This window comes from Artemia franciscana, chromosome 11 (genome assembly GCF_032884065.1).
Source record: "Artemia franciscana chromosome 11, ASM3288406v1, whole genome shotgun sequence".
NCBI lineage: Eukaryota > Metazoa > Arthropoda > Branchiopoda > Anostraca > Artemiidae > Artemia > Artemia franciscana.
The window spans coordinates 39920403-40063490 of NC_088873.1; the positions used below are offsets into that span (position 1 = coordinate 39920403).

The window sequence follows — 143088 nt, forward strand, 5'->3', positions numbered from 1 at the left end:
AAGGATTGAGCATTATACCGTCATGAAGTTGTTTGTCGACTCACGTCATGTTTGTCGACTGACGAAATTACAGACCGGGACATAAATGACGACCGGGACAGGGAATATAAATGACGACCGGGACACTCAAAGAGAAATTACAGACTGGGACACCGGGACACCGGGACATTTCTTAAAAGTATTATTGGTACGCCTATTTTTAGTTGTAGCACGTGTGGTGGAAACCCTGAAGGATCTATGGAATTTAAAAATTCAGATGGATAATTAACCGCTTCATTTGGTTCCAAAATACAAATTAACTGCGTAAAACTTGCGAATATACAACATTCTTCGCTGTCCAATTGTCGCTGCATATAAATAGATTGTCAGGTTTACCGACCCTCGAACATGCAACGTACAATTGTCCATGGGAAAAACAATCAGTATTAAGATCTATACCACATTTTTCTAATGATTGACCTTGAGCTTTGTTAATGGTGATTGCAAATGCTAATCGAATTGGGAATTGCAATCTTTTTAAATTGAAAAGGCAGATCCGTTGAATCATGGGAATGCGAGGAATAAGAACAGCCTCACCCTCAAAAGGCCCTGTCAAGATTGTGGCCTCTATTAGGTTTTCCATTGTTTTTTTTACGGCAAGTCGCGTGGCATTGCAAAGCTTTGGTGGGTTGATGTTTCTTAAAAGTATTATTGGTACGCCTATTTTTAGTTGTAGCACGTGTGGTGGAAACCCTGAAAGATCTATGGAATTTAAAAATTCAGATGGATAATTAACCGCTTCATTTGGTTCAAAACTGTGTCGACTGACTTGTAAAGGACTGCCTGGTCTCGAATCTTGGTCAAAACAATATTGTTGATTTCGTGGACGTCTATATTTTTGGGTGCGAGAATCGCTCTTTCACTTAGCCATTTATTATTTTTATAATTTTTTTAGAATATTCGGAAATACTTTTTCAATCAATTCATTTTTGGACGTCACTAAATTACAGAAATCAGCAGGTAGTTGTATACGTCCTGAAATTGAGTCTACTGGGAGCTTTCCGTTTCCAATTGCCAGCAATTGATCTGAAAATGTTTGACCAGAGTCATCGTTTTGCAATCGGACACGCATATTTGTAGTTAATTTTATATTTTTACGTGTGCCCATAAATTAGAATTTTTCAGGCAAGCATTCATTTCGTCTGCAGGAGTTGATCTAGGTATTATAGGTAATGTTTGCCTGAAATCTCCCGCAAGCAATATGAATGTGCTGCCAAAGGGTTTCGAATTCCCTCTTAAATCTTTCAAGCATTGATCCAGAGCCTCGAGCGATTTTTTGTGTGCCATTGTGCACTCATCCCAAATAATAAGTTTGCATTGCTGCAATACTTTACCCATCCCAGATGATTTGGAAATATTGCACGTGGGAGTTTCTGTAGAATGCAAATTCAGAGGCAATTTCAAAGCGGAATGAGCAGTTCTTCCACCAGGCAGCAATGTTGCGGCTATTCCGGACGACGCAATTGCCAACGCTATATCATTTTTTGATCGAATTGATGCCAGAATCAGTTTTATCACAAACGTTTTACCAGTACCTCCTGGCGCATCCAAAAGAAAATTTCTCCAACGTTGTTATCGACACAATGCATTATCGTATCATAAATGTCTTTTTGTTCCGACGTTAACTTGGAAATGTTATTTTGTACATACGACAATAGATCACTCTTACTGTAACTTTGTTCACGATCCAATTCTACACATGTCGAAACAGCAGCGATACGGTTAGGTGAAGGCATTCCCAAATCCTGAAGAGGTTTGTTTGCCATACGTACGCACAAATCTTCTATAATAACTAAAGTGTAGGTATAAATTTCTGATGTAAAATCAAAACTCATATCTGACGTCTCTAACTGTTTTCGATGGAGTATATCTTCGGACATTTTGACTTATATTTTTCCCATAACTCTGTAGGAGCTGATGGAGAGCAAGTTGTTAAAATGATGCCAACAATGCACGAATTTGACTTGGGGTTGACGTTTCGCACGCGTCATTGATGCAGTTATCCCAGTGTTGGTCATTCTCCAATAAATTCAGAGCTTGGCATGCACTACGGTAAGTGTCATGTATAGTACCGTTTACAGTTCTCAAATACTCAAAGGATGTCGGACCGGGTACATTCACCAAAAGCAGGCGTAGAAAGAAGCATTCATGTTGATTGGGGTGAACGGTGTAGAGTCTTCCTATCGTGGTATCTTTGAAGATGGTAGGTTGGCCGTCGACTGACTTACCCTGTTTTCGACGTTCAAATACTTTATTTTTAGTATTCCACGTGTAATACGAAGGCACTTCAGTATACAGCAGTTTTTTTGCAAAAGAATCATTTTTGCAAAGCGAAAAAAAGCTGTTAATGTTGTATCCGGTGGATTCAGGGCTCTTTGTTGCACGTTGGTTTCCGTGAAATAAACACGTTGACCATTCTGTAAATGTACCGCTAAGTGAACAACAGCTGGACTACGTTCATGTATCGGAAATGAAAGAATTCGCCTAACAGCTTCATTACTGCTTATGTATCTTCCAGCCTGATATTGTACGATTTCGTTGAAATCTTTGATTTCGGGCTGCAAGCCAAAAACTGCCATGTCACTGCCTTTGTTGACGTATTTACATATGTATTTGATTGCCTTTACGGAGTTACAGTATTCAACGTTTATGTGTGCATTAAATGTTTATAATGGGGAATATGGAACAACCCACTGGTTATCTACTTCGATGGTGGTACCGTTACGCTTCTTTATTATTGCTGTTTTACCGCCATCTTCAGTAGATCTTCTTCTATATTGTGGGTAACCATCATTGCCAGTAATTGTGTTTGATACTAAAAGTCGAGGATATTGCTTTGTGCACCTTCCTTTGGCCATGCATGGTGAATTTTCGTTCAGTGCACCGCAAGGTCCATGTATCATAATTTTTACAATAATATCATGTAACCCCTTATCGACATTTTATCAGGTATTTCAGCGGAAATCACATCATCAATTTCGTTCGAAGTAATTTTTTTATGTAGCCAGATTAGTATATGTGCGTGTGGCAAACCTCGTTTTTGCCATTCCACTGAGTACATCCAGCATCGCACTGACCCAAACACTTCAAGTTTTACTATATAGTTTATCAGTGATTTCAACTTTTGCCGGAAGACACGGGCCGTAATGTCATGCCTATGAACCGCCGCTTGTCCTTGAAGTAAAAGCTGCAGTATCTCGTCCCAAGATTGATTACATGTAAATGTAATAAATAAATCTGGACGACCATAGAGACGAACATACGCAATAGCATCTTGAGCATATTCATGCATATGACGGGGACTGCCATCATATGACGAAGGTGAAATTGTTAATCTTCCAACGTTGTGGTATTACCGTCATTTATAACTGCATCTCGCAAATGAATGTATTGTTCAGAGCGGAGCTTGGTCTGATTCAGGCGGATATATAGCAAACGTTCTGATTCAATTTTAGCATACATATCAACGACAAATTGGTGAAACAATTCACGGCATTTTAAAATATAATTTTCTTCATCCTGCCGAATCATTAGTCTATAGGAATAATAATGCATTGCACTGCATTTCTTATTCATTTCTTTGTTAGTGGCTGGATTCATCAATTTAATATTCAAGTGATAGCCGTCGGCTCCATCCCAAAAAATGATAGGATATTGTAGGGCATCGTAGCATCGATGAGTTTCAGCAATTCTTAACAACTGAGCGTTTCGCTTATGAAGAATAATATCTCGAGGTAAAAACTGATCACCGACCATAACGATTGCCACTTCGTCGATAGTTGGAGCATTGTATCTACGCACATGTTGGCCAGGAGGCGTTTTGTCAGCGGAAATAACAATTCTATGCGTATCAGTAGGCATCAAATCGATGGCTGTTTTGAACAGACGCACTAAATTATTATTTTCGTGGAAAAGATGTTGCGATTAGGAAACGATTGTCCTTTCAACGTTGGAGAAATTTCGCAACGTGCATTCAATTCAGAATTTATATCACTGATGAATTACAATTGTAAAAATTTATAATTCTCGCCTGAGAATGGTAGAAGAGACCCTGCTCTATGACAAATTTGCCCTTTTACTTTGAAAGTAGACATAAATTGATCTGGATTTTCGATTTGGGCTCCAAACGACGTCATTTGGAAACATGAGTTGTATTTTCTGATTTGTGACAAAAAACGCTTAGATTCTGACGTAGTTCCAGTAAGGAAAGTCTTCAATGGCTCTGGTGTGCAGCCAATAGAGGAAGTTTAACTTTTCCTGAGGCGCAACACATTCCCATTGTTTCACCATTGAATTCAAGGCCTTGCAATAGGGACAAATTTTAGACATTGTCCCGATTTGAACACATCTACTCAAGCTATAATCATCGACTGGGCTTGTACCTGAATGCCAGGCGATAACTTTCAGGTTGCTCTGATTCCCCGGCACGCTTCTTTTCTTACTTTCTCTATCAGCAGCAAGCCTGATTTCTTGCTGTTCTTGTGATTCCTCGGCACGCTTTCTTTTCTTACTTTCTCTATCAGCAGCAAGCCTGATTTCTTGCTGTTCTTGTGATTCCTCGGCACGCCTTCTTTTTCACTTTCTCTTTTAGCAGCAAGTCTGCTTTCGCGTTGCTCTGGTAGTTCCTCGGCACGCTTTCTGTTCTTTCTTTCTCTATCAGCCTCAAGCCTGTTTCCTTGCTGTTCTTTTGATTCCTCGGCACGCTTTCTGTTCTTTCTTTCTCTATCAGCCTCAAGCCTGTTTACTTGCTGTTCTTTTGATTCCTCGGCTACGCTTTCTTTTCTGACTTTCTCTATCAGCAGCAAGTTTTTTGGCATAGACTCTTGAGCATCTTCATCGACTTTTGCCATTGTAAGTTCATCAGTTTTTTTAAAGCTAAACATTAATAGATTTCTACGTGAACATATATGTCTTAAATATCTTTAATGACGTCACCGTCATAGCAAAAATGACGACAACTAACTTCATGACGTCAGTCGACACAGAAACATGACGTCACCTGACAGACAGACGTCCCCTGGTCTCGAATCTTGGTCAAAACAATATTGTTGATTTCGTGGACGTCTATATTTTTGGGTGCGAGAATCGCTCTTTCACTTAGCCATTTATTATTTTTATAATTTTTTAGAATATTCGGAAATACTTTTTCAATCAATTCATTTTTGGACGTCACTAAATTACAGAAATCAGCAGGTAGTTGTATACGTCCTGAAATTGAGTCTACTGGGAGCTTTCCGTTTCCAATTGCCAGCAACTGATCTGAAAATGTTTGACCAGAGTCATCGTTTTGCAATCACGAATATTTGTAGTTAATTTTAATATTTTTACGTGTGCACATAAATTAGAATTTTTCAGGCAAGCATTCATTTCGTCTGCAGGAGTTGATCTAGGTATTATAGGTAATGTTTGCCTGAAATCTCCCGCAAGCAATATTAATGCGCTGCCAAAGGGTTTCGAATTCCCTCTTAAATCTTTCAAGCATTGATCCAGAGCCTCGAGCGATTTTTTGTGTGCCATTGTGCACTCATCTCAAATAATAAGTTTGCATTGCTGCAATACTTTACCCATCCCAGATGATTTGGAAATATTGCACGTGGGAGTTTCTGTAGAATGCAAATTCAGAGGCAATTTCAAAGCGGGAATGAGCAGTTCTTCCACCAGGCAGCAATGTTGCGGCTATTCAGACGACGCAATTGCCAACGCTATATCATTTTTTTGATCGAATTGATGCAGAATCAGTTTTATCACAAACGTTTTACCAGTACCTCCTGGCGCATCCAAAAAGAAAATTTCTCCAACGTTGTTATCGACACAATGCATTATCGTATCATAAATGTCTTTTTGTTCCGACGTTAACTTGGAAATGTTATTTTGTACATACGACAATAGATCACTCGTACTGTAACTTTGTTCACGATCCAATTCTACACATGTCGAAACAGCAGCGATACGGTTAGGTGAAGGCATTCCCAAATCCTGAAGAGGTTTGTTTGCCATACGTACGCACAAATCTTCTATAATAACTAAAGTGTAGGTATAAATTTCTGATGGTAAAATCGAAACTCATATCTGACGTCTCTAAACTGTTTTCGATGGAGTATATCTTCGGACATTTTTGACTTATATTTTTCCCATAACTCTGTAGGAGCTGATGGAGAGCAAGTTGTTAAAATGATGCCAAACAATGCACGAATTTGACTTGGGGTTGACGTTTCGCACGCGTCATTGATGCAGTTATCTCAGTGTTGGTCATTCTCCAATAAATTCAGAGCTTGGCATGCACTACGGTAAGTGTCATGTATAGTACCGTTTACAGTTCTCAAATACTCAAAGGATGTCGGACCGGGTAAATCACCAAAAGCAGGCGTAGAAAGAAGCATTCATGTTGATTGGGTGGAACGGTGTAGAGTCTTCCTATCGTGGTATCTTTGAAGATGGTAGGTTGGCCGTCGACTGACTTACCCTGTTATCGACGTTCAAATACTTTATTTTTAGTATTCCACGTGCAATACGAAGGCACTTCAGTATACAGCAGTTTTTTTTTTAAAAAGAGTCATTTTTGCAAAGCGAAAAAAAGCTGTTAATGTTGTATCCGGTGGATTCAGGGCTCTTTGTTGCACGTTGCAACAATTCTTGCTGAGCCTGATTTCTTGCTGTTCTTGTGATTCCTCGGCACGCCTTCTTTTTTCACTTTCTCTTTTAGCAGCAAGTCTGCTTTCGCGTTGCTCTGGTAGTTCCTCGGCACGCTTTCTGTTCTTTCTTTCTCTATCAGCCTCAAGCCTGTTTCCTTGCTGTTCTTTTGATTCCTCGGCACGCTTTCTGTTCTTTCTTTCTCTATCAGCCTCAAGCCTGTTTACTTGCTGTTCTTTTGATTCCTCGGCACGCTTTCTTTTCTGACTTTCTCTATCAGCAGCAAGTTTTTTGGCATAGACTCTTTGAGCACCTTCATCGGGTTTTGCCGTTGTAAGTTCATCAGTCTTTTTAAAGCTAAACATTAATAGATTTCTACGTGAACATATATGTCTTAAATATCTTTAATGACGTCACCGTCATAGCAAAAATGACGACAACTAACTTCATGACGTCAGTCGACACAGAAACATGACGTCACCTGAAAGACAGACGCACAGACAGACAACTTATTTTTATATATAAACTAGCTGTTGGGGTGGCGCTTCGCGCCACCCCAACACCTAGTTGGTGGGGCGCTTAGCGCCCCCCCAAGCCCCCCCCGCGCGCGTAAGTCGTTACGCGCCATATTAGTTACGCGCCATTGTAGTTGTGTCCCTGTGTCCCATCTGTGAATAGAGATAGATATAATATATGTTTTTAACTACGTAAAACATGCGAATATACAACATTCTTTGCTGTCCCATTGTCTGTGCATATAAATAGATTGTCAGGTTTACTGAGTCTTGAACATGCAACATATAATTGTCCATGGGAAAAACAATCCGTATTCAGATCTATACCTCATTATTCTAATGATGTGTCCCTGTGTCCTGGTCGTCATTTATATTCCCTGTGTCCCGGTCGTCATTTGTGTCCCGGTGTCCCAGTTTGTAATTTCTCTTTGAGTGTCCCGGTCGTCATTTATATTCCCTGTGTCCCGGTGTCCCGGTCGTCATTTGTGTCCCGGTGTCCCAGTCTGTAATTTCTATTCGAACAATCCCTGTGTCCCGGTCGTCATTTATATATCCTGCCTGTGCCCCCGGCGTCCCCGTTGTAGTTGTGTCCCTGTGTCCCGGTCGTCATTTATATTCCCTGTGTCCCGGTCGTGATTTGTGTCTGGGTGTCCCAGTGTGTAATTTCTCTTTGAGGTTCCCGGTCATCACTTATATTCCCTCTGTCTCGGTCGTCATTTGTGTCTCGGTCTGTAATTTCTCTTTGAGTGTTTTTTCTTTTTAGTTTTTTTTTAGTTTTTTACCTTTTTTCTTTTTTCAGTTTTCTTTTTCTTCTTTATTTTTCAGCGTCACTGTGAAGTACATATCGACGAACCTTTGTTTTTTTAACTTAAATCTGGTAGGCATTGATAACCTTATCCAAGTCAAAATCCCAAACCCAATCATCATCGCTATCATTTTCAGTTTTGATAAGTTTTGACTCTCGCTGTCCAGGTGGATTTTCATCTAACTGCGCGGTTTTGCGTTCTTTAGCCGCAAGCCTGTTTTCTTGCTGTTCTTGTGATTCCTCGGAACGCTTTCTTTTCTTACTTTCTCTATCAGCAGCAAGTTTTTTGGCATAAACTCTTTGAGCAGCTTCCTCGGCTGTTGCCATTGTAGGTTCTTCAGTCATTTTACAATTAAACATTTTTCCGTGAACAAATGTCTTAAATACCGTTAATGACGTCACCGTCATAGCAAAAATGACGACAACTAACTTCATGACGTCAGTCGACACAGAAACATATATATATATATATATATATATATATATATATATATATATATATATATATATATATATATATATATATATATATATATATATATATATATATATATATATATAGAAACACCTAGTTGGTGGGAGCGCTTCGCGCCCCTCCCCCTCCAAAGCCCCCCCCCCGCGTGCGTAAGTCATTACGCGCCATATTAGTTACGCGTCATTGTAGTTGTGTTCCTTTGTACCACCTGTGAATATAGATAGATATATATATGTTTTAATTACGTAAAACTTGCGAATATACAACATTCTTCGCTGTCCCATTGCCTGTGCTTATAAATAGATTGTCAGGTTTACCGACTCTTGAACATGCAACATATGATTGTCCATGGGAAAAACAACCCGTATTCAGATCTATACCTCATTATTCTAATGATTGCCCTTGAGCTTTGTTGATAATGATTGTTAATCAAACATTCCCTGTGTCCCCGTCGTCATTTATATATCCCCCCTGTGCCCCCCGGCGTCCCCGTTGTAGTTGTGTTTCTGTGTCCTGGTCGTCATTTATATTTCCTGTGTCCCGGTCGTAATTCGTGTCCCGGTGTCCCAGTTTGTAATTTCTCTTTGATTGTCCCGGTCGTCATTTATATTCCCTGTGTCCCGGTCGTCATTTGTGTCCGGGTGTCCCGGTTTGTAATTTCATCAGTCGACAAACATGACGTCAGTCGACACACAAACATGACGTCAGTCGACAGACAGACAAACAACTTATTTTTATATATATAGATAAGTTGTCTGTGTATGTGTGTTTGTGTGTGTGTGTCGAGTGACGTCATGTTTCTGTGTCGACTGACGTCATGTTTGTCAACTGACGAAATTACAGACCGGGACATCGGGACACAAATGACGACCGGAACACCGGGACATCTTCTATCTATCTATCTATCTATATAAAAATAAGTTGTCTGTGTGTGTGTGTGTGTCGAGTGACGTGATGTTTGTGTGTCGACTGACATCATGTTTGTAAACTGACGAATTACAGACCGGGACATCGGGACACAAATGAGGACCGGGACACCGGGACATAGGGAATATAAATGACGACCGGGACACTCAAAGAGAAAGTGACCGGGACACAAGGAATGTTCGATTAGCAATCACCATCAACAAAGCACCGGGACACAAATGAAGACCGGGACACAGGGAATATAAATGACGACCAGGACAAACAAAGAGAAATTACAGACCGAGACATCGGGAAACAAATGAGGACCAGGACAAAAATGATGACCACCGGGACACAGGGAATATAAATGACGACTGCGACACTCAAAGAGAAATTACAGACTAGGACACCGGGACACAAATGACGACCGGGACACAGGAAAATAACTACAACGGGGACGCCGGGGAGCACAGGGGGATATATAAATGACGACGGGGACACAGGGAATGTTCGATTAGCAATCACCATCAACAAAGCTCAAGGGCAATCATCAGAATAATGAGGTATAGATCTGAATACAGATTGTTTTTCCCATGGACAATTATATGTTGCATGTTCAAGAGTCGGTAAACATGACAATCTATTTATATATATATCTATCTATATTAACAGGTGGGACACAGGGACACAACTACAATGGCGCGTAACTAATATGGCGCGTAACGACTTACGCACGTGGGGGGCTTGGGGGGCAAAGCGCCCCCACCAACTAGGTGTTGGGCTAGTTGTATATAACAGCTAGTATATATATATATAAATAAGTTGTCTGTGTGTGTGTGTGTCGAGTGACGTCATGTTTGTGTGTTGACTGACGTCATGTTTGTCGACTGACGTCATTATAAGGATTGAGCTGTATGCGTCATGAAGTTGTTTGTCGACTGACGTCATGTTTGTCAACTAATGAAATTACATACCGGGACACAGATGACGACCGGGACATAGGGACATAACTACAACGGGAACGCCGGGGCACAGGCGGGATATATAAATGACGACCGGGACACAGGGATTGTTCGAATAGAAATTACAGACCAGGACACAAATGACGACCGGGACACCGGGACACAGGGAATATAAATGACGACCGGGAAACTCAAAGAGAAATTACAAACTGGGTTACCGGGACACAAATGACGACCGGGACACAGGGAATATAAATGACGACCGGGACACAGGGACACATCATTAGAATAATGAGGTATAGATCTGAATACGGATTGTTTTTCCCATGGACAATTATATGTTACATGTTCAAGAGTCAGTAAACCTGACAATCTATTTATATGCACAGACAAAGGGACAGCAAAGAATGTTGTATATTCGCATGTTTTACGTAGTTAAAAACATATATATATCTATCTCTATTCACAGGAGGGACACAGGGACACAACTACAATGGCGCGTAATGACTTACGCGCGCGGGGGGGCTTGGGGGGCACGAAGCGCCCCACCAACTAGGTTTTGGGGTGGCGCGAAGTGCAACCCCAAAAGCTATAGGGAATATAAATGACGACCGGGACACTCAAAGAGAAAGCGACCGGGACGTAAGGAATGTTCGATTAGCAATCACCATCAACAAAGCACCGGGACACAAATGACGACCGGGACACAGGGAATATAAATGACGACCAGGACAATAAAAGAGAAATTACAGACCGGGACACCGGAACACAAATGACGACCGGAATACCGGGACACAGGGAATATAAATGACGACCACGACACTCAAAGAGAAATTACAGACTGGGACACCGGGACACAAATGACGACTGGGACAAAGGGAAACAACAACGACGGGGAAGCCGGGGGCACAGGGGGATATATAGATGACGACGGGGACATAGGGAATATTCGATTAGCAATCACCATCAACAAAGCTCAAGGGCAATCATTACGCGCGCGGGGGGAAGGCTTGGGGGGGTGGCACAAAGCGCCCCCACCAACTAGGTGTTGGTGTGCTAGCTAGTATCTAATAATTTCTATTCGTTTTGAGTTTGGTTGTGCACACTTTTGAATAAGAATTTATGCCATAGATGTATCTCAAAAATATAGGTAATCTATAAAAATTCTTAAAGAAAATTAGTGTAAATGTAGAACAGCTTTGAATTACCTATGTCTTCAAAGTTTAATTAAGTAGAGATGACAATATTTACGATGTATATGTTTGACAAGTATTCTTTCAAAAAAAGGGCAAAGAATCTGCTTGCCCTTACAAACAAAAACAAATAACAATCGGCATGAGTAATTACACTTTATACTCACAGGCCATTAGCCCCAGAGTTCTAAAACTACCAATTAACTTGCAAAAATTAGTATTATCCCTGACCATTCATTGTTTTATTTTGGTCAATTTTGAATACCCATTATTGATCAAGCTTTGTTCTTTTTCCCTTTGCTACAAATAGTCTACTAATGGCCCTTGTCTGTTAATAGTCTGGTAAGATTAGGAAAGACGCCAGGAAATACTCTCCCATCGTATGGCTTATACCCTACACGATTCGAATGCATCTTGAAAGTTTTCAAACCTGTTAGGCTATCCTTCATGAAACGTTCCGCTATTAAAGTATTTCGCACTTATTATGCCACTGTTGTTACCTACTATTCTCACAATGCGTATTGCCTTAAAATAATTATTTACACTAAATATATTTCAGAGGCTTCCGAAATCGTTCTCCTCATCGAGCTCCATTAACACTTTTAACAAATCAGTGCACTCCGAATACTAGATCGAAAACCAATCAGAAGCCTACCCTTTCTTTTGACAAGAAAAAGAGAGATAAAACACCAACTGAGCGGAATCTGTCAATACCATCGGTTGATGACCTTCTAGGATCACCGAAACGACGCTTAGGACGTACCAAGTCCATTAAAGTAGATACACCTGAGAGGGCAAACTTTTTTAAAGAAGGAGAGCTAACTTCCGACTGTGCTTCTATACTTGGAAAAGGAAGTTTTGGAACGGTTTTTTCGGGAAAATACCATAGTAAGTTTTTCTTATTTCTATATAGGGGGAGGGGGGTATTACACGTTTTTTTAGAATTATCATGGTTTGGATTGCTCAAATAATGAATATTGCACCCAATGTTTCAAAATTTCCCAAAGTTTTCTTCCGAATCGGGGGGGGGGGGAGAAGAGACTAACGGAATATTATACACCTATAAGTGTAAATACATATGACAGAAGGAAAAAGAGTGCTATGAATGATGTATCTTAATTCAAAAATACACTTTTCACATTTCAATGTTGGACTACTGGGTTCTCTCCGACTGTGCTTCTTACTTGGAAAAGGAAGTTTTGGAACAGTTTTTGTCGGGAAAATGCCATAGTAAGTTTTTCTTATTTCTATATAGCTAAATTCGATGCAAATCGCCATCTCTCCAGCCCAGATTTCTTTAATGGATTATTATTTAAAAGTCATAATTTTGGTTAAATTCAGATTTTAATTAATAAAAACTATTCGCTAATACTATTCATCCAAATTCGACCGTCTGGGGGGGGGGTGGGGGACGGTTAATTTGAAAAAAAACTAAAAAAAAATTAGGTATTTTTAACTTACGAACGGGTGTTCAGATCTTAATAAAATTTAATATTTAGAAGGACCTTGTACTTTAGAGCTCGTATTTTAAGTCTCGACAAGATCCGGTGACATTGGGGGGAGTTGGAGGGGGAAACCAGAAATCTTGGAAAACGTGAAAATTGGGGCACCTTTATCTTACGAATGGGTGATCGGATCTTAATGAAACTTGATATATAGCAAGATATTATGTCTCAGATGCTCAGTTTTCAATTTGAATCAGATCCGGGGACATAGGGAGTTGGAGGGGGAAACAGAATTCTTGGAAACTGGAAATCTTGAAAAATGCTTTCAGTTGAGAGATCGCAATGAAACTTGATGGGAAGAATAAGCACAAGTTATAGATACTTGATTGACATACTTGGAACGGATCCATTCTCTTTGGGGGAGTCGGGAGGTATTAATTTGGATAAATTAGAAAACTTGAGGTATTTTTAACTTAAGAACGGGTGATCGGATCTTAATGAAATTTGATTGGCCGTGCTAGGACGATGAAAATTGGTAGGTGTGTCAGGGAGCTGCACAAATTGACTTGATAAAGTCGTTTTCCCCGATTCAACCATCTGGGAGGGGGGCTGAAGGGGGAGGAAACATTAAAAAATGAGGTATTTTTAACTTACGATTGGGTGATCGGATCTTAATGAATTTTGATATTTAGAAGGACCTCGTGACTCAGAGCTCTTATTCTAAATCCCGACCAGCATTAAGGCTCTGATTTTCCTTTTAAATCTATCTATTGATTCTTAGAATTTTGCAAAGCTTATACCATATGAGCTCTTGGCTCTTCCGACCTCGTCACAAGTGCTATATGAGCTCTTGTTTTTGTTCATTTTTTGTTGTTAAATTGTTTACTCCTCTGGCCAAGGAGGTCAGAGGAGAAAAATCCTCTTTTCTTGCCATTGAGTGAGACTATGCTTAAGTTGTTTTGTTGTAAATTTATCGTTGAATCTTAAGTATTTTTGAACCACACCTTTCCATGACAATAAATATCAGTTCAAATAGGGATAAATCCTTTTATTAGAGAGTGAAAAAACAATAAAAAACACTGGATATTTCGATCGCATATACAGTGACCGTCATCAGAAGAATACTCATCAGCATATTGTATGTATATATGACGGTATGACGGTTATATATGACGCAGTATACATGATGGTCATAATTGTTGTTGGATTGTTTGCTGATGAGGGTCACTGTATGTTTGAACTATAATTTGTTATATGGAATATTGTTGGCAATTGTGGGAATTTTTCTCAAGGAGGTTTGTACTACCTCAGAAACTTTTAGCAGCACCGAGCTCCCCAGTTGAGGCTGACACACCAGCTGCCTCCAATCCTACTAATAAAAGTTTTACTCTTTAACGCCTCTCGTAAAGTTTGGTTTATTCCTTTCGTAATAATTTTTTCACCTTATTTGGGGGATGACCTGCTTTTTGCTTGATCCCAGATGGATTCATGTCAGATGAGACTCATGTCTCAGAGTTCTTATTTCAAATCCCGACCAGATCTGTTGACATTGGGGGAGTTGGAGGAGGAAACCGGAAATCTTGGAAAATGCTTAGAGAGGAGAGATCGGGATGAAACTTGGTGAGTCGAATAAGCGAATGTTGTAGATACGTGATTGACGTAACCGGACTGGATCCGCTCCCTTTGGGGGAGTTAGGGGGTGGGGTTCAGTGCTTAGGAGAGTTGGGTGCTTTTGGACGTGCTAGGACGATGAAAATTGGTAGGCGGGTCAGGGAGCTGCACAAATTGACTTGATAAAGTCTTTTCCCCGATTCGACCATCGGGGGGGGCTGAAGGGAGAGGGAAAATTAGAAAAATTGAGGTTTTTAACTTACGAGTGGGTGATCGGATCTTAATGAATTTTGGTATTTGGAAGGACCTCATGACTCAGAGCTCTTATTTTAAATCCCGACCGGCATTAAGTTTCTAATTTTCCTTTTAAAGCAATCTATTGATTCTTAGAATTTTGCCAGAGCTCATACCATATGCCCTCTTGGCTCTTGTTCATTATTAAATAAAAAAACTAGTTTTTATTTAACTGAAAGTAAGGAGCGACATTCTCTCTTTGACTCTTTCTCTCAATTCTACTTTATTAAACAGTAAAAAACATTAGCGTAAAGAGCGGGGTGTTGAGAAGGAAACAGTCCCTTTCATACACGGACTAATTTCTGTTCGTTTTCAGTTTTAATGTCGCTCCTTACTTTCATTTAAAAAAACTGGTTTTTTATTTAATTTCTGAAGGTTTTAGAATTAATGCATGTTTGATTTTGGCTCATCGCACATGAATTATTAAAATGAAATTTGCATATTAATCCATTTTTTGGCTAAAGGGCTTTCTCTTAGTTTTGATCAGACGATTTTGAGAAATAAGGGCTGGGGAAGGAGGCCTAGTTGCCCTCCAATTTTTCAGTTGCTTAAAAAGGCAACTAGAACTTTTAATTTTTAATGAACGTTTTTATTAGTAAAAAATATATGTAACTTAAGAATTAACTTACGTAACACACTTCTATATTCTTATATTTTTATTATGTATATGAGGGGGTTTGTCCCCTTGTTAATACCTAGCTCGTTACACTAAAGCTTAAGTTTCGTGCCAATTCTTTAAGAATGACCTCCGAATCAGAAAGGCCGTAGAATAAACAGTTGAAATTACTAAAAACACTTTAGAATAAAGAGCGAGGAATTTGAGAGGAGAAGAGCCTCTCGTATGCGTAATAATCTCTGTTTGTTTTGAGATTTAATGCTACTCCTTACTTTCAATTGAAAAAAAACTGTTTCATGTTTATTTTTTCATTTCTTTTCATAGTAATGCTAGAAAATCCTGCGCCCTTTTCATTGAATTTCTCTTCCCCCATGATAAATTCCTCCAAGGAAAGATCCTCCCATATAGCCCCCTCCCCTCAACCCCCCAAAAAAAATCCCCCTGAAAACTTCTGTACACTTCCCAATAACCATTACTCTATATAAACACAGGTCAAAGTTTGTAACTTGCAGCCCCTCCCCTGGGGACTGTGGGGGAGTAAGTCATCCTCAAAGACATAGTTATTATTGTTTTTGGCTATGCTGATCAAAATGGCTATATCAAAATTTTTATCCGTTGATTTTGGGAAACAAGTGAGCGTGGGAGGGGGCCTAGGTGACCTCCAGTTTTTTGGTCACCTAAAAAGGGCACTAGAACTTTTCATTTCCGTTAGAATGAGCCCTTTTGCGACATTCTAGGACCACCTGGTCGATACGATGACCCCTGGGAAAAAAAGAAAAAAAAACAAATAAACACGCACCCATGATATGTCTTCTGGCAAAAAAATACGAAATTCCACATTTTCGTAGATAGGAGCTTGAAATTTTTGCAATAGGGTTCTCCATAAGCTAGACGAAAATAGCGACGAAGACCACACTGCCTTTCCATAACAAACAAATACAACGTAGAGACAATAGGGAAAATTTTTTCAAGACAATGGAAATTATTTATGTAGATATTTCGGCCCTATGTCCAAGGGCCGTCTTAGTATAAAGAATTAATGAGTATTCCCCCAAGTCCCTGTTCAAAGAAATATTTTTATTTATTTTGAGATTAATTTCAATTGATTCTCGAACCACCTGTTTTATTCCCAAATCATTACTAATGAGTGAAGAGTTTTCAAAAAGTATCATGTGGGACGGATTATTAAATATATGCCAACCTAGAGCAGAATCAAAGGAGTTGTTGGAATTATTTGAAATTAAGGCCTTGTCTATGTCTTTTTTATGCTGTTGTAACCTTTTGTCTAGATTCTGATGGGTCCTGCCGACATAGTATTTTCCGCAATCACAGGGTATTTGATAGACCCCTCTTTGGCGAGTAACTGGGGTCTTATCTTTACCCGAATTTAAGAAATTGATGATTTTAAAATTATTAGTAAAAACTACGTACAGATTATTTTTTGTGCAAATATTTTTTAATTTTGTTGTAATCTTTGGGATATACGGAAGATAGACAATATTTGAGGGCTTATCAGTAGCCTCACATTGTGAAGTATCTTCTTCGATTTTACAAGAATGTCTTTTTATTCTACGGCTAATTATTTTATTTACAAAAGGAATGGGGTATCCATTACCAAAAAGAATATCTCTGATAAAATTTATTTCTGCATTTATATATGAATGGGAGCAAATAGTTAGGGCACGATCAATGAGGGAAGTTACAACTGCTCTTTTAACTTGTGGGGGGTGATTTGAATTAAAGTGAAGATATCTATTGTTTTGTGTTGGCTTTCGATATATAGTAAAATCCAGTTCATCAGCATTACGAATAATTAATACATCTAAAAACGGTAGTTTATTTTCAATTTCAACTTCAAGGGTGAACTGCAAATTTCGGTCATAAGTGTTAAGATGATCTAAGAAGCCCCGAAGTTCAGCTTCCCCATAATTCCAAAGTGAAATTACGTCATCCATATAACGACCCCAATAGACATGTTTTAGAAAATAAGAATTCAATGCCCAATTCTCAAGATTCTCGACGTAAATATTTGCTAGTAGCCCGGATAAAGGTGCCCCCATGGGTAACCCATTTTTTTGCTGATAAAAAGAATCGCGAAATTGAAAATACATAGAAAACTTATTACAAATTTTAACAAGAGTCATTAAAACTTCACAATCAATTCCTGTCGCTGAAGTCTCGATCAAGTGGTAATTTTCTTCTATTTTGTTTTTTAATAATTCCTCTGAAATAGTTACATCTATATTTGTATACATGGAAACAATGTCGAAACTACTAACTATTGTGTTTTCTGAAATACCTGTGTTGCTAAGTTTTTTAACCAAATCTGCCGAGTTATGAATATAGGAATTTTGAGAATACAATAAAGGTTTGAAAGCTGCACAAAGCCATTTTCCAATATTGGCAGCGGGAGCTTTAGTACAAGCTACAATAGGTCTTAAGGGAATACCCTGTTTATGTACTTTTGGTAAACCGTAGAGTTTAGGACAGAAACTACCAAAGAAACTACGTATAGTTGTGGGTGATTTTACCATTTTGTTTTAGCTGCTTTAATTCATTTATAATATTATTAGTGAACTGATCAGTAGGATCATGAGTTATTGTTTGATATGTAATTGTGTCATTTAAGGTGGATCTCCGAGGATTGAAGCCAATGCTATTTTCCTATAGCAGTGAAATGCGTATTAACAACAGACACGAGCAGATTCTTTGATGAAAAAATTACTGTGGCTTTATTGAAAGCTTTGACATGAATAGGCCGAATAAATTTGCATTTTTTTTCTTTAGAGCTTCATAAAAAATTAATTAGTGGGGACACCTCTAATTTTTAAAAGTAGCAATAAAATTACTTTTAGAAGACGTAGAGAACTGTAAAGTAGCCTCTCCATTTGCCACAAGATTTAAAAAATTTTGGCCGTGATTTTTTTTTTTTTATTATCATCAGTTTCCTTTAAAATTTGTCATTTAAGATATTCTTCCTTTACTGTTTAAAAGGGTTGTACTAATCATATAGCCTTGATTTTTGTGTCGTTTTGTAGATCTTATACCGACAAATAATCCCAAAGATTGTTAAGTTTGTAGTTATAACAGATGATTTTTAGCAATAATTCTTAGTATTCAACATTTCCTCCTTTCTCATTGGCTTAAGCACTCCTTGAGGGGTTTGCCAGAATATCATTAAGAATGTTGACATCTCCTTAGCATTAAGACCAGATTTAAAAGGAAGTTGAAAACATGTATAATTGGCAACAACACCTTGAGGCAATATCATTTTAACACCATACGAATTGGAATTTGTTAGGTTACAAAGCAGATAACAGTTTGGCTTTACAAGTAAAGAAACACCGATTGTAGGCCTATAAAATGTATGAACATTATTTTTAAAAAGAATATTATTCTTAAAAACACATCATTTTAAACATTATTGGCCTTTAAAAGTAAAGAAACACCGATTGTAGACCTATAAAATGCATGAACATTATTTTTAAAAAAGAACATTATTCTTAAAAACACATTATTTTAAACATTATTGACCTTTAAAAGTAAAGAAACACTGATTGTAGGCCTATAAAATGTATGAACATTATTTTTAAAAAGAACATTATTCTTAAAAACACATTATTTTAAACATTATTGGCCTTTAAAAGTAAAGAAACATCGATTGTAGGCCTATAAAATGTATGAATATTATTTTTAAAAAGAACGTTATTCTTTAAAACACATTATTTTAGACATTATTGGCTCTTAAAAGTAAAGAAACGCCGATTGTAGGGCTATAAAATATACGAACATTATTTTTTTAAATCTAAAGTTGTATTCGTCGGATATTCGTCCATTTTAGTTCCACGGGATCTCATTTTATTCCTAATAGTGCCGTATCTTAGAATATTTTGGTTTTTCCCCGTCATCTCATATAGTTGATGATTTATAAGCTCGTTCATAAATGACTGATTACCCCGGTTCGGAACCGGGGTAATCATATACTTTGCTTTACGGAGTAATGCATATACTTATTAAATTAATGTCATTTAAAGTGATATGTTCCTGAAGGTACATAATAAACATTAGGCACCCTTGCCCTGTGGTCATAAATACAGGTAAGGGAGGAAGGAAACCCCTTAGGGGTATTTAATAAATTTTTGAAACTACTTATGTTTATATACTATTCATCAAAAACAAGAGCTAAGAGCTCATATGGCACTTGTGACAAGGTCAAGAAGAGCCAAGAGCTGATATGATAGGAGCTCTAGCAAAATTCTAAGAATCAATAGATTACTTTAAAAGGAAAATCAGAGGCTTAATGCTGGTCGGGATTTAAAATAAGAGCTTTGAGATACAAGGTACTTCTAAATATCAGAATTCATTAAGATCCGATCATCCACTCGTAAGTTAAAAATACCTCAATTTTTCAAATTTTTCCTCTCCCTTCAGCCCTCCAGATGGTCGAATCGGGGAAAACAACTGTAACAAGTCAATTAGTGCAGCTCCCTGACATGCCTACCAATTTTTATCGTCCTAGCACGTCCAGTAGCACTAAACTCACCAAAGCACTGAACCACACCACCTAACTCCCCCAAAGAAAACGGATCCAGTCCAGTTACGGCAATTACGTATCTACGCCGTTTATAAGCGTTTTCCAAGATTTCCAGTTTCCCCCTCCAATTCCCCCCCAATGTCAAAAGATCTGTTCGGGATTTGAAAGAAGAGCTCTGAAACCTGATTTTCTTCTAATTATAAAATTTTATTAAGGTCTGGTCACCCATTCTTAAGTAAAAACACCTCAATTTTTCTAATTTTTCCAAAATAACAACTTCTAGCTCCCTCAACGAGAACGGATCCGTACCAGTAATGCCGCCCCCCCCCCTAATGACACTGAATCTGGTAGGGATTTAAAATGAGAGATCTGAGTTTCGAGGTCCTTCTAAATATGAAATTTCATAAGTTAAAATACCTAATTTTTTCTATTTTTTAGAATTAACCCTCCCTCCCCCAACTCCCCCAAAGAGAACAGATCTGTTCCAGTTATGTCAATCCCGTTTCTAAGACTTGTACTTAGTTTCACCACCAAGTTTCATCCCAACCCCTGTACTCTAAGCATTTTCCAAGATTTTAGGTCCCCCCCCAACTTCCTCTTCACCGGATCCGGTCAGGATTTAAAATAAGAGCTCTGAGACGTGATATCCTTCCAAATATCAAATTTCTATAAGATCCAATCTCTCCTTCGTCACTCGAAAATACCTTATTTTTTTTTATTTTTCAGAATTAACAATCCTCCTCCCAACTCCCCCGAAGACAGCAGATCCGTTCCAGTTATGTCAATCTCATACCTAGGACTTACGATTATTTTTACCACCAGGTTTCATCCCGATCCCTCCACTCTAAGCGTTTTCCATGATTTTAGGCTCCCCCTCCCATCTCTCCCCCAATGTCACCGGATCCGGTCGGAATTTAAAATAAGAGCTATGAGACACGATATCTTTCCAAACATCAAATTTCACTGGGGTCTGATGACTCTTTCCTAAGTTAAAAATACCTCATTTTTTCTATTTTCTCAGAATTAACCCCCCCCCCCCAACTCCCCCAAAGAGAGCGGATCCGTTCTAGTTAGGTCAATCGTGTATCTAGGACTTGTGCTTACTTTTCCCATCAGGTTTCATCCTGATCCCTCGACTCTAAGCGTTTTCCAAGATTTTAGGTTCCCCCCTCAATTCCCCCAATTTCACCGGATCCAGTTGGGATTTGAAATAAGAGCTCTGAGACGCAACATTTTTCCAAACATCAAATTTCGTTAAGATCCCGTCACCCGTTCGTAAGTTAATAACCGGCCGAATTAACCGGCCCCCACCCCCTCCAGATGGTCAGATCGGGAAAATGACTATTTCCAATTTAATCTGGTCCGCTCCCTGATACGCCTGCCAAATTTAGCTGTCCTAGCTTACCTGGAAGTGCCTAAAGTAGCAACTAAATCTCAACGTAATTAGAGTTTATTTATCAACATGGTTTGGACTTCGACAGAATGCTGAAATTTCTCAAATAGAATTTACTTACTAATATTTATATGCTATTCACCAACACTAATAGTTAACCTATAATAGTCTACTATTCAAACAACCCTAATAGGTTAAGGTTAATAATACTGCTACTAATACATTATGACCCCTAAACAATCTCTATACTATTCGCATGTCAATGCTCTTCACATGTCAATGAAAAATCCACTTTCAATATTCACTTTCAGTGTCGGACCAAGTAATTTTCTCACATCCACTGTCTTCTGGCTCCAAAGTCCGTTTCATTCCGCGATTTGCTGCAGCCCGGACTAAGGCAGGCTCTCTAAGTGGCATGTTCCTAATCAATCGCGAGTCTAATATCTCCGTAAGTGTAAACAATCGCTCCAAAACTCCTGAAGCTTTGGTAATATAAACAAAAAATACTCTTTTGATCTCGGAATAGTTAAAATTTCCACATCATGCTCATGGTGATATACCACCAAGTGACATTCTTCTTGATTGGTGATTTCTAGCTAACCTTGAATTTGAGCATAGTATTTGTGATTTTTCTTTAACTCCAATTTTGAATTGTGTGACCATAGGAAAAAGTTCTTTACCAATCCTTTTTGGGATGCCACTTCCCTTATGGTCATTCCTCTGGGAATATTATGGACAGTCTTCACTTCAACTGGTGTGCCGTTTTCTAAGCGACCATCAAGAGAAGCTCCAAGAAACTGGATATTTGGATGAATGAGTAGTCCCATTTGATCTCCTTTTATTAATGATACTCCCTATCTCTGCTCGTACGCCGTCAGTGCAATAGCCTCCAGTAGAATTCCCCTAAGCATTGGAATAGATTTGAAATTAGAATTAATTCGGATATTCTTGACTATGGGTGCGGTTGGAGTATTTTTTTTTTCGAGAAGCTATTCTATGAAAATAAGTGGCAGTAATCCTTTTGCTCCTCTCAAATATCTAGTTATCATTTTGCCCCTTTGTGTTTACGTAGATCTCCTGCAGTTTGGCTCCATCCAGATTCATATTTTTTGCAACATAATCAGCCTTTGCGATTTCAAATTCCTCTGGATTCATATCAGGCTTGTTGCAATTTGGTCCGTAATTTTGATCACCTTTAGGCAAACTCTGATTCTCTTTCTTTTTGGCCAGAAATCTCCCACCCATGGTTGCGTAATATCTTTTTTTATTTGTTTTTGTCCGTTTCCGAAGATTAGAAGTTTTCACCGTGTATTCTTTTGTTATTTTGCAAGGACTGTAGCCAAATATTTTTTTCCATGTAGAAGATTGCCATTTCGGGCCCAAGGAGTAGAATAGGCTTGCTCCACTTGTCCTAGCATGGTATGACCAACATTTCGAGCGGCTTATTTGTTTTCCGCCGACGAATTTCACTGCAACAGACATATAATTCTCGGCAAGATTGGTCGTTGCATCGTTTCTTAATAAGTCCGCTTTTTTACAAATATTTTTACATCCTCCAAAATAGTTTTCGGAAGGTTATTATAGCGGTTCTCCACAGTTTCTAAGACCCCATTCTTTTTGGCACAGCCAGAATCACACTGTTTATGATTACCAAACACATGCTCTGGGCCTCTTCGTAAGAGTTGTCTTAGATTTTCGGCAGACCCACCATCAGCCGAGTTCTTTTTCATTGCACCTCGTAGATTTTTGGTTAGCTTTAGAATTATGTCATTTGAAAGAAATTTGCTGTGCATCCCTTTTTTTGTCTTCACAACATTATGGAGGTATTTTGTATAGTTCTTGGTCACGTGATTGGCACATTCTTCTTTTTTGATATATGATCCGTATGAAACACTTTGTCTTAGCTTGTAAAAAACACTAGAATCGCCGTCTCCGATGTATTGTAAATACTGAAGGCTATGCATGGCTTCAGTTTGGCGAAAACCTTCAACAAGAATGTCGGTTAAGTAATATTTTATGGTCGTTTTAAGTTTTAATGTTGATCATTACTTCCAGTTGAAAAAAAATATTTTCTCATTGTCTTTTTATAAATGATGCTAGAAAATCCTACGACCCCTTCATGGAAATTCTCTTCCCTCATGAAAAATTCCTCCATGGAAAGATCCTCCCACGTAACCTGCCCCCTCCCGACCCACCCTAACCCCAACACAAAAAAGTCCCCCTGAAGACGTCTGTACACTTCATAATTAACAACTACTATGTGTAAACAATGGTCTAAGTTTATAAGTTGCCGCCCCTCCCCCGGGAACTGAGGTGGATTTAGTCATCCCCAAAGACATATTTATTAGGTTTTTGACTGAGTTAAACAGAATGGTTATCTCAAAATTTTGATCCGGTGACCTTGGAGAAAAATGTGCGTTGGAGGGGGCCTCGGTGCCCTCCAGTTTTTCGGTCACTTAAAAAGGACACTAGAACTTTTAATTTACGTTAAAATGAACCCTCTTGCGACATTCTAGGACAACTAGGTCGATACAATCACCCCTGAGGAAAAAACAACAAAGAAAAAACAAAAAATACGCACCCGTCATCTGTCTTCTCGCAAAAATACAAAATTCCAACTTTTTTATGATAGAGGCTTGAAACTTCTACAGTAGGGTTCTCGGATACGCTGACTCTGATGGTGTGATTTTGTTAAGATTATGTGACTTTTAGAGGGTATTTCCGCCTATTTTCTAAAATAAGGCACATTTTCTCAGGCTCGTAACTTTTGACCGGTAAGACTAAACTTGATGAAACTTATATATTTAAAATCAGCATTAAAATGCTATTCTTTTGATGTAACTGTTTGTATCAAAACTTCGTTTTTTAGAGTTTTGGTTACTATTGAGCCCCTTCGCTCCTTACTACAGTTCGTTACCACGAACTGTTTGAAAATGTAACTTGTACATGAATATAAGTAATATAATCTACAATAACGTTGGAATAGAACTTACCAATGTCTCAGGTTTTCCCATCCTTTATTTGTTCTTATTTTTTTTCTGCCCATTGTGAAAATTCAAATGCTAAACTGTTATCTGACTTGTAACCAACCAAATTTCAATGGTCAGCTGTTACCAATTAGACACGTGAAAAAAAAATTTAAATTCCCTTTAAATCTGGTCGTAATATTTAACAGTATTTAAATATTCTGGTACAACCCTCAAGAGAGCAATTAAGCCAATGAGAAAGGAGAAAATCTCGTTGCGTATTCAATGCTATAGGAAATAGAATTTGCTTCAAACCTCGGAGATCCACCTTAAATGCGAAAGAATTTTGTTATCATAGTCTGTTGTATTCATGACAACAAGTGAATTGCTTTGGTCTGCTTTAGTTATTATAATAGAAGGATCTTTTCGGAGATTAGATAGTATTTTTATGTCATGCAAATTTTCCGGTGTGGAATTGGTAGGAGGCTTAAACTTTTTTTTGGCTACTATAGAGGATATTTATTAGACCAGATCTAACTTCATCCGGGCTAGAGACAGAAGGATAGTGTTTATGCAAAGCGGACTCTAGAGAGGAAACTATATCTGCCACAGGAACCTGTTTCGGTAGAAAAGAAAATTTTGGACCTTTTTCAAGTGTTTCGATTTCCTGGGGTTCCAATGTTTTAGAAGAGAGGTTAACGATAGCAGGCCCAGGAGTGAATCTTGGAGAGTAAATACGGTTTCTCATCGAAGATTCATTTCGTAAGGCTTCTAATTTTTTATAGAGGCGTTCCTTGGACAAGCGAAAATCGTGGCTAAACAAAGTCCTTTCTAATCTAACAACTTGAGCAAAATCAACGGTGGATAGGTTTTCCAGCAAAAAAGTTTCCAACGATTTTCTCTCTGAAGAAATAATGTGTCGTTTCTGTTTTTTGTCCTTAATAATATGGACTAGGGTTTTCATTAAGATTCTATGACTTTTAGGGATTGTTTCCCCCCTATTTTCCATTATATTTTATTTAGTTAGGGGGGAACCTAAAATCTTGGAAAACGATTAGAGTGGAGGGATCAGAATGAAACTTGGTGGGAAAAATAAGCAGAAGTCCTAGATACGTGATTGACATAATCGGAACGGATCCACTCTCTATCGGGGAGTTGGGGGGGGAGGGTTAATCCTGAAAAATATGAAACAATGAGATATTTTTAACTTACGAAAGTGTGATCGGATCTTAATGAAATTTTATGTTTGGAAGGATGTTGTGTCTTAGAGCTCATATTTTAAGTCCCAACAGGATCCAGTGACATTGGGGGGAGTTGGGGGGATCGGGATGAAACTTGGTGGGAAGAATAAGTCGAAGGTACGTGACTGACATAACCGAACCAGATTCACTCTCTTTGGTGGAGTTGGAGGAGGGAGTAATTAGGAAAAAAATTGAACAAATGAGGTATTTGTAACTTACGAACGGGTGATCAGATCTTAATGACATTTGATATTTAGAAGGATCTTGTGCTTTAGAGCTCTTATTTTAAATCCCGAACAGATATGGTGGCGTTGGGGGGGGGTGGAGGGGGAATCCGGAAATCTTGGAAAACGTGAAAATCGAGGTATCTTTATCTAACGAATGGATGATCGGATCTTAATGAAACTTGATATATAGAAACATCTTATGCCTCAGATGCTCCATTTTCGATTCGAATCGGATCTGTGGACATAGGGGGTCGGAGGGGAGGGGGGAACAGAAATCTTGGAAACTGAAAATCTTGGGAAACGCTCGAATCTTAATGAAATTTTATATTTAAAAGGACCTCGTAACTCAGATATCTTATTTTAAATCCCAACTGGATCCAGTTTCATTGGGAGAGGGGGAACCGGAAATCGTGGAAAACACTTAAAGTGGAGAGATCGGAGGGGGGTACGGAGATATACAGGGGTACCATATTACGAATTATTCATCAATCTTAATGAAACTTGATATATGGAAAAAAATTTGGTCGCAGATGCTTCATTTTCAGTTCGAAACGGATCCGCAGACATAGGGGGTTGGAGGGGGAAAACAGAAATCTTGGAAACCGGAAATGTTGGAGAACACTTAGAGTGGAGAGATCGGGAGACGAACTTGGTGGGAAGAATAAGCACAAGTCCTAGATACGTGATTGACATAACCGGACTGAACCCGCTCTCTTTGGAGGAGCTGGAGGTTTTTAGTTTGGAAAAATTAGAAAAATTGAGGTATTTTTAACTTAAGAACGGGTGACCAGATCTTAATGAAATTTGATATTTAGAAGGAACTTATGTCTTAGAGCTCTTATTTCAAATCCTGACCAGATTTGTTGACATTGGGGGGAGTTGGAGGGGGAAACCAGAAATCTTGGAAACCGCTTAGAGTGGAGAGATTGGGATGAAACTTGGTTGGTAGAATAAGCAAATGTCGTAGATATATGATTGACGTAACCGGACTTGATACGCTTTCTTTAGGGGAGTTAGGGGGTGGGGCTCAATGCTTTGGCAAGTTTGGTGCTCCTGGACGTGCTAGGACGATAAAAATTGGTAGGCGTGCCAGGGAGCTGCACCAATTGACTTGATAAAGTTGTTTTGCTGGATTCGACCATCTAGAGGGAGAAGAAAGAGGCTGAGGCCTCTACTTACGAGTGGGTGATCGGATCTAAATGAATTTTGATATTTAGAAGGACCTCGTGACTCAGAGCTCTTATTTTAACTCCCGACCGGCATTAAGCCTCTGATTTTCCTTTTAAATTAATCTATTGATTCTTAGAATTTTACTAGAGCTCATATGAGCTCTTGGCTCTTGCTTTTTAAGCAAGATACTTCGTGTAAAAGGAGCTGTGGCAGAAACTTCGAAAAGGACTCATTCGACTGAAAATTGAAAGTCCTAGTGCTATTTTTGAGAGTAAACAGTAATTGGAGGCTGCTAGTCGCCCCCGAACGCTCTTTATATCCCTACATACTATCAAGATTTTGAAACAACCATTTTTTCAGCATAGTTGAAAGGTCCAGTGATTATGTCTCCGAAGATTTTACCCCCCCCCCCCTGGGGGGGGGGAAGAAGTTAGGTTTGTTGCTCATAGTTAAAATTTTAGCTTTTTATGAACTAAATTGCCGTATAAACTTTGGCTGAGGCTCAATCAACTGGAGATCAAAAGTTCTAGTGCCGTTTTTAAGAGTCAACCGTAATCGGAGGGCAACTTGGTCCGCATCGTTCTATTTACCTTAAATGGATCTGGTCAAAACGTTGATATAGCCATAGCCATTTTGTTCAAAATGGTCCAAAAATCATAGAAAAAGACCTTTAGGTTTGACATAACACCCCAGAGCCATGGGCAAAAATTGGAAGCTGTGCCCAGGAGGTGTATAAGGTTTTATGGAAGGGGCTGTCATGTAAACTTTGGCGAAGGCTCACTTCATTGGAAATTGGAAGTTCTACTTCTCTTTTTAAGAGTAAAAAGTGATCCAAGGGCAACTATCTCTCCCCCCCCCATATACCCTCATTTCTCAAATGTGTTCGATCGAAATTTTGAGATAGTCATATTGCTCAAAATAGTCCAAAGATCATATAACAATGCCAACAGGATTGGATAAAACTCACAGAGTCCAGGAGCAAGGGTTGCAAGCTATACCCTGGGGGCAAATGGGGTTTCATGGAATGGGCGGTCGCACAAGCTTTTGAGAAGGTTCATTTGATAAGAACCGACATTTCTAGCGCATTTTAAAGGGTCAAAAGTGATTAGAGCTCCTTCTGGAACTCCCTCATTTCCCCAAACACATCCTATTAAAGCTCTTTAGATTTGTTTTTGGGTAACATTTATTTATTGATGGTGATTTTTGGTTTAATGGAGCTCTTTACTTTTATTTGTAAAATTTATTTTGTGGAAAAAATATTTTTAAAGTATAAAAAGCAAAGTCAACGCTTTGGTCATCTTATGTAACTTAAAAATTAAACAGTTCGTGCTTACGAACTGTAGATAAGGAGTGACTCAGCACAAGAGTAACTGAAACTGTAAAAAGTAGAATTTTTGATAACAATAGGCACATCAAAAGAATTGTCTTTTTATGCTGATTCTAAATATGTATGTATGTATGTATTTATTTATAACCCATCATACAAAATAATAAAGTGATGGAGTACATTGAAAAAAAGGAAAAAAAAAGAAGAAAGAAACAACATATCGTAATTACATTCTAAAATACAAACAAAAATAATTCCACGTCAAAAAACAACATTTTGCCATTCATGGCCGGTTTGCTTATTGCGCATGTGTACATTCAGCTCAGCTAACTTTGCACACGGGTCAGACAAGCTATATTTTTTCATCAAATAGGAGTTACGGGTCCACGGAGGAACTCGCAACAGAAACTTAGCAAATTAAACGGTACTAAATACACAATGGTAAAACGGTACTAAATACATAATATGTGGCAGGACAACACTATTGTAAATTCTCGCAAGATGGGCTCTATTCAAATGAAACTGAGAACTAACAATTGTACCATATGCACGACGGATTTTCGTTTCCATACTTTCTAGCATCAATAGCCTAGTTTTCTTCAGATTTTTTCCAATAGGAAGGCCAAGATATTTCAACTTAACACAAGGCTTTACTTCTGTACCATTCAGATCTTTTTACATATCTCCAAAAAACATTTTTCTAGCCCACTGAGAGTCCTACTAATATTGAAAACGTCGTCTGCATAACATAATATCGACAAATCAGTACCTTTATATATACAGCACGAAGAAAGTTGGCACTGAGCTGGAAGCGTTGCATTATTATAAACCGTGAGAGAAGTAACGGCACCCTGCTTAACCCCGATATGAATTTGTATATCATCAGTCAGCAAATTGCTTCCAGGTATAAGTATTTTTGCTTTCAAATGGCGGTACATGTACAAAAGAGGTCTAACTAAGTCTAGCCATACACCACGGTTCAAAAGCTCATTCATTGCTTGGGGATGCAACAACCAATCAAATGCTTCACTAACATCGTATGTTCCAAGCGCTAGAGTACCACCGGATTTATCAGCATCGATCAACAAATTGCACACACATTTTAGAGCATGGAAGCAACCAAGCTTAGGCTGGAAGCCAAACTGGTGAGGAGGCATGTAACAGATAGAACGTAGGCTATTAATTATAAGTAATTCAAACACCTTCGCAAAAACGAAGGTGTTTCCCTTTTTTTTAAATCGGTGAAATAAGACCAACGCAAAAAGAATCTGGAACTATACCACAGCAAAAATGATTTGGTACAACAAAGAAAGATGACACATAAGCTTATCAGACCCATTTTGTAAATGAAGGGTGCATATGCCATCATAGCCCATGGACTGTCTTTTGTTAAGCTTTCGTATAACATCACGTAATTCACTGCAAAGGTACCCGGTCCAGGAGTATGTAAGCGATTATTTAAATCCGTTTCAAATTTCTTGAGGATGTTAACGTCAGGTTCGGAGAACTGACTTTTGAAATATGAATGCCACTGGTACTCACTAATTGTAATTTTGCTTTCCCGAGTTTTATTATTTGCCAAACGAGTTTTCCATAACTTATTAGGGTCATTCGCGATCGATTCCGCAATTGCAACAATTTGGCCAACCTGGTGAGCTTTGAGCTCCTTCTGAAAGTGGCGCTTAGTAAGTAACCGTAAAGTATTTACAACTCCTTTTCTAGGTTTATCACAATCATTCCACAGACGTAACCAAAATTTAGAGGAGTGACAAGCGGATTTGAGGCTCTCGTTACTGGACCATCCAAATTTTTCGGTTCCAGATCTACACGCTCTCACTGGGACAGCGAATTTTTCGGTATTTTTTAGAGCGTGGGTAATCTGCGCACAATAAAAATTCAGTTCAATACGAATGTCAGACTTGTCCATATCAGGTTGCCGTTGGAAAAGTTGAAACAAAAGTTTGATTTTATCTAGCATGAAGTCACACTCTTCTTGGAAGATATCCTTATCAATCTTGTCTCAAGATTTAACACGTAAAAATTTAGATTTCCTTTTGGCAAATTCAGAAGAGGGAGTATCTCGGACGGGGATCGACAGGAACAAAGGGATATGGTCACTATATTCACCTTCCAAACCGATTTTCACAAAAAGATCTGGATTGGGAGGATAGAGAAAGACTACATGGTCAATATTAGAAGTGTTTCCAGAAGTTGAAATAAACGAATAATTTCGGTCTTTCGGTACAATCGAGTAACCGGTTGGTAGAATAGATAGAAACGTTTCAGCTCTAGCACTTGAATTCTCAAGTAGATCACAGTTAAAGTCTCCAATAAGTATACACTTTCTGTTCATCTTCTCGATCTTTTTTAAGAGTTTGGCCACCTTTCTGCAAGCAATAGCAAATTTTCTTTCAGAAGCTTCGTCCCTGTAATTGGTTGGAAGATAAAGATTGACTATTACCAGGTTATCAACCGTCACAGCAAGATAGCAATCACACATTTCAAACAATTATGATTGAAAAGTTGTCAGGACGGCTAAATCACCGCTTGGCCTTCCTTTAGCTTTAAATCTTCTTACAGGGAAGAGATGTACTGTTACATTAGAGGAAGGGCATAAAAGCTGAGAATTCAAATCTGTCAAAAAGTGTTCCTGAATACAGATGACACTAAAGGATTCGCATAACTTTTCCAGGGCTGGTAGTTTATCAAGAATGCCTCCGTTAATATTCCATGAGATAATAGAAAGAAAACCATCAATATTCATTGAAAGCTGTTAGATTTGTACCGTTCAGCAGTCAATTTCCGATTTTCGGGGCAGGACACTGAATAACATGAGTGACCCGAAGCTTTGCACACAACACATCTTTTCTTCTGCATGCATGGCTGCTCTTTGGTACTTTAATGGTCGGAGCCTGCGCACTGGGAACAGACCTCAGCATTATGACAATCGACCGCCAGATGTCCTACACGGTGGCATTTGAAACAACGGCGCGGTAATGTTTGAAAAACATCAATACGAAAGCATTCAAAACCGATCTTGAGAGGTTCCTTCATATTAGCCTCCAAGGCTTCTTTTGACGGGAAATAAAGTCTAAAAGTGCGGGACTGACCGATCTGCTCAGCTTTTTCGCAGGATGGGATCAACTTAGCCACATCTTCTGCTTTAAAATCATTTGGGACAAATCGCAGAACTCCTCTTTGATTCGACGCTTGTTTCAACTGGACTATTTCCTACCTTCATGGCATTAGCAATCTTTTCAGCGGAATCCTTTGATTTGACTATTACTTTCCACTCGTCCTTATTTTTCTTGAGCTCTACTATATCGTCACTTAGCTCTCCACATGTAGTCAGAATAACGTCCTTACGGGCGTTGGGAGATTCAAGAGACTTCGGATATAAAAAAAAAAAATTTCAGGTTCAATGCTTTCCATCAAAAGTTATGAGAATGTGCTATGTCCTATGTGCGCTATTTTTGAAAAAAGGGGGAACCCTCCCTAGGAACCGTGTTTGCTTGTTTTATTTTTTTCCTAGGGGTGGTTGTACCGAACCAACAGTCCTAGAAAATCAAAAAGGTTTTTTTTTTAAAAAATGAAATGAAAAGTTCTGATGCCCTTTTTAAGCGACCAAAAAAATCAGAGAGCAAAGCCACACTCCGACATCTCTTTTCCGCCCAAAGTCTGTCGATCAAAACTGTTGAGATACCCACTTTGTTCAGTATAGTTTAAAGGCAAAACAACCCTAAGGCCCCCGGGGAAAGGCTGCAAGTTAAAAAATTTGCCCATGGTAACATATAGTATTTATTATTGGAAGGTATACAAGACAATTCATTTTATTTTTTTTTAAATAAAATTTTATGATTTTATGTAAATTTTATGTAAAGGGAATTATCTAAGGGGGGAATTTTCTGTTGGGTGAGAAGTTTCTGAGGATGTGCTTTGAAGGAGAAAAGTTACAATTTGCCGCAATTCCTATAAGAAATTTGACAAAACACAAAATCGCAAAGAAAAGAAGAACAAGGACAATAAGCAGCCAGTGAAAAAAAAAATGAAAATTATGCAAATATTTCGGTCAAGACCTCCACTTGACCGTCCTCAGTGCAGAATAAACTGATAGAAATATAAAAAAAAAACTTAAAACAAAACACAAAACTAAAATATGATGACCCTTGCTCAGTAACGGCGAAAGGGTAATTGAATATAAAAACACAAGTCTAAATGACATTTCACAATCTCTCAATTTTACTTACAGCAATCTTAAAGGCTAATCGCTTTCCAGGTAGATTATAATCAGATATTTTATTTGACTGTGCAACAAAAATTTTTAGATGTATGTCAACGATCAGAATTAATAATTCTGTCATAAATGTCATAATTTTACCCTGATAATGGGTTTACCCATGGGTGCGAGCCTTTCACCATTTTTGGCAACTTATTATTCGTAATTTATTGAAACTTCGGCTTTTGAAAATTTTCTTCTGAAACACCGGTTCTGGGGTCGGTTTGTGGATGATGTTATTTCTGTGTGGGATCATGGAGAGGAGTCACTTAACTCCTTCTTGACTCATTGAACACTTTGAACCCTAACTTTCAGTTCACTTTAGAACTAGAAGACAACCATAAACTTCCTTTTCTAGATATATTAATTTTCAATAAGTCTCCTAGCCTCGAATTCTCCATTTATAGAAAGCCTACGCATAACGACAGGTATTCATATTTTTTCTCTAACCACTCTCACTGCATAAAAAGAGGAGTAGTTATTCTTTGGTTTACCGAGTTATTAAAATAGGCTCGGAGTCTCACATAGTCTTCGAATTGAACTACATTAAAGACATTTCATTTTGCAATGGATACCCCATAAAATTACTTGAAACGAAAAAGAAGTCATCAAATCTACAAATCCTAACAGATATTTTTCACTGTTCTACCCTACATTCCAAAACTGAGCGACAAACGAAAAGAATCCTTAAAAAACATAAACTTAATGTCACCTTTAACCATACAAATTACTTCGGATATGACAGGGGATGCTTCCTCATTAACGCCCCGCTCTTTACGCTAAAGTTTTTACTGTTTTAAAAAGTAGAGTTAAGAGAAAGAGTCAAACTTTAGTGAAAGTAAGGAGCAGTATTAAGACTTAAAACGAGCAGAAATTATTCCATAAATGAACGAAGCTGCCCCGGCTTCAATAAACGCTCTTTACGCTATAATTAGATCTTTTATACCAATTCTTAAAGAATGACTCCTGAAACACAAGGCCCGTTTAACTAGAACAAGGAACTTTTTTAAAAAATCTTTAAAGCTTATTGCGAAGAGGGGTGTATTGAGGAGGGGTGTTGAAGCAGTCCTCCTGTTATACGGAATAATTTCTGTTCGTTTTAAGTACACTCCCCGTCAGTTTCTCTCCAGACAGTTCCTTCCTCGCTGAAAATTCCCTCCCAGTAAAATTTCTTGCGGACAATAAGCCTGAAAAATTATCTTCAGAATACTTTCCTTTGAAAAAGACTTAGATCTCTAATTGGTTACTTTATCACTCCGAAAATACCCCTTTCCGTGTTTTTTCCAGAAATCAAAACACACGGAAAATTACCGCCAAATATTTCATCCACAACATCTCCACATGTAAAATTGAGTTGGCAAAGAAAATGTAAGACAATTAAAAAGGATTTTGTACAATAATTCTGTCAAATAACCCCCTCAATTTGCCTGAAAAACTCGTCCCCCCGGGGATATCCATCCCAAAGGAAGATTCACCTAAAGGAAATCCACCTCAAGCACAAAATTCTGACAGAAAAATGTCTGTATGCTTCCCAATAACAAATGCTATACGTAAACAATAGGCAAATTTCATAACTTAAAGGCCTCTCTCAACAGACTGTGGTGATTTTTTTTACCCCTAAGGACATAGTTATTTGATCTTTCAACAATAATGACCAAAATACTATCACAAAATTATGATCAGATAACTTTGGGAAATAAATGAGCGTTGGAGGGGGACCAATTGCCCTCCAAACTAAAAAAGGACACTAGAATTTCTTATTTCCGTTCAAATTCGCCCTCTCCCGATCTTCTAGGACCATTATTGGAATATAATTGCCATTGGGGAAAATAAATAGATAAATAAAAAAAAACACGCATCCTTGATCTGTTTTCTGGCAAAAACAGCAAAATGCAACTTTTTGTGTATAGGAGTTTGAAACTTCTGCAACAGAGTGTACACTTTTGTACGCTAAACCTGACACTGTGATTCTTATCAAGATTTCTTGTATTCTAGGGGGTGTCTCCCCCTTCCCTATTTCGAAAATCAGGCACATTTTTTCACGCTCGTAACTTTTGAGGGAAGTTACGATAACAATAAAACTTGAAGTATCTTATAAATTTAGAATCAGCATAATACTTTTATTCTTTTGATGAACCTATTGATATCAAAACTCTGTTACTATTGAGCCGAGTCACTCCTTACTTACAGTTTGTTACCACGGACTGTTTGATATTGCTCCTTACTTTCACTTGAAAAAGTTGCGAGGGTCATTTTACCCCTAATGACATAGTTATCTGATCTTTCAACAATACCGAACAAATTGTTACCACAAAATTTTGATCAGATAACTCTGGGAAACAAATGGGCGTCAAAGGGTACTAGTTGCCGCCCAATCTTTTTGTCACTTAAAAAGGGCACTAGAACTTGTAATTTTCGTTCAAATGCGTCCTCTCCTGTATTTTTTGCGTTATAACTCATGCACAAACCGTTGCGGTTGTGACGGCTTTTATTTGGGGATATTTTTCCGTAAGCGAGGCGTAGGTTTTTCACGGCTTGATTCACTAGGGATGAATAGGTAGTGGAAAGTGTTGGGCCGAAACACAGACCAAGCCAACTAACTAAAGAAGAACATGGTAGAACTGCAGTCCCAGCAACGAATGGAGCGACCGCATAAGGGCTATTAAAACAAATAAACTCGCATTTAGACGCATTAACTGACAGTCCAATCTTAGATAGTTCATTGGTTAATATAGTAAAATTAGAAAGCAATCCACGGCGAGTCCGGGCAACAAGAAGAACCTCATCTGCATATGCAATAGAAGACCAACCAATATTACCGTAAAAAACAGAACTTCTAAGGGGACGCAGGCACGATGCAAGCACACATTTAAATATACTAGGAGACAATACGGCACCTTGCCGAACTCCCTTATTAATTTTTACCGGGTCTGATATTTGGCCATTCCAGGTAACTTGAATTTTAGACTTTGAATACCAAGAAGACAATAACTTAAGTACGGAAGGATTAACACCTGAAGAGGCTAGGGAAAATAGAGCCTGAGAGTGCACAATATTGTCGAAAGCTCCAGAAATATCAACAGTAAGACAGTATAAAGACATTTTAGTTTTTACGGCATCTTTCATGAGTCGGCTTAAAACATGATGTGCATGGGAGCAACCGAAATTTCCGAAAACCCAATTGAAAAGGCGTAAAATCACAATTCGACTCAATTTCTGGTAGTAACAAATGTTCAAGCAACTTACTTAAAAAACACGATACTGTAATAGGACGATAATTTACACAAGACGTGGGGTCCTTGCCTGGCTTTTGAATAGACGTTACACGGCCACAATGGAAACTATCAGGAACAAGCGACTGTGCTAAGCAAGACTGGAAAAATATTTGTAGATGGTTAAGTAGAGCAGAACAATCATAAGCAAAAAATCGCTAAGAAAGGCCTTCACCATCAAGGTTATTTGAATGCTTAATTTTTCTTAAAGCCCGGCGAATTTCAGATATTGCTACAGGCTGGACGTGAGCCTGCAGGAGACGGTATGGTAAAAGCAGTTTAAGCAACTTATAATAAAAAGACTGCAGAAAACTATTAAATACACTGAAAACACGCTTATAATGATCAACAAAATTACCTAGCTGGAGACAAGATAGGGTAGATGGGGAACCTTTCTCACTATTAATAACCTTATTCCAGGAGGCCTGGCCATGCATTCAAGCGTGTTCTCTTCAAACTGGCCTTATATTCAAGTTTACTTTTGTATCACAGAGAAAAAAGCTCTGGACGATGGTCGGTCACATGATATCCACATACGTAGCCAAAATTTGGCTTTTTGCTTAGCACGTTTTACTTCAGGATCAGCGTTCCAATTAGGCTTTCTTGTACCAATCCTAACTTTATCCACAGGCACTGCAGCTTTGGAAGCTGATTTAAAGCGATGGACAATTTGATAATAAAAGCAATTTAGGTCAACTCTACTTGAAGGCAAGGAAACTGACGTTTGCAGCAGGTGATATGGCACTTTTATGGTCGACAGCAAAGCAGTTGGCGTAGCAAGGTATAGTGGGACATTAGCACGATCCCAGCTCAATTTCGTATGCCACTTCGGCTGAGCCGGAAGTGTTTTGCCGGATAGCTCACAGGACAAATTACAGCTAAGAATAAGGTGATCGTCATCAATCTTCTCTTCGTCCACCCTGACAATCGATGATATTAAGCTGGAACTGGAAGAGATCACGTAATCCAGGTTTGATTTTGAACAGCCTCTGTTATAAATATACGTGAATGGGAGGCTTTAACTGCGACATGATATATGCTAGGAAGTGATTCTAGCAAGAGGATTGACCTATCGGAGGTACCAAGAATGTCATAGTTAAGGTCACCAGCTAAAACCCAATTTAGGTCTTTCAAACGTAGACTTTCGAGTAGAGACTTTAAACTGGAGCAACATTTAGCGAAAGATGTGAACAATGCTATAGAATGTCGATCGCAAGGTAAGTAAACATTTATAAAGGCGGTACTGTCACATTGAATCGTTAAGATGTTATCATCACAATGAATCACAAAGGGCTTTGATGGGGAACGGAAGAAAATTGCTAGGCCATTTCTTGGCCTCTTGCGAAAAAAAATGGTGGACAGAAGATCGCTTCAGGCTAGAAACGTTTGATTTGGTCAAAAGATGTTCTTGTAAGAACACTATGTCATGAACTACTAATAATTCATTAATTAACAAGTCTTTGTCTTTTGTGCCGTTAATATTGAGAGAAGCGTTCAGAGCGCGTTTGATCACTGGACAATTCATACTATAGGAAACATGAGCTTCGCCGCAGTTGCCACATTTCGGAGCCTCTAAGCAAGGATTGTCTTTAGTATTGAAAATAAATAATAAAAACAAGTTTTTTTAAATAAAAGTAAGGAGCAACATTCAAACTTAAAACGAACAGAAATTACTCCGTATATGAAAGGGGCTTTTCCTCCTCAACGCCTCGCTCTTTACGGTAAAATTTGACTCTTTCTCTTAATTCTATTTTTAAAAAGGTAAGAAACTTTAGCGTAAAGAGCGGGGCGCTGAGGAGGAAAAGCCCCTTTCATATACGGAGTAATTTTTGTTCGTTGTAAGTTTTAATGTCGCTCCTTACTTTCATTTAAAAGACTTGTTTTTTTATATTTATTTTCTGGACGTTTTTGAATTAATGTATGTTTTGATCTTGGCTCTCCGCACATAAATAATTAAAACAAAATTTGCATATTAATTAATTGCAATTAATCGGAAGATTTTGAGAAAAAGGAGCGAGGGAGAAGGCCTAGTTACCCTCTAATTTTTGGATTACTTAAAAAGCAACTAAAACCTTTAATTTTTTACAAACGTTTTCATTGGTAAAAAATATAGGTAACTTACGAATTAACTTACGTAACGAACTTCTATATTCGTATGTTTTTATTGCGTTTATGAGGAGGTCCAGCCGTCGTCGATACCTCGCTCTTTACACTAAAGTTGAAATCTTGTCCCAAGTCCTTAAGAATGACCTCTGAATCACAAAGGCCGTAGAATATATAGTTGAAATTACTAAAAATACTTTAGCGTAAAGAGTGAGGTATAACGAGGAGGTAAACCTCTCATATGCGTAATATATTTTGTTCGTTTTAAGTTTTAATGCTGCTCCTTATTTTCAGTAGAAAAAACTTTTCATATTTTTTTTCCCTTGTTTTTTTCAAATAATGCTAGAAAATCCTATGTCCCCTTCATTGAAATTATCTTTCCCCGTGAGAAGTTTCTCCATGGAAATATCCTCCCACGTACCCCCCCCCCAAATCCCCCCTTTAAAAAATCCCCCTGAAAACGTCTGTACACTTCCCAGTAATCATTACTATATGTAAACACAGGTCAAAGTGTGTAACTTGCAGCCCCTCCCAAGGGGACTGCAGGAGAGTAAGTCGTCCCTAAAGACATAGTTGTCAGGTTTTTCGACTATGGTTAATAAAATGGCTATCTCAGAATTTTGATCCGGTGACTTTTAGGGAAAAAATGAGCGTGGGAGGGGGCCTAGGTGCTCTCCAATTTCTTTGGTCACTTAAAAAGGGAACCAGAACTTTTAATTTCCGTTATAATGAGCCCTTTTGCAACATTATAGGACCACTAAGTCGATACGATCACCCCTGGGAAAAAAAAAAGAAACAAAAAACAAATAAACACGCGTCCGTGATCTGTCTTCTGGCAAAAAATGCAAAATTCCATATTTTTGTAGATAGGTGCTTGAAACTTCGACAATAAGGTTCTCTGATATGCTGAATCTGATGGTGTGACTCTCGTCAAGATTGCATGACTTTTAGGGGTTTTCCCCCTATTTTCTAAAATGAGGCAAATAGACGTTGCTCGACTATTGAGGTGAGCAAGCAATTTTAGCTGATCAAGGCACTGGTTGACTTTGGCGGTAAGGATAGAATAAGCTGACACCGGAATGCTAGGGACTTCAGAGGGGGATTTGATCACGAACTCTGGAATATCAATATTTTCTGCGGAGCAGCGAGAAAGAGTACCGATAATGTCCGACAATAAACTATTCTTAGCACTGGGTCCCGAACGACGCGGTATAGGCTCATCTGGGAAGCAATTGCTATATAAAAGTTTCTTAGTGCCAAGAACATCTTCATACGGAAAAAAATATCTAGCGTATTTCACAATCGACTGATGGTCCAACCCCTCATCGAGATTGTGCTGAGCAAAATTTAAAACTGGGCAATAATAAAGCGTACTGGTATTCCAATTTTCCATGATAAGCAAATTTCACCATCAGTCCAAAAACAATTAAGAGAAAAAGGTATATACACAGAGAAGTTATCAATAAGCACAATTATGAAATGATCCACACTGGCTAAATGAATGCAATGGGAATAAATAATAACTTATCTTTGAGTGGGGCAAGTAATCCAGTGATTCGCAAGTAATCCGAATATTTCAATGCACGACTCAGATGATAATAGTGCTGAATACTAACTCACAGCCACAATCCATAAGTAATACTTAAGCCGTAATCATATACAAGTTTATAAATTTATCTAACAAGTTTCAATTACGAGTTCAAAAGTATTTCACTCGTTATTTATTCCAAGCAGGTACAGAGTTAATCCGGCTTAAATTCAATTAGTTGTTCACTGGTCAAATACCAAAAGAGAACTGCATGCGCATAGTGTGTTTTCATTTAATTAAAACTCCCTCTTAATATTCTTTCAAATTTTCACCTTCATGCGTGTATCCTTATTTCAACTAGTATAATAGTAGTAGTGGTAACAGTAGGAACAGTAGTAGCAGCAGTAATGAATGATTATTAATAATAAAAGTAGTAGCAGCTGCATCAAGAGCAGTAGTATCAGGTATATTTTATCTTTTGGTCAACTGAATATCCCACTCAGAATATTTAATAGTGGCGGTAGTAGTAGTAGCGTATAAATATTGCCTTTTTTTAAATCGATCATCTCGCTTCTCATTTCCTGAAAATTCCAACTTAATATATTTAGCCATTCGTGAGTTGCACCCTTCCGACAACCCATATGCACATGACATGTTATGATTTGGTTCAACACTCTCCTTAACTAAACAACTTTACAGCTTACAGCCCTTGTCCTGAGGCCTTGGAGGAGGGGTTGACATCCCCAACCAAATAATTAGTGAACCTTTCAACAGTACTGAAAAAGATTGATGTCTCAAAACTTTGTTTGGATGTTTGTTTTGGGATATGATGGGATGAGGGAGGGATTTGATTTTCTCTCAAATCAATTTGACTCTTAAATTGGGCACTATAGCTTTCAATTTAAAATCCAATGAAATCGATCTGAATTTTATACTACCACCCATTCCATGAAATCTTATATGCCCCCAGGATATGACTTATAATCCTATCCCCAGGGCACTGGGGCGTTGTGTCAACACAAGAGGCATTGTTATATGTTCTTGTTTTTGAGCAAAATCGCTATTTCACTTTTCTAATCAGATCTATTTTTTTAAGTGAGGTAGTCAGGGGGGCTAGCTGCCCTTTATGACTTTTGACACTTAAAAGGGAACTAGAACTTGCAATTTTGAACCAAGTATGTCTCCTCTAAATTTTATGCAACCATCCCTTCCATAGCACACTATATGGCCTTGGGGAATAACTTACAACCCTTGCTTCGAGGCTCTGTGGGTTTATTTCAACGGCAAGGCACTTGTTCCATAATATTTGGACTATTCTGAATAAAAAAGGCTAACTCAAAATTTCGATCAGATGCGTTTCTAAACAATACGACGTGTTTGTGTGTAGGGAAAGGAGGTAACTGCCACCTGAGCGCTTTGACTCTTAAAAGGAGCACTGCAGCTTCTGATCACCAATCCAAGGAGCCCCCTCCAAAGTTTATATGACAAAGCTTTCTATAAGAACGTATTTTGTCCCCAGGGCATAACTCACAATCTTTGCCCTAAGGGCAGGGGGTTTTGTCATTCTCAAAGATGTAACTTCCAGACCCTTCAACTACGTTGAAGAAAATAGCTATCTCAAAATTTTTATTAGAAGTGTTTGGGGAAATGATGGACGTGAGGGGGGATCATTGGCCCACCGATCACTTTCGACTAATTTCCAATCTTATGAGCCCTTTATGAAGCGTCTACGATAATGCTTTCTATGGAAACCATGTATGTCCCCAGGGTATAACTCACAACCCTTTCCCTGAAGGTTGTAGGGGGGGGGGCTGACCTCCTCAAATACATACTGTCCAAAGCTTTCAACAACGTTGAACAAAATGGTCATCTCAAGATTTTGATTTGAAGTGTTTGGGGGAATGATGAGCAGGGGGGCTATTTTCCCTCCGATCAATTTTGGCTAATAAAAAGGGCACTAGTTCTGGCTTTTCATGCTAAGTTCCTTAATCTTTAATGAAGCTTCTTATTAAAATTAAACGATATTTGTCTTTCAGATGATTGTTTTTCAAATAATGCTAGAAAATTCATCTCCCTTTCCATGAAAAGGGAAATTTTTCCCAGTGAACATTTTTCCAAGAATAGTTTTACCTACAACCCCCTCTTGGATAACTCTCCCCTCGCTGAAAGTTACCCCTCGGAAATTTTCATCGGAAGTGTCCTTGTTTTTATTTCAATTCCAAATCAAAATATTCCCCTCAGTGGAAAGTTTATCCTGAAAATATCCCCCTCCTCAATATACACTTTTCCCGTGGAGATCATCCCCTCACGGAACAATACCCCAGACGGTTATAACCCCACGGAAACTTTCTCCCAGACGATTTCCCTGGAACATCTGCTTAGTTAAAATTGAGTAGTAAAAAAAAAGAGACATATAAAAGAATTTCGTGTAGGAATTCTGGCAAATTCCTCCGTGCAAAGTTTCCCCTCCAGAGTTCATTTTGCGGAAACTTCCCTCCTCCAAGAAATTCTCCTCGCAGAAAATCCCCCGCCCAAAAATTGTCTGTATCCTTCCCAATAGTAAATACTATATGCAAACAATGGGAAAATAAAAAATTCAAAGAAGGGAGAAACAGACGGAGGAAAACAGATGAAAAAGTTGTGCAAATATTTCGGTTGAGACCTCCGCCCAATAGCGCTCAGCGTAGAATAATAAAATAAAATGTAGATAAAATTCCAAAGGACGATATAAAAACCAAACCTTAAAACAAACACTGAAACTAAAATTCAAATTATTAAGAACAGGCTCAAGCAAATGCCCCCCGTTAGCGTGTCGTAAATAATTTCTGAGACGACATTGGCTAATTATGACAAAACGAAAATCGCAAAGAAGAGAGAAGCAATGATAATAACATCTAGTAAAAACAGAAGAAAAAGTTATGGCAATATTTCGGTTGAGTTTTCTGCTCACCTGTCCTCTGTGCAAAATAATCATGAAAAAAGCAGATAAAAGTCCAAAGAACAATATGAAAACCAAGCCTCAAAATAAGCACTAAAACTAAAATCAAAATATTTAAGAACAGATTTGGACCCCGCAAGCTTGTCGTAAATAATTTATGAGACTACACTGGCTAATCTTGACAAAACAAAAATTGCCATGAAGAGAAAAATTAGGACAATAACAACCAGTGAAGGTTTATTTTGAGGTTCGGTTTTTACATTGTCCTTTGGACTTTTGTTTGCATTTTTTTATTATTATTCTACACTGTGAATGGTTGAATGGAGATCTCAGCCGTCAGAGACCTCCATGATTAGCCATTGTGGTCACAGAGATTATTTAGGACAAGCTTACGGGGAGCATTTGAGCAAATCCGTTCTTAATTATTTTGATTTTAATTTCAGTATTTATTTTGAGGGTTTTCATATTGTCCTTTGGACTTTTATCTGATTTTTTTTTCATTTTGCACTGAAGGCAGTTGAGCGGAAGTCTCAACCAAAATATTTGCATAACTTTTTCTTCTGTTATTCACTGGTTGTTATTGTCCTCGTTTCTCTCTTCTTTGCAATTTTTTTGTCATGATTAGCCTGTTTGGTTTCAGAAATTATTTTGTAACCAATGTACAAATTTCCATCGCCTACAGCCGCTTTCTCAGGGGCTGTGGGGAGTTATTTCATGCTTAGAGGCACGCCTATTGAAATTTATGCTGAACAATAAGGCTATCTCAAAGTTCTGATTAGATGACTTTGAGGAAAAGGAAGTTTGAAGGGGGCTAGCTGCCCTCCTATGATTTTAGTCACTTGAAAAAGGCACTAGAACTTTTATTTTTTGTTTCAACGAGCATTCTCCCAATCATTGAGGAACAGTACTTCAAGATAATCACCACTGGGTTAAAAAACAAAACAAAAAACAAAAAATAAACAAAAAAACGCGCATCCGTGATTTTTACTATTGAAAAAAAAAACTAAGTTCCACATTTTTGAAGATAGGAGCTTACAAATATAATTAGTTTTTTGATATTACCTACTTATTCAAAAGTCAGGCAAGTTTCTTCAAGTTAAAAATAATGGATGTGTAGCAGTAAAGTTCGTGAATTTTATTTATTTTTGGAATCAGCATAAAAAGCCGATTCTTTTTTATGCATCAACTGTTCGCAAAATTCTGCCTTTTAAAATTTTGGGTACTATTTAGCTGAATTGCTCCTTACTCGCAGTTTGTTACCATATTTACTTTTTAATTTGGCCTCCCATACCACCATGAAGTACATAGCTCTATGTGGGTGATTTTTTCATGAAAAATTACATTCTGATTGACGTTAACTTTCAAACATAAATATGTTTCAAGGTTTTCTTTTTACCGATTCAAACAATCATATTTAAGTTTAGTGTCGTAAGTTCTTTAAGATTTTATCAAAGAACATATCAGTAGATATTCTACCCGTATGAATGACTCTTCTTTTCAAATATTACACTTTTGCTTATGTTACAGTACTTTTTTTTTTAGATATGGATGCCGCTGTCAAATTATTGATTTGTTCCGACTATGATCCGCTTTCTCCATTGACAAGTATTGATGGTGAAATCAATGCTCAATTTTTTGATCATCCAAATGTGGTGAAAATATACGCCATTGACAAGAAAACCGAACAAGGGCTAGCACTTGTTGTTATGGAGGACGGTGGTCAGACCTTACAAAATATTATTGATGATCCACAGGAAAAACTTGACAAAAAAACATGTATTAGGTAGGTTTTTTTTTACTTAAATTGTTTGTGCCCTGTTAGACATATTATAATCATATTCAGTGATAAAAATCAAAATTACGCTCGATTACAGTGCCAACTATGTACGCCGTCCAGAACTTCTCAATTTTAACGTTGTCCAACTTAATTCTTTAGATCGACCAACCAGTGTCAAGAGTTAGCGCACAATTTCTTGACGCTAAAAAGATAAAAGCTAGAGACACTATTTTTTCTGTCTGTAACAGGAGTATGACAAAAAATAAGATGACGCTATTATAGTGAAGCGGCTAAGCATACGAATCATTCAGTTTTTCAAGAAAGCATGAAAGCTGGTGGACATATCTTTTTGGTGAACAATCCTGGAAATGGAGACAAACAATTCAATCACTAAAACGTCGTCAAAACGTAGCATAACGTCATAAATTGTCGGGAAAATTCAAATGAGGTTTTAATAACCAACCAAACCTTGAAATGGGTAAAAATAATACTGAATGAACAGCTCGTCTCGCTTTTATCTTCAGATCATAAGAGCATCGTCTAAAAATCACAAAACATCGCTTCTTTTTCAAATAGTGATTTGCTTATATATAAAAGGCAGCAAATTTAAGCAATGGATGAGGCTTCAACTATTCCAAAAATTCCTAGAAAGGGATACAATAAATGAACTAGCAAGAACGTCGTTAAAACGTTATTTTAAAAACGGGTTTAGATAGCGCACGAAAGCCTTGAATGAGTAAAGATATGCTTCTGATCGCTCCAGCGAGAAAAGGTTCTGATCGCTCTGATCATTTAGCATCATATTAGAGGCCAAAACTCAGGATTACGGACCTCATTATTCTTAAAAATTTATAACGTTTTCAGAAGGTCGCATTAGGTTCTATGACGTTCTAAGGATGTAATATCGCAAAGTACCTGTCTGTAAAATTGATATCAGTCATAGATTGAAAAAAATCCCATTTGTCACAAGACAAATCCCCTGTGACTTTTCAGAGCGTTATTTATTATTCCGTCTATTAGTCAGAGCGCCAGATTCTGTATCGTGCACCCACCCATGCCGGAAGGTACAAAAATGCTGAGGATGGATCCTAGGGTAATCGCCCATGCTGAAAACGAATATCGTAGGGCGCATGTTTGCCGTTGGGGCGTTTCTGAGATATAGGCCAAAAACGCCAAATTTAGCCTATAACTAAGTGTGACGATTCAGGATTTTTTTGCGACTTCTCAGGTTGAGGAATCTGGCGTCATGTTATATCAATCGAAAGAAGAGATCTAGATCTACAAGAATATGATTTTAAATTAAAAAAAACACTATTTTTTTCTCTATTTACTGCAGTTTCAAAATGAGTGCTATAAAATTCAATAAATATCTCAAAGAAAGGCTAAAAACTCGAAATTTCTTCAAGATAAGAATTTTTTTTATATTCGAAAAGAAAGCGTATTCAATTCCGTACAATTTGAGATAAAAACATATAAACTATTTTTATTTTTAAAAGGTCTGCGATTTTTTTTTATAGTGTCACTGAAATGATCACTAGCCGTATCGTGAAAAGAGACATATTTTTTTTTCTTCAAAGGGTAGGAATACTTCAAACTTCCTAACTGTTTAAAATGTTTAACTTGTACTTAAAAATAAAAATAGGTTTAAAAAAATGTTGACTAAAAAAAGTGTTTTTTTTTTGTTTTGATTTTTGTTTTTGTTTTTTATAGAATGGACGAATATGTTTTCTGGTGTACTAAGGCGTCTGCAATTACCTTTTTGGGACCTGATTTGCCAGTAATACGACTAAGCTATTTACTACATAAAAGAATTCTACTTCACAGATGGATTCAGTCAACGCATTGGAGTTGTCTTACTCGGCCTGCCCGTAAAATTGCGTAACAGTAACTGATTAGGGACCTGTTGTAATTAAAAGTAAAAGGTATCAAATAAAATTTTCATAAATATTCCTCATTATCTTCTTCCGAGAACTCAGATGGGGCAAGGTCAGACTCCCTTCATGCCCTCCTCGTTCCGCGGCAGGAGCATAATCTGCAGCATCCTTTCATTTTTGAGCAGCTACAGTCTTTCCTGCATCTTCTACTTTTGCATCTGCAGTAAGATTCCAGGCTTGATGCTTCTTTACAGTTTGAGACGACCGCATCTACTCCCCCTTCAGCTATCTTCCATCCAAGGAGACGTGGATCTGGAATGCTCGGCCGAGCCTGTACTGACGACAAGATTATCCATGTAGCGAATATGGCTCTTCGTATGCATAGCTCGAAGGTGTTGTCAGAAGGTGGAAGTCTTTTCACATCTTGTTTCTGGCGCCGAATGTAAGCCCTTACACTGGCCAGTGAATTGAATCCGGCCTGTTTACTGTACTGTTTACAATGACCAGAAATTCTGATAGGTCGTAAAATTCTCTAAACGCGTCGACTGAAAGCTTCCCTTCTGCATCCTTGATCTGCTCCGTCACAGACACCATTTTGAGGCAAAAGTTGGGGACACCGCGGTCTGGTAAAGTTGGACAGCAGCCACGCTTGACCAGAGACACTTTGAATCTCTCCTTGAACCCACCTGAGAAAAAAAAGTTGAGTGCGTTCAGAAGCTGATCACTCATCTGCTCCCAGGTTTCATACAAAATTTCGAGGAACCGGCTTTTAGACGCTGAGCTTGCAAGTACGGCATCCCATTCTTCAACTGTGCTAAGAGCGGAAATCTGGAGGTTTTTCGCTTTCCCTCGTTGGAGTCTGCATGCTGATTTCAAGGAGATCAATTCTCCTGTGTCCGTGAGCTTCCCAAACAGCCCGTTTTACCGATGTGCGACAATGTGGACTTCAGAAATACCCACTGGAAGATAATTCAGCAATGATAGACATTGCTGAATTATGCGACAAGCTTGCTTTGCGACTAGCTTGAAAGCTTACCGTATTTGGTATTAATAAATAAATAAATAAATAGAAGCAATCTTTCCGCGAAGGATTTGACTGTTTCAAACCTGGCAGACCGATATGACCTTATCTTGGACATTAGGTCAATGATGTGTACTGTAGCTAATGTTTTTTCTTTGGATTTCAAAGTGGCCGGCCAAGCTGAAATCCCTCCTTTTTTTCTTAGCCAGTTCAACAGCACAGCTTTGTTCCTTGCCCTCATTTCTCAGCCAGAGGATGTCTTGGCTGTTTGTTGCGGAAGATGTTCAAAAATAGATGGAGGGAAAGGAAGAATCTCTTTTGTGTGTTTGCAACGGCTTTCTCCTTTTCTTCGCCGTAGCTCAACTGAGCAGTAATGATTCTCTTCAAGGCTGTTACTTCAGAGCTCAGGAGATCGGTTTTAGGGACACCATTCACATTCTGAGTTTTTCTCTCTGAAGGGAAAGTTCGGAGTACAACCTTTTTCACATCTTCTTTCCTGTTGCACAGAAAGTCCTCAACCACCTCTTTTCCTTTTGTGGCTACGCAAGTAATATCAGAAACAATCTTCTCATCGTCCATAACTTCTGACGTCACAATATCCACTAGGTCGAAGTCCACTCTGCTGAATAGATTGCCACATGTAGTGAAAATGTCTCGAACTCTATCTCGTGAAAGTTGTAATCGCGTCGTCGTCGACTGATTGTCTTCGTGATATTTCAATGTCTCGTTGACTACTTGCAGGAAACCATTGCTGATGGCAGCGGAAATCAGTAAGGTAAGAATCCAAGCTTTAGTCTATCTCTCATCCATTTGTTCTCCTATTATTCCGGCCGTCGTCTTTGCATCCTTGTTCACTGTACATTCCAGTATCTGATCGGAACAGGTTGCCGTAAACCTGGTGTGTGTTCTCTTCACTGCGAAGTATCCTTTCATGAGCCTTCTGTGTGCATCAGGAAAGATTTGTGGTAAACTTCGCATGTCATATAGGTACTGTATGAGACCTCTTGTATACTGAGGATGGTCAGCCACCACCAAGTATGGCAACATCCGAGAAGTGGCTGTCAAATGAGACTCCCAGTGACAGTCCCAGTGACAGTTCTCTTCACGGCGAAGTATCCTTTCATGAGCCTTCTGTGTGCATCAGGAAAGGTTTGTGGTAAACTTCGCATGTCATATAGGTACTGTATGAGACCTCTTGTATACTGAGGATGGTCAGCCACCACCAAGTATGGCAAAATCCGAGAAGTGGCTGTCAAATGAGACTCCCAGTGACAGTCCCATTCAGCATGATTGAATTGCATCGCTATTTCAAGTATTTCCAAGAACTACCGCCAAAAAGCAAACGTGGGGGACGCATTTCGAAGGGTTTTGAAGGCATTCATTATGGGAGCCAAAGTGATTAAGGTATCGTTTGCCTTCTGAAGTGCAATTCGCGCGTTAGCACCGTTTGCCAATGAAGTCCTGAATAACTCAATGGCACTACCCAGCTGGTCCAGAAGGGATAAGTCTTCTTCTGCTTCGGAGTAATACTCTTCCAAGGACTCCCAGTAGAGGGCTAGCAAGACCTCGTACAGTATGCAGTAGGCATTGATATCTTGGTAGTAGCCGTTCCCTTGAAATACCTTTTCGCATGTACCAGGTAGCAGCAGCTTTGCCTGCACTATAATCTCTCTGAGTCCGGAGCTGTCCATTGTCTTACCAACTGCCTTTAGTTAGTTGAGCAGGAGATGGAAGTCACCCATCCGTAGGATTACGTTTTTGAAGTCATCAGGGTATTTACTTTTCACTCCCTGTGCTAGCTGATAAATGAAGACATCTTGCGTGACCACCGTATCGTCACATCCTACAGCTTTACTTATCGCCGTGAACGTTCGCAGAGATTTTTCGACTGTTGCATGGTTGTTTGGTGCTTCATGAAGGAAAAGCAAGATGTTAGATTAAATATTGACAAGTCAATTTCAAATCACAGATGTTCCATTAACAAGCATTTTCACTAGAACTGGAAGTTCCAATACTAAATCTGATTGATCAACGTAACATGCTTTTTTATCAGTCCTTACAAATCTAAATCAGTCAGTATCGCCTAGTTTCTTGTGATATTTAATTTTGTAAATTACTTTCATTTAGTCTCTTACTTCTGCAAAAAAAAAAAATTACACTCATTTTTCCAGCCAACTTTACAACATCAAAAGTGCTTTTAAAAACTCTATTTATTTAAGAATTGTTTTTTGATCTTCCGAGTTTGTGTCACTTTCTTCATTATCATCCATCAGCAAATCAGTATTTGCCTCAGAATCACATGTTGAATCAACCTGAAATAACTGTTTTTTTTGTTTTTTTTTATCTTGGCCTACCTGACTCACTTTTCTTTTTGATCTTCTGCTTAGCTTATCAATCAACTTCCCGCTAGGTAGCAGGCTACTAAACAAAATTCATATTATCGGGTACACTCGCTAAAAAAGTTGCAGACCCCCCAGATATAATAATTTAAACTTTTTTTCTTAGCTAAATGTGTTCGGAATTAAACCGGCTTTCTTTTTTAATATCAAAAAAATTACTTTATCTTGAAAAAATTTCGAGTTTTTAGCTTTTCTGTTAGAAATTTGTTGACAAAAATTTGACTTTTTTTAAAACTGCAGTAAAACGTGTACTATTTTTTATTTTTATTTTTCAAACAAAAATCAAATTCATGTAGCCCCAAGTTTCTTCTTTCTATTGATGTAAGAGTACGCTGGATTTGACCAATCTTATCTGTAAAAAAATAAATTAGAATCATTGAACCCCATTATAGGCCAAATTTGGTGTTTTTGGCCTATATCTCAGAAACGCCCCAACGGCGAACATGCGCCCTACGATATTTGTTTTCAGCATAATCGACTACCATGGGATCCACCCTTAACATTTTTGTACCTTCCGGCATGGGTACTAATCGAAATAAGCGAGATACAGAATATGTCGCTCTGACTATATTGCGTAGCTGAACAATTTGGGCGATAGGAAAGTCTCTGCTTGACACCAGACTCAACTGGAAACTTGGGAGCGGAATGTTTCCCAAGGCGCGGAAACTTGTTTCGATATCCATGTATCTGGTTTAAGGTATGTCAACGAGGTCATGTGTTATCCGATCTTCAATCATGCAACCATTATTCAACCATCCTTCATAAATCTGTCCTAACAAGGGCGTCAAAAATCGGCGGTGAAGTCATTAAAAGGGACGAGCAATGATAGGTGAAAGCTGTTGTACTGTTGCTGGATGAGCCGGATTGTGAGTATTTCCTCCTGAGAACACCTCTCCTGTCTGAATCCTGCCTGATCAGGACTGTTTAGCTGACACGTACGTCTTTAAATCTATTCAGGAGAATTACGCAGAAAATTTTCATTTTAATGTCAATTAAAATGTCCCTTTTTGTGGACTGGAACGAACAATGATTCTTTCCAGTCTTTTTTGAAAGCCTTCGTCGTTCAAGCATGTACAAACAAGCTGTTCATGTGGCATAATAAGGATGATGAAGCCTTGCCCTTTTCAGCAGGGATCCTATCCTCTCCTGGCACCTCATTACTCTGTATCCACTTGAGTACTTGTCTACTCTTAATACATCAGTGATACTAACTGGCTCTATATTTATATCATAAGGTTCCCTACCAGTAAACAAGAAAGGAGGCAGATTATATGAGGCTCTGATGGTGCTTAGTGGCTCAGAGAAGTGTTCTCGTCAGCGTTCCAATAATCATTTTTTGGATCAAATGATTTCCCTGCACTTTTCTTTCAGTCGTTGAAGGGACTTACCCAGTTCCTTCTTTCATGAATTTAAAGATTCTCAAAAGTAATAAAGTCAAGTCTAAGTCAGGTTGATTTTCGAGTGCATTCTGCAGTTCATTTGTGCAAAATTTGACCAGCATTGTTTTCGGTCCTGTTTAACTGTTTATCGGGCAATTTTTAAGAGTTCTTTTGCACCACCTACGAGGGGGTGCATCATTTCAACTAGTTCTATGGTGCGGCCAGGACCTAGATTGTTTTTCTTCGGTTGGTGTGGTCAAGGACTGTTTCAGCTGCATTTTGATTAACAGCTTTTATCTGTACCCATTCTTGGTCAACGTCAGACAATCGGTTCGGGACTTCAGATCGGTTGCTGAGCTTTAACTCGAACGCAGCTTTGATTTCTGGACAATTTAATTTACTAAAGTCAAAGAAGTTTCATTTTTTTGCCCCCGCTATCAGAGGGTTGTGTCAACCCTAGTAGTATTGTTATATGCTCTTTGCACTATTTGGCACACAATGTCTGTCTAAAAATTTTGATCAGATGTATTTTGGGAAATTAATTTGTGGAAAGGAGAGTGTTGGGGGAAGGTTGGTTGCCCTCTGATCACTTTGAACTCTTAAAAAGTGAATTAGAACTTTTGATTTCAAATCAGATGAGCCTCCTCCAAATTTTATGCGACAACCCCTTTCAAACAAACTTATTTGCCCCTGGGCCATAGCTTCCAACCCTTATCCCCGGGATCTGGGAAATATTTCAACCCTGGGGAAATAATTACGAGATCTTTGGACTATTTTGAACAATATGGCTCTGTTACAATTTTGATCGGACACATTTGGAGAAAATAGGGTGTGTGGGGACTAGTTGTACTCTGGTCACTTTTAACTCTTAAAAAGGAACTAGAGCTCCCAATTTCTAACCACATACGCCTCCTCCAATATCTGTTACGATCGCACCTTTCGTTAAAACCCGATTTGTCTCTGAGGCATAGATCAAAAACCTTTACCCCAAGTATTTTTGGGGTTGTGTCAACCCTGAAGGTATTGTCATGTTATCTTATAATTTGTTACGATCAAACCTTTCATTAAAACCCAATATGTCTCTGAGGCATAGCTCAAAAACCCTTGCCCCAAGTATTTTTGGGGTTGTATCAACCCTGAAGGTATTGTCATATTATCTTTGGGCTATATTGAACAAAACGACTATCTCAAAATTTAGATGGAATAGATTTGGGAAAGAGAGGGTTTTGGGGGCATGTTAATCTCCGATCACTTTTGGCTCTTAAAATGAGGAACTAAAACTTTCAATTTTCAATCAAATGAACCTCTTCCAAAGATTGTATTACTACCCCGTTCATAAAAACTTTATAAGCCTTCGGGTTATAACTTACAATCCATACTCTCAGGCTCTGCAGGGGTGGTGTCAACGCCACTAGCATTTCTAAATGATCTTTGGACAATTTTAATCAAAGCGGCTATCTCAAAATTTTGATCGGATATATTTGGGAAAAAAAGGCGTGGGGAAGGCATTTGATTACCGATTATGTTTGACTCCTAAAAAAAACTAAAACATTCAATTTCAGATCAAATAAGCCTTCTCCAAAGTTTTTACGACCATGCCCTTGGACCCTAACTTACAACCCTTGTCCCTGAGCTCTGGAAATTGTGTCAACCCCGAAGGCATTGATACATGGTCTTCGAAGTACAACTCTTGATTAAATGACTCAATTTCCATGTGAATCAGCCTCCTCCAAAACTTATACCCCCACCCATTCCGTGAAAACGTTATAAGCCCCTGCTGCATAGCTAACAACCTTGGTTCCTAGGCTCTGGGGGACTGTGTTAACCCCAGAAATTAAGAGGCTGTTACCATTCGATAAATATTTGATTCATAAAATTGGGACCTAAAACTTCCAGTTTACAACCAAATGAGCCTCTTCAAGGGTTTATTCGACCTCCTCTTCCATAAAAATCTGACCTGCCCATGGGCATAACGTAAAACCCTTGTCTCCAGGCTAGGGGAGGCTATCTCAACCTTAGAAGTATTGCTACATGATATATGAACTATTTTGAACAAAACGGCTGAGTCAAAATTTGATTAGGTGGATTTGGGGAGAAGAGGACGTGGGGATCCAGTTACTCTCCGATCACTTTTGGCTCTGAAAATGGGAACTAGAACTTTCTATTTCCGAACAAATGAGAATCCTCCAAAGTTAATACCACCCCGGAAGTATACGAAAACTTTATATGCTTCCGGGGCATAATTTACAACACCTTGTTGACCCCCAGAGTTTTGCTATCTGATCTTCAAATTATTTCAGACAAAATGGCAATTTCAAAATTTTGATCGGGTACATTTAAGTGAAAGAGGATAAGGTGGGCTAGTTGCCCACCGATCGCTTTTGACTACTCCGAAAAAGGGCACTAGAAATTCCGATCTCATATTGAATGAGTCCGCTCCAAAATTTTTGCGGCCACCCTTTCCATGTGAATTGTCTCTGGGAAAAAAAATACTAATAAATAATCAAACGTAGAAGCCTGCCTTTACTAAGGGCAACGCTACAAAGTTGCCTATGATGAAAGAATTAAAATAATCTTAAAACTAGTAAAACTTAAATTTAGTATGCAAATCAAGCTTAAAACGAAACAAAAATCAATAAGAATAAGAGTTTGGCTACTGTCCCATCCCTAACTGAAAAATTTTTAAAGCCTATTGCGTCATCAGCGCTATTATGAAAACGAATGGTCATTTGTTGTCGTAGAAACTTCGAAAAGAGCTCATTTGATTGGAAATTAAAGGGGCTAGTGCTCTTTTTAATAGTGAAAAGTGATCGGAAACTAGCAGTCGCAAGTATTTTACCCCGAGTTTAATTAATTTGCTTATAGACTATTACGGAGTTCGTTGATTTCATCCCAGAGTAGAGACATTTTGAAAACTGGTTTCGCAGGGTTTGATTCGGGTTCTTTAGTTTGTATGGCACTGCACAGTGGTGGCTGCACGAGGCCACCTTAATTTCATAGTTTAATTTTTAATCAGTTTAAATAATTAAGCTACGCTTATCTATTTTCACGATTGAAGGTTGGAACATTGATAAAATATTGCATTACACACCAAAAATTTCTTGGGTATTATACATATCAGTAACATTGATAAAATATTGCACTACAAACCAGAAATTGCAGTTTTATATAACTACCGTAAATACTTAGAAAACGTTTTCACATATTAACACAATATAAGATAGGTCTGTGAAAAAACCTTTGGTTTCCGAAAGAAACCAAAGGAAAGGTGGATCTCTGACATAACATGTAAACTGATTGACGAACGAAAGGCACTTAAGCAAGCCATGCTCATAGATACTACAAGGTGTTCAGAGCTGGCAACAAAACAATTATGCAAAGAAAAAGATAAAGAGGTAAAAAAGAGTGCAAGAAAGGACAAGAGACAGTTCCTTGAAAAGAAAGCAGCTTTAGCTGAAGAAGCTGCTAGGAAGGTTTACTCCAAGACTGTCTACCGATTGACAAATGAGATGGTAGGAAAACAAAGCAGCCCAATCACCCTTGTCAAGGACGAAAATGGATCAATTATATCTGATCCAGAAAAAATTGACGAGAGATGGGCTTCCCATTTCGAAAAACTTCTGAACAGACCGAGAACTTGCGACCAAGCTAACGTACCTGATATCCCTTTTATGTATCTAGACATCAATACAGATCCTCCGAGTGCTGAGGAGATCATGCCTGCAGCAAAGAAGTTAAAAAATGGACGAGCCCCGGGTATTGATGGCATTTCAGCAGAAATGCTGAAGTACTCAATTAGTACCTGCGTATCCATTTGGCTTTCTCTCTTCACCAAAATATGGACCTTAGTGAAGGTCCCAAGAGATTGGAGCAGAGGCATTATAGTCAAACTCTTCAAAAAGGGAGACTTGATGAACTGCCATAACTGGAGAGGCATCAATCTTCTCCCTGTATCATCCAAACTATTAGCCTCCGTCATTTTGCAGCGTCTGCGGAAAGCACTAGACGCAACTCTACGAGAAGAGCAGCATGGTCTTAGAACTGGGAGATCCTGTTCTGATCTAATATTTGTACTGAGAATGCTTTTCGAAGAATCAAAAGAATGGAACAAGAAGCTCTACCTCCTATTCATTGACTTTGAAAAGGTATTTGACTCAGTTGACAGAGATTGCTTGTGGAGAGTTTTGAAATACTACGGAATTCCCGAGAAAATAGAAGATATGATTATAGCGCTTTATGAAGAATCGGAATGTTGCGTAAAGAACGAAAACGGTACAACCAGATTTTTCAAGATCATGTCTGGTATTCGTCAAGGATGTGTACTTTCCCCCATGCTCTTTATAATTATAATGGATTATGCCCTGAGATTCGCATCAGGCTACGGGGTAAAAGTAAGCAACAAGCAACTGTTTGATCTGGACTTTGCGGACGACGTTGTCCTTCTCGAAGAGACTAAAGAACGGTTGCAGCAGCTGCTTGACACTATTACCGAGAATGCAGAGAATGTCGGGCTAAAGATAAACACTGACAAATCGAAGAGCATGGCCATCACAACCTCGCCACTTGTTCTCCATTGCAAAAACAAAGATCTAGAACAAGTCCAGGAGTTCTAGTACCTGGGTAGCTGGATTGATTGTGATGGAGAGATCTCGACCGAGATTAAACGTAAAATTGGACAAGCTACAGGTGTCTTCAATAGATTGAAGCCTATTTGGAGAAGTAATAAATATTCAATGCGACTGAAGCTTCGACTCTTCAACAGCAATGTACTCTCAATTCTCCTTTACGCAAGTGAATGTTGGAAAATAAACACCCGGCTTGAAAAAAGGATCCTTGCATTTGAAAATATGAGCCTCAGAAGAATGTTGAATACAAGCTGGCAAGAAAAAATTACAAATGCAGAAATACACAGAAAATTAGGTCAACCTCCAGTCATTGAGTTGCTGAAAAGAAGGCGTTGGACATACCTGGGACACGTTCTTCGTATGGAAGAGAGCCGCCTTCCTCGAACAACCTATGAATGGAAGCCAGACGGTAGAAGAAAGAGAGGCCGCCCCAAAAATACATTGAGACGAACACATGACCGAGATGTGAGGACGGCCGGCACCTCGCTAATACCTGAATGGGAAGACGTCATCGCTGCAGCACCAATGCGAGACGAATGGAGAGGCTTAGTCGACGCCCTATGCACCACCGATGGCTCTGGAGGAACTAAGGTCCAAGGTAAGGCCTGTGAAAAAAAGAAAAGTAATTACAAACTATTTATGCAATTAATTGCTACCCTATAATCTAATTATGAAAAATAATAATTAGTTCTAAGTTCTTTTGATCCCATTCTTATAAGGATAATTAGGCAGTTGTAAAACATAAACTGAGAAAATAAACTTACCTTCTTGTAATGCAAAAAAAAGAGATTCCGGCAAGTTGAAATTTATCTGACAAAGATTTCTTTGTGACAGCACAATGTTAAATACAATTCAAATAGCTATAGTTTAAAACGAGGTCATGGAAAGAATGTGATTTGATTTTCTCCATATAGTTACAACTCAATTTGAAATGTTCATTGAATTGGCGCTGTCTATAACTTATTCACAGGTAGTTTTTATAATTTGGGGAATTTTAGGGAAATTTCAACTTCGGCTATTTAATTTTTAGTTTTTAACACTTCTGCAGGCGAAGCAAGCCAATTTGTAAAAATACAAAAATGAGAGGGTTAACTTTTATCTTATTTTTGTTTAACGAAGTTGTCGAAAAACTCTTCAAAATGTTCGTTGAATCAATGCAAAATTATTATTCAGTTTTTTTAATTTGGTCCCTTAGGAAAAGGACAATATTAATTGCTCATTCATATGGGCCTGCGGGAGATTTCGTTCTCAAAAGAACCCCCTCCATCTCTCGCACAAACCCATCATTACCCCTACCCCGGAAAATTTAGATATGGCCGTGTTAGAAAAATACAGAAATAAATTTGTTCATTATGATTGTGAAAACTACTTTTGTTTTACTAGTTAAAAATTCACGGCTAATTTAAATATGACTGTATTAAAATTGAGCCTTATTTAAATAATGGCCGTATTAGAAAACTTCAGCAATAAGAATGTTCATTATGATCATAAAAACTGATTTTGTTTTACCAATTATTTATTCATGGCTAGTTTAAATATTAGCTCGAATTAAAGTATTTTGATTTCAATTCATTTTATGTAATGTTTGTTTTCTTATTTTATTTTGATTTTTTACAAAAATGAATGAAAATGAACAGAAATTAAATATTAAAAAAAATTGTTTTTCTTAATAACAGTAAAGAGCGAAAATGGGTCTTCAGCGGAGTAAAAAAAAAAATTGACATTATAATGAATAATCTACTAAAAGTTGAAAGAAACACTTAATAAAAGTAAAACCAATAATGACCTTAAAAGTTCAAAAAATAACACTAATTTTCAATTCAAAATCAAAGGGAATAGAAATTACTAAATAATTGAAGAGCAACAACGAAAATGAACAGAAACTAAATATCAGCTCGAATTAAAGTATTTTGATTTCAATTCATTGTATGTAATGTTTGTTTTCTTATTTTATTTTGATTTTTTACAAAAATGAATGAAAATGAACAGAAATTAAATATTAAAGAAAAATTATTTTTCTTAATAACAGTAAAGAGTGAAAATTTCTCTTCAGCGGAGTAAAAAAAAAATTGACATTATAATGAATAATCTACTAAAAGTTGAAAGAAACACTTAATAAAAGTGAAACCAATAATGACCTTAAAAGTTAAAAAAATAATAATAATATTCAATTCAAACTCAAAGAGAACAGAAATTACTAAATAATTGAAGAGGAAGCCATCTGTCTTGTACCCCCAATTATAATTTTTAACAGTTATTATAAGAGTTAAAACAGTATATGAGATAAAACAGTTAAAAAAAAACGGATACTAGACTTATTGTTGTACGCGCTTTAAGGAAAGCAATCTATATTTCAAATAATTTTTCTTTTATTATTATGTCATTGAAAAATAAGCAGAGTAGTGAAAGTTCTCGAATTTATCTTGTGATTACATTTTCTAATATCAATCTACTTCCATCAGACTGGTATGCACAAAAGTTCCATTAATATTTCTTCATTCCCAACATATTTCTTTAAAATGCATAAAAGAGCCAAATAGATTCATTATTACAAAACACCACTGCAAAGAATAAAATAGATTTCTTCCAAAAATTTAATTTTTCATTTTCTAATGGTAATTTAGGGTCCATTGCTCTATATCTGTAAAAGAAACAAAACTGAAAGAAGAATATTCACATAAAACTGTTTCTTTTAACTTGAAAATTTTCTTTGATGAAGCATTTATTGGTATTGGAATTTTAATTTTTAACTATTATACTTTTAATTAAAAAGTACATATAAAATGAGTTTAATTTTAATTTTTTATAACATTAAACACAACGCAGCAAAGAAAAATGACGTCCCAGAATGAATCAATTTTCACAAAAGATGGTGCTTTCTTTTGTCTCTCTTTCGTTTCACAAAATCTAAACTATATTCCATTGAAAACAATATGTTTTGCGAACCGTTTATTTTTATTATGGCTATATCTAGGATTATTTTTGGGGGAAAGGCTATCATTTTTGAGGGGTGTGTTAAAAAAAACCTTTAAAGAACGTATCAAAATGTATTTTATATGCATTTTTGTAGCCATTTTATTTTATGAGTAAAATTGAACCTTTGAGTGAGTGGATGGTGGGGATGGATGAAACACACCCGTCACTGCGGATGCATTTTTGGGTGTTTTTTTAGGGGAGTTGCAAAAAAAAACTTTACAAAATGCATCAATATTTGTTTATTTGCATTTTTGTAGCTTTTTACGAATAGAATTTAACCTTCGGGTGATGGGGAGGGGGGACTGAGCTGCAGCCATGACCACCTTATCTGGATAGGGCCTTGAATTTTTATTTGACAAAAAGTCTCTCTTGCTTTGGAACCTCTCTTTCTCGTTTCTCGCTTTGAAACGATTTAAAATATATATTGCTTTTTTCAGTAAAGCGCGTGTAACAATCGCGCTATGATTGGAGTGCAAGAAGAAAAATTCCCCACTTTATATATCTATTAACTTCTGTTTTTTTTTAGTTTAATTAGAACATCAATTTATTTTGGGTACATACTAAGTTCCTTATTGGTTTTATTTTTTTATTAAGTTTAATATCCGTTTCTTTTAACTGTTTTATCTCTTATGCTGTATTTACTCTTTTAGCTCTTATAATAACTGTTTCTAAGAAATTATAATTGGGGCAAAAGACAGACAACTTCCTCGTTCAATTAGGCATATTTAGTAATTTCTGTTCGTTTTGAATTTGAGAGGAATATTCGTTTTATTTTTTGTAACTTACAATTTCATCATTGGTTCAATTTTTACTAAGTTGTTTCTTTTTACTTTTGTTGATTATTCGTTATAATGTCAATTATTTTCTTTACTCTGCTAAGACATATTTTCGCTATTTACTTTTATTAAGACAACTTTTTTTTATTAATTAGTATAGTGAGCCAATTCTTTTGATATATCTATTGATATTACAATTCCCTTTTTTTACTTTTCGATTATTATTGAGCCATGTTGCTCCTTATTTACGGTTTGTTACCAAGAACGGTTTGATTAATTTCTTTATACATCAAATATTCGGTTTCATTTTATTAGTTCTTTCCAAGGACGATTCAATTCACATTCAGTTTTCAAACGGATTATATTACAATTATTTTCTTTTGTACTCATTATAATATTAAAGATAAAAATAAAAATACAATGAAATGAAATGTTGGACTGATAAGCTTTCAAGAATTAGTATCATTATATATCATATATTCAGTTTAAACTTATATGATCTTTCGAAGATTGTTGAAAACACACCTACTTTTCATTAAAGCGCAAATAACGCAGTAGGCTTTAGACTTATACAGTTAGAGAAGGGGGCAGTAGCCAAACTCATGTTTGCTGGAATTATTGCTCGTATTAACCTTGATTTGTATATTTAATTAAAGTTTTACTCGTTTCTAGATTTAATTATTCATTTATATTTGTACTGATGTAAGTTTCTTTTCTGTAATTGTCTGTTTAATTTCTGTTCGTTTAGGCTTCACTTATTCCTTAGTCGGAATTTATGATCGTAATGAGTATGAATTATTATATGAATTTATTTCTGCTGATCTTATGGTTAATGTGGCTTTTACTTTTCTATGAAAAACTTCTGTTTTGGAGAGTTTTTTTTTTAATTTCTGTTTGTTTTTGATTGTCGGATATTTAGTCAAGTATAACTTAAATTTTAGGGGGTAGAAATTTAAATCATTTATCTCATTCCCAGATAAGTGCCTCTTCTCTGAAAAACAATATAAAAAATCGGTTTTTACTTTTCTTAAAAAAATCCTCATTTTTCACCTATTTGATTTTATTTCTTTTCATTTATTATCTCCTTTCTTGTTTTCATACATGGTTTATTTAGTGATTTTTTTTTAGATGATTTAGCGATTTATGTCCTGATTTAGTGATCTTTTTGTTTAGGCAACATAAGAAATAACAAGAAATATTCGTAAAAAACTAAAAGTTCTAGTTGCCTTTTTAAGTACCCAAAAATAGGAGGGCAACTGGGCCTCCTCCCCCCTCCTTTTTCTCAAAATCATTCGATCGAAACTATGGGAAAGCCATTTAGCCAAATAAATAAATATGCAAATTCTGCTTTAATTATTCATCTGTGGAGAGGCGGAACCAATTAAATTAAAAAAAAAGTTTTTTTTAACTGAAAGTAAGGAGCGACATTAAAACTTAAAACGAGCAGAAACTACCCCGTATATGAAAAGGGCTGTTCCCTCTTCAACGCCCTGGTCGTTACGCTAAAGTTTTTACTGTTTTAAAAAGTAGAGTTGAGAGAAAGAGTCAAACTTTAGCGTAAAAAGCGGGGCGTTGAAGAGGGAACAGCCCCTTTCATATACGGGTTAATTTCTGCTCGTTATAAGTTTTAATGTCGGTCCTTATTTTCAGTTAAAAAAAATTGTTTTTTTTATTTAATTTCTGATTTTCATTAGGATCCATTGACTTTTTGGGGAGTTATCCCCTTTTTAGAAAATCAGGGAAATTTTTTCAGGCACGCAGCTTTTGATGGGTCACATTAAACTTGAGGAATTTTATACATTTTAACTAAGCATCAAAATTTGATTCGTTTCTTGTGTTCATTATTATCAAGACTCTGCTTCTTTCAGTTTAGGCTACTTATGAAGTTTTCGGCTATGTTTTATCTTATGGGGAAAAATAAAGTGTTTGGCAGCAATTTTAAAATTTTCAAAGAAAAAATCGCTCAATTCTTGTGCGAGTACGGTCCAAACAATACCTCATGGTTATTGCTAACGAAGTTTACCAAATTCGTTGCAAAAAAAAAAAATTATTTAATGAAAAATTATCAATGACTTTCCTTGTGACAGTAGGGAGCGAACCAGAGCGTTCTCAGTTGAGAGGCCCAGTCACATCCACTAGGCTGTCACAAGGTAAGTGTCTGTAGGATTTATTGATAGAGTGACGTGTGTAATAAATCATAACAGCTAATGTCAGTGGAAGTAACAATCCATTGAAAATGGCATATTTTACAATCAAGATTATAAGTTTATATTCAGGTTTTACCAAATTAAACAACGTTGAAGCATAGAATTGATTAAATTAAGGACAATTGGGAAAATCCCCATAAATCTCATAAGTTTTTATTACAATTTTAAGCCTTTATTGAATGTTCTTTGATAAAGGGTTTTCTGGGATGCGACGGTTACCTACCCACCCCATTGAAAATACCCCGTGGAAAATATCCCGTGGATAATACACCCTCACAGAAAATTCCTCCGGGTAATTTCCCCCCCATTCTCCTTGGATAGTTCCGGATGTTCATTAGAAGGGAAATTGAAAGCTTTACGAATATCTTTAAATCCTATAGATAAGAGCCAAAAGGATTCAATATCATAATTTTTGTTTGTTTATTATTTCCAAGAGGCACTTAATATGGAAGGGTTGGTCGTATAAGCTTTGGAGGGGGCTTATTCAATTGTCATTTGTAAGTTCTATGGCAGATGCTAAACGTCAAAATTAATAGGAGGGCAACAAGCCCTCCTATCAGCTTCCACGGGAGCTTGAAACTTCCACAATAGGATCCCACCACCAGATTCATCATAAGACCATTTCAGATCGCATCACATCATAAGATCTGCACAGGGATCTTAATGATGTCATTAAGACCCCTTGACTTTTAGGAAGTGTTTCCCTCTTATTTGAAAATCAGGGAAATTTTCTCAGGCGCGTAACTTTGATGGATAACATTAAGCTTAATGAATCTTATATGGTTGTAATCAGCATAATAAGTGGAATTTTTATATATCTTTTGATATCAAAATTCTGTTTTTTCGATTTTCAGTTACAATTAAGCCATTTCGCTCTTACTTACAGTTCATTACTGGGAACCTTTTGATAGCATGATTATGGTAAGATCAAGGCAAATAAAGTAGGTATTTATGTCCCGAAAGTATATCACTTGCACTGATTTCAGTTGTTTCTTCATCTGATTAGCTTTATTTCATGGGTCCCAGTCCCCCTTGACACCCCTTCCCAATCTCTCTCCCCGATAGCCACCTTACGTGATAAGTTGATAAGTTGAGACACTTAATTATATTGTCATTAAAAATTAGGCAATTATATTGCCGGGCGCTCCATATCAGTAATAACAATTGTTACTGGTCGATAAAAGAATAACTGGGCTAATCTAGAGTTAAATCTTTCTAACTCGTAAATACTTAAAAATTTTATTCAATGTTTAGAGGAAGGCACGCATAGAGGACTTTCATTCAGAGGAGGGGCAAAATCAGGAAAAATACCAAAAATGGTTATTATGCAACAAATATAGGAAAAAATAAGGAACTTGTATGCTAGTATTACAGGGGGGGGGGGTAGGTCTGAAGTCAATTTGTTTTCTTCTGATTTTGAAAAATACTAAATTATCCTAGAAAAAGGATGAATTCAGGACTTTTGGCTCGGGGGGGGGGGGGGGTTACAAGACAATTTTACAAAATGCACCAAAACTTTCCTTATATGTATTTTTTTTTTGCGGGTCAGACAAAAAAAAATAAGGGGTGGGGTATCAAACTCGGTAACCCCACCCTCCCCTGGATACGGCTTTGCCTAGGAATACTGTTGGACCATATATTAAGGGAGATCAAACGACTTCATTTGAATAATATATTGGAAAATAAAAGTTGAAACTCTCTTTTGACAGTATATTGAAAAACAATAAAGTTTGAAACTCGCAAGGAAAATTTTATCGTAAAAAATCATCGGCAATAACATTGTATTTGCAGGGCTTTAAATCTTTATTCTAGAAAGCTAAAACGACTATTCAGTAGGAAATAGTTGGCAAAAGCTCAATAAAATGGTAATGTATTCAGTTTTTGGATCACTTTTGTTAGGATGTCAAAAAAGCATTTAAAAAAATGTTTTAGATGCTTCCACCTGAGGAGAAAACTACAAGATAACGACATTAATGAAGTCACTACCACTAGAAGCATATTAATAACCAAGTATAATTTGGTTGCATCTACAGATATGATGTATATAAATAGTAACACATTGTTTATATTAAAAATTGTTAGTCTAGAAATAATCTTGAGACAAAGTTAACTTAAACTTAGTCTAGAGTTCGGGTTGAATCGACAAAAATTCAAACTCGTGGCGGCGCTTTTGGCTAGGAGGCTCATAACAAGGATTATGTGTGAACAGATTTTAGATGATCTTCAAAGGATTTACAAATGTTAACCTCTTATCATAAGTAACATGACCAATATTTACTGAAAATCATACACTCTATTCCGTCTTGCTGAATCTTCAATATCTTCGGCAATTTTATCATGATCTCCACTTCACACCTCCTTAATTTGTGTTTTAATGTATTTTGTACGTCAACACTTTCTCTACTTTATATCGCTTTAACACTTTAGCTATTACTACTTGTGGTCCCTTTCCTGTCTTTAACTGGGACAAGTCCATATTGAATGTTCCTCCTCAACTTTTCAACATGACAATACAGTATTTTAGTAATGTGCCGTCTTGCCGCATCTTCCTGATCATCGGCAATTTTACCATGATATCCAATTCACGCCTCTTTAATTTGTGTTTTAATGTATTTTGTGCTTCAATACTTTCTCTACTTTATATCGCTTTAACACTTTCGCTATTACTGCTTGTGGTCCCTTTCCTGTCTTTAACTGGGACAAGTCCATATTGAATGCTCCTCCTCAACTTTTCAACATGACAATACAGTATTTTAGTAATGTGCCGTCTTGCCGCATCTTCCTGATCATCGGCAATTTTACCATGATATCCAATTCACGCCTCTTTAATTTGTGTTTTAATGTATTTTGTGCTTCAATACTTTCTCTACTTTATATCGCTTTAACACTTTCGCTATCACTACTTGTGGTCCCTTTCCTGTCTTTATTTGGGACAAGTCCATATAGAATGCTCCTCCTCAACTTTTCGACATGACAATACAGTATTAAGTATAAGTTTACAGTATTAAGTATAAGTATAAGACAATACAGTATTAAGTATAAGTATAAGTTTTTTTTTAATAATATCTGTTCATATAGTATTAATCTAATGAAAGTTTAATAGAATGGTTAATGTAATGAATATTTCCATTTTTCGTGTCTCTAGGTGTAAGAATTAAAATATCTAATTCTAATTTAATAGTTCTAATTAGCTTCATTTGATTTATTTCAGTACCCCTTTAACATCCCCTAAAAGTTTCAAATAAACGCCATAAGCTATTCTTGAGACATTTCAGATACGCCCTTCGTACAACCCAGATGCACAGAATATCTTTTGATTGAACATTCTGATCCGTAGCCAATCCTACGACAATGCAGATATACTCTGTTAATAATATGGATACAGATGGTATTTTTATTTAGTTTAAATTTCCCTTAAGCATTCACTGAACGTTCAAGTACTGCACAAAATGCCCTGAAAATTTCAATTGAATACCCTCAACCGTTCCTGAAATATTGCTGATACGCCCTTTTGATAATCCACATACATATAATGTATTTCGATTTTGTTCAACATCCCCTAAGTCTCTCTGAATGTCGTCAAACGTAAATTATGATCAGCCGCTTTCACAGTCACAAGTTGTCAAACAGTAACGAAGTTGTCAAACGGTAACGAACTGTGCTCAATAGTAACCAAAACTCTAAACAAGAGCTAAGAGCTCATATGGCACTTGTGACGAGGCAAGAAGAGCTAAGAGCCAGGAGCTCAAATGGTATGAGCTCTAACAAAATCCTATGAATCAATAGATTGATTTAAAAGGAAAATCAGAGGCTTAATGCCGGTCAGGATTTAAAATAAGAGCTCTGAGTCACGATGTCCTTCTAAATATCAAAATTCATTAAGATCCGATCACCCACTTGTACGTTATAAATACCTAATTTTTATAATTTTTCCTCTCCCTTTAGCCCCCCATATGGTCGAATCTGGGAAAACGACTTTATCAAGTCAATTTGTGCAGCTCCCTGACACGCCTGCCAATTTCCATCGTCTTAGCACGTCCAGAAGCACCAAACTCGCCAAATCACTGAACCCCTCCCCCCAACTACCCCAAAGAGAGCGAGTCCAGTACGGTTACGTCAATCACGTATCAAGGACATTTGCTTATTCTATCCACCAAGCTTCATCCCGATTCCTCCACTCCAAGTGTTTTCCAAGATTTCCCCCTCCAACTCCCCACAATGTCAAAAGATCTGGGCGAGATTTGAAATAAGAGCTCTGAGACATGAATTCCTTCTAAATATCAGATTTCATTAAGATCCGATCACCTATTCGTAAGATAAAAATACCCCAATTTTCACATTTTCCAAGAATTCTGGTTTCACCCTCCAACTCCCCCAAATGTCACAGGATCTGGTCGTAATTTAAAATTAGAGCTTTAAAGCACAAGATCTTTCTAAATATCAAATTTCATTAAGATATATTCACCCTTTCGTAAGTTACAAATACCTCAATTTTCAAAATTACCCCCCCCCCCATTTCCACCAAAGAGAGCAGATCCGATCCGGCTATGTCAGTCACGTATCTTAGACATGTGTTTATTCTTCCCATCCAGTTTCATCCTGATCTCTCCGCTTTAAGTATTTTCTAAGATTTTCGGTCCTCCCCAACTACCCCTCCAATGACGCTGGATCCGATTGAGATTTAAAATAAGAGATCTGAGTTACGAGTTCCTTCTAAATATGAAATTTCAGGAAGATCTGATCACTCCTTCGTAAGTTAAAAATACGTCATTTTTTCCAATTTTTCAGAATTAAACCTACCCCCCCCCCCAAAAAAAAAGAGCGTAAGATTATATAAATCATGTATCTAAGACTTCTGCTTATTTTTTCCAAAAATCGCGATCATCGCGATTTTCATCGCGATCCCTCCACTCTAAGTGTTTTCCAAGATTTTAGGTTTCCCCCTCCCAACTCCCCCCCCCAATGTCACCAGATCCGGTCAGGATTTAAAATAAGAGCTCTGAGACACGATATCCTTCTAAATATCAAATTTCATTGAGATCCGATCACCCGTTCGTAAGTTAAAAGTACCTCATTTTTTCTAATTTTTCAGAATGAATCCCCCCAACTACCTCAAAGAGAATCTGTTCCGGTTATGTCAATCATGTATCCAGACTTGTGTTTATTTTTCCCACCAAGTTTCATCCCGATCCCTCCACTCTAAGTGTTTTCCAAGATTTTAGGTTTCCCCCTCCATCCCCCTCAATGTCACCAAATCCAGTCGGGATCTAAAATAAGAGCTCTGAGACACGCTATCCTTCTAAATATCAAATTTCATTGAGATCCGATCACCCGTTTGTAAGTTAAAAATACCTCATTTTTTCTAATTTTTCAGAATTAACCCACTCCCTCAACAACTACACCAAAGAGAGCGGATTCGTTCCGGTTATGTCAATCATGTATCTAGGACTTGCGCTTATTTTTACTACCGAGTTTCATCCCGATCCCTCCACTCTAAGGGTTTTCCAAGATTTTAGGTTTCCCCCTCCCAAATCCCACCCACCAGATCCGGTCGGAATTTAGAATAACAACTCTGAGACACGATATCCTTCCAAACATCAAATTTCATTAAGATCTGATCAACCGTTCGTAAGTTAAAAATACTTCAATATGTCTATTTTTTCCGAATTAACGGGCCCCCGACCCCCCCCCCAGATAGTCAAATCGGGAAAACGACTATTTCTAATTTAATCTGGTCCGGTCCCTGATACGCCTACCAAATTTCATCGTCCTAGCTTACCTGGAAGTGCCTAAAGTAGCAAAACCGGGACCGACAGACCGACAGAATTTGCGATTGCTATATGTCACTTGGTTAATACCAAGTGCCATAAAAAACGTAACAATAGTTACATCAAAAGAATCGCATTTTGATGCTGATTTTAGATATATGAGTTTCGTTAAGTTTAGGCTTACCCATCAGAAGTTACGAGCCTGAGAAAATATGTCTTATTTTAGAAAAGGGGGACGCCCTTAAAAGTCATTGCATCTTAACAAAAATCACACCATCAGATTCAGCGTATTAGAGAACCCTATAGTAGAAGTTTCAAGCATCTATTTACAAAAATGTGGAATTTTGCGTTTTTTGCCACAAGACAGATCAAGGATGCGTGTTTATTTGTTTTTGTTTTTTTTTTTTCTTTCCCCAGGGATTATCGTATCGACCCATTCGTCCTAGAATGTCGTTTGAGGGCTCATTCTAGCGGAAATGAAAAGTTCGAGTGCCCTTTTTTAAGTGACCTAAAAAATCGGAGGGCACCTAGGCCCCCTCCCACGCTCATTTTTTCCCCAAAATCACCGGATCAAAATTCCGAGATAGCCATTTTATTCAGCATAGTCGAAAAACCAAATTGCTATGCCTTTGGGGACGAGTTACTCCTCCACAGTCTCCGTGGGAGGGCCTGCATGTTACAAACTTTGGCCAGTGTTAACACAGTAATGGTTATTGGGAAGTGTACAGACGCTTTCGGGGGGTTTTTTGGTTGGGGGAGGGGTTGAGCGGAGGGGGTTACGCGGGGGGATCGTTCCATGTAGGGATTTATCATAGGGGAAGAAAATTTCCATGAAGGGGGCGCAGGATTTCTTAGCATTTTTTTGAAGAACAAAGAAAAAATAAATATGAAAAAGTTTTTCAACTGAAAGTAAGGAGCAGCATTAAAACTTAAATTAAACAGAAATTATTACGCATATGAGGGGTTCACCTCCTCCTAATAACTCACTCTTTACGCTAAAGTAACTTTATTAAATTCAACTTTTTACTCTATGGTCTTTGTGATTCAGGGGTCATTCTTTAAGCGTTAGTGTAAACAGCAAGGTATTGACGAGGTTGTGAACCCCCCTCATATACGTCATAAAAACATATGAATATAGAGGTTCGTTACGTAAGCTAATTCGTAGGTTACGTATATTTTTACTAATAAAAACGTTCGTAAAAAATTAAAAGTTCTAGTTGCTTCTTTAAATAACCAAAAATTGGAGGTTAACTATGCCTACTCCCGCGCTCTTTTTTTCTTAAAATCGTCCAATCAAAACTATGAGAAAATAATTTAGCCATAAAAATTAATTAATGTGCTAATTTCGTTTCAATTATTCATGTGCGGAGAGCCAAAATCAAAACATTCCTTAATTTAAAAACTTCCGGAAATTAAATTTAAAAAAAAAACAAGTTTTTTTAACTAAAAGTAAGGAGCGATATTAAAACTTAAAACGAATAATTACTCGGTATCTAAAAGGGGCTATTCCCTCCTCAACGCCCCGCTCTTTACGCTAAAGTTTTTTACTGTTTTAAAAAGTAGAGTTGAGAGAAAGAGTCAAACTTTAGCGTAAAGAGTGGGGCGTTGAGGAGGGAACAGCCCCTTTTATATACGGAGTAATTTCTGTTCATTTTAAGCTTTAATATCGCTCCTTACTTTCACTGAAAAAAAAAACTTGTTTCTTTTTTATTTAATCGCAGTCAGAAGTGGTCATTTTTGTAGGCGTAACTAGTCGCATTTGAGGCCATAATGATAGCAATGACTATAAAAATTCCAATTTAATACCCTTACAAGTTCCTAAGATATTAGACATATTTATTTTTGATAGCGTGGATGCAGATAATATCTTATTATTTAGCTCACTATACCCCTCAACATTCTGCGAAGGTTCACCCCAACGTACGTAGAATTTTTAGACACACCCCTGATCAAACAACTTCCCCATTCTCAATAGTAAATCCTGAATGTTAAAAATGAAAAGATTTGATAATTTACAATTCTTACCCTGGGGGCTCTGAGGGCATTGGATTTCCATTCAAATGAGCCTCCTTCAAAGTTTATGTGACCACACCTTGCATAACAGGCGTATAGCCTCGAAGCATAACTTACAACCCTTGCTCTGGGCTCTGGAGGGTCGTTTAACAATGGAGGCATTGTTATATGATATTTGGACTGTATTGAACAGAGTGGCTATATCAAAATTTTTATCAGATATATTTGAGGTGGGGGCTAGTTTCCCTCTGGTTACTTTTGACTCTTAAAAATCAAACTAGAACTTTCAATTTTCAATCATATGACCCTCCTCCAAAGTTTATGCAGCCATCCCTTCCATAAGAACCCTATTTGCCTCCGGGGCATAACTTACAACCCTTACCTTCGGGTTCTGGGGGCAATTTCAACCTTAAAGGCATTATTATACGATTTGGACATTTTGAGCAAGATGACTATCTCAAAATTTGGATCAGATTCATTTGGGGAAAACTGAGCTTGGAAGGGGGGAGGGGGTATTTGCCCTTTGGTCCTTTTTGATTGTTAAAAGGGGAATAGAATTTCAATTTCCGATCCAATGAGTCTCCTCCAAAGTTCCTCTTTGAGCATAACTTACAGCCCTGGCCGCCAGGCTCTGGGGGAATGTGTCAACCCTGGAGTCATTGTTGTATTATCTCTGGATTATTTTGGAAAAAAATGGCTATCTAAAAATTTTGATTGGATGTGTTTGGGGAAAAGAGGGTGTGGGGAGACTATCTGCCCTCTGATCAGTTTCGATTTTAAAAAGCGAACTAGGATTTTTAATTTCCAATCAAATAAGACTCCTCTAAAGTTAATATGGCCACCTCTTCCATAAGAACCTTAAATAACTCCGGGGAGTAACTTATAATACTTGCCCTCGGGCTCTGGGAAAATTGTGCTAACTCTAGAGGAAAAAAGATTTATGGACTATTTGAAAAAATAGCTATCTCAAAATTTTGATTAAATACGTTTGGGGAAAATAGGGCGTAAAGGAGGGGGCTAGTTGCCCACCCATCATTTGTGGTTCTAAAAAAGGGCACTAGAACTTCTGATTTCCAATCTAGTGAATCCTGCTCAATGCTTATACGACCATCCTTTCCATATTTTGTGCCTAGAGGGAAAAGATAAAACAGAGTAAAATATTGGAGCCTTGTGGCCTTTACTATAGGCAACGCTATAGCGTTGCCTCTGATGAAAAAATTGGTGATGATAACTTCTATAACAAATTAGCCAGACTTCACGAAATTGAAGAGGTTATGGATTTTATATAAATAGTAGCATAAGACTAAATAATAGCGAACACAGCAGCCGATATTTAAACCTGTATTGATCATTGTTCTGCACTGAAACAAATAAAGTGCATTTAAAATCTAAAAAGCACAACAGCTTCTAATATAAGACTAAAACCTTGCAAATAGAACAAGCTAAACTAAAATTAAGAAATGAATTTATATATTTTTAATTTTCTATACACCGTGGTTTTTTCTGATATTTTTTTTTTATTTGTTAAGTTGCTTCTAAATCTCTAGCAAGCTACGCTAATGCGGCATATGTTTGCTAAGCTGATATTTTTTATACAGTGAAAAAAATTAATGGCAAACTTTCAATAAACCTATAATTTACAGGTTATTTCTTAATTTCCGTATTGATAAACCATTTTTTTCAGATTTGCTGAGCAGATATCCAGTGGACTAGAATACATTCATTCAAATGGAATTTTGCACCTTGATATTAAACCAGCAAACGTATTGGTTAACAGTAAGAAAATCTGCAAAATTAGTGATTTCGGCTGTTCAGTGACTGTAAAGGCTCTTGAAACAGTTTCTCAAATCAAGGTAAGGAACAAAATTTTTCAAAATAAACTTGCTAAATATTATTGTTTTTATTATAAGGCTAATTTCATAACAGTCTTTAAGTCGGTATTTTCTAAACAAAAAAAAATCTATTCTAAATGGTTTTAAGAGCCAGGATTGCAGACTGGGGATTCTGTCTATTCCCAGATAGATAATGCTATCTCTGCTTTTAGTTGGGATCCAAAATTCCTTTCTGAGACACTTACTTATCACAAAATTTTGGTAACACCCTTCATTCTCCTTTACAGCGGTATTGACAGATATCTACTATACTTTAAAATCTACGAACGACATTTATTTCCGCTATCAAGCGGAATGGTGTGAATGCACCATTTTATCTATTTTTGCTGTTCATTCTCTTTTTCAAATAGTCAATTTTTTGTCAATAAAATAAGTTCTGTTGGGAACATCCCATTTTATCGTTAACACAGGTTTATCACGAATGTGATCTCCTATCCCCTCTGTTATTCTTTTTTTTCGTTCGGTCAATGAGAACATTCAAAGCACTAGAGATCCAGCAACTTTAGTAGCTACAGTTAACCGTTTGTACGCACTGAAATGTGACAGATAATGTTCTTTATTAAGCACAGTTTATGATGTTCTACCCCCACCCTCCCCCTCATAAACATCCTCTTTTCTCCAAACACATTCAATCGAAGTTTTAATATAATCATTTTATTGAAGTAGTCAAACAATGAATTTTCGGAGTATGTTGTCCGCTACGAGGACAACATATACCAACCCAAAGACCCGGAAAAGGGTTACAAATAATGTCCGGATGTATTTGAGGCTCTTATGGAAGAGATAGACTTCGGAGGAGATTCAAATGACTAGAAACAAAGTTTTAATTCCCTTTAGAAGTCCAAAGTAGTCTGATGACTCTATGGGCGAGTGTTCTAAATTACGCACCGGGGCCATATAAGGTTCTTATGGAAGGAATGATCTTTTAACTTTGTCGGGGCTCATTCTACTGGAAATGAAAAGTTCTGGTTCCCTTTTTAAGATTCAAAAGGGCCCGGATAGGTTCTAGCCCTCTTGCCTTATTAACCCAAATCCATCCGATCAAATTTTTGAGATAGCCATTTTGTTAAATTAAGTCATTAAATTAAATCACCTAGTCAGCTTTAGTATCCAACAGCCTTCATATGAATAATCCTGTTTTTTACTCTTTTCAAGAGTAGCCAACCATTAATCTGTTATATTCAATTCATGAATGCCGCAGAAAGAAAAAAGCTAATGAAAAATTACTTTTAGAGAAGGAAGATTTTGGATGTCTGATCCATCTTGTGTACGACAAGAGCAATCTTTTGTCATATTTCTCATTACTTTCACAAAATATGTATATTATTCATTTGAAATATACCTTCGGCAATTGATCATACTTTTCATAAGACTTAAAAACCCCAGTGCTCTAAATAATTCAGTGATACTAAGCTGTAAACTAAGCAATAAAAATGTTAAAATTATTAGTTAGAAACATTGGAAAAATGTTAAAATTTCATAAGTAATGTGGTGAATATTAGAATAGTTAAACAAACTGAACAAGATTTTTTTTATTCCTACTACCACAATAGTTTCAAAAGGTTTTATGCTTGAACTGTCCCATCACATAGGTATTATGCTTGCTCATTGATAAGTATTAAATAAAAAAAAAAAACTAGTTTTTTTTAACTGCATGTAAGGAGCGACATTAAAACTTAAAACGAACAGAAATTACTCCGTATATGAAATGGATTGTCCCCTCCGCAATCCCTCACTCTTTACGCTAAAGTTTGACTCTATGCCACAATTCTGTTTTTTAAAACAATTCAAAGCTTTAGCGTAAAGAGCGAGGGATTGCGGAGGGGACAACCCATTTCATATACGGAGTAATTTCTGATCGTTTTAAGTTTTAATGTCGCTCCTTACTTGCAGTTAAAGAAAACTAGTTTTTTATTTAATTTCTGAACGTTTTTGAATTAATGCATGTTTGATTTTGGCTCTCCGCACATAAATTATTGAAATGAAATTTGTATATTAATTTTTTTTTGGCTAAATGGCTTTCTCTTAGTTTTGATCAGACGATTTTGAGAAATAAGGGGTGGGGAAGGAGGCCTAGCTGCCCTCCAATTTTTCGGTTACTTAAAAAGGCTACTAGAACTTTTAATTTTTAACGAACGTTTTTATTAGTAAAAAATATGCGTAACTTAAGAATTAACTTACGTAACAAACTTTTATATTCTTATATTTTTATTATGTGTACGAGGGGTTTGTACCCTCGTTAATACCTCGCTCTTTACACTAAATCGTAAGTTTCGTCCCAATTCTTTAAGAATGACCCTGAATCAAAAAGGCCGTAGAATAAATAGTTGAAATTACTAAAAATACTTTAGCATAAAGAGCGAGGTATTTGTCTCCTCCTAAATACCTCGCTCTTTATGCTAAAGTATTTTTAGAACCCCTCATATGCGTAATAATCTCTGTTCGTTTTGAATTTCAATGCTATTCCTTACTTTCAAATGGAAAAACGTTTTCATGTTTATTTTTTCATTGTTTTTTTATAGTAATGCTACAAAATCCTGCACCCTTTTCATTGAATTTTTCTTCCCCCATGACATATTCCTCCAGGGAAATATCCTCCCACATAGCCCCCTCCCATAAACCCCAACCCCCAAACCAAAAAAAAATCCCTTGAAAACGTCTGTATACTTCCCAATAACCATTACTATATGTAAACACTGGTCAAAGTTTGTAACTTGCAGCCCCTTCCCCAGGGATTGTGGGGGAGTAAGTCATTCCCAAAGACATAGTTATTATGGTTTCCGACTATGCAGAACAAAATGGCTATCTCAAAATTTTAATCCGTTGACTTTTGGAAAAAAATGAGCGTGGGAGGGGGCCTAGGTGCCCTCCAATTTTTTTGATCGCTTAAAAAGGGCACTAGAACTTTTCATTTCTGTAAGAATGAGCCCTCTTGCGACACTCTAGGACCACTTGGTCGATACGATGACCCCTGGGAAAAAAACAAAAAAAAACAAATAAACACCCACCCGTGATATGTCTTCTGGCAAAAAATACGAAATTCCACGTTTTTTTAGATAGGAGCTTGAATTTTTTCTATAGGGTTCTTGGATACGCCGAATACGACGTTGTGATTTTCGTTAAGATTCTATGACTTTTAGGGGATGTTTCCCCCTATTTTCCAAAATAAGGCAAATTTTCTCAGGCTCGTAACTTTTGATGAAAAAGACTAAATTAATTGAAACTTATATATTTAGAATCAGCGTGAAAATTTGATTCTTTTGATGTATCTTTTAGCATCAAAATTTCTTTTTTTAGAGTTTCGTTTACTATTGAGCCGGGTCACTCCTTACTACAGTTTGTTACCACGAACTGTTTGATAGGTGTCAATGCAAAGGCACAAAACAGTCTAAAATCAATTTTCCCCCGCAAATAAAGTCTTATTACAAAAAAAATCATATTCTGAATATTTTACATTATTGACAGAAAAAAGTCCAGCATCAAAGTCGAATAGCTCACCTCGAGAATGGGACTGATTGTCTACGTCTGAGATGGCTGGCATAGTTATTTGCTCTTACGTCTTTGGTGTGTTAATATATACAGTAGGTGGGTTGCCAATAAGCGAGTTTTCTAAAGAGTTGCAAACTGCATAAAATGAAACCAGTTTATATTGGTTGGTTAATTTACAGAGGATTATTGTTTGGATATTTATTTCATTGCGCAACTATTGAAATTGTGTACAATGCTATATAGTGCTGTGAACAATTTGCTTTTAATAATTGGATAATCAAAATCGTGTACGCAACTATTTAAGTTGTGCAACGTGCTGTGAACAATTTGCTTTGAATAATTGGATATTTTGGATAATTAAAATTGTGTGCGCAACTTCTGAATATACATCTTGTGAGTATTCTACCTGATTTGCTATTGCTTTTACTGACATCTATTGTGGCCCCGCCCACGAATTTTGATGAAAATTGATCATTTCACCGGAGGATGCCAGGTGAAAGACTTGTCTTGAATCCCGTGTTGAATTTCATTTCACGGGCTAGAAATGCAGGTTGTTCAGCTGATAATATTGTAAAAATTGCTTGCGATTTTTTCAAAGGAGATATGTTAATTGAAGCAAAGAAGATTTTGTGGGCTGACGCCTCTATTACTAGGGTAACTGAGCGCCCCAAAGTGACTGATAATGTAAGTGATATGGTTCGAGCCTTTGATCTTTGTGATGAGAAAAAGATCAGCCTACCTCAGTATCTGATTTTCGAGCCAGATCAGGTCCCATGTGTGCCAGGGGAGACAACAGCTACGTTAACTCGAAAGGTTAATGAACTCTACATGGAGTTTAAAAGCTTCGCTGAGCACCACAAAGCAAGGTCAGTCGTGCAAACTATTCCTGATATGAAACCTCCCCCACCCGCAAAACCGTCCTATTCAGTTATTGTGAAAAATCCACCAAAAAACTTGAATAATCCTGACGCTCGAAAAGATTTCCTGGATAAAGCTTGTGGGGGTGTCAGTTCAAGCATAGTTGTTTTGAGGCCTAGGAGGGATGCATGGCAAGTAGTTCTGTCGGACAAGGGTGCCGCCAATACTTTGGCAGATGCATTAAGCAAAGCAGACCAATCCATTAATTCTAAAGTGAAGAGTCCTGCCTTTTTCGGTATAGTACATCGAGTGCCTGACGGAACATCTAAAAGTGACCTATGCGATCTCGCTAATAACTGTATAGAAGTTGTTCAGTTAGGAAGTACGAGGTCTTTTCGATTAAAGTTTGAGTCACGTGACCACATAAACTATGCCACTGAGAATCCCCTTGTTATTGGTTACGAGCGTCTACCTATAACTGAGTACAAGTTTTTGCCTACCCAGTGCTACAAATGCAAGTGCTACGGCCATACTGCAAATAACTGTAAAGCTTCCCCGAGATGCTCTAAATGCGCTGGTGACCACCAGAACTCCAAAGAAAACCCGTGTCAACTTGTCATGAAATGTGCTCTCTGTGGCTCCTCCGACCACCCCTGTTATTCATATAAATGTCCAGAAGCACAGAAACTACTGCTTAAGAAATGAACAGTCAAACAAACACAAGTACAAGTACTTTACAAGATTTTACGTTTCTTAATAATTTATCACTGTGCAATAATGTTGTTTTTAATTATTACGATGACCAAAATAATCTGTCCACCACCACCTTAGCTAGCCCCGATAGCCCTTTAAACCAAATTAACAGTAAATATCTCGACACTTTTGATTTTGTGAAAAATGTGAAACCTAAGCTAATGGAAGAGACCAAACTTAATGTAATTTGCTTTAATATCAGAAGCATACGGGATAAATGGGCTAATTTTAAAGATTTAATTTTAACAAATGGTTACTGCCCTTTCGACGTAATTGGAATAACGGAGACATGGCTTTCAGAAATTGATGATACTAATGAATTTTCCCTCACTGGCTCTCAAGCTATTCATATTGAAAGAAAATTAACCAAGTCCTCTGGTGGCATTTCTCTTTACATCCGATCAAGTCTAAAATTCACCAGACTATTAGAATGTGAATTCTTGTTCTCGCAACCTATAAATAATAGATGTATTTATTCAATAATCGTCGACATAAGTGTAGACGAGAATTCTTTTATTTTTTCGTTATTTTACAAACCACCCTCATTTCCGACACCTTTCTTTTGTAATCAGTTTGATGATTTTTCTAGTTTTATTAATTTACCACAAAAGAAGGCAATAGTTTTTGGGGACTTCAATTGTAATTTATTGAATGTTAGCAATAACAATGATAGTGATACCTTCTTTGAAACATTTACCTCAAGTGGTCTTCTTCCCACAATCCTTTTTCCTACTAGAGTTGATCCCATGAGGTCTACCGCTACTTTAATTGATAACATTTTTGTATCCACTTCCCTGGGAAACCACCTGTCCTCCAAAATAATATTTTCTGACCTGTCAAATCACTTTCCAATCTATCTTTCCTTACCCTCCCTATCAGCTACTCAACCCCGTAGAACTAATACCCCTACGTCTAATAGAATATATAATACTGTGAATATGAACCGGTTCACGGATTATTTGAAATCCTTCGACTGGTCCAAGACTTTGGATTGTCAGGATGTTAATTCAGCCACAAGTAGTTTTACACAGGGATTGAGTGATCTTATTAGTTCAACCTTTCCAGTTCGCAAATCAAACCGAAAAACTACCCATATACGCCCCTGGATGTCAAATAGCCTGATAATCTCTTCATACCGAAAAAATGACCTATATAAGTTAGCTTGCAAAACCAGTAGCGTTATTGACCTGACTAATTATAAAAAATACAAAAACGTATATACCAAACTCATCCGGGAAGCAAAGAAAAATTATTATTATTCAAAAATCTCTCACTGCAAAGGGAACTTGCAAAAAAATTGGTCTACAATAAATGAAATCCTTTCAAAAAAAAGGAATTCAAGATCTGTTCCTATTAACCTTAGGGACATCAGTGGCAGATTAATTGACCCAATTTTAGTACCGGATGCTTTTAATAATTATTTCACTAATATTCCAAATGCTAACTCCTGTTCCTTCTCACAGTCAGTACACCCTAGCAAGAATCCCAGATCCATGTTTTTCTCTCCAACTGATCGCAAAGAGGTGCTTCAAGTTATCGAATCTCTTTCTAATAGTAGTACACCTGACTTCTTTGGCATAAGTAATAAGCTTCTTAGGACCGTATCTTCCTATATTTGTGAACCCATTGTGCACATAGCAAACCTGTCTATGACCAATGGAATCTTCCCAGAAATATTTAAATCAGCAATTGTTATCCCGATTCATAAAAAAGGCGATCCGTCTGAGATAAGCAATTATCGTCCAATCTCACTTCTACCAGTTATATCTAAAGTGCTCGAGAGAATTATATTCAGACGTCTTTCTCCCTTTGTATTTGGGAATCATTCATCAGATTCGTTGATTTCTCCTCATCAATATGGCTTCCGTGCCAAATTTTCAACTGTTCATGCACTAATAGACGCCACACAGTTTATACGTTCCCAACTTGACCTTAAAAATACTGTATTGGGCTTATTTCTGGATTTTTCAAAGGCCTTTGACATGGTCGATCACAGTGTTTTATTAAGTAAACTCAATAACCTAGGGATTCGCGGAGTTCCTTTCTCATGGTTCGGTTCTTATCTCTCTAGTAGAGTACAGAGTGTGAGACTGGGCGGGGTGACTTCACATCCCCTACCTGTCCGGAGGGGCGTCCCACAGGGCTCTGTTCTTGGTCCAATACTTTTTCTCCTTTATATTAATGATTTGATTACGGACCTGGGCCCATCAGTGCACCCAGTACTTTTTGCTGACGATAGCAACTTATTCATCACCGGTCCCAATTTACCATCCGTCGTCACCTCTACTCAAACCCTTCTGAATAGAGTACAGGAGTGGTGTCTCGTTAACTGCATGACCATTAACAGCAAGAAAAGTCAGGTGGTATTGTTTCAAACCCCTTACAAAAAAAATGAAGTTCAGCCAGCACTTGGCCTAAAATGTTCTACCAATCTCCTCCCGCAGGTCGAAGTTGCCAAGTTTCTTGGTGTCCACATAGACTCCTGCCTATCATTTGCAACACATGTGTCCTATATCAGAGCCATAATTTTGCGACATGTAAGTATAATTAATCGTGTGAATTATTTTCTTCCTCCCGATATCCTTGTCACCCTTTATTATTCTTTTATTTACCCATATATCTCATACTGCGGATCTGTATGGGGCAATACTTATCCTTCAGTTACCAATAAATTAAAATCTGCTCAAAACCGTGCCGTCAAAGCAGTTTTTCGGTTGCCACGACTATATCCCACCAAGGACTTGTACTCCGATTTTGGTATTATCCCTTTTGAACAAATCATCAAAAAATTAAATCTATCCCTTGCATACTCCGCTTACCATAAAAATCTTCCTCCCCACTTATTATCTTATTTTAATAGTAATAATTCTGAAGGCCACTGTCTCCGTTCATCCAACCGTTCCTTCATTGTCCCCAGGTGTATCTCTAGTTCCGCCCAGCGATCCCCAATTTATAAATCTATAATTCAATGGAATTTAATACCCTCCAGTGTCGAGCTATCCACAAGTTTTCGGACGCTATATAACAATGTACTAAAATCTTGATATTATATTTCTCTAAATGTTTGTTCAATTTGCTTTAATTACCCTTGTTTTTTCTTTTTTTTCTCTCTCTCTTTTTCATTTACAATTTTTTGTTGTTCTGGTCCTTAACAAGTTCGCTTCTAGGATCTTTATCATTATTGTTGTTATGTGTTTTCTTTTCTTTTTGAATAAATTGAATTGAATTGAAAATGATTGAACCCAGAAATGTAGACATTTTTTCCAAAACGTATGTGCTAATAATTTTATTATTTTGAACTAATATGAAATTATGAATTTTTAGCCTCGAGGAACTGTTGCCTACTGTGCGCCTGAAATTTTTCGTGGTCTGAAGCCAACAGACCGTAGTGACGTTTATTCTTTTGGAATTTTACTTTGGCAATTAAAAGCAAGAAAGTGGCCGTATCAAGGTGTATCGAAAGAACGCATAATCTACATGGTAAGCTAAGAAATGATTTAGTATAGTTTTGTGGTAAACAGTTAATTTTTGTTCAAAATGCAACTGCAGGGTTTCCCTGGCTTCAGAGAGGTTTCTTCTTGCTACATTCTTTATAATATGTAATTTATCCTTAAATACTGCTGTTTTTTGAAATTCTAATGTTTACCTTTCTTTTTTCTGTTATTTTAGCATGTCCTGTAAACTGAATAACTTTTACGGAATTATTGTTTAGTACATAAAATGATTCGTAATTAAACAACTTAAAATATCAAAATTTCAATTAAATCCAAAAAAAGTCATCTGCGACAAATTAAAAATGCTTGATGTACTTTTTAAATGACTTAAGTTAAACTGATAGCGATATTAATAATAAATTAAATTTCTCTGATAAGTCTGAATAAGAGTGTTTTTATTTATTGTAGCTAGCTTAGTAAGAGAATCTTGTGCCAAAATTACTTTGTTGACCTGATTCAATTTACTTTGATGCCCTTGTTCTGCATACTGATTGCAATCTTTACGCAGATTTGCCATGATCTCTGGAAAGAACTCCAAATATTCAGTAGCATTTTCTACAGATGGCGCTGTTTCGCGAGCTAAATTTTAAAATTTCGCTGGAAACTTTTTTTGGGACTCATTCATATCTTACTTATTGTAAAGCTAAATTCTATTTATCTCAGTTCTGTTTATTTTTAAGTCAATGCATTCATTTCAAAAATCTTTTAGATTTTAGGCTTTTAGATATTGTAATTGTTTTAACTTTTATGAATCTTTAAGCCAAGCTCTGGTATGGTAAGCAGATGGACCTGAGAGAAATTCAATGAATTTTACTGAGTTTTTCTTTTCCACCGTGGAAAGGGTTTCCAACAATGGAAGGGTGCCCTGCAAAAAGGCTGGGTGGAATATATCTGACAATAGTAATTGATTATTGAATGCTATTGAAATTGATATGGCATACATTTTTAATTTCTTTGCTTTTAATTGTAGATAGTACACAAACATAGTTATTATCTTAGGAACTTATTAATTTAAAGTTTTATAAAAGTGCTATTGTTAAACAAAACGTTTTTGTTAAATTAAATGTTTTCTTAATTGATCCTGACTTGCCTGTCCTCGGATATTCCAGGCAACTTGTGATTTTTTCTGTTTTCCTTGATGCTGACCTACCGCATAAAGATAGATCTTACTTTCTTTATTTCACTTGAGACAAGGTACAGGCTCTTTCACCAAACTTGGAGTCCACACCTGTTAATGTTCCGGTTGCAGGGTCTTTTTTAGAGGGAGACGAAGAAAGCTAGCCACACAATCTTGGAGTAGGTCCACTGTACTATCACAAGCGTTAAGAAAAAACTTTAACTGTAAGACCCATTCCAGGACATTTTTTATGACAATAAAGGAAGCATTATTTTTTTCATTCTATTTTTTTTCAAATCTTGAGAGTGCTTTACTAATGCCATGTAACTTTGACTGCTTTATGGGAAAGAGTTTTTTATTCGAGAATTTTACATTTTTTACTATTGAAAAATTAGAGGAACTTTAATAAATAATCTGAAGCTGCCTAATTAATCTGGCTACAAAGTTACCCTAAACATTTATATTCTATTTTCACAAGCGCTCAGTTATAATCATAGCTTTAAGATATAAGACTAAAATTCTGAATCATATGAGTTAGAGTGATGGTGTTTAGGTTCATTAATTAAAAGAAATTTCCGGACAAGAAATTTTTGAAAGGAAAGTAAATTCCATATTAAATTTAAGATCAGCAGAAATAAAATCGATAATAATTCAAACTCAAATAACCAGAAATTACTACTAAGAAATAAATGAAACACAAAACGAACAGAAACTAAATAAACAATCTGAGCAAACAAACATAGAGAATACACAGTATAAACGAATAGGTATGGCTTAAAACGAGTAACACTTCAATTGAGTATCAAAATCAAGCTTGAAATGAACAAAAACCTTCTACTCTTAAAAAAAAAGGTATGTATATATGTTACAGTGAATGTTCAAAATTGGTGAATGTTGACGTTCAACAGTGAATGTCAAAAATGCCTCCTTTTTTTCTCATTGGATTTAGTCAGCTTTGCCAGTCAACTTTTTTAGTTTGATGCAAGGTTTGGTAGTGACATGTTAGGTTAGATTAGGTCAGGTTATGTTCAGTTAGGTTTTTAACCCATTTCTAAGATTTATAGCCTAATTTGATGTAACCAAACCTAGCCTAATCTAACTTTAACTTTTACCATCAAAGATTGCATAAGACTGAAAAGACTAATTCGCAAAGTTAATTAGCTTTGTGTTAATTAGTTAGCAAAGTTAATTAGCTTTGTGTTAATTAGTTAGCAAAGTTAATTAGCTTTGTTGTTATTAAATAATTTTTGCAGTTCTCTCTTTCCAGACAAAATCTTGTTAAAACCTTCATTTTTTCAGGTTGTTGCACAGAGCGAAAGGCCTCATAACTTCACCAGTTTTGAAGAAGAAGACACGTATTTTTATCTTTATAAGGAATGTATTGAAGCATCCCCACTGTCAAGGCCAACAGCATCAAAAGTGAATATTGTTTTTAAATCAATTGATTTATAGTTGTTTTATTTTTTTTGTCTTAAGGAGTAGCATGTTTTTGTATATTCACATGTTTGAGTACACACTATTATCATTTATTACATAGTCAGAAATATTTATCACAAAGCTTCAGCCTGCAAAAAGTTGTGGCTTTGAGCAGTTTCCTAGTAAAAGTAATCCCCATATATTAGGTTTACAAGGTTTAAGAATTTAAAACAGCAAGATGTTCCTGATTAATACCTTGACAAAGGTAGGCAGGGTACAAACGGCTAGAGCTGTTTTATGCTGAGATGGTTTGGGTGTTCTGCTCAATCATAGATTTGTTTCTCGTCTCCAATTTCTTCTATCCGTTTCTTCTATCTCCGACACCAAAATCCTCCTTGCATGGTCTCATGCATCATGGCAGACCTTTCAGAAGTTTTGCTATCCAAAAGTGTGACTGCTAACAGCACTGCAGGGTGATCTTGAGGAGTAAATGACATAAAATTTACACTGGATTTTGATAAATGGATAATTCTTCAGGGTTTGGTCAGTTATAATGAGCTTTTATGGGCTTATAAGTCTCTTACCAGCTAAATTATTTATATGGGATGGCTTTCTATAGTAGCATAATGTTTTGTAAGTATGAATATATTGTGAGACAGCAGAAATAGGCTTAAGATTGTCTGTGCAGGACTTTAAATCTTGTTTATAGAGAAGCATCACCAAGTGCAAAAAACCATGTTGTGACCAAAATAGGTCAGGATTTCACAAAGTCTCCATTTAACTGGATATCTCAGGCATTTCTCATTGTCCAGTTCTAAGCCAGCTTCATCATTTAATATAGACTTGAGAAGATTTGTTAGTCCCCTTCCAACACTGGCTTTGGGACTACTTCTTTTCTGGAGCCAAAATAATTTCAATGATTTAAAGAAAATGACAATTACAATTTGAAATGTTACTACATTAACAATCGTATCGTATCAACATTTTGACTTACCAATCCAGACGCTTAGAGTGGGACTTATTAGGAGTTTCAGAAATTCATTTAAGGGCTGGAAAACATGAAATTACGCTATTTAAAACTTATTGACACAGGCAGAAAGGATGGGTTGCATAGTTAGGGAGTATGCCTCATAATGACTAAAGAAGCTGCTTAGCCTTGTTTAGGCTGGGAAGGTACTAATCATTGAATATTAGTCACTCATTTTATGATCAGCAAGAGCAGGTTATCAGTCATAGTGGGGTATTTTATTACAAAATACTGCTTTGGATATAATTAGATTCTTGTTTAATCGTCATAATTATAACTCAGAATCGTCGTAGTCTATAACCATTACTATCTTCTTTTCATGCACTAATTTTATTCCGGCTACGATACCATCTATCCCTATTTTTACCAACCTGTGTATTCAAATTTTTAATAAAAATACAATATATCTATCTTGGATCCGGTGTATCTGTTCTGACCGCTGTAAGTAAAATTCATCTTAGTCACTACTACCTCTGTCCATCACTTAGACATGGGCATATACTGTTATGACTAATACGCTGAAGTTATTGTTCGTGAACAGCCAGCATTACATTACTAATACCTTCCTGACCCAAATAAGACTTTCTCATTCATCATAGGCCCTATATTCTGCCTATGCACCTAATTTTTTCTGTCTGAGTAAACAAATTCTATATTACCTAATTACAAGTTTCCCATCCATGGGATATGAGTTTCTAAAACTCTTAATATGTCCAGTCTAAAGCGTCTGAATTCTTCAATCAAAATGCCAATATGATTGATGTTTATTACCGTTGTAGCCAGGTATGCAAAAAGTTCCAAAGCTGCCAGTAGCAGAAATCCAAAAGCTGCCGACACCTTGGCAGCACAACTTGTGTTTTGACAGCTGTGCTTTAAGCAGAAATTATTTTTATGCGTAAAATTTGCAAAAAAAAAGTAATAAATATAATTTAGTATAGCTTGCTGTTTGAAATGTCAGTAGTTTTCTCAATCACAATCAATAGTGTAATCTAATTCAGTGGCAAGCCATATACTAGCCATACATATCCCACACCATAATTTTATATGTACCATTTTATCAAAAGTATGGTACCATATTTATTGTAGTGGAGAATGGTATTCAAAGTCTGAAGTTTACTGTATATAGTTCACTGCTGTTACCTTATGGATGGAGTTGGTATTACAAAAATAATGCGTATCCAAATACATACTCATTGATCACTATGCTACAATTATAAAAAGCAGCATTTGTTTTTCTAGGAGAACAATATTGATTGGCATCCTGGCAGTCGTATGCATTATCAAGCTGCGATATCAGCTTTGCCCTAATCTAATCCCAAAAACGAATAGGAAATTGCTGCTATATTGTAGTGTGGCTGTTTGAGGGTACTTCCCCGTTCTAGCTTTCCCATTATCTGCTTTAACTGTATTTACACATTATAGCTACCAGCTGTATAGCTACCTATACTATTATAGCTGTATAGCTACCAGCCTTTTAAAGATTCTTTCAACTGACGAATAAACAGTTCTGAGTTTGGCTATTTGTGCAAAATTTGGGCGAATGTTCTCTTTCATTGAAGAGAAGTGGAGTAAGTACGAATTTTTCTAAAAGGACCAAGGATAACAATGATCTAAAAGTAAATTTTCAGATAGCGACATTAAAGTCACTGAGCTTTTAGCTTAAGCAAGTGTTAAAAGGCAGCAGCGTGAGAAGAGATACATCTCTTCTTGCAGAAGAGAAGAGATACTTACACTTCTTTAGAAGAGATACTTCAGAAGAGATACATCAACTGGTAGAAAAAAAATACCAAAAACGGTTCTTTTTTGTTTTGTAGTTTTTTAGAGTTTTTTTTCTTGTCGGGTCGAGTTACTTACAGTTCATTACCACGAACTGTTTGATCAAACTTCAAACAAAGATATCATGTAGCAGAGTAACAAATAAATACTAACCGTTTGTAAAAAAAAAAAATAAGTCTGAAAATTGTATAAAAATTTATAAGAAAACACTCTGGAAATAGTAACTCAATTCTTACTTCCGGCTATGATATACAATTTCTTATAAATCATGTTTTTGGGTTGCTTCCGTTTTAATCAACTGTTCCCCGAATTTGAATATAACGATAGCTTAATTTTTTCTCATTAAGAGGGACAGAGAGGAGGGGCTGCAACTTTTACGGTAAAAAGATTATATTTAGGAAAAGTTTTTGAATGGCAAATCCAATTCTATCATAGTTTTTATTTTGATTCTACTGCCATTATTTCAAGGTTAGCCTTCATACAGGGTTAATAATTGCTCAAGTATTAAAAGTTGTGGAGGTAGGCTTAGGTATTAGAAAAAATTACAATGCCCTAATTTTAGCAGAATATCTATTCCGTATAATTTCATTCACTTAACAAGCTCCCTAGACCGTAAGAATATCCTAGACTGCAGTTGATCCACTCAATCACGCAAGAATGACCGCCCAAAATATTGCAGTAGAGAGGGCACCAGAGTAGCAATCGTAAGGGGAGGAGAAGGAAACGAATACATTTGAAGGTAAAAGCTGCATGCAAAATAAAACATCAAGGAAAAAAGAAAAACACTTAGCTTTAACATACCAAATGAAGCAAAATTCACCTTTTAATTATTTAAAGTTCTATTTAATTATTATTTTATTATTTATTATTTTATTATTATTATTATTTTATTAATATTATTTTATTATTTATCTATTTTCCTTTTAATTATTTAAAATTATTTAAAATTTTAATTATTAAAATTAGTTATTTAAAATTCACCTTGAATTCAATTTTAAATTTGGTGAAGGTTCCTGGCAAAAAGAATAATTCCTTTAATCGGTACTTATGCATTATGCAGCCAACACTCAAACAGTGAAGTTAGGTTAATCCTAAGGAAATAAAAAGAAAATGATGAAAATTTAATACTTTAGAAATATATTTGGGCTAAATATTTGTACATTAGGGGTGTGAGGGTAACCTGACCTAAACTAACGTAACCTACATCTCCCCACCCCATAATGTGCAAATATATAGCCTAAATTATATGATTCCAATTTATTCTGTCACCCACCGCTTGTTTTCCATTGAGCGTAAGATAATGGCTTCTTAATATTATTACATAAAAAAAAAACTAGTTTTTTTAACTGAAAGTAAGGAGCGACATTAAAACTTAAAACGAACAGAAATTACTCCGTATATGAAATAGATTGTTCCCTCCGCAATCCCTCGCTCTTTACGCTAAAGCTTTTAATTGTTTTAAAAAGCAGAATTGTGGCACAGAGTCGAACTTTAGCGTAAAGAGCGAGGGATTGCGGAGGGAACAATCTATTTCATATACGGAGTAATTTCTGTTCGTTTTAAGTTTTAATGTCGCTCCTTACTTTCAGTTAAAAAAACTAGTTTTTTTTTTTTATGTAATTTCTGAACGTTTTTGAATTAATGCAGGTTTGATTTTGACTCTCTACACGTAAACTATTCAAATGAAATTTGCATATTAATTCCTTTTTTGGCTAAATGGCTTTCTCTTAGTTTTGATCATACGATTTTGAGAAATATGGGATGGGGAAGGAGGCCTAGTTGCCATGCAATTTTTCGGTTACAGAAAAAGGCAACTATTAATTTTAATTTTAACGATTTTTTTTATTAGCAAAAAATATACGTAACTTTAAAATTAACTTACGTAACAAACTTTTATATTCTTTAATTATTATTATGTATATGAGGGGGTTTGTACCCTCGTTAATACCTCGTTCTTTACACTAAATCGTAAGTTTTGTCCCAATTCTTTAAGAATGACCCCTGAATCAGAAAGGCCGTAGAATAAATAGTTGAAATTACTAAAAATACTTTAGCATAAAGAGCGAGGTATTTATCTCCTCCTAAATACCTCGCTCTTTATGCTAAAGTATTTTTAGAACCCCTCATATGCGTAATAATCTCTGTTCGTTTTAAGTTTCAATGCTGCTTCTTCCTTTCATTTGAAAAAACGTTTTCATGTTTATTTTTCATTGTTTTCTTATAGTAATGCTAGAGAATCCTGCGCCCTTTTCATTGAATTTCTGTTCCCCCATGACAGATTCCCCCAAGGAAAGATCCTCCAACATAGCCCCCTCTCCTCAGCCCCACCCCCAAACAAAATAAAATCCCCCTGAAAACGTCTGTACACTTTCCAATAACCATTACTATATGTAAACACTGGTCAAAGTTTGTAACTTGCAGCCCCTCCCCCAGGGATTGTGGGGGAGTAAGTCATCCCCAAAGACATAGTTATTATGATTTTCGACTATGCTGAACAAAATGGCTATCTCAAAATTTTGATCCGTTGACTTTGGAAAAAAATGAGCGTGGGAGGGGGCCTAGATGCCCTCCAAATTTTTGGGTCACTTAAAAAGGGCACTAGAACTTTTCATTTCCGTTAGAATGAGCCCTCTTGCGACATTCTAGGACCACTTGGTCGATACGATGACCCCTGGGGAAAAGAAAAAAAAAAAAAAACAAAAACAAACAAATAAACACGCACCCGTGATTTGTCTTCTGGCAAAAAATACAAAATTCCACATTTTTGTAGATAGGAGCTTGAAACTTCTACAGTAGGGTTCTCTGATACGCTGAATCTTATGGTGTCATTTTCGCTAAGATCCTACGACTTTTAGGGGGTGTTTCCCCCTATTTTCCTAAATAGGGCAAATTTTCTCAGGCTCGTAACAAGACTAAACTTGATGAAACTTATATATTTAAAATCAGCATTAAAATGCGATTCTTTTGATGTAGCTATTGATATCAAAATTCAATTTTTTAGAGTTTTGGTTACTATTGAGCCGGGTCGCTCCTTACTACAGTTCGTTACCACGAACTGTTTGAAATATAAAAAAAAAACAAGTTTTTTTAACTGAAAGTAAGGAGCGACATTAAACCTTGAAACAAACAGAAATTACCCCGTATATAAAAGGGGCTGTTCCCTCTTCAACGCCTCGCTCTTTGCGCTAAAGTTTGACTCTTTCTCTCAAGTCTACTTTTTAAAACAGTAAAAACTTTAGCTTAAAGAGCAGGGCATTGAAGAGAGAACAGCCCCTTTCATATACAGGGTAATTTATGTTCGTTTTAAGTTTTAACGTCGCTCCTTACTTTCAGTTAAAAGAAACTTGTTTTTTTTAATTTAATTTCTGAACGTTTTTTTTAGCTAATCCATGTTTTGACTTCGGCTCTCCACAGACGAATAATTAAAGCGAAACTTGCATATTTATTTATTTGGCTAAATGGCTTTCCCATAGTTTTGATCGAATGATTTTGAGAAAAAAGAACGGGGAGGAGGCCCAGCTGCCCTCCAATTTTTTGGGTACTTAAAAAGGCAACTAGAACTTCTATTTTTTTACGAACGTTTTCATTAGTAAAATTTATCCGTAACTTACGAATTAGCTTACGTAACAAACTTCTATTTTCGTATGTTTTATTACGTATATGAGAGGGTTCGCCCATTCGTCAATACCTCGCTCTTTACTCTAAAGCTTAAATTCTGTCCCCTGAATCACAAAGGCCGTAGAATAAATAGTTGAAATTACTAAAAATACTTTAGCGTAAAGAATGAGGTATTAGGAAGAGTTGAACCCCTTATATGTGTAATATCTTCTGTTTTTTTATTTTTAATGCTACTCCTTACTTTCAATTGAAAAAACTTTTTCATATTTATTTTTTCATTGTTTTTTTTAAATAATGCTAGAAAATGCTGCGCCCGCTTCATGGAAATCTTCTCCCCCATGACAAATTCCTCTATGGAAAGTTTCCCCTACATAACCCCTTCTTCTCGACCCCTCCTCCCAACCAAAGAATCCCTCTGAAAACGTCTGTATACTTCCCAATAACCATTACTATATGCACACACTGATCAAAGTTTGTAACTTGCAGCCCCTCCCACGGGGACTGTGGGGGAGTAAGTCGTCCCCAAAGACATAGTTATAAGGTTTTTTGACTATGCTGAATAAAATGGCTATCTCAGAATTTGGATCCGACGACTTTTGGAAAAAATAAACGTGGGAGGGGGCCTAGGTTCCCTCCAATTTTTTGGTCACTTAAAAACGGCACTAGAACCTTTCATTTCCGTTCGAATGAGCCCTCTAGCAAAATTCTTCAACCACTGGGTCGATACAATCTTCTGGCAAAAAATACAAAATTCTACATTTTTGTAGATAGGAGCTTGGAACTTGTAAAGTAGAATTCTCTGATACGCAGCAAGATTCTGCAAGATTCTATGACTTTTATGGGGTGTTTCCCCCTATTTTCTAAGATAGGGCAACTTTTCTCAGGCTCGTAACTTTTTATAGGTAAGACTAAACCGATGAAACTTATATATTTAAAATCAGCATTAAAATGCGATTCTTTTGATATGACTACTGGTATCAAAATTCCGTTTTTTGGAGTTTGGTTACTATTGAGCCAGGTCGCTCCTTACTACAGTTTTTTACCACAAACTGTTTGACAGACAGATAAAACCGGTTGGCTCCCAAGTTTTAAACAGTGTAATCTGTAGTGTTGGTGGTGAAATAAATAAGTACATTCTATCATTCATTCAATTATTATGTATTTAAGATTAATAAATCAAGCCCAGAACCTAGAGTAAAAGAAAATAAGACTCAAACCAAATTGCTGAAAATAAAAGAAAAAGGTATCATCTTAAAGGATCCAATTAATTTTGAGTAAACCGACAATATTTTGAAAGAGCATGAAAAACGGTCTCGGTCGGTATGCTCATCTAGTTTGTAGCTCGATAATGGAGATATCTCCAACTTTGTCATGAAATCCACTCCCTCCTCTCTGCATAGGTACCATGATTTCCCTTTTTTATTTTAGAATAATTTTTTAATCAAACTCTCTTACATTTTCAGGCCTTTGAGAACTGAAACGGAATAGCAAAAGAAAACAAAATTTAAACTCTAGCTATTTAAAATAACCCTTTCTGCATCGATGCTCAGAATTATACTGATCGTATACGTTTTCGAATAAAATTCTTTACCACGAGTCACAAGAGAATATTTGATGGAATGGTATAGTCTTATAAGTATTAGGCCTTTACTAGCATTAAATAAAAAACAACAAGTTTTTTTTAATTGAAAGTAAGGTGTGATATTAAAACTTAAAACGAACAGAAATTAGATCTACGTTGCATTGGCAACGTGAGGTTTTGTGGCAGCCTTTGTTTAGCTCACCGATTAAAGTGTTGCAAGAGGAATACTTTGATTTTGTTTCCTCGCTTCGATTAAACGCTGAAGTTGTTAATCTGTAAGGATCTTAAAATAAATATTAGATACACCAACTCGCGAAAGTTGCAAACCCCTCATTGCAACTAGTAAAAGTTGCAAACCTCTCATCACTAAAGATGATTGTAGCCTAACATCCGATTATTATTTACAAGTCCCTTAAATGTCTTACCGCTGGAACCAAATTGGTCTTACCATCAAATACACCGGAAACAAATAATAGGTACACCAATAAGTTGCGAAAGTACGCTGAAGTTGTTAATCTGTATGGATCTTAAAATAAATACTAGATACAACAACTCGCGAAAGTTGCAAACCCCTCATTGCAACTAGTAAAAGTTGCAAACCACTCATCACTAAAGATGATTGTAGCCTAACATTCGATTATTATTTACAAGTCAATTAAATGTCTTACCGCTGGAACCAAATTGGTCTTACCATCAAATACACCGGAAACAAATAATAGGTACACCAACTAGCAAAAGTTGCGAACCCCTCAATATGAGCTAACACCAGACGGTTTCTTAAAACTCCCCTATATGTCTCACAATTGGTATCGACCTATTTTTGGTTTCAGTGCGTACCTTACTACTGAAGTTGTCAACCCCTTTGAACTTTCAAACTAATATATCTCATGAAGAAATTTTTCTACCGAAAAATGGATGCTATATACTTTGATCAGATCATCAAGAGCTATCGAGTGCCGTGGAAAAAAAAATCTATCTGTCTTAGTTCAAAAATTGGCCTTTTTGCTGTAGGCCAAGTTTCTAACATCATCACTTAGAAAGGAGAAAAGGATAAACTCTAGTTTCTTTAGCAATGGGAGAACTTTTTAAGTTTAAGAGGCATAAATGATACCATTTCTGCATCGACCAATTTTTGTTTCAGTGTGTACCTTACTATTGAAGTTTTCAACCCCTTTAAACTTTCAAACTGGTATATCTCATGAAGGAATTTTTCTACCAAAAAATGGATGGTATATACTTTGATCAGCTCATCAAGAGCTATCGACTGTTTCTATCCCAGTTTCTAACGTCATCATTTACAAAGGAGCAAAGGATAAACTCTAATTTCTTTAGCAATGAGAGAACTTTTAAAGTTTAAGAGGTACATCTGATACCATTTCTCTGCCGCAATCCCAAGTGCGAAAAACCAAATGATAAACTCAGTTGAAATCAATAACAGAAATGGGTAGAAACAATAGATGCCAGCACTTTCGGTCCCCACTTTTTTATTTCTGTAAATTTTTCTATTTATCACTCAAAGAAGATATTTTGGCTGTGGGGCCGGGTAACTGCCGCATATATTTAGCACTTGTAGATTTAGTCCATCTTCAATTTGAACTGGTGCCTGTCTGCTTGCCCTCTAGAACAGAGCCTCGAAAGCTCGAAAGCAGAAAAATGGTTTGACAAAACAAAAGCTTGACTGCATAACTTCAGATAGTTCTCTTTCACATAGGCTATAAAACTCTAAGTCACTTCACACACTATAGGCTCAGGCTCAAGGACCAGTAAAAACTATCCTTTTTGGCCCCAGGCAAGAGCTCTACGAAGCTTCCAAAATGCAAAGTCGTATTCATCAATCCGGCCTAAGGTCCAAACCTTCTGTAAAAACCTCAGAGGTTAGACCCTTACCGCTTTCTAGGAATAAGCTGAAATCGAGGTGCTAGAAAAAAAAAACAAAAAAAAAACAAACGACAGAACCAAAGTGTTGCTCTCGCAACACAGTTACTCTGTGTATTAAAGGGGCTGTTCCCTCTTCACCGCTAAAGTTTTACTCTTTCTCTCAATTCTACTTTATAAAACAGTAAATATCTTTAGCGTAAAGAGCGGGGCGGTGAGGAGAGAACAGCCCCTTTCATGCACGGAGTAATTTCGGTTCATTTTAAGGTTTAAAGTTGCTCCTTACTTTCAGTAAAAAAAAGTCGTTTTTATTATTTAATTTCTGAACGTTTTTGAATTAATACATGTTTGATTTTGGCTCTCCGCAAATGAATAATTAAACGAAATTTGCGTATTATTTTTTTTTGCTAAATGGCTTTATCTCAGTTTTGATCGGACAATTTTGAGAAAAAGGGGTGGGGGAGGCCTCGTTGCCCTCCAATTTATCGGTTACTTAAAAAGACAACTAGAGCTTTTAATTTTTAACGAACGTTTTTATTAGTAAAAAATATACGTAAATCACAAATTAACTTACGTAACGAACTTCTATATTCGTATATTTCTATTATGCATATGAGGGGGGTTTCCCCCTCGTTAATACCTCCCTCTTTACACTCAAGCTTTAATTTTGTCCCATTTCTTTAAGAATGACCCCTGAATCACAAAAACTATAGAATAAATAGTTGAAATTACTAAAAGTACTTCAGTATAAAGAGCGAGGTATTTAGGAGGAGATGAGCCCCTCATATGCGTCTTAATCTCTGTTCGTTTTAAGATTTAATGCTGCTCTTTACTTTCAGTGAAAAAACTCTTTCATAATTATTTTTTCATTATTTTTTTTTAAATAAGTCTAGAAAATCGTGCACCCCCTTCGCGGAATTTCTCTTGCCCCGTGACAAATTCCTCCAAAGGAAGATCCTCCCACCTATCCCCCTCTCCTCGCCCCCCAGCCAAAAAATCCCCCTTAAAACGTCTGTACACTTCCCAATAACCATTACTATACTTAAACACGGGTCAAAGTTTATAACTTGCAGCCCCTCCCCCAGGGACTGTGAGAAGGTAAGTCGGCCCCAAAAACATAGCTATTAAATTTTTCCACTATGTTGAACAAAATGGCTATCTCAAAACTTTCATCTGTTGACTTTGGGGGGAAATGAGCTTGGGAGGGGGCCTAGGTGCCCTCCAATTTTTTTGGTCATTATCAAAGGGCACTAGAACTTGTAATTTCCGTTATAATGAGCCCTCTCGCAACATTCTAAGACCACTTGGTCGATACGATCATCCCGGGAAAAAAAAACAAATAAACACGCACCCGTAATCGGTCTTCTGGCAAGAAATACAAAGCTCCACATTTTTGTAGATAGGAGCTTGAAACTTCTACAGTAGAGTTCACTGATATGCTGAATGCGACGGGGTGATTTTCTTTAATATTCTATCACTTTTAGGGGGTGTTTCCCCCTATTTTCCAAAATAAGGCAAATTTTCTCAGGCTCGTAACTTTTGATGACAAAGACTAAATTTAATGAAACGGTGATTTTCATTAAGATTCTAAGACTTTTAGGGGGTGTTTCCCCCCTACTTTTTAAATTAAAGCATATATCTGAGGCTCGTAACTTTTGATGAGTAAGACCAAATTTAATGAAACTTACATGATTGAAATCAACATAAAAATTCAAGTCTTTTGATGCATTTATTAGTATCAAAAATCCGTTTTTTAGAGTTTCGTTTACTATTGAGCCGGGTCGCTCCTTACTACAGTTTGTTACCACGAACTGTTTTATAGAAAGAATGGCGAGTTATTCCATGATCTATGTCTGTTTTTTGATGTGTAGTAAATAATTTATACAAAAACTTTGGTAAGCAGTGAAAAAATTATGTCAATTTAAGTAAAAGTTATAGTTATTATGGGTGTATACGAAAGGGGATTTTTGGGGAACCGTTTTTTTTTTTTTTTTCGAGTAAACAAGATTTTGGTGGAATCTCTAAAAATTTTGGGATAGTGGAAGCACTCGTATTTTCAGACAAAATATGCCAACAAAGTTTAGCAGGCAATGAAATCTGCCAAGTAGCGTTGCTACTATGCTAACCCACTTTTTGCACGGCGGAGTACAGCTTGCGTTTTGTCTGCTTTTCTTTGAGCAGCAATTATTTTTATTTGTAAAATTGATATTTTCAGAAAAAAATCTGCCAACAAATTTGAAAACTGAATCTTAGCATTACTGCTCTATTACCCCACTTTTTGCACGGCAGGTTGTAGCATTCCAAGTTGTAATATTTGTAATGCTTCAATCACTGAAAATCTTGAATGGGGACTAACATATCTTCACTAGTCTACACGAAACACTTCAGTCGGCCTAGAACTGAATAGCGGGAGGTATCTGGGACCTACTGTACGAATGGAGGCATTATGCAATCATGGGCCCATCTTGGCCACAACATGTTTTTCCACATTTGACAATGCTGTTCTATCAAGGAGAATCAAAACCGTGTGTAAGTAATTTCGAGCCTATTTCCACCGACTCATCATGTATTCGTTCGTATCAGGCACAATGCTAACTATGGAGAGGCAGCTCATAATTGATGCCTTAATAAAAAAAAATATTAAGTTTGTTTTGGCTCGGCCGAAACGAATAGTTCACTTCTCAGCAAAAGATTCCAGAACCTGACACTTGAGTCAGTCTATATGAGTCAATCTGACATCTTGAGTCAGTCAGTCTATTAAAAAAAATGTTTATTTTTGCAATTACTTTTTTTCAGCTTGTCCGATAGTAATTACGACGACAACTGTAGACGGCCCAGAAAATTAACCTGAAACTTCAGCTCTCTGATTTCCAGATTCTGAATTTCCTGAATAGTGAAGAATTTTATGGCTTCTACTAAATTGTAATAGCTGACTTGACCACCTTGAAGTCAGCCATAGTTCTTACTCTAGTAAGGTCCAAATCAATATGTCAAAAGTTTGCTTCATTATCAGTATGACAAAAAGCAAAATGGAAAGCTTGATCCAATGGAGTTCATATTATTTTGTGCGGTATGATCCCATTTGGTAATTAAAGTATTTGAGTTTACATAGCAATCAAGCATAATTTTCTCAGCATTAATTAACCATTAATTTTTCATCCTTGGTTTTTTAATATTAAATACTATTCTGTCATATTATATATTATTATTATCTTACCATGTATCACTATTACGTAGTAATGTAATTTGATGATGATAATCCAAATAACAATAAATGATTCGTTAATAAAATGTTAGCTTTGAGACTTCTCATCATTATGTACCAATATTGTTTCCTAATTGTTTTATCAACCCCGACAATTTTACGAGAAATTTTACTGGAGTCCATTTCTAGTATATTATGATCCAAATATCGAAATTTCAATACTTTTAAGCGAAACTTCCAACATTTTTAAGCAATTGCATCCTGACTTTACATAGTGGCAGGAGTTGCAAAAGTCACCTGAAGCTCAGGAGAATTCAACTATAGTTGAATAGTAAAACAGTCAGACCAGTTGTGACTCTTGGGATAAATTTTTAAACTTAACAATAGTTCAACTATACTATGACTACTACTAACAACTCGCTGCAGGACTAAGCCACGAGGACAGCAAAGTTGCAAACGCTCCTGCTCCATCCCAATCTATTCAATGCCTTCCTTTTTACACCCTCCCAGGAAGTTCGAATTTCCCTTAAATTTTTCCTTACGACATCTTCCCACTCCAGCCACGGACAAAAATATTTTTCAAATATGAAAAACCACCCTGGGTCTCGTTTATCCTACTTTAAACGTCTTAACTGCAACCACTGTCTTTGCTAATAAAAATAAAGGTAAGGGAGGCTATGCACTTGATCGTTCTTCTTGTTACCAACACCAGCTCATTATCTTCACTTATTCGTAGCCTTAGTGACTTAGTCTTCTTAGCATTTAATTTCAAGCCTTTTCTTGCACCCGGACTAGCAAAACCTTTGAAAGCTCATAGATTTTGTTAACACTTTCTTCTAGGATGCTTATATCAAAAGCATAATCTAAGCCGAGGAGAGTTTGACCTCCCCATTTGATTCTATGTTCTCCCATTACCTTTGCTATATTAAACGGGATATAAATACTAAACGGCAAATAAACAGGATGAATGGTAACCCTGCTTAACTCGTGATTTAATACCAAACCAGGTATTAACCTCATTTCCTATCTTAACCACAGCAATGTTATTCTCGTACATAGCACTAATCAGTTTAACATATTTGTCAGGTATACCAAAAGGTAAAGTCCTTTGTTAAAGGTCTTCTATCAGCAGAATTGGCTCAGAACATTGATCATAATCAATGAAACTGAGGCAGTCTAATTATTAATCTCTGAGTGAAAATCTGACCTGCACATCCTCTATCCTTCCTAAAACACACTGTTCTTCCCTCAAAGCCTTATATATAGCACATCTAAGTCAAAAAGTATAATGATACTAAGTAGCTTGCAATCCATAGAAACCAGGCTAATCTATTTATAAATTACCGCACTTACTCTTATCACTTTTTTTATAGAGGAGTTTAATTAGTTTTCCTAAAAATTGCTAGGTACTTCCCCTTTTTCAAAAACCATATTTGAAATCTTCAATGGCTTTTTTCTAACTCCATAGCCACCCTAATTAAGAAACCCACTTACCACACTACGAGCATCTTGTCTTATTATTATTTTTCAATCAACTTTGTATTGTCACAAATACTTCTTCACAACATAAATATTCCTCAACATATGAAGTGTCACAAATCTTTTCATCCTTCTCAATATCTTTTCCTGTAACTCTATCATGGCTTAAGATACTCTGAGAATCTTCTTTTACTCATCTCTCTTTACTGATCACTAATTGTAGCCCCATTCCCATTTTTAACAGGGACTAGTCCAGCATGGACTATCCTTCTGAATTTATTAACATGCTAATACAGTATTATACTATTATGCCATCAGGCTGCATCTTCTCAATCTTTTGCAATTTCATATCTGGCCACCACTTCAAACTTCTTTAGTTCATATTTTAATACTTTCCCCTCTTTCTTTGCATTCCTAATATTTTCACATAACCTGTCACAAAAATAATTCTTTTAAAAACCCATCCTCCTCTCTATTAAACTTAAAGCATTTTCACCAATATTGCTTGGTGCGTTCCAAACCATCTTCCCCAAGACACCCTCAGTGACTTTACAAGCTAATTTCCTAAATTGTCCTATCCATCTCCAAAATTGTAAGGTTTTAAATTCTACCAATTAGTAATCAGTTCTTCCTGAAAATTTTTGATCGAATTATCATCCTAGAGTCTCCAAACGTCATAGCTTCTTGGAAGATAATTACTCTTCCTAATTTTTGCCTTTAAATCAACCCTAGATACTACTAGATGGAGATTTGTACTTTTAACATCAATAACAGCACTCCTATATACCCAAGTATCTTGTTTTGATCCTGTTAGTCTTTGGTTTACAGCAACATAGTCAATAAGGTTAGCATCATGTGAGTACCATGACAACTTATCGACAATTTTATGACCAAATACTGAATTGGTTATAACTAGATTGTTATGCCTACAAAATTACAGCAGCCGGTAGCCATTACTGCCTTCTTTTCCTATACCAAATTCCTTCTTTTACTGACGGGGCTGTTAAAATCTTCTAGAGCGTGTCCGAAATCTCAAGTATGCAGAATTAATTTCGAATCCGTCTGGAATTCTTCGAAGAATTCTCAGTCCGGACTAGAATTTCATCTGTAATTATCGCAGGGTTATGACGTCAAAACCCCACGAAAAAATTCTAGGAAATTGCAGCATTTATCTGGGGTTTTTCAGAAGAAACTAAAGAAAGATAGTGGCGATTCATATCCAAAGCATAAGGAAGAAAGATCTGTTTCCAGAGAGATTTCAAATTCCAAAAATGTGTGACAAAAAAAACTTCCAGTGTAAATGGCTAAGAATATCTCAGTTTAAAAAAAAAATTATTTGTGATCAGCTGCTTTTAGATGATTATTATTAAGGATGTAGATCTTCACCTTCTTCAGTGATCATAGAGCTTTAATTTTATGATAACTGCTAAATACAATGATCATTGACTTCTTGTTCTGTTATTCTTGAAGCAAAAAAATTAAGCTGTTTTAAACAAAGAGAAAACACAAAATTTCTCATGCCCTGCTAAAGAATTATCTCTAAGCAGGGTAATAGCTGATCAGCAGTTTTTAGATAGTTGTTTAATAAAGTTATTGTTAATATTCTAGTTGAGTGACTTCTTGTTATCTCAGAAAGGGGTAAGGTTAGGAAAATGAAACTTTCAGGGGTGGGTCTACAGGCTAAAGTATATCCTGGGAAGGAATTCTAGAGTACCCACATCCACTCCTTCTCCCTCTTGAGAGCCCTGAAATTCGCCTGTCTGACAGGTTTGACAAGTTTAATAGGTTTTTCAAAATTGAAATTTTGACAAAACAACATTTCATCTTAAGTTTTAATTACCAGTTGCTTTTTCTCTGCCTTTAGTTCTGAAAATGCAATTCCTGTTATGAGTAGAATTCTGAGCCATATCAATGTTTTTTTTCAAAATTTAGGAAATGTATTGGCATATCTTCGAAACCTTATAAATTTGGATTGAAGCTGTGAAGCTGAAAACAATTTTGTTGTACTTCATTCAATAGAAGATCTATTTTGCAAGATTTCACTTTTATAACACATATTTTGAAGGTTGGGGCCCTCTAGAGGGAGAAGGAGTAGAGGTAGGTACTTCAAAGTACCTTCCAAGGACATACTTTAGCCTGTAGATGCATCCCTGAAAGTTTCATTTTCCTAACATAACCCCTTTCTGAGATTGCAAGAAGTCAATCAACTAGAATTTTACCAAATGATTTCCTTTCAAATAAAATTGATCTACCCTGAATAGGGTGATAATCCTGTCTTCAAGCAATCATCACATTAAAGCTGCAAATCCATTGTTAACATCACAATGCAAATAAGCTGAAATAGCAGTATAATTGACTAAGTATCAGTGCAGTATTTGCATTTTAACCATGGTCTGGCTCCTTTAGTATGTTTGAGTAACCTGATGTGAGCTACCTCTTCTAATCAGGATAGGGCTTTAAACTAATTTCCCAGGGATGAAAAATATGGTAGCTTTCCTTTAACTACATATATTTAACTATATTGTGTATCAGACACAAATTTATTTTTAAGCTTTTTGATCTAAAGGATTTATTTTTTTAAACTTGGTCAACTATCAGAGACAGCACCTTACCCATTCTTGAAATTATACTAAACAAATCTGATAAATTCTAGTAGGATCCAATTCGGTGATATTTTGCTATGTACATTTATTCTATCTTTCATTTAAATTTGATACTCCTTTCACTAACTTCAGCAAATCAACAAAAAATTCTACTTTTTGTATATAGAACCCCCTCCTCTTTCCCTATTTGACCTAAGGTCAATGAAAAAAACTTTAAAAGCCTTAGCCTTTTTGACCTAGGGTCATAGTCTCAGAATCTCAATCAAACACATGGATGGACAAATAGATATTGCAATGTCTGTGTTATCTATAGTTAACACATTTGATCCCAGAAAAGATTTAACAAATTTTATCATTGTCACATCAAATTTAGCATGCTGATGAACCTGATATTTGCCTTGTAGTGTCCTTTTTCAAATAATATTTATTAAAAATAAAAAAAAGTCTTTTATTATTGCTGTTTAAGATGTTTATGATTTTACAGAATGTTATATTTGAGTGTGGGTGTGTGCTCAGATTAACAATGCTTATGACAGCAAAGGTCCTTCCATTTGTGGCACCACAGAGTATTGAATCCCTGACCCTAAACTCCTGAGTCAACTGTTATATTTGACATTTGTGAAAAAATGTATTTAATTTTTTTTGGCTCCTAAAGGTGTAGTTGAAAATAGTCAGAGCTTTGGGCTTTACTGTACTTACAATTTTCATAGTTTCTTGTTAATCTTATAATCTCAATTTTTGCAATTTTCTTGTTTCTTTACCACTTCAATGGTACTCTATGAAACTGTTCTTGTTCTTTGTAATATGCCTTTACTGTATTTGAGATATATCTATAGGCTTCTTGTTGATACTCTACAATAGCATCCTTATTTAGATGAGATTGTATGTAGCTTTTCTAAATGTTGTCAAGTCTCTTTAAGTCACTTACACCTGATGCATTCCCTACTGTTTTTAGTTGGTAAAAAAAAAAAAAATCCAAAGAAAGTTCCCATTGAAAAGAGCCCAAAAGTGAGATTGAATTTATCAAAGCTTGGAGGTTTGCCCCTTCAGTCTGTTGAAAGAAAATAAATTCATAATTGAAGCTTTGTTCATTTCAATCTTAAGAGTGACCTACATTTGTGACAATTCATTAAATGTTTGTAAAGGGATACTTTTATTTATTTATTTGTCTTGTTTGAATTCTAAATGATTTTTTTAATTCTTTAAATTGATATACAGTCCTTACAAATTAATTAGTTGCACCACAGTTCCATTTGCAAGTTTTGACCTACTCTGTAACCCTTGGTCTCAAAATTGCATATCAATTTATTGAAGCTAGGGAACATAGAACTCCTGTCTGTTTGAAGAAAATGGATGGATGTAAGTTGGTTTAATTACACTAAAGTCCTAGGGCCATTGCAATTAAAACAAAACAATAAATATTAACTATAAAATACTTGACATTACATAAGTATAACAGTCACAAAGAAAAACCATTCACAAAATTTTACTTTTGTGCTCAGTTGCCAACCTGAGCAATTGCCTATATTTTTAAACCTTGCAAAACATTCACCAGCCATCTCTCATGACCCACACTCTTGTCTATACATCAACAATTCATTGAAAAGGAACAACTACCCTACTGACATTTCTTCATTTGTACTTATGTTTAATAAGTTTAAAAGAAAGCTTATATGGCTAAGTCAGAAACCCAGAAAAGGACCAGGTGGGCCTTTAGCCAGGAAGTGCAATAGGAAGCCAGGGGCCAGCCATCCTGTGCTTTTGCATGCCCTTCCTGCTTACTGTCCCCACATTTCTTTAGGTAACCTTTTAAAGTTGGGCCAATTCTGGCTGAGCTAACAGAGTCACATCACTGATCCCTGTCCCAAACCAAATAAACTGGTAATGCCAGGAATTAAACCTGTGCCATTTGGACAAAGGATTCTCAAGCTAGAGAGCCAGCCACTTAGGAAGGAACACAAATGTGACCACAGCACAACAATTGTTTGAAAAAAAAAATATTTAAAAAAAAACTCAAGTCATAGTTGCTGCCCATAAACAATATGCATTTTATTTAGACAAATTAAATTTAAGACAGGTATCAACAAAACTCCATCAGGAATTGTATTTACTTAAGATACAATAAGCAATATGAAAGCTTAGTTTTGTGATATTCTAGTCTTGAAATAATACAAAATAAGAAAAATTATATGTTCTATTTGTTTTCCACAAGCTCATTTGAGACTGCAATATGCCCATGGTGCACTTATAATCTCTCTAAAATGCTTTAAACAGAAGGAATTGTAAAGACAATTGTTCTGATCAGCAAGAAAAATATTAACATAATTCTCTAAACTTGGAACTTTTTAAGACAACTTCTTAGCAAAGCAAATGCAAAACAAAAGAATTCAGCAAAAAGGTGGTAAAATATAGGACAAATCTAATTGGTCTAAATAATCAAGGCCTATAAACACAACTGCCTTCTAATCTCAATTCTTTGTGTTTCTGATTCTTAGCAGCAGCTTTGTAATGGAAAATCTCAGTTCTATTAGCCTACTAGATATGGTCTAGATGGTTCTGGAGACATTTACATTTTATTTTCTCTAGAGATATATTTAGTGCATAAGTGGATATGCACTATGTTACAAATCTAATGATCACCCAATTTGCATGACCACTAGATTTTCAAGGCCAGAGAAAATTCAATCCTTGAATCTAGTGATGACCTTTGATCTTGATTGCCATCATAAAAAAGTCATGGGCCTTACTTATTGTTAGGCATAGGCCAACCAAAAACTGCATTAAATGCTAAATATACCCAGTGTCTGACCTAAGCTATCCAAAATCAAAGTCTTGACAATTGTGCATGCATTATCCGTAAGAGAAAAAATGGTAAAATTCTAGTTAATAGACTTCTTGCTATCTCGGAAAGGGTTTAGGTTAGGAAAATGAAATTTTCAGGGATGAATCTACAGGCTAAAGTATGTCCCGGGAAGGTATTTTGAAGTACCCACCTCCACTCCTTCTCCCTCTAGAGGGCCCTGAAATTTGCCTACATAACAGGTCTATACTTATTGAAATTTTGACAAAACAACATTTTACCTTAATTTTCAGTTACTAGTTGCTTTTTCTCTGCATTTAGTTCTGAAAATGCAATTCCTGTTATTTGAGTAGAATTTTGAGCCATGTCAATGTTTTTTTTTGTTTTTTTCCAAAATCTAGGAAATGTATTTGCATATCTTTAAAACCTTATAAGATGGGGTTGAGCAAAGTTATGAAGCTGAAAACAATTTTGTTGTACTTCAATTAAGCTCTATTCAATTAAGATCTATTTTCCAAGGTTTCACTTTTATAACACACATATTTTAAAAGGTCATCAAAGGTCAGGGCCCTCTAGAGGGAGGAGTGGAGGTAAGTACCTTAAAATACCTTCCCGGGACATACTTTAGCCTGTAGACCCATCCCTGAAAGTTTCATTTTCCTAACCTAAACCCTTTCCAAGATAGCAAGAAGTCAATTAACTAGAATTTTACCAAAAAATTGCTCCTCTATCAGACAGAGCAAAAGAATGTCCAGTACTTTAATTTGCAGTAGTAGCAAAGTGATCAGGAGCTAATGGAAGCTGCTTTCCATCTGATGGTTGATTTCTGTTTCTTCCCCTACTACTGAGTTGCTGTTGAGTAGGGATTTGAGCTTCAAAGAACAAATGACAAAAACAGCTTTTGGACTGAGTATTCAGAATTAACCCTGCATCCAGATGCAGCATTCTTTGTGAAATAAGATTTCGGACATGGTCCTAATTAAAACACCATGTTTCTACCTTGGACCCATTCTATTTCTTCTTGTGGCTGTAATAAAATTCGCCTGAGTCACTACTATCACTGTCAATCAGTTTTACAAGGGTATATAACACTATGACTGATACCCTGCACTTCTTAGTCATAAAGTGACCAACTATTATTAATACCATACCAACCTAAACAAGACTTAACTGCTTGCTAAATCCTACTGAGCCTTACTCCACATCTATGTACCCTATACTTCTGCCTGAGTGAATAAATACCTATTGTTGATCAAGAGACAGAGTGAGCCAAGAAAATTCAATTCTGGTTCACTCAAAAGAGTTGTTTAAGATGTTTCAAATGTATTAAATAATAGGGAGGTGAATGAAATATGTTCAAACTGACAAGCCTAAGGAACAAAAGCAGTTGAGCACCAGTGAAGGTGTATGAAACAAAAATCTTGGTTTGTCTTTTGCTTTTGAAACACTTTTTGTGGATGTAATGTTTGTGCTGATGCCCTAGTGCACACCAATTCTGCACCAACAGGCTAAGCTAATTTTTATGTCAAAGTGAACATGTAAATATATGCAAAATGATTGATTTTGTTTTTCTTTGCAATTGAACCTTTCACATCAAAGCTTTCAAATTAGGCAGTAGCCTACTTCCTAAGCAAATGGTTACAGATTTGATGCTGAATGTCAAAAATAGGATAATTACTCTTTAACTTTTTGGATTTTTACTTTAATACAAAAGCAATAAAATATTTTATATTTATGATATTATTTTAAAGTCTATCTAAACATTTTAGTTTGACCCAACCTTTAGCTCCCATAGTCAACTGAAGCCTGTAGACACATCCATGAAAGTTTCATTTTCCTGGACTAACCTCTTTCAAATATAGCCAAAAGTAGCTAAAATAAAATTTTACTCCTACTTTACCTTAAAAATCCAGTTTAAATAGCAATCTCAACAAATATAGACTATGTAAAAGGCTATAGGTATTGGCCTAATCATTCTAAATTTTTCTACTAAAAATTATAAGATAATTTAGAAACTAGGCCTGTTTGATATAGCTGCCTTCCTAAGAATCAACCTTTTTAATAACCAAAAAATTTTCTTCTGATTCCTTATGAAGCTTAGCCTATGCAAGGCGGGCCTAGAATAGCCTACCAGAACTCCTTTAGATCCTAAGGAATATGCATACGATTACTTACAGGTCACTGAAAAGCTAGGATTATTTCCACTATTCACAGTTGCCTTGTCTTTTCTCTAGACTTAACGATTTCACATGTTTTTCCATTTAAAAAAATATGTAGAATTGACGTACTTGTCTTCAATAATCTTATTAATCTTCCTAAGAATCAACCTTTTTAATAACCAAAAAATTTTCTTCTGATTCCTTATGAAGCTTAGCCTATGCAAGGCGGGCCTAGAATAGCCTACCAGAACTCCTTTAGATCCTAAGGAATATGCATACGATTACTTACAGGTCACTGAAAAGCTAGGATTATTTCCACTATTCACAGTTGCCTTGTCTTTTCTCTAGACTTAACGATTTCACATGTTTTTCCATTTAAAAAAATATGTAGAATTGACGTACTTGTCTTCAATAATCTTATTAATCTTCCTAAGAATCAACCTTTTTAATAACCAAAAAATTTTCTTCTGATTCCTTATGAAGCTTAGCCTATGCAAGGCGGGCCTAGAATAGCCTACCAGAACTCCTTTAGATCCTAAGGAATATGCATACGATTACTTACAGGTCACTGAAAAGCTAGGATTATTTCCACTATTCACAGTTGCCTTGTCTTTTCTCTAGACTTAACGATTTCACATGTTTTTCCATTTAAAAAAATATGTAGAATTGACGTACTTAGTTGCGTTCGAATCGACTCGAAAAAGTCAACTTAAAAGTTGACTTTTTTCTCTGCTGCCGTTTTATTTAGTAAAAAGTTGACCTAGAAAGTCAACACAGAATTGCGAATCGAACGCTTCAATGGCGAAAAATTTAGAAATATGAAATTGTTTAGTCTAAAGAAAAGACAAGGAAATTGTTAATAGGCCTAGTGGAAATAATCTTAGCTTTTCAGTGACCTGTAAGTAATCTTATGCATATTCCTTAGGATTTAAAGGGTTTTTGGTGTTCTAGGCCTATCTTGCATAGGCCAAGCTTAATAAGAAATGAAAAGAAAAATTTTATGTTGTTAAAAACGTTGATTCTCAGGAAGGCAGCTATCACATTGGTGAGTTATTCTAATATTACCAAATCTAACAAGCTTAGTTTATAAACCAACCTATAATTTTTAGTTGAAAAAATTAAAAATTATAGGTTGGTTTGTAACTTTATATTATAGGTTAGTTAAAAACTAAAAATTATTGGCTTCTTTTCCCAGTAAAATTGGTGCAAACAGTATTACTGGCTTTCAAATAAAGTGGATATACCACTCCATGCCTTTTTTTATCCTCTTTATAAATATGATAATTGCTTCTACCACAAATTCAGATTTAAGCACTTTTTGACCTCTTAAAAATGACCTATATGTGGGGTCATTACAAATCTGTAATAGCTTAGAAACAAATTTAGGATATATATGTGTACGTCAGGGGGTGGGGGGTAAAGCATAGCATATATTAAATACGTAAACTAACCATTGGTGTATTTTTTTTTATGTTTGTGCTGTTGCACTGGTGATTTCTCTTCTCATTAAAATTCAATGTGCACAAACACATAAAAAAAAATATGGCAAAGATTAGTTTACTTATTTAATATATGCTATGCTTTACCCCCCCCCCCCCCTGATGTGCAAATATATAGCCCAAATTTGTTTCTAATCTATTACGGATTTTTTATACCCCATATTTAGGTCATTTTTAAGAGGCCAAAAAATGTTTAAAGCTGAATTTGCAGTAAAAGTGATTATTATATATGTAAACAGCATTAAAACAGGCATCAAGTGGTATATTCACTTTATATGAAAGCCAGTAATACTGTTTGCACCAATTTTACCCTTTTCCCTAGTTATATAGTCTGTATTCATTGAGATTGCTGTTTAAACTAGATTTTTAACATAAAGTAGGGGCAAAATTTTACTTTGGCTACTTTTGACTATCTTTGAAAGAGGTTAGGTTAGGAAAATGAAACTTTCAGGGATGTGTCTGCAGGCTGAAGTATGTCCCAGGAAAGTATTTTGAAGTACCTACCTCCATTTCTTTTCCCTCTAAATGGTCCTGAAATTTTGGGTTATCAGTTTCTTTTTCTCTGGCTTTAGTTCTGAAAAGACAATTCCTGTTGATTTGCCATACTGTTGTTGCCATAACACTGGGTTTTCTAAATTTAGAAATAATCTTTTATGCCACCTCACTATAGGTTAAATATTTGGCAGATATTATTTATTCTCCATGAATTTTTTTTTTTATTGGATTTCATATGATGTCAGTTGCTTTCTGTTAAACATACATTTATTTTTAAAAATCAAGCTTCTTTTGAGAAAAAATTTGAATGATTTTTCTCTGAAAAATATCACTGAAATATAAAGTGATATAAAATATGAGAAATATATGAGTGATATAAATATCACTGAAATTTTCTCTGAAATATCACTGAAAAGGGATAGGTTAGGAAAATGAAACTTTAAGGGATGGGTCTACAGGCTAAAGTATGTCCTGGGAAGGTATTTCAAAGTACATATCTCTACTCATTCTTGCTCTAGAGGGCCCTGACCCTTGATGACCTTCAAAAATAGGCTATCTGTGTTATAAAAGTGAAACCTTACAAAATAGATCTTCTGCTGAAATGAAGTACAACAAAGTTGTTCTCAGCTTAACAACTTTGCTCAATCCCAATTTATAAGGTTTTAAAGATATGAAAAAACATTTCCTAAATTTTGAAAAAAAAAAAAAAAATGTTGATATGGCTCAGAATTCTACTCAAATAAAAGGAATTGAATTTTCAGAACTAAAGGCAGAGAAAAAGCAAATGGTACCTGAAAATTAAGGTAAAATGTTGTTTTGTCAAAATTTCCATAGGTATAGACCTGTCATGGAGTCAAATTTTAGGGCTCTCTAGAGGGAGAAGAAGTGGAGGTGGGTACTTTAATATACCTTCCCAGGATATACTTTAGCCTATAGACCCATCCCTGAAAGTTTCATTTTCCTAACCTAACTTCTTTCTGAGATAGCAAGAAGTAACTCAACTAGAATTTTACCTTTTATCTGTCTGGTAAAAAACATCCTTCAAATTTTAGATATGCTCTAATTATACAGGGGCAAAAAAATTGCTTTTTAAAATTGCCATTATGAGGTAAGATATTAGCTAAAATGCCTGTATAAAGCAAACTAGCCTACCTAGGGAGTCAAAACACTTGAATTTGCTTGCTGCTTCTTCAACAGTGGCAAAAGGTCTGACAATGAGTAAAGTATGGAATTTAAGTCAGAAATGCCTTTTATGCTTTTTCTATTCTCGCCAAAATAAAACACAAATCCCATGTTGACTTGCACAAAAACCTCAAGATAAGTTGTAGTAATTGGTCCTTTAGCCTGATGTAGCTGCTATTTGCTGCTATGAGTGCATAGTTTATAATGGGAGCTTAAAATTGTCTTGGCAAGCTGCATGGTTGAGTATACAACCCTCTAGGCTATACTCTCTTTCTTTATGTGCATATTATTGTTTAAAAATGATCAAGCTTCACATTAATCTCCTTTCATGACCTATAGTTGAAATTTGCTAGGGAAATATTTATTCCACTAAAAACTCACCACCTATTTTTGAACTTCAATTATACAGCCCTGTTTTTTTTTTAACCCCCTTAAGCCTGTATCCAGTTTCTGATAGCCATTTAAATTTCATTTTGTCTGTTGCTCATTTCTTGTAATATTACTGAGGGGTCACAGATAAGCACTAGAGTCCTCATTGATAAATAATATGTGCTTGTATATATATAGCTTGTTGCTACTTATTTTTCTCTGGGAATACAATGTTTGATGTGGCATAAACCAAAGAAAGGACCTGTAGGCCTAGAGAAAAATATGTTAAGAAAACCGATTTTTATAATTACACAATAATTATAGCTTACATAATTTTACATGCAGTCCTGCTCTACTTTACCCCCAATCCTCCTAATATAGAAATATATAGCTGAAGTTACATGTTACCTGTTGATTCTGCCAATCTATCCCTCAACCTTTAACTCCCTGTTAATTGAAGCAATTGCAACAAAGCAAGAATGGCGGAAAAAATAACAGGTGACAGAATACATTGGAACTACATAATTTTGGCTATATATTTACACATTAGGCAGGTTGGAGGTAAATTATAGTATAAAGATGCATGTTTTTCCCTTTGGTATGTAGGCTAAGTAGAAGATCACTTGTACCTGATGCTGTCCCTGTTGTTTTTAATTGGATTGGAAACATCCAAAGAAAGTTTCCTTTGAAAAGGAAAGGTGAGATTGCCCAAAAGTGAGATTGAATTTGTCAAAGCTTGGAGGTTTGCCCCTTCAGTCTGTTTAAAGGAAAATGGATTCATAATTGAAGCTTTGTTCATTTCAATCTTAAGGGTGACCAATATTTGTGACAATTCATTAAATGGTTGTAAAGGGATACTTTTGTTTATTCATTAGTCTTCTTTGTTTTCTAACAGTTTTTTTTTAATCTTTAAATTGATATCCATTTCTTACAAATTTTTATTGATACCAGAGGTCCATTTGCAAGTTTTCACCTACTGTGTAATCCCTGGTCTCACAATTACATTTAAATTTACTGAAGCTAGGACACACAGAACTCCTATCTATTTAAAGAAAATCAATGGATATAAGTAGGTTTTATTGTATTTAAGCCCTAGGGCCATGGCAATTAAAAACAAAATAAAGGAGATTAACTTTAAAATACTTGACATTAAATAAGCATAATAGCCACAAAGAAAAACAAATAACAAAATTATACTTCTGTGTTCAGTTGCCAACCTGAGCAACTGTCATAAATGTTTAAATCTTGCAGAACATTCACCCCCATTACATTCACAAGCTATCTCTCATGACCCACAAATTTGTCCATACATCCACATTTCAGGGAAATGGAAGGACCATCACACTGGTATTCTTCATTTCTACTTATATTTAATGGGTTTGAAAGAAAGTTTCCATGGCTAAGTCAGTAGGCCAGTAAAGGACCTGGTGGTCCTTTAGCCAGGTAGTGCAATAGGAAGCTAAGGACCAGCCAGCCTATTCTCTTGCATGCCCTTCCTCCTTACTGTCCCTAGATTTCCACCTGTACTCATTTAAAGTTGGGCCAATTCTAGCTGAGGTTACGTCATATCACCAACCCCTATCCAAAACCAAATAAACTGGCAATGCCAGGAATTAAACCTATACACCTTGGACAAAGCGTTCCAACCCAAAGTGCCTACCACTTAGCAAGGAACACAAATTTGACCAGAGAACAATAATTATTTGAAAAAAATTGCTATAGTTGTCCCACTACTGTCCTATAAATGCTATAGGCCCATTTTATTTACACAAATCAATTTAAGACAGGTATCAACAAAACTCCATCAGGGATTGTTTTTGCTTAAAATACAATCAAGCTATGTGAATGCTCAGCTTTGTGATATTCTAGTCTTGAAATAATAAAAAAAGAGAAAATTTATATTTTCTATTTATTTTTCACCAACTCATTTGAGCAAAATCATTTGTGACAGCCAAATGCCCATGGTTGGCTTAAAACCTCTCTAAATGCTCTGAAACAGCAGGAATTAAAAAAAAATATACTAATCAGCATTAAACTGTCCCTTAAATTTGAACACATGTATTTAATTTGAAAATGATGCTACTGCTAGTCAGGTTACTGTGCTGTTCCCACTGGCTCTACTGCAGTTAAAAATGGGCAGTTACCATGCAGTAACTGCACTTACTGAAAAACCATCAGCTGGAACACACCCAAAAGCAATTATATCTGTATATTATATCAATTATATATCTTATATTATATTATTATATTATATATATATATATACATAAGCAATTATATCAATTATATCTGTAAAGAACATACAAAAAGGCATCAAGTAGTATATTCACTTTATTTTTAAGTCAAAATATGAAAAAAACAAAAAATTTACTCCCAACCCGCCTAATTTGCTAATATATAGCCCAAATTTTAAATTTTAAATGTATTTTGCCACCTTTTAGCCAACTTATTTTTCCAGTTCTTGTTTTGCCACAGTTGCTTCAATTATCAGGTACTATGGTTGAGGTATAGATTGGCAGAATCAATAGGAAATATGCAATTTCAGCCTTAGATTTCCATATTAGGAGGGTTGGTGCTAAAGTAAAGCAGAGCTGCATACTTCTCTAGTGCTTAAGTATGACCCCTTAGCAATATTGACAAGAAATGAGTAACAGAAAAAATTCAATTTGGACTAAATGGCAATCAGGAACTGTATACAGGCTAAAGGGGGCCAAAAACAGGGCTGTATAATTGGAGTTCAAAGAACTCCAATTATACAGTGATTTAAAAAAAAACCACTGTATATAAGTGATGTTTTAGTCAACTAAACCCTTCCCTTGCTAATTTAGGACTTTAAATTGATTAGCCTACTGGAATTTACCTATCCTATGCAATTGAAATATTTTACCTTTCCAGAGCATTAAGACAATCCATCACAATAAAAAAAAAAAATATCCAAGGCATCTTGAATGGAATGAGTAAAAGAAGACAAATGAAAATCACAATTTGCAATCTAACAATTAAACTTCTGACCACACAAATTGTATTAGGATACCCAGCTCTGAAATAATTGCTCAAGTAGCTTTGCAGTAACTTTAACTAATATTTCAATAACTTTATAAGTTTTTTCTTATCCATTTTATTATCTACCTATCCCCCCACCCAGTAAAAGATAAAACCCACCCACCCACACAAGAAAAAAGCCAGTTTTAACAAGGATAATAACATAATTTCTAAGTCTATTTTAGTGCAACCTACCCAACAACAAAAAATCTGGCTCAATAACTCACCACACTGGTACACAAAAGTGGTGCCTTCATCCTGGATCCATCTGAACACATACTCCATGATTACCTATAATTGAAACTTTTGCCCTCTTTCCGAGTTAACTTGAGACGAACGTACAAAATGTAAAAGTTGTTAAAAGTCAACTTTTCATTAACTTTCAGTCAACTTTTACAAATCGAACGCTAAAAGTTAACTCGGAATCACAAATAAAACGTCAGAATGCTGGTTTCAGTCAACTTGGAATGTGATTCGAACGCAACTGCAATGCATCCTGAGCGTTCGAGGGGGTAATCCGACTAACCTCTGACGTCATGTGCGTCTCATAAAACGCTAGGATTAGTCAGATAAGTAATCGGACAAGTAAACGAACACGGGGTCATAAAACGTTTGGATTAGTCAGATAAGTAATCCCACAAATAAAAGAACACAGGGAGGAAGACGTAAAAACTAAAAAAAAATTTAATTTACATGAAGGGAAATGATATAATTTTTAGAACTCACGCCTCCATTGTCTACAGTTGGTTGATTTAGCATAAAACTAAAAGAGTAAGTTTTCTTTCAAACTTAAAGCTAGCTAAGTTAAATAGGTCTTAAGTGCAAATTAACACGGATTGCATTGCAACTGTAAGAAACTGTGAATGTTATTTCTAAATGTCACTGCCACTTATAGGCCTACAAGCTAGGGCTTTATTACTTGGGTAAAATTCTAGTATAGTGACTTCTTGCTATCTTAGAAAGGGGTTAGGTTAGGAAAATGAAACTTTCAGCAATGGGTCTATGGGCTAAAGTTTATCCTGGAAAGGTATTTGGAAGTACCTACCTCCATCCCCTCTCCCTCTAGAGGGTCCTGACTGGATAAAAATAGGCTATGTGTGTTATAAAAGTGGAACCTCACAAAATAGATCTTCTGCTTGAATGAAGTACAGCAAAATTATTTTCAGCTTCACATCTTTGTTCAATACCAATCTATAGGGCTTTAAAGATATGCAAACACATTTCCTAAATTTTGAAAAAATACATTGATATGCCTCAGAATCCTACTCAAATAGCAGAAAATGCATTTTCAGAACTAAAGGCAGAGAAGAAGCAACTGGTAACTGAAAATTAAGGTAAAATGTTGTTTTGTCAAAATTTCATTAGGTATAGACCAGTCAGGTAGGCAAATTTCAGGGCCCTCTAGAGGGAGAAGGAGTGGATATGGGTTCTTCCAAATATCTTCCTGGGATAAACTTTAGCCTATAGACCCATTCCTGAAAGTTTTATTCTCCTAATCTAACCCCTTTCCAAGATAGCAAGAAGTCACTAAACTAGAATTTTACCTTACTTTGTCCCAAGAAGATAAACTGAGCATTTTCAATTTTTATATATTTAAAGTTACAGCATATACAAGTTAAGGCTAGGTTATTGTATGAGTACAGAATTACTCATCCCAGGATAAACTAGAAATGAACAGAAAGCAGACAATTTAGCACCAAAATTTAACTCCTTAGCCTGAAACAGATCTCTGACAGTTCTTGCATACGATTCTCATAGTAACAGATAAAAGTATCCTTGGCATTGAATTATAGAAGTCTGCTAGTACCTTTGCTGCAGAGGTCTTTGGTTCAAATTCTTAATGTCTCCTTTGCTGTATACATCCTCCTTCTAATGGCTTTACAATTTTGCATGGAAAGTAGCTGAGCCTCTTAAGAAAAAGATATCTTTGAAAATTCCTTTGCTTTATTCCCTTCACCCAAAATTGCTTGAACCATAAGTTTAAGTTGATCTCAGAGCTTTTGTGTAAAAGTAACTCTAATTACATATATAAAATATCCTTGTATAATTCCATTTTACATCAGGTGCACTACACCTGCTTTTCTGCTAGAAAAGTAGGCTAACACTGACATTTATGTAGTTTGTGCTTCAAATCATTGCACATCTGAGATTTAAATAAGATACATAATATGATTATGATGGGGGAAGGGTAAGTATAGTGGGTCTTCATGCCTAACGTGTTAGGTGCAATTATTCTGCCTAGTTTGAAGTAAGAATTGTTTTCTAACTTCACACCATCCAAATAGGCCTACTTAAGTTGGTGTGAAGGGTGTGATGTGTTTATTTCAAATTCTATTTCTAAAGTTTTGGTTTGTATTAACAAGGATTGCTCTTTATTTACTGTTTGCTTCTACAGCCACATATCATACCTTAACTTAAATTACCTTAAATCACAGTTTGGAGTGATATAAAGATTATCCATCCTTGTGATGCTCCATGAAAAAAAAAGAATTTGTTTGGTGTAGATTGTGGCTGTTAGATTAGACTCTTGTGGAGGACTCTGCAGCTTCCCAATTGTAAAGGAACTCCTGGCAGAGCCATTCCCTATCAAGGTGGGACTTGAACATGTTAGTTGAAGTAGCAGAAACTGTTTCCTCAGACAGCTGGTTCCAAATATTGATGATTCTTTGGCTGAAGAAATGGCTTCTATGTCTACCCATAGAATGCTGCATGGGGAGCTTCGATGAATGTCCTCTATTACAAGAATGCAAGGGCTGTGCAAAGAGACTGGGAAGGGTGTTTTTAGAGAGGATTTTTTTGGTTAAAATAATGTCACCCCTTTTCCTTTGGTATGTCAGTTTTGGCAGCTTCAAACAATGTAGTCTTTCTTTGTATGGAAATTTATTCATGCTGCTAATCATCTTAGTGGCACAACACTGGACCTCCTCAGGCAACTTTTTATCTTTTTCGAAAAAAGGGGCTGCCAATGACATTCCGACCTCCAGGCATGGATGTACAAGCACCTTAAATAACTTCATGAGAACTCTTGGGTGTTGGCTGGAGATGGTTCTTTTTATGATACTGAGGGTTGTATTTGCAGAAGATGAAACAGACTTAGCATGGCTGCTAAACTTTAATTGATGATGTACAGTAACACCAAGATCTCTTTCATCAGAAACAGCAGAAAGGAAGTTGTCTTGAAGGAAATACTTATGATGCTTGTTGTGTTTGCCAAAATGGATTACATGGCATTTGTCAACATTGAAAGTAAGTAGCCACATGCTAGTCCATCTTCCTAGACTGTCAAGATCTGTTTGAATTTGAATTGTCAAGATCTGTTGACCTAACCTGAGTCTCTTTGTCCCTTTTTATGGATTGGGGTTATATAAGATGTTTTCCAATCATGCAGTAGTTCCCCATTTTGAAGAGATAACCAGAGTAACATGCACAGGGGGTAACTGAGAGCTTTTCAACACTCCTTAAGAAGATGTGGATGAACACTGTCTGGTCCCTTTGACTTATTTACATCAAGCTTGTTTTATACAACATATCTTGTTTTTTATTATGTTAGCAGGCTTAACATACTCACTTAAACTTAGATGCTCCAATGCCTAGTGGCATATAGGGTAGTAATGGTTGACCTCCAAATCAGATAATTCTGAACCAGAGATTGTATCTCATTGAGGGATGATTGTATTACTCTTGCCCTAATGTCAATAAATATAGGAGAAAGAAAACAAACAAATTACCATGGATTGCCACTTAAATTGGTATATACTGACATTTCTTCATTAAGGTTTTGACAATTTTTTTCATTTATGAAAGTTAGAAAGGTGAAAACATTTCAAGCATGTTTTGTTTTCAGTAAAGCACAAATTGTGTTGTGGTCTTGAAAAGGCATTGGGGTCATCAGCCCTTCTAATGTAAATGTTTGTTTGTCTTGAGTTCGACTCAGCTATTTATTGTAATTTCTATTTGTTTTGAGTTTCATTATTTATTGATAGTGATTTGAGGTAGTTTTACATATGGAAGATTCTTTGACTTGAATTTTTGCTCATTCTTGGCTTAATGGAACTCTATACTTTTCTTTGAAAAAAACTTGTCTTGTGGAAAAAGTTTTTTAAATTAATCAAGATAAAGATCAAGATGGCAGCCCAATTTCAATGTTTTAGTTATAAATAAAAGCTTGCAAAATGTTTTCTTCTCAGTAAAGCACAAACTGTAGAATAGACTTGAAGGTTTGTGGTTAAAGTTCATGTCTTTGGGGGGGGGAGGGGGAAGAAGCTAAAAAGTGTAGGTATGTGTTGGTTGCCTTTCATTTGCTCTTGACTCTTAAAAAGAGTCCTACAACTTTAAATTTCCTATTGAATGAGCCTCTCCCAAATTTCTATAATTCCACTCCTTCTATATGAAGTGGCTCTAAGGAATAAAAAAACAACAAACGAATTGTTGGATTACGGCTCTTCAGTTCAGGCAATGGTAGAGCATTGCCTCTGATTGGTTTCTGGCTTACATCCTTAAGAAATTTGGGTAAGGGAATACCAAATATGAAACTATACTGAAAAAATGCGGTTTACCTGAACATGAGGACTAAAAGGCAAGGCACTTTAACACCAAATGGCTGGAAAGCTGAATCTGCATGGTCCTAGTCCAATAGGATCCTAGTGAAATCCTCATTTCTGATTGTTTGAAAATATTTGGGGAAATCACCCTCCCCTCTCTATGGAAAATTTCCCCTCATAAAATCTCCCACAAAACAATATCCCTGTAAAATCCCTCCCACCAGAATGTTTTTTCTATGGAAAATTTTTCACCCAGCAGTTCCCCCTGCCCTCCTGAAACATTCTCTCCACATACAAAATTGAGTGGTCAAAGATAAAGTGAGGCAAAAAAAAAAATAGTTTGGTATGTGAGTTTCAGAAAAGTTCCCCCAGTGTAAATTTTCACCTGTAAAATTTTTCCTGTGAGAAATCTTCCCTTTGTAAAAAACTAACCCTCTCCCTTTATAGTTTGCAGGTCTATCCCAAACAAACACAGCTTAGAAACAATTAAATAAAAAAAAACTATTTTTTTTTTAGCTGAAATTAAGGAGCGACATTAAAACTTAAAACGAACAGAAATTACTCTGTATATGAAATGGGTTGCCCCCTCCGCAATCCCTCGCTCTTTACGTTAAAGCTTTTAATTGTTTTAAAAAGTAGAATTGTGGCAAAGAGTCAAACTTTAGCGTAAAGAGCGAGGGATTGTGGAAGGGACAACCCATTTCATATACAGAGTATTTTCTGTTCGTTTTAAGTTTTAATGTCGCTCCTTACTTTCAGCTAAAAAAATTAGTTTTTTTTTATTTAATTTCTGAACGTTTTTGAATTAATGCATGTTTGGTTTTGGCTCTCTGCACATAAATTATTAAAATGAAATTTGTATATTAATTCTTTTTTTGGCTAAATGGCTTTCTCTTAGTTTTGATCAGACGATTTTGAGAAATAAGGGGTGGAGAAGGAGGCCTAGTTGCCCTCCAATTTTTCGGTTCCTTAAAAAGGCAATTAGAACTTTTAATTTTTAACGAACGTTTTTATTAGTAAAAAATATACGTAACTTGAAGAATTAACTTACTTAACAAACTTTCATAACCTTATATTTTTATTATGTATACGAGGGGGTTTGTACCCTCGTTAATACCTCGCTCTTTACACTAAATCGTAAGTTTCGTCCCAATTCTTTAAGAATGACCCCTGAATTAGAAAGGCCGTAGAATAAATAGTTGAAATTACTAAAAATACTTTAGCATAAAGAGCAAGGTATTTATCTCCTCCTAAATCCTCGCTCTTTATGCTGAAGTATTTTTAGAACCCCTCATATGCAGAATAATCTCTGTTCGTTTTAAGTTTCAATGCTACTTCTTCCTTTCATTTGAAAAAACGTTTTCATGTTTATTTTTCATTGTTTTCTTATAGTAATGCTAGAGAATCCTGCGCCCTTTTCATTGAATTTTTCTTCCCCCATGACAGATTCCTCCAAGGAAAGATCCTCTAACATAGCCCCCTCTCCTCAGCCCCACCCCCAAACAAAATAAAATCCCCCTGAAAACGTCTGTACACTTCCCAATAACCATTACTATATGTAAACACTGGTCAAGGTTTGTAACTTGCAGCCCCTCCCCCAGGGATTTTGGGGGAGTAAGTCATCCCCAAAGACATAGTTATTATGGTTTTCGACTATGCTGAACAAAATGGCTATCTGAAAATTTAATCCATTGACTTTGGGAAGAAAATGAGCGTGGGAGGGGGCCTAGATGCCCTCTAATTTTTTTGGTCACTTAAAAAGGGCACTAGAACTTTTCATTTCCGTTAGAATGAGCCCCCTTGCGACATTCTAGGACCACTTGGTCGATACGATGACCCCTGGGAAAAAAAAACAAATAAACACGCACCCGTGATTTGTCTTCTGGCAAAAAATACAAAATTCCACATTTTTGTAGATAGGAGCTTGAAACTTCTACAGTAGGGTTCTCTGATACGCTAAATCTGATGGTGTCATTTTCGTTAAGATCCTACGACTTTTAGGGGGTGTTTCCCCCTATTTCCTAAATAAGGCAAATTTTCTCAGGCTCGTAACTTTTGATGGGTAAGACTAAACTTGATGAAACTTATATATTTAAAATCAGCATTAAAATGTGATTCTTTTGATGTAGCTATTGATATCAAAATTCAATTCTTTAGAGTTTTGGTTACTATTGAGCCGGGTCGCTCCTCACTACAGTTCGTTACCACGAACTGTTTGATAGGGAAACTTTCTCTAGACAGTAGAATTCAATTCAGTGAATATTTTGGCCCTATATCCAAGGGCTGTCTTCAGCAAAACACCAGTATATATATATATATATATATATATATATATATATATATATATATATATATATATATATATATATAAATTTCCATTAAAATGTGAATATTAAAACTAAAAAGGATTTTTGAAAGCTTTTTAAACATTTTTAGTTTTAGTGTTTGCATTTTAATGTAAGTTGTTATATATATGTTTTTTTTTTTTTTTTTTTTTTTTTTTTTTTGGTGTTTTGTTGAAGATGGCCTTTGGACATATGGCCAAAATATTCACTGGATTGAATTCCACTGTCTTGAAAAAATTTCCCTGTTGTTTCTAAGTTATTTTTGTTTGATATGGAAAGGCATTCTGCTCATCATCACTATTAAGTTCTGCCCCAAGGAACTCGAGGGTAATGCCATCCCGAAAGACATCGTTATTGAACGTTTCAGCTGTGCTGGACCAAATGGTTCTTTAAAATTTTTATTGGATATCTTTGGAGAAAAAGGGGTGTCAGAGCTTTTAATTTCCAGTTCAGTGAGTCCTCTTTCAATCTTCTAGGACCATTTGTTTGATATGATCACCCCTGGGGAAAATAAACAAAGAAAAAAAAAAAACAACCAATAATGCACATCCAGGATTGTTCTTTTGACAAAAAAAAATAATTCCACACTCTTACAGATGGGAACTTGAACCCTCTACAGCAGGATTCTCTGACTTGCTGAAACTGGTGGAGGGATTTTCAGAAGGTTTACTTGACTTTTTGAGCATGTTTCCTTCTTTTACAAAAACTCATATGGCACTTGTGATGAGGCCAGAAGAGCCAAGAGCTCATATGATATGAGCTCTAGCAAAATTCTAAGAATCAATAGATTGGTTTAAAAGGAAAATCAGAGGCTTAGTGCTGGTCGGGATTTAAAATAAGAGCTCTGAATCACGAGTTCCTTCTAAATATCAAAATTCATTAAGATCCGATCAACCCACTCGTAAGTTAAAAATGCCTCATTTTTTCTAAGTTATTCCTCTCACTTCAGTCTCCCCCCTGGGTGGTCGAATAGAGGAAAACGTCAATTTGTGCAAAACTCAATTTGTGCAGCTCCCTGACACGGCTACCATATTTTATTGTCCTTGCACGTCCAGAAGATCCAATCTCGCAAAAGCGCTGAACCCCACCCCCTAACTCCCCCAAAGAGAGCAGATCCAGTCCGGTTACGTCAATCACGTATCTACGACATTTGCTCATTCTACCCACCAAGTTTTATCCCGATCTCTCCACTCTAAGCGTTTTCCAAGATTTACAGTTTCCCACTCCAACTCCCCCCCCCCAAAGTCAACAGATCTGGTTGGGATTTGAAATGAGAGCTCTGAGACATGGTTTCTTTCTAGATATCAAATTTTATTAAGATCTGGTCACCCATTCTTTAGTTAAAAATACCTCAATTTTCCTAATTTTTCCAAATTAATACCCCCTTCCCCCTCGCTCCCCCAAAGAGAATGGATCCGTTCCAATTATATTAATCACTTATCTATAACTTGTGCTTATTCTTCCCGTCAAGTTTCATCCCGATCTCTCCACTCTAAGCGTTTTCCAAGATTTCTGGTTTCCTAGATTTCTGTTTCCCCCCTCCAACCCCCTGTGTCTCTGGATCCGATTCGAATTGAAAATGGAGCATCTGAGACATAAGATCCTTCTATATATCAAGTTTCATTAAGATCCAATCACCCATTCCTAAGATAAAGATGCCTCAATTTTCACGTTTACTAAGAATTCCGGATTCCCCTTCCAACTCCCCCTAATATCACCGGATCTGGTAGGGATTTAAAATGAGAGTTCTAAAGCACAAGGTCATTCTAAATACCAAATTTCATTATGATTTGATCACACGTTTGTAAGTTACAAATACCTCATTTTTTCTAATTTTTCTGAATTACTCTTTCCTCCCCGCAAATCCACCAAAGAGACCGGATACGGTCCGGTTATGTCAGTCACGTATCTTGGACCTGTGCTAATTCTTCCCACCAAGTTTCATCCTGATCTCTCTGCTTTAAGCATTTTCCATGATTCCTGGTTCCCCCTACTCCCCTCCCAGTGACACTGGATCCGGTCAGGATTTAAATTAAGAGATCTAAGTTACGAGGTCCTTCTAAATATGAAATTTCATTACGATCCGATCACTCCTTTGTAAGTTAAAAATACCTCATTTTTTCTAATTTTCATTAGAAAATAATAAAAAAACTAAACTCCCCCAAAGAGAGCGGATCCATTCTGGTTATGTCAATCACGTATCTAGGATTTGTGCTTATTTTTCCCACCAAGTTTCATCCCGATCCCCCCCCCTCTAAGCGTTTTCCAAGATTTAAGGTCCGCCCCCAACTCCCCCACCCCTCCAATGTCACCGGGTCCGGTCGGGATTTAAAATAAAAGATCTGAGACACGATATCCTTCCAAACGTCAAATTTTTATCAAGATCCGATCACCTGTTCGTAAGTTAAAAATACCTCATTTTTTCTAATTTTTCCGATTTAACCGTTCCCCATTCCCTCCCGTTTCCCTCGAATCGGGGAAACGACAATTTTTATTTAATCTGGTCTGGTTTCTGACACGCCTGCCAAATTTCATCATCCTAGCTTACCTGGAAGTGCCTAATCTAGCAAAACCAGGACAGACAGACCAACAGAGTTTGCAATTGCTATATGTCACTTGGTATATATCAACTGCCATAAAAAGGGTATTGTTGATTAATGTTGTAATTGTCTACTCTTTTGCAGTGGATATTTTGACAGAAAAAATACACACTGTTTGAAAAGCCTATCTTTTTCAGTAGTGTGAAATGGCACTGGTATTTTAAAAGGTTTGAGGGGATGTTGGTCCACTTCTACTTATCATGGCTCTTATTTTTAAATATTTATAGCTAGTGATTTTTATTATTTTTTATTGTTGCTGATGCAGAAAATGCAAATTATACTATTTCAAATTTAAAGGGATTTTAGTAAAGCGCAAATGATACTCCTGCTTTTGGAGGGTTTAAGGGAGGAGTAGCCTAACTTCCAATTGAAGTAGCCGAATTTCTGTTTTGTTTCTTTTTTTCAAGTTAGACTTGATTATCTCTATTTTTTTAAATAGTTGTTCCTTTTAGTCAAATTTACTCCTTCATATTAACTTCTGTTTGTTTTAAGGTTGAATTATCATAGGTCTCTTTCTGTTCATTTTATGTTTTGATTGTCACTTTATTTTTGTTTTTTCGAAACTTTCCTTCGAAAATATTTTTTTATTGTTAGTTTTCTCTCTGAGCTACATGGTGAAATACAAAAAATATCTTTGGTAATAAATGTAATATATCCCATGAAGATTTTGCAAAGTAATTTGCACTTAGAAACAGGAATAAAGAAACGGAATCCCCCCACTCCATTTGATCAGTTTGAGTCAAAATCAAGAAAAAAAAACATTTGTTACTAAAAATGGGCTTTTTGTATGACCAGATCGTGTAACCATCAAGACCCTACCTCATTCTCTCTCTTACTAAATATTTTGGCAGTTGTAAATGCCCATATAAAAATAAGTAATGTTTGTTGAGTTTTTAGTTTCTTAAAGTATATTGTTTTATTTTTAAAATATTTTGCTTTAATGATAAAGAGAGCTTTATATTTCAGGTTATTAAAGTTGTGTCATCTGGTTTTTTTTTCCTGTGATAGCTCGTCTCATTTGTTGATATCATGACTTCATCTGGTGTAGATAAGGCTCTAAGCTTGGTTCGTAATCTACCGAGGATATCGTTTAACAACTTAAGAGATAGTGTTGGAAAGAGGAAGGTTTGTTTGTTTTGTACTTTTGTTTGTTTTTCTTGTTTTGTTATTGTTTTATTTGTTTAAGAGAGAGTGTTGGAGAAAGGAATGATGTCTCTTTTTGTTTTGTTTCTTTTTTTTCTAACTTTTTTTTCTTTGTTTTACAACTTTAGGAATAGTTCTGTAAAGAGCAATGGTTGTTTTGTGCTCTTTTTTTCTAGAACTCATATTTCTTTAAGAGAGATTCTTTGTGAAAGAATTCTCTTTTATTTGTTGCGTTTTTTTTACTTTTTTAAAGAGGAAGGTTCGTTTGTTCTCTGATGTTATTTGCTTTTCTTTTTTGATTTGTTTTCTTATTTTTGCTTTTCTAGATATTTAAGAAGATAGTTTTGGAAATAAAAAGGTTTGCTTGTTTGTGATTTATTTCCCCCTTTTATTTGTATTCGTTTTAACAACTTATAAGATAGAGTTGGAAAGAAGAATGTTTGCTTGTTTTGTGTTGTTTTTTTTATGTACATCATTATATCTTAAAGCTTCAGTTTGGGGTTGAATTTCTGAAGCTAATGGTTATTAATTATAAGTATTCATTTGTAACTGAATATTTAAGGTATTACGTCAAAAAATAAATAATATTTCAGTAAAACCCGAACCTATTTACGTCAAGAAAATTTCTATTTTAGAAAATCTAAATCTTTAAAAATTTTCGTCAAGAGCAGAAAAATGAAAAAAAAAATGTTCAACTGGTCTTCTTACTACAGAGCAACTCTAAAACAACATTTTAACCTATATTTCCAAGGGAGGACCTAATTTCACCAATTTTATTGACCAGGTTTTTTATTTTACAACAATTCTACAATCGTAGCTTTAAGAAAAAAAACACATTTTTGTGAAAACCGAAAACTAGATATATATGTGGATATGATTTGTTTTTAAACTAGAATATTTTATAGACTAATAATTTCATCATCACTACAAAATGGCCAAAACCAAAACAATCAGCCTGTTTATAGGAATTTGAAATTGAATCCAAGAATTAACTTTCAGTTTTAAGTCCAAATTTTAATAAAACAGCATTTCGCTGGTTTTGAATTTCTCTGATTCTTTTTGGCAACGATCCACCACCAGTGGTGGTAATGGTTTTAATTTCTTTTAAACCAAAGTACTAGCTCCAGCATTTCCCTTTATTGTCCCCTTATTATCAATGTCTAATTGTCTTCGCCTTGTATCTTTGATTGTTGGTATCTATTTCTAGAACCGTTTTAGTCTGATTTCTTGGATATGTTGATTGACCTGTTAATTAAGAAGTTTTTATTTTTGTTTGTAGCCACGAGAAAGATGCAGGGGAAGATATGGTGGAAAAACTCATGGATGTGGCCAAAAAGGAAGTGAGCAAAGACAGGCTTACATGAGGCTAGGTCATGAAGGAGGGCAAACTCCATTTTATATGAGATTTTCCAAGGAACCTTATTACAAGGGATGGCAGTGAGTACATGTCGAAAATTTTTCACTTTACGGTTGATCACTTACGGCTTAATCTCTACCACCAAGTACTATTTTTTTAAAGAAATTGTCTATAAGAAATTAGGAAAAAAATTTGATTTTTGTTTAATAAGACAAAGAAGGAGATCTTCAGAAAACATTAGGTCTATGGCGAGTAAGAGTAAGAAGAAAAGAAACAATCACAGAGATATTTCGCCTGAATCAAAGTAGGTGTCTTCTGCGCTGAGAGAGGAATAATATAAAAAATACTTATTAAAAAGAAAAGATCACATAAAGATCTTACATAAAAGATCTACTGCACTTCGGACGCAGCAGTATGACACATTACATCTCGCTAATTATGAATATCACCTTCTGTTATGTCTGACATTGTTTAACAGTTGCATATATATATATATATATATATATATATATATATATATATATATATATATATATATATATATATATATATATATATATATATATATATTGGTTTTATTGTTTTCATTTTGTTTTTTATTTTATTCGTTCCTTTTTTGTTTGTTCCTTTTTAGTTCCATTTTGTTCCTTTTTTTCGTTTAATTATGTTTTGGGTTATTTTTGTTTCAAGGCTAAAGATTGCTTGTTTCATATGGGTGAAATCTTTTTATGATTGTTCTCTCTTCATTTTCTCCTTACTTGCCATAGATCTGTTGTTTTCTTAAAAAACAACAAAAGTGGAAGTTGTTTGTTGGAAAAACTTGAACCTGTTTGCTTTCTTAAAAAGATCTGTTGTTTGTTCAATCTTAAGATTACTGACTTTTTCTTGTCATGATTCGGATTTAGTTCTTTTTAAGTTTAACTTAATTATTTTCTTTCACGCACGAATAAAGTGTTCTAAAGCAAGTAGAAAATACAGAGGGGGTTCAAAGCTAGCTCAAATGTGGAAGTCTTTCGCTTATAGTCTAGTAATATCCGAGTCATCCTAGTTACTATCCAGATCTTCATAACTAAGGAAATCTGATGAACTCTGATATATTGTTTCTGTACCCTAGTTAGCTATCAAGATCTCCAGAACTGATGAATGCTAATTAACATACTGTTATGAAGAAAATACTCTGATGTATTCTTGCAGTACCTTAGTTAGCTATCAAAATTTCCAGAACTAATGAATTCTGGGAAACATACTCTATTAACTGAACATATTCTGTTGAACATGCTCTAACATATTCTTTGCAGTACCCTAGTTAGTTTTCAAGATCTCCAGAGCTGAAACATAAAAAAAAAATAGAGTTCAAATACTTTACCTAACTCTAATGATGAGTGTCTCTTGGAAACTGTTAATGCTTACCTTTTTGCATTGCTAGCAAATTTAAAAAAGCTTCCAATGGAAAAAGAAGTCATTTAATATAAAATTCAGTCTGTATATATTTTTATGTTTTTTTGCAAGCCTTAGGTATTTTAACCTGAAGGTGGACGTTAAAGTTCGTTGATAGAGATTGAAAACATGAACTTGAGACCGAAAGAAGTATAACCCATTTTGCATACAAAGGTAGCAGCAAGAGGGCCGCGCGGATCTCCTTGCCGTAGCTCAATTGAAAAACGTAACTCCCTTTACTTCAGTTTTCCATTGAAATAGCTAGCTGAATTCTAGATTCTAAAATCAGGTGAATCTGGCTTGAATGTGAAATACTCAGGAATATTTGTTGATGAAACCCTTAGCTTTAATAAACATTTTGAATAGGTATCCCTCTTTCACGAAACCTGTGCATCCTGAGAAAACTGTGACATTGGTATGGGGAAATTTTTCTTAGACAGTGAACCACAACCTGAGACATTATATACCGGACACTTCTCAGGCTATTGTATTTCCCAATGATTTACTCCCAACTGCTAGATATATTCTCTACTGCTCCTCGATGGGGCTTGGAACTTTCCCGTCTGTCTATGACTGGATAAGAATATTACAGAATTAAGCGATTCGAATGCTACACGAAAAAGAACCACGTGATTCAGTATGCCAGCAGTATATTCAAAACAAATTTTATCTGCCACTGGATTTCGAGATTTTTAAAACCTTTTTATTTGTGTATCGACATGCTAGACGTCTTTTGTAAAGTTGTTTTGGAAACATTTTCCAAATGAATTCAGATTTTCAATGTCACGACACTTAGTGAAGAGTAAGTTCCCCTAGTGTGTCCAAGTCAAAACATTCTTTTTGCGCAGAGGTATTAGTTTGTGGAATGAGGTGGATATTGATGTTAAGAATAATTTAGATTTGAATAATTTTAAGCATTGAATAAAAAATAAATTATATGATATATATAGTCTTTAAATTGTACAAGAGGACAAAAACTATAAAATATATATAAATCTATAATCTTTTCTGTAGTTTAGGAATTGAAGGATGATGATGGATTGGTATTTGGTGGTTTGTGTTGTAGGTCCAATGGGTGTCTTTACTTTAAGTTGATAGGTTAATTAGTGAAATTTGGATTGAGTCAAACTTTGGATGGAGTTATGTTTGTTTTTCAATGTTTACTGGACTACCCCTTTAGACAGCCTTGTCTCAGGCTCTTGAGCTGTCTAGAGTTGTATTATGATATTATTTCCGATGTAAATATGTGTTCAATAAATAAATAAATACGGTTAATTCGGAGAAATTAGAAAAAATGGGGTATTTTTAACTTACGAACGGGTGGTCGGATTTTAGTGAAATTGGATATTTAGAGGGATATCGTGTCTCAGAGCTGTTATTTTAAATCCCGACAGGATCAAGTGGCATTAGGGGAGTTGGAGGGGGAAACTAAAATCTTGGAAAACGCTTAGAGTTGAGGGATCGGCATGAAACTTGGTGGGAAGAGTAAGCACAAGTTCAAGATACATGGCTGACATAACCGGACCGGATTATCTCTCTTTGGGGAGCTGGGGGGGGGGGGTTGATTCGGAAAATTAGAAAAGATGGGGTATTTGTAACTTACGAACTGGTAATCAGATCTCAATGAAATTTGATATTTAGAAGGATCTTGTGCTTCAGGGCTCTTATTCTAAATCTCGACCAGATCTGATGAAATTGGGGGGAGTTGAAGGGGGAAACCGGAAATCTTGGAAAAATGTGAAAATTGAGGTATCTTTATCTTACGAATGGGTGATCGGATCTTAATCAAACTTCATACATAGAAAGATTTTATGTCTTAGATGCTCTATTTTCAATTTGAATCAGATCCAGGGAAATAGGGGGTTGGAGGAAGGAAACAGAAATCATGGAAACTGGAAATATTGGAAAATTGCTTAGAGTGGAGGGATCGGGATGAAACTTCATGGGAAGAATAAGAACTAGTTCTAGATACTTGATTGAAATAATTGGAGCGGATCCAATCTATTTGGGGGAGTTTTGGGGGGGGGGTTAACTCAGAAAAATAAAAAAAATGAGGTATTTTTAACTTAAGAACGGGTGACCGGATCTTAATGAAATTTGATATTTCGAAGGAACCCATGTCTCATAGCTCTTATTTTAAATCCCGCTTAGATCTGGTGACATTGGGGGAGTTGGAGGGAGAAATCAGAAATCTTGGAAAACGCTTAGAGTGGAGAAATCGGGATGTGGGTAGAATAAGCAAATGTCGTAGATACGCGATTGACTTGACCGGACAGGATCCGCTCTTTTTGGGGGGTTAGGGGGTGGGGGGTCCAGTGCTTTGGCAAGTTTGGTGCTTCTGGACGTGCTAGGACGATGAAAATTGGTAGGCGTGTCAGGTAACTGCACTAATGGACTTGATAAAGTCGTTTTCCCCGATTCGACCATATGGGGGGCTGGGAATAGGAAAAATTGGAAAAAATGAGGTATTTTTAACTTACGAGTGGGTGATCGGATTTTAATGAATTTTGATATTTATCTTAGAGCTCTTATTTAAAATTCCGACATGCATTAAGCCTCTGATTTTTCTTTTAAATCAATCTGTTGATTCTTAGAATTTTGCTCAAGCTCATGCCATATGAGCTCTTGGCTCTTCTGGCCTCGTCACAAGTGCCATATGAGCTCTTAGCTCTCGTTATTCCAGCCAAGCTGTTGCAGAAAGACAAGGTTGATGTGTTTGAGGTGTGAAATCTTTCTCTGCCTGACACGAAACTTTAATGACTTTAAAAATTTCACGAATAGTGACGTGTTTGTTTTGCAAATCTTTCTTAATATGAATTCCATAGTTTGCCTCGGTAGGGATCCATTATCCACACAAGTGGACTTATTCAAGAGGGTTAGATTAGTGACCAGAGGGTTACATTTTAAATAGAATTTTCCTAATCTTTTAATTTTTTAATCTTTTAATCTAAACATATATTTTGCTTTTTTGTATCAATAGCGAATAAATATGCGAAATCTTGAAATTTTTCCGTGCAGATCTGAGGAGAATATGTTCGTTATTTTAACCTGAACTTATGCTAAATGTGTACTTTGTTTGTTTGTAGTGTGGGATATTTTGGCTGTAATTTGCAGTATTTTCTAACTTTCATCCTCCTCCAGCTTTGAGTCCAAATTTGCGTAAACGTTTTTTCTAATTTTCATTGTCTTGATTTTATTTTTCCTTTTCAGCCTTCAGAGGGAGTATTTGCCTATATCCTTGCATAGAATTCAGATGTTAATAGACACAGGACGTCTTAACCCAGAAGAACCGATTGATGTGACACAAATTTGCAATACCAAACTTTTCAAGCTAGATCCAAGAAAGAAACAGTATGGTTTTCAAATTACTGATGAGGTAAGTTTTTGGGAAGTCACTTATAACTACTGTTTCTGAGATTATAATAAACATTTGGTATAATAAATGTAATAAACAAATAAATATTCTGATCTAGCCTAGTGTCTGTAATAATAATAAATACTAAAATAAACATCACGAAAAATCAGACGGTAAAGCAAATCAATGGAAAGAATAGTTTTTTTTCCAATTATTGTTTGAACTATTTTACAGTTGTTTAATTCGCTAAGTATTTTGATAATTATAATAGAAACAAAGATGAAGATGGAAAGACAAAGATGAAAAATGGATGATTGAAGATGGGAAATAAAGGAACTTAAGGAAAAGAAAAGAAAGGAAGATGAAGATGGAAAGACGAAGATGAAAGATGGCTGATTGAAGATGGAAAATGAAGGAATTTCTTTCCTTCCTTTTCTTGCAGTAAAATTTTAGTTGATCGTAAATTTGAGCAATACTAAATGTGAACATCACAACTGGATGCCAAGAAATTCATTAAAATCTTCATAAACTCGTCAATATACAATAAATATTTTGACATAATATATTTATTTTTTAAATATATATTTATATAAATTTTACATTCATTTGCTAACCTTTACACAGGGCGGGGGGGGGGGGGCTTGATAACCCCATTAAAAAAACATTTGTTCAAGGACTCGCCCTGTAAATTGTACGAAGTATGACTCGAATTTTCATTTTTGTAGTTACTTCATTAAATACGAAAAATAATAAATCTGTAACGACTGTCTTGCAAATATGAAGTGCATTGCAAATATGAAGTGCATACTTTTTGTCTTCGTTTTTTAATACAGAATTCAAAGCAACATTTGCGATTCAATTTCTATGTAAAATTTGCTGTTCAATTATTTTTGTCACCTTTCTTTCTTTTTTGGGGGATGGGGGTGGGGGAGTAGGTAAGGGGATAAATGTGAAACAAATTAATTCCTTACAAATGTCTAGGCAGAACTTCAATTTATGTAAACAATTTAGTATATGAAACTTTAAACAACATTGGTTATTTAGAGGATTTGAGGGGTGAACCTAAGCTGTCCTCTATCGGGTTGTAAGTTGGCTTTTTATTTTTCATTTAAAACCTGTGTATTTCAGAAATTTAATTTTAACTAAACTAGATTTTACTTCAATCCTGAGGATAGGGGTTCAATCCTGGTGTTGCTGGTTATTTGGCTCGGAGGTCAATGATGTAATTGTAAGCTCAGCCAGAATCAATCCATCACTACATGGGTACCTGGAGAAATCCAAGGGAGAAACACAGGAAGCGTTGCATGATTTATCCCAAACCATGCATTGCACTCCAGGTCGGAGGCAGAAAATCAGGAGGCCGATATGTGCACTACGGGTTTAAGCATGAGGGTTTTTATTTATTTATTTTTTAAACTAGATTTTAGTGTTATTCGGACACAAATTCATTAATATCCATAAAACCTTCAAATAACTAATAGTTGGAACAAATGCGTAAATTTTTACTTGCTTTACTTGATATCATCAATAACTTCCGGCATATAAATTTTATTCCTACTAAGTATTAAAAATTTTCCCTCAATTAAGTATTAAAATTTTTCCCTCAATTCTAAAATTTTTCCCCAAGAAAAAAAGAATTACTCCTTCCTTTGTGTAATACTATATACTGTACTAATCCTTTGCTGTAAATATATGCTCTTAAAAATGATTTTTTAAATACTGTCATTTTAAATGTGATGTTATTTTATACAATGACTTAAACTGATATTCTGTGTACTAATCTCATTTACTGATGTACTGCATAGTGACGTACCGATGGGTTCACTGATATATACTGATTTATTACTATTACCTTATTGCCTGCAGTTCACAATTTTGTAATAGGCGGTGATAAAGCATCAAGATATTCAATATCGAACCATCATTAGATGCTCCTTTCAATACACCATCTCATATAGGCGATTGATGTACTGTATACAATATCCTACAGTGTACTGATATATCATAATAATAATAACAATTTATTTCTTACCCACAAAAACACTATAAAAGTATTAAAATATTGAGTAAAAACAATGAAATACACACAAATAATGCATACAAAAAAACGAAAAGACAATGACTATAGGAAAATTTTTTACACATTAAATTAACACACACATACACAAAAAAAAACGAACTATAGAGAAATAAAAAAAAAACATTAAATACAAACAAGAAATGAAATTCGCAGAAAAAAGGTCAACCAACGAAAGATTATACTATATTATGATCATATACTGTATATCCTGAAAATAATCGCACACTTAGAAAGGATTTTTCAAGGCTTCCTTGACATCATAGAGTAACTTGTTTGGAGAAAGTTAGGATTTTTCTACCAAGATTACAGGTGTTGGCCTTCTAAAAACGGGTTAGAGGATCAATTACCATCAGCTCATTTGTGTTTTGATGGAACAAGTTTAAGTTCAAATGTTTATGAAGCCTGCCTTATATTACACAAATAGTTAGGGTTTTGTAGTTGGTCGAAAAGATTAAGAAATTATGTAGCTTCTGTGATCAACTGAAAGATAATAATTCATCATGTCTATTTTTTTTTTCTGAAAAACATTTGTTTCTCCGAAATAAAGTTCTATCTCTTGCTATACTAATTTACATTGTGATTTAAGAATTTACTACTTAATAGCAGGTAGCATCGATTACTACTTTATATCATTTCCTGGATAATCTAAGTTAACAAATCTGTTCTCTTTTAAATTTTTGTGAAATGATTCCCCAAGTTCTCGTTTTGAAACATCCAATTTTTCTAAAACCTTCTATTCTTCTTTCATGTATATTTTGATGGACTTATAATGAGGGAAGGGGGCAAGAAGGTATGAGCTCTTCTGTAGGTGATTGTATAAAACACAAACTTCCTGGACTTTGACAACGAGATGCTGTTGTTATTTAAAGCCTGTATAACATGTATTGGGGGGCGGTGAGAAGGGAACTAGGTAATTTGTAAGTTTTAAAACCCAAATATCTATTTTAACCAACATTTTATCTCCCTTTTTCATATTTTCTACACAAAAGCTACAACGATGGAGCTAAATAAAATGAAGAAAGAAAATGAAGTAACTACAAACATAAAAATTCGGGCCATATTTCACATTATTTAAAGGGCGATTTCTTGAACAAATGTTGTTTTTGGGGGGTTTGGTCCCCAATAAATCTTATAACGAGTGGAACTTCTCCTGATCCTTGGAATATTTCAAACTTCGTTGCTATCAAAAATTTTTAATCAGATGCATTTTGGGAAAAGATGACGTGGGGGGAGAGAGATGCCCTCCGATCAATTTTGATGACTCTTAAAACGTAACTAGAACTTTCACTTTCCAACCACATCTTTGAAGCTCATACGACTAACTCTTACATTAAACCTTATATGTCCCTTGGTAATAATTTACAATAATTTACCCCTGGACTATGGGGGGTTGTGTTGACCCTGGAGTTTTAGTTATTTGACCTTTAAAGTATTTTAAACTAAATGGCTATATCAAAATTTTGATCGGATGTATTTTGGAAAAAAGGCTTTGGAGGCAGTGTAGTTACTAGCCAAAATGTTGGGGGGGGGGAGCAATAAATTCTATCGACTGGCTGGTCATTTTTACCGAATATTTTTGTCAGTAATTAGCATAGTTCCGTTTCGAATACAATACGTAAAATCACTGCACGAGTCGGTAAAACCACTGTATTTACCAACCGAGATTTAGATTTTGGTAAATATCATGTCACTATTTTAATGCTGCTTTTTTAGCCAAATGGAACGTTGTGACACCCTCTGTAAAATCACGGCAGGAGTCAGTAAAACTGCTGCGTTCACCGACCAAGTTCGAAATTTTTGTAGGTGACATATCAGTATTTTCTTGGCCTTTATTGAACCGAACAAAGATATTTGCGACGTCCGAAAAATCGTGGCGCAAAGTGCCACGGTTTTACCCGATTATTCTTTTTACCAAGTGACCAAAAATATTGGGGTTATCCCCCCTTCCCCCTTATGTGAGGGCCCTGTTTGAGGAGTTACCCTCTGACCACTTTTGACTCATATTAATGGCACTAGAATTCTGATTTACAATCAAATAAGCCCCCTCCGAAGTTTATAGGACCATACCTTCCGTAAAAGCCTTATATGCCCCTGGGGCACATTTATTCACAACACTTCCCCTGACCTCTTGGGGGATATGTTATCCTTGGAGTTTTTGTTATATGATCTTTGGTCTATTTTGAACAAATGACTATATGAATATTTGATAGAACGTATTTGGGGAAAAGAGAGGAGGAGGAGGTAGTTGCCTTCGGATCACTTTTGATTCTTAAAAACAAAATTATAACTTTCAATTTCCTAATCCTATGATTACCTCGACCACCTCTTCTTTAAAAACTATGCCCCAGGACATAAGTTACAACCTTTCCCCCAGGATTTGGAGGGAGGTTATGTTGACCTCGAAGTTTTGCATCTGATAGTTGGATTATTTTAAACAAACTGGCTGTCTCAAATATTCGATCAGACGCATTTGGGGAAAAGAGGGTGTGTGTGGGGAGGATAGATGCCCTCTGTTCATTTATGACTCATAAAAATATAACTAGAACTCTCAATTTCCGATCAAACGAGCCACTTCTGAAGTTTAAACGTCCATTCCTTTTGTGGAAACTTGTATACCCCCGGGACATAACATAAAACACTTGCCCCAGGCCTTTTGGGGGGGGGGTGTCGACCCAATTTTTTTTGTTATCTGACTTTTGAGCTATTTTTAACAAAATGGCTTCTCAAATTTTTGTCGGATGAGTTCGGGGAAAAGGGAAGCGAGAGGGGGAGGGGGCTAATTTCCCTCCGATCTTTTTTTACTCTTAAAACGTGAACAAGAATTTTGAAGAATTTCCCGTCAAATGAGCCCCCACCTGATTAAAACGCCTGCCCCCAGGCCCTGGGGGGTTGTGTTGACACTGGAGTTTTGTTTTCTGATCTTTGAACTATTTTTAACAAAATGACTATCTCTAAATTTTTTTCGGATGGGCTTAGGAAAAAAGGGGGTGGGGAGGGGGCTAGTTGCCTACAGATCTCTTTTGACTTAAAAAGTGAACTAAAACTTTCAATTTTCAGTCAAATGAGCCCTCTGTGGATTTTATCCTGGCATCCTTTCCATAAGAACCATATATGTCTCAGGGCATAACGTACAACGCCTGACCCTGGGCCCTGGCAGGCTTTGTCAACACCGGAGTTTTGTTGCCTGACCTTTGAACTATTTTTAACAAAATGGCTATCTCAAAATTTGTATTTGATGCATTTGGGGGAAAGGCGTAGGAGGGGGGTAATTGCCCTCCAATCTCTTTTACTCTTTAAAAGTGAACAAGAACTTTCAACTTCCATTCAAATGAGCCCTCTCTGAAGCTTATACGGGTATCCTTTCCATAAGAACCATATATGCCCCCAGAGGATAAATTATAGCGCTTGTGCCGGGCTCTGGAGGCTTTTGTTCACACCGGAGTTTTGTTATCTGACTTTTGAACTGTTTTTAACAAAATTGCTATCTCAAAATTTTTTGTCTGATGTATGTGGGGAAAAAAGGGCGTGGAGAGGGGGGCTAGCTGCCCTCTGATCACTTTTGAGTCTTAAAAATGGCACTAGGACTTCCGATATCCTATCGAATGAATCCTCTCCGAAATTTATACGACCACCCATTCCATATGAAATGCATGGTAGCCGTATGGCCTCTGCTATAGGCAACGCTGTAGCGTTGCCTCTGACCTATACTTCAACTTACCTTCTCAACAAATCCCAATTTTAAACTAAAATGTCCAGTAACTCTTCTAGTTAAAACAGGAAAGAACGAAATTATTTAAAAATGCAGTCCTTGAAAGTGGAATCTTTGGTAAAAAGACTTTTTAAGTTTGATGGGAAAAAAAAAACTTCCTCAAAGCAAAAGTTTCGAAAAAAAAATCTATACTGTCTTCTAAATTTTTCTGGAATGTTAAATTTTGTGTCTAACTTTATTGTTCTCTTTTTTTGGAAATACGTACTTCATTGAGAGTTTGTTGGATATACTATCATCCAGCTTTAATAACCCTAATATAAGCTTGTTTCCTGTGGTGATGACTGAACTATTAGATCTTAGTTGGGGAGATCTTAATCTCGAATGCTGCAGTATATGCACCAGCCAGCTTGACGGGTGAAATTTTATTCGGATCGGATCTTCTAAAAACTTTCATGTTAGACTTCTCCTTCTTAACTTTATGAAATCTCTTAAGTCTTGACTATTTTTTTTCTAGGGAGCTGATTGCTTCGATGCCAAAATAAATTTGGAAGTACAGTATGCTCCTGAGCATGTTATTGCTGCAGTTGAGAAAAACGGTGGTATTATCACGACTGCATTTTATGATGTGATGAGTTTACAAGCAGCCGTAGATCCAGAAGCCTTTTTTAAAAGAGGTATTTTTTTTTTTTTTTTTTTTTTCATCTTAAAATGGGAGACTACTGATAATTTATAAATTAACGTCTTAAAAATGATTCTCTTTTAAGTACATTGTACTAAAGTAAATCTGGTTTCGTTCATTGCTTGAAACACTGAGAATATTGAAATTTAATCTAATTCTCTGAATAAGATTGCTTTAGTTAGGATTGATTAAATTAATTTTGAACCAAAACCATTTGTGTATATATCATAAAAATCAGAGAAAACAGTGGTTCAATTTTTAGAGAAAATATTCCTCCTATTATGTTATTCAGTTTGGTTTTACCGGGGGGCTATATTACAAAAAAAAAAAGGTGTTGGAAAACTTAGCTTAAAACGTATGGTAGCAAACAACTTTAAGACAGTATTGCCTTACTTTGAAGGTGTAGTTAGGGGCGTATCCAGAGGGACTTACCGACAGGTGCCTCCCTTCCCCAGAAGGTTGAAAATTCTACCAACTACAAAGTGGAGGGATGAAAAACACAAACGAGGAAGTTTAAGTTTTGTTGGTGCACATCCTTGCCCAAGCGCTAATTCTGTATCTGACCCTAGGTGAAGTTGTCTCTCGGAAATATATTGTTAATCTTGAATATTTACACATGAAAAGTGTTATTGAGCTTGACTAATTGGTTTTGCTGATTCGTTTGTAAGGTTCAGTGCGGCAACAATGTCGGAAAATGCCTTAAAAACCTCTTAATTTTATATCAACCAAAGGAATAATTTTATACAAAATCGCTGTTTTCAGGTCTGAATAGACCTAGGATGAGTCAAGGGGGAAATATTTTTATTTTCGAATTTTCAAATTTGTTTTTGTATTTATATTGTAAAATAAAGGATCTTTATTTTGATGGGGTTAGCACTCTAAAATTCGTATAAATATAAGGGACAAATTTAAGGTAGCTGGTTTTCCCTGTATCCCACACCTGGATCTACTTCTAAATTCTCTTGATTGACTTAATATTAGTTTTGCTGATTTATTTGCAGGGTTCAGCGCAGTAATACTATCGGGAAATCCCTTAAAAACACTTAATTTTATATCAACTAAAAGAATAATTTAATACAAAATCGCAGTTTCAGATATGAATAGACCTAAGATGAGTGAAGGGGCAAAAAATTTTATTTTCTAATTTTCAAATTTATTTTATTTTATTTTTAAATATAAGATCTTATTTTGATGGTCTTAGGCCTCTAAAATTCGTATAAATGTAAGGAGAAAATGCAAGGTAATTTGTTTTCCCTGTATCCCACACCTAGATCCACTACTATATTCTCTTGATTGACTTATAAAATTAGTTTTGCTGATTCGTTTGCAAGGATTTTTTTTTATTATTTTCAAATAAAAGGTCTTTATTTTGATGGTCTTAACAGTCTAAAATTCGTATAAATGTAAAGGGAAAATGTAAGATAGTTGGTTTTCCCTCTATCCCAACCTGGATCCACAACTACATTCTCTTGATTGACTTATAAAAATACGCCATAGACATAAAAAAAGGAAAATAAAGACACTTTTCATCATAGAAAAGTAATTAGCACTTACTTATTCAGGGCATAATTAAAATAGGATTAGGAAATTATTGACTTAATTTACCTATCAGTTAAGTAGTTTATTAATACCTTAATTAATTCTCATTGGTATTTTAATCTATATCTTCTAATTATCATCGTTGTGGGGAAAAAGCAATAGATTGGGGGAGTATTTAAGCAATGTAAGCTTACACGGAATCCATCCAAAAAGGAATTATCCAAAAGTAATGGTTTTATGTTACTTATTGAAATTCAAAACGACCCGCCAAAATTTAAACTAGGTTCATATTTGTTTGTTGCAGCAGCCACACTATTTTGCACAGAGCTGAGTTGAAGCGGACTACAAATCTCAGTTTGGCACTAATTCAGTTTGGCTGCATGTCGCATTTTGGTTTCCTAAATCGTGTTAACAGCAGTAGCGGTAGCACCACAGGACGGGTGCCAATTTAAAATACGTTACGCGTCCTGTTTTTTAATTTGATGCTCATATTCTAAACCAATCCCATACACTATCTGGTAGAGAGACAAGTTCGGTTTGCTTAGGTATAAAATGCAACCACAGTATTTCTTAGCGAGTTGAGCTGAAACAGACTATGAATCTCAGTTTGGCATAAAAAAAATTTTTGTCGTATTTTTGATTTCCTCGATTGTGTTAAAAGTGGATGTGGTATCGTCACAGGTCGGCTGCCATTTTAAAGTACGTTGCCTGTCCTATTTTTTGAAACTGGGGCTCATATCCCAAACCTGTACGAATATCTTGCAGAGAGACCAGTTCCAGTTCTAAAAATTCGTATACAGAGTATATGAACTACTAATTAGTCCTTTCACCTCTTTGACTCTCCAAAAACTATGATCAGATATTCAGGAATCCATCATCCTCATATGCAACTAAGTCCTTGAAATAAGCAAATCCTCTTGTCCGTTAATAACCAATAATCCCAAATAAAGCTCTTAATTCTATTGATGGGAAGTGTGGGTTCTTGAGATACCTATCCCCAGCAGTTTAAGGCCTATAGGCTGGTCGGTACCAGTACGGTTCTTCACAGTCACTCCCGCTCTCTTTGCACTCTCAGAAAAACACTTTTATTGTCTTCATTGTGCATTAATAATCACTAATCAATTTGTCTCTTCTTTAAGATTTCGATAGATGCCTTAAAAATCTTTATCAATGTGCCAAGACAGGTTAGAATTCAGGATTGCAGTGTAGGTATTTGGTATATTAGCCATGTGGCAGAGGCGTTTAAGGCAAATAGTCTCCACACTCGGTGGCTGACAATCAAATAAGACATGCTGGATTGTTTCATCGGTTGAGAAGCAGACGTGGCATAGAGGGGAGTGATGTAACTTCCAATTAAATAACAAACTATTAATAAGAAGGGCACTTGATTTCAGACGGTAGTATAGCACTGTGTGTAATCTAGTATGAAAAGGAGTTAAATAAGTTTACTGTGATTAACATTAGATCTTTGCCTAATAATGTCTCGTGAATTGAGTTCACAGGAGGACTTGGTTTTAACAAAGAAGCTTTGGCTGCTAGTAAGTCAGCAGTACCATTATATTTGATGCCTTTATGGCATTGAACATGTTGAAAATGAATCTGGTTGTCTTTAGCCAGAAGTTTCAGAAGCTGTCTTCTAAAGTTGAATAAGTCCTTATCATTTGTAATTTTATTAATATTTTTGAGCAACAGTATTGCTGATTTGGAGTAAGAAGGACAGAATATTCTTCTATATTCTTCTCTATATAATTTATGAGAATATCTAGGGCCAAGCGACTGGCGCATAATTCAGCGGACAAAATAAAAGATCCCAAAGGAAGGGATGGAAAAAGGGCCAGTGATAGAATATATGTTCCTGCTCCACCTCTCTCAACCTGGACAGACCCATCTGATTAGATTTTCCAATGATTAGGGTACAACTTCTAAATCTGTTCAGCCAGTATAGTCTGGATCTCTTAATTGGGAATTTGGTTTTTATTTATTGGAATAGGTTCTGCTTGAGAAATAGGTGGACTCATTTCCCCAGGCAGAGTGTCAGTAAAGGGGTACGCTAAAGGGGAATACTGACTCCAATTTGGGACCTCCAGTTGAAACTGATTCCAAGATGAATGGACATGTGTGCAAGCTTCCTTCAAAGCAAAGGTACGATTATATACAACATGCTTGCTTCCATAAGCTTGAATTTTCGAGAAGTATTTCTTCCATATAATATAAATATATATATATATATATATATATATATATATATATATATATATATATATATATATATATATATATATATATATATATATATATATATATATATTATATATACCTTGATATATATATTACTTATATATTACCTTGAGCAAATTATCTTTAAGTTTGACTACTACATAAACAAATATCGAGTATCATCAATCATCGCGGGCATTTTTTCCCCAAATTCTTGGAAGCTTTGAAATCATGTTTACCATCCAGAACTTGAAATGTAACGAAAAAAAAATAAGCTGACTCGCCAAGCTAACTGAATCCAACCAGAGAAAAAAGAATTTAGAACATTCACCGGTGAATGTATATATATATATATATATATATATATATATATATATATATATATATATATATATATATATATATATATATATATATATATATATATATATATATATATATATATAATAACACAAGGAAGGACTCGTCAAGCCAGCTAGGCTATTTGTGCCTCCTCAGGTGCAGTATTTTGACATTGGGCTTGCGTATCTTGTTTTTTCCTTTGCAGACGAGCCTTCCTTGATAGTGTGAAGCTGTCCACCATTGTTTTTCCCAATACAGAAGAATCGCACCCGACAGCTTTAGACTGGTTTGGGCAGATAAGATCCTCCTAAAAGAGAGTTGAAATTGACCCACAACTCGCCAGTCATCAGCGCGCTTGATCCTCAGAGCTAATCTTGATCAAGCACTACTAATAGAACTTACGTTTCTCACCTTGGAACCCTCAAGAGATTCTGTCTTGCATCATTGTCGGTAGTTCAAACATGCATGGGGATAACCCACCTCCCCACTGGGAATGATTTTGGCAGTCGTTGCTAGGTTCAGTCTATTGAATCTCAGCAGCAGATTCCACTAACTACCCCAGTGCCTCCGTGGTAAATGAAATTGGCTTTAGTATACCCACATTTTTTGATAGGTGTTAATAGGCCTGTTACTCTCGGGGTAACATAGGAAGATTTTCACCACCACCCCGAGGGATTGTTATTATTATTGTCATGCCGCCATTGTTCATGGGAAAAAAAAACAAGCTGAAATAGATTTTGTTGATCACGAAGTTTGTGTCAACCTGTGTGCCGAACCCATTCCTAACAACATCAAGTTGGTAGTTCATTCCAGATGAAAGAAAGATAAGATATACATATAAATTGTTCTCGTGTGGGTAGACTGTGTGTATAACCTACATGACTGTACTCAGAGTAGCAAAGTGATCTTGGAACTCAAAACTGTTTCTATAATTTCTTGTATCGTGCACAAAACGTCGAGTTTTTCTGTGTCTGCGAATCTGCCCACAACCACAATTTATCAATCCCCCAAGATAAAGATATGCTTTTGTGATCTTCTGCTGTTCTTGGTGTTGAAACGATAAATTGAAAGAATAATATCAAACAGGAAAAGTGCATAAATGTCAAATGTAAACCCGTCCGTTTTAAGTTTGAATCTGGCACGTGCCTAGGAAGGGGACCAGAGTGTTTCTCATTCCCTAAAGCAAGAAGTAAATATCCGGCTTTGTAATCTTGTTGTCTCCTTCTGAGCCAAACACGAAAAGAAAAAAGCTGTGCGGGCTAAAAACTGAACTACATCATTGGACTAAAAGGATGAGCCAAAGAGTTGAGAATCATGCGATTTTAGTGAAATTTTGAAGGTCACCTATCTTTCATCAGTCATTGCCGTAGCAATTTACAGCAAGCCTGACCTTGGAATCAAAAAATTTTTATAACCAGACGACGCATTTGAAAAGGAACTTAGCAAAGGAAGCAATTAAAAAACGATAGATGGTTTAGGTTCTAATGGATGCAAGGTAAATAGCGAATACTCCTTTGTGGTGGGAGTGATGGAAACTTTCGCCAAGTTTTTACATTCGTTTCTTGCTGTAACCCTTATTCATTCAATTGGCTGGGTTCAAAAAACAAATAAAATATAATACTTCACCAGGACCCCTTCTGACTCCATCAAAGTGTCCAGGAAGTTCCCGTTTCCTTTAAATCTTTCTTTGTAATATTCTCCCACTCCAGACGAGGACAACCTTAAAGCATTCATTAGATGAAATTATATTATTGGATATTTTTACTATTTTTATTCTTTCACCGTCATGTAAGTGTAGACCAGCATAGAATAGTAAAGGCGACTGTAGGACTGAGATCTACCAGCGAAAAAAGGGATAGAGTATAATAAATCTTAGGGGAAAACCACCGTAGCGAAATTTCACAGAAACATTTCTTGAGATACGGAACATGAAATTGTAACCACTGTGAACAACATTGCCATTGTTCGAAAAATGTTTTTTAAGTGTTCGCTACAGTAGGAATGGTGCAACCCATAGCTTACAAATGAGCACTTGAGAGAGATGAATCGGTGCTTAAGCTAAAAACGTGTCATTGACAAAGTGGGCCTCCAAGTCCATGAGTTTTGCCAAAATTGCGAACCAGTTGTGATTCTATTGTTTTAGTTCTTGAGCACTTAAAGAAACAGAATTAGGACAAAATATTAAATTAAAATAATTAAGTTCTAAGCACAGCATTGTTTTTGCTTTTAGTATGCTTTAATGCTTCTGTTTAGGCACAATTCAAGCTCAAAACAAAAACTCTTATTGAAAAGAAACAAAAGAAATAAATCAATCTGATTAATTGAATTGAAATTTTTTATTTATGTCAAATTTTGACTATAAATATTTAACCTCTCGGTAGAGCTTTCTTATAAATAATTAACAATGGCAACGATTCACTTTAAACTGAAGGCACCAGAAGCGAAAATTAGTCACTTTTCTGGCAAAATCCAAGGAGTCGCGATCCAACTCTGTTCAAAATTCTCTTGCTAGATGACAAATTAATTGCGCAAAATCTATTTACATTAAAACAATAAGCTATTTCTTTCCTAGTTATATGGGATGAAGGAAGCAGCATTATATTAAAGATTGATAAAATAAAAGCTGTTGAAAAATGACCGATAAGCCGGTAAAATCTGATCTCCCTACCCGCCACCAAATGTTTTGGCTATGGTGCCCCTGCTAACAAATTCATTGCTGTGGTGCACATCGGAAAATAAAAAAAAAAGATCGGTATTTCAGTACAAAAATTAGTTTTTGATACAATCTCCTGCACCCTTCTCTTTCAATCACTTTCTCCATCTCTCTCTCTCTCTCTCTCTCTCTCTCTCTCTCTCTCTCTCTCTCTCTCTCTCTCTCTCTCTCCTCGCCTCTCTCTCTCTCTGTCTCCTCGCCTCTCTCTCTCAGCGAGTATAAATAATATTGCAACACAGTGACGAAGTTTTGTCCTTATTAATAAATTGATTATGTGTTGATTAATTTGGGGTAGACATAGAGTAAAAATGTCTACCATCAAGCTCATCAAAAACAAATAATATGTGTTCTTTTTTAGACTAAAGTACTGTAGCCTTAGCTTACACATTCTGCATTTTTAGAAGTCAAATAAATTTGAGTAGTTTATGCATTTTTGGACAAAGTTATGTAGCATTAGCTTGTATACTTACTGAGTTTACTTATGTGGCACACGCGTATTTAAATGTGTTAGTATCAAATTAGATTAAAGTTTAGATTAAATTAATTAGATTAAATTAAATGTGTTAGTATAAAGCAAATCAGTATGCATCTTTCGCCTTGAATAGAATATGAACACTGGTTCTGTCGAAATATCTGCTTTATTGTTGTCATTCAGTGGCTTATAATTATCCTTGTTGTTTTGTCGGTTATTTTTTTTTTTTATTTTTTTTTTTTTTGAATCCAGCACTTTTGTCGACTGAAGCGACAAAAATTGCTGCAACACTTCGCTTTGCTCAAGCAATGTAATTATGGGTTTTCTCTTACCAACTTTTACTTGCTCTTGGTTTAATTTGGTTTTTCATCTGCTATATCCAAGCAAACTTTTATATACTGTTTATTTTCTTTTTTTCGAAAGTGTAATTTTTTCTTGCCAGTCGTGTAGCTAGGAGGGTAAGGGCAACGGTTCTTTCCGGAAAAAGCCTCTGATGGGGTACCAAACTGAGTTTTTTTTCGTTAATGCTGTGACCCGTTTATGTTGTGGTAGTGATTGTGCGGGTGGGGTGCGAAACCAACATTAATCGTTGTTGCTGAAAACCCCAGCTAAGTGTCTGGCTCTAGCTTAAAATATGCCAATCGTTTATATTTCTAGCAGCTTTGCAGTAGCACACAAATAAGCTGATTGGCCCCAGGGTTGTGAGAACATTGTGGAATACCACTAATTGCAAATTTTAAGAGCCATACCATTGTAGTTAAAAATATTTGCGTGAGACTTGGTACAATAGCTAACCGCCATGATATCGTTGGAATAGGAATTTTTTGAATCGATAACAGTCAATATTGGAAAATTTATTTAAAAAATAATATTGTAGTATTTGACATTATTTGGCATTTTCAGGTGTTCCCATACCCAAGCGTATGCTTCCACCCCATGATGCTCTAGTCCAATATAGCGACCCGAAGCAGCGTGGGTATTTAGCAGATCCTGACAAGATTGCCGAAGAAAGATTTATTTTATCCCAGAAATATGGATATGAATTGCCAGAATTAAGTCAAGATCCCCTAAAGGATATGTTGTTGAGACGGAAAGATCCTAGACAAGTTTTCTATGGCTTGATGCCCGGTTGCTTTGTCAGTCTTCGAGATAAGAAAGTATTTGCTCCAAAAGATGAAGAGTTGAAGCGATTCTATGAAATAAACTAATAGTATTGTATTAAAATAATGGATTTTAGTAAAACTTATTTAATTAGATGATTACCTGTGGCACATGGCATTAGATGATTCTAGGGTTGGTGGAAATTAGATGGCAGTATCTGCACACGAAAAGCGCCTGATTTTTGCTTAAAAAAGTTTCGGGAAAATTTGGGCCTAAATAATACCTTAACCTCTTGATCATTCTCTCCTATGAAGCTTAGACCTATGGCAGGCATGTAGACAGGATTCTTGGGGGGGTGGAGGTGATTAAACAAAAACCTTGGTATTTAATTATTTGAGAAAAACAAGCTTGTGAAACCTGAAAAATTTGGAACTTTTGGGGCCCTGG

At 36.1% G+C, this 143088-nt stretch overlaps 2 protein-coding genes across 2 annotated transcripts; both read left to right on the forward strand.

Annotated features, from left to right (window-relative positions):
* Positions 1-12074: 12074 nt before the first annotated feature.
* Positions 12075-82413, forward strand: LOC136033216 (serine/threonine-protein kinase mos-like). Its single transcript, XM_065713926.1, has 5 exons — positions 12075-12413; positions 44009-44249; positions 70966-71134; positions 79598-79753; positions 82184-82413. The coding sequence occupies exons 2-5, from the start codon at positions 44011-44013 to the stop codon at positions 82334-82336; spliced, it is 717 nt and encodes a 238-aa protein (XP_065569998.1). The 5' UTR covers positions 12075-12413; positions 44009-44010; the 3' UTR covers positions 82337-82413.
* A 29241-nt stretch (positions 82414-111654) lies between these two features.
* Positions 111655-142796, forward strand: LOC136033217 (large ribosomal subunit protein uL15m-like). The gene is made up of 6 exons (XM_065713927.1): positions 111655-111782; positions 121464-121622; positions 122920-123077; positions 127645-127810; positions 134093-134252; positions 142444-142796. Exons 2-6 carry the CDS (start codon positions 121527-121529, stop codon positions 142746-142748), a joined length of 885 nt encoding a protein of 294 aa, XP_065569999.1. The 5' UTR covers positions 111655-111782; positions 121464-121526; the 3' UTR covers positions 142749-142796.
* Positions 142797-143088: the final 292 nt, after the last annotated feature.

Bases quoted from the DNA above. Each gene is read 5' to 3' on its own strand.
- LOC136033216 (XM_065713926.1), top strand. From the start codon at position 44,011: ATGGATGCCGCTGTCAAATTATTGATTTGTTCCGACTATGATCCGCTT. The intron at 44,250-70,965 runs GTAGGTTTTTTT...CATTTTTTTCAG, and splicing joins GACAAAAAAACATGTATTAG to ATTTGCTGAGCAGATATCCA. The intron at 71,135-79,597 runs GTAAGGAACAAA...ATGAATTTTTAG, and splicing joins AAACAGTTTCTCAAATCAAG to CCTCGAGGAACTGTTGCCTA.
- LOC136033217 (XM_065713927.1), top strand. From the start codon at position 121,527: ATGACTTCATCTGGTGTAGATAAGGCTCTAAGCTTGGTTCGTAATCTA. The intron at 123,078-127,644 runs GTGAGTACATGT...TTTCCTTTTCAG, and splicing joins CCTTATTACAAGGGATGGCA to CCTTCAGAGGGAGTATTTGC. The intron at 134,253-142,443 runs GTATTTTTTTTT...TGGCATTTTCAG, and splicing joins AGAAGCCTTTTTTAAAAGAG to GTGTTCCCATACCCAAGCGT.